The sequence below is a fragment of the Mobula birostris genome, chromosome 27, assembly GCF_030028105.1.
Source record: "Mobula birostris isolate sMobBir1 chromosome 27, sMobBir1.hap1, whole genome shotgun sequence".
In the NCBI taxonomy this organism is placed as follows: Eukaryota; Metazoa; Chordata; class Chondrichthyes; order Myliobatiformes; family Myliobatidae; genus Mobula; species Mobula birostris.
Genome location: NC_092396.1, coordinates 29,385,514 through 29,507,409, shown reverse-complemented (window position 1 = coordinate 29,507,409; position 121,896 = coordinate 29,385,514). Strand labels below are relative to the sequence as shown.

General features: G+C 44.7%; 1 protein-coding gene across 2 annotated transcripts; it reads left to right on the top strand.

Annotated features, from left to right (window-relative positions):
- The first annotated feature begins 221 nt into the window (after positions 1 to 221).
- On the top strand, positions 222 to 68,762 carry LOC140188599 (zinc finger protein 362-like). Of its 2 annotated transcripts, none has more exons than XM_072245031.1 (8): positions 222 to 306; positions 37,851 to 37,918; positions 39,876 to 40,116; positions 48,467 to 48,761; positions 51,390 to 51,614; positions 53,308 to 53,386; positions 58,241 to 58,399; positions 59,628 to 68,762. In XM_072245031.1, the coding sequence occupies exons 2-8, from the start codon at positions 37,856 to 37,858 to the stop codon at positions 59,742 to 59,744; spliced, it is 1,179 nt and encodes a 392-aa protein (XP_072101132.1). In that variant the 5' UTR covers positions 222 to 306; positions 37,851 to 37,855; the 3' UTR covers positions 59,745 to 68,762. The 2 variants fall into 2 exon arrangements, with proteins under 2 accessions (XP_072101132.1, XP_072101130.1); XM_072245029.1 differs by having other exon boundaries at positions 39,876 to 40,128.
- The last annotated feature ends 53,134 nt before the right edge of the window (positions 68,763 to 121,896 follow it).

The following is a 121,896-nucleotide window of genomic DNA, read 5'->3' as shown; positions in this document are numbered from 1 at the left end:
TATTGCATGACTGAAAGTTCCAGCCCAGTGCACATATTTAACTTCTGTATATATAAAGAACCTATCCGATGTTCACACACTAAAAAAAATGATAAAGTGGGGAACGCTGCTTTGAGCGTGTCAATGAAATATCGTGGTACTAAAGTACTTTTCATGGACTGATTTCCCAGACCCAGACCCCCTCATTGCCTGTAGTAACCAGAAGTGAATTGCAGGCGACCCGGAAGATGAGATCTGCCTGAAACAAGCCCGAAGATCATCGCAACCCTTTTATTTTTTTTTAAAAAAAGACCCTTTGCAAGCAAGGTCTGTATGCAATGCTGTGATTTCAAAACTTGGTGTTTTTGCATTCAGTGCAAACAATGCTTGTGGTGCAGAGGCGAGATTAGAGGCGAGGCGATGTTTTGCTCCATGCAAAGTGTCACAGTATTTTCAGATCTTTGGCTTTTGCATTCAAATGCAATGCAAGGCATGCGTGTTCTAGGAAGTGTTCAAGCGTCTGAATTTTTTTTTGTGTGTGTGCCGGGCGATTCAAACCCTTGGCAATTCTTAAATCGCACGTAAACAATGAATCATCAGACATGCAAATGTTAGAGCTGATCCGAGCAGATCGCTATTTTTTTGTTTCATTACTTTGGGACCTGCAAAATATGGCGACTCTATGTCCTTTTTTAAACACTGGCTGCCATTTTTGTTTTTTTCTTTTGTCGCTTTTTTTATTAAAAAAAGTCCAGACTGTCTGAGAATGTGGGAGAGGCGGTGCACAGGGGCAGTTGAGGCAATCCGTGCAATATTATAATGTACTGCTTTTTTTTTTGTTTTTGCAAAAGTTTATAAGAAATTCAACATATTTGTATTTAAGATAATACCAATCTTTATTAATTAAGTCATTTCAGAGAAATAAACCATATAACCGCCTTTACACATCTTTTAAAAAAAGCTTTGCTGTTTTAGAACTAATAATAACAAGTTTTACTCAAAGTTTTTTTTAGTTTTAAATTTAAATTCAATCTTGGGGTTTGAAAGATTGAAGTTTTTGAAATCTGTGTTCAGAAGTTTTCTTTTAAAAATTGAACACTGCATATTGTTAAAAAAGAGAAAATGTGGCTTTTAAACACTGCGTTCATCTTATAATGCTTTTAAATGAAAACAAGAATTGATTTGCATTAAATAAATGGCTGGGAGTAACATGGAATTATGCAAAATACACTTGCAAATAAGGACTGCCAACATATTGTGGGATATAGTCTATGTTAGAACTTTATTTTTTAAAAGTGGACTTGTTTACGTGAGCATTGTATTTGTTGTGTTGCTGTTGAGGTTAAATTGGCGCGGTTGGCAGGACTTTCTGGAATAGGCTTTCTCAGGTGATGCTGCTGAATCTAGGGAATAGGACCCTGAAAGGGGGCCAAGAGGGTCTCTGAGTCTGCCTGAGTGAGCAAGTTGCTTATAAGGAAAATTGATGGTTTGGCGCTCAAAGTGGCTCTAGATACTTGACTGGATAGGTAGGTGATTACCCTGGGAAATCTTCAGGTAGGACGTGTGACTGGGCAGACTGAGTTTCTTGTCTGAAATGGTCATTGCGGACATTTGGTAGTGGTTGTGTTTGGTCTGGATCAGTGAAGAGATTCTGGATGGACACTGTTGTTCTCTGTCCATTGTGCTCGTTTGGGGCAATTTTGGAATATATAATGGAACTTCTGAAAGCAAATAATGTGCACATACAGTATTTTTGGTTGCCAAAGGGAAAGTACACATTGATTTTCCAATTTTCACGATTTGGTGCGGAACTATCAAAATTTACGACTGATGTGTTGAGGCTAAACAGTTTTTAAGTAGTAATTTAATATTTGCCACCACTATATAGCATTAAAATGAATAATTTACTACAGTACTACATTTTGTTTCTATTCTGTCCTTAGTTCAAAGGCTGCTTGTTAATTGATGGTTAATACAGTCATTTGTGCTTTGCATGCCAAACACAAGACCGTTGAACATTGGGGAAATCAATTCATTTTAATAGTTAATGACGTAACATTACGTACATTGAGTTTTATGATAAAGTTTGAGGAAAGAAGCATTGAAGTTGTTCTACTGTAGGGGCATTACTGTGGTTTCCAGTCTTCACCCACCCAGCAACGACAACACGCATGGTTCTTGCAGGCCTTATAGGGTGACAAGAGTTCCTAATCCAAAAACTGTACAGGCTTTATTTTTGGAGAACTGATGTTTATGTGGATGGCAGTGGGGAGGAGGAAGGTTTTTTTCTTGGGTATCTACAATCTAACTTTTCTCTGTGCTCAACCATTCTATTTGCTGAAGTTTATGATTATGTTAATATTTCATGTTTTAGTGAAAAGTCAATGAGCTGAAACATGGATTGCCCCTCGTTATCTGCTGAGTACTTTCGCATTTTCTGTTTATGCTTTATATTTCTAGCATTCACAGTGTTGTACCCTTGAATTATAAACTTATCACATGCTCAGTTTAGCATCCAGTCGAGACCATTTCTCAGCCTTCACATGTCACATTTAATATTATTCAAATTTAGAAATTCAAGAACAAGATATTGCAGCTGTGGGAAGTGTGAAAATAACAAAAATCAGCACAGCATAAGAGGGACCTGTGGAGGCCATGTTCCCGCCTCTCTTCAGGGGAATCCAGGTTAACTTATTATTTTTTTTTAGCTCCTTCAGAGCAGAGAGTGCCGGAAACACTCAGCTGGTTGGACAGCATCTGCGGTGGAAGACACAGTTAGTGTTTAGGGTCGATAGCCCCTGTTGTGATTGTTCTAGTGCTGCTTCTCTCTGTACTGGTGCTGGTGTTTCACAACATTTTCCATTTTGTTTCCTGTAACTTTATTAAACATTGGAAAAATAGAGCAGAACAGTATAGGAACAAGCTCTTCAGCCCCGAATGTTGTGCCGAACTAATTAGATTTCTAACGAAACTAATCCCTTGTTCCTAAATTCATTGCAGATGTTCCTGTTTAAGACTTCTTAAATGCCTCTCTCATATTTGCCTCCAGTGCCATTGTTGGCTGTGTATTCCAAGCACCCATCTCTCTAAACAAAACAAAATATTGCCCTGCTCATCACTTTTAAATTTATTCCCCTCACCTTAAGTGTAAGCCCTCTAGTATTAGAGATTTCCACCCTGGCGAGAAGCTACTAGCTGTCTTCTCCATCCACGCCTCTCTCAATCTTGTGATAGAGTGAAGATGCCTCTCCACTGAAGGAGGTGTAAAGCGCTCTTTCTCTCTGCTAGCCTGCAGGTCACCCTTGGGCAAGGTGTTGTACCTGCTTAGCCCCCGATCAGGGTCATGTGAAACCATGGGAGCAGATGGTGGACGGTCGTGTGAGCAGCTTGTGCACGTCACAAGTCCTGGTTATGCGACCACTGACGCCAGGCAGACCACCTCTGAACACTATTGAAAATGGCTGGGGTCGTCCATCTTCAGAATCAGGTTTAATGTCACTGGCATATGTCGTGAAATTTGTTAACAGCAGCAGAACAGTGAAATCCATGATAAATAAATATAGAGAAAACAAACTGAGTTACAGTAAGTATATGAGCAACACACGCAAAATGCTGGTGGAACGCAGCAGGCCAGGCAGCATCTATAGGAAGAGGTACAGTCGATGAGACCCTTCAGCCCAAAATGCCAACTAAGTTAAACTAAGTAGTGCAAAAATAACAGAAATAAGAAAATAGTGAGATAGTGTTCATGGGTTCAATGTCCATTCAGAAATCAGAGGGCAGAGGGGAACAAGCTGTTCCTGAATCGCTGAGTGTGTGCCTTCAGGCTTCTATACCTCCTTCCTGAAGGTAACAGTGGCATATCCTGGGTGGTGAGGATCCTTAATGACAAACGGCACCTTCCTAAGGCACCACTGCGTGAAAATGGATTGGATGCTACAGAGGATGGTACCTATGATCGAGCTGACTAATTTGAGACTACTAGACAGGTATATGGAGGAATTTAAGGTCGGGGGGGGTTATATAGGAGGCAGGATTTAAGGGTCAGCACAACATTGTGGGCCGAAGTGCCTGTACTGTGCTGTACTACTCTATGTTCTATATGTAATTTTACAAGTTTATGCAACTTATTTTGATCTTGTGCAGTAGCTCCCCCCACCCCATACCAGATGGTGATGCAGCCAGTCAGAAAGCTCTCCACAGTACATTTGTAGATGTTTTCAATTGTTTCAGTTGACAAACCAATGTCCTCAAACTCCTAATGAAATATAGCCACTGTCTCGCCTTCTTTATAGCTGCATCAGTATGTTGCATCCAGGTTAGGTCCTCAGAGATATTGACACACAGGAACTTGAAATTGTTCACTCTCTCCACTTCTGATCCCTCTGTGAGGATTGGTTTATGTTCCCTTGTCGTAACCTTCCTGAAGTCCACAATCGGCTCTTTGGTCTTGCTGACATTGAGCTCAAGGTCGTTGCTGCGGCACCACTCAACTAGCTGGTATACCTCGCTCCTGTACGCCCTTTGGTCACCATTTGAAATTCTGCCAACTATGGTTGTATCAGCAGCAAACTTGTAGATGGCATTTGAGCTGTGCCTAGCCACACAGTAATGGCTGTTTAGAGAGTAGAGCAGTGGGCTAAGCTCACATCCCTGTGGTGCGCCAGTATTAATTGTCAGCAAAGTGGAGATGTTATTTCCAATCCACACAGATTGTGGTCTTCCGGTTAGGAAGTTGAGGATCCAGTTGCAGAGGGAGGTACAGAGGCCCAGGTTCTGTAGCTTTTCGATCAGGAATGATGGTGTTAAATGCTGAGCTATAGTCAACAGACAGCATCCTGACGCAGGTATTTGCATTTGTCTTGTAAAGGCACTGCTCAGAAGGAGACAATGGCAAACCACTTCTGTAGAAAAATTTGCCAAGAACAGTCATGGTCCTGGAAAGACCATGATCGCCCACATCATATGAACGAACAAATCTTATGAACTTAGGTGAAGTTACTAGTTAGTCTCGACCGCTCCAGGGAAACCATACCAAGTTTGTCTGACCTCATCTTATAGCAAGTACCCTCTAATCCGGGCAGCATCCTGGTAAATCTCTTCTGCACCCTCTCCAAAACTTCCATATCCTTCCTATAATGGGGCGATCTGAACTGAATGCGGCTTAACCAGAGTTTCATAAAGCAGCTCTAAATAGTGTGGTGAATCCTCTCAACCTATTGTTGTGTCTCATTCTGGAATATTTCTTTCATGTGTTGTCTGCAGGAGCAGCAGAGGGTTTGACTAAAACACTCAACAGGTGAATTCAGAAATGTTAAATTAGTTCTCCTCCATTCATGGCCTGGTCAGCACAGACATTGACATTGGGTTAGGTAATGGCATCAAAGATCCTGAAGTCCTTCAACAGTCAGCAGCTGTGATATGAACTCAATCATTTCTCTCTGAGTGGGAGGACCAAATCATCTTGCTCACTTAAATGGATTGAAAGTTATAAAAAGTTCCTGAAAAGTTGATTAGTCAACATAATTTCCAACATCAATTTCTGAGGTAAATTTTCATTTTTGATTCTTCCCTTCCAATTTATTCCTTGGACATAAATAAATCCATTCAGAATTTAGAGCAGAGCATTTTGCTTGCTTTAGCTACCATTCACCATCCCACTTATTTGCCGCTGGTGTACCAAAGCTGCACGTACCATTTACAAATCTGCCCACCCCAACGGTGCCTTCCAATTTCCCAGGCTCTGTAGATAAAAGGGAAAAGAAGTTCAGGAACGCCATCCCGATGTGGAAATGTGTGGCTGTTTTGTCACAATCAATAGGTCAAAATCCTGGAAAAGCGGGGTTGCTTTCACTGGAAGGACTGCATCATTCAAATGTGGCTTTCCAACACCTTCTCAAGGGAATAGGCAAGAAATGCCACTGAAGTTTGGACCATTGTGGTTTTGCCAGTGGTCAAATCATCTGTATAGGTGTAACATGGATCTGTTCTTTACCTATAACCCAGTAAAGTCTTTTATTTATTTAGAGATACAGGCTCCTCTGGCCTACTGATCTGCACTGTGCATCAACTTACCTATTTAACATTAGCCTAATTAAAGGACAATTTACAATGACTATTTAACCTACTAACTGGCATGCCTTTGGACTGAGGGTGGAAACCAGGGCACCTGGAAGAAACACATGGTCATGGGGAGACGACCCCAGAGTTGAACTCCAGAACGCCCCAAGTTGTATTAGCATTACACTCACCGCTACGCTACTGTGACGCCTAATACACTACCGTGACGCCCCACATTTTTGAATATATTCTCTTTGGGACATTAAGTTCCTAGCTACAACATAAGCATTGTGGTTAACTGATTGAACTTGTAACCGGAGGTTTGAACCATTAGTGCAGACACGTGAGTTTGAACCCAACAGGGAAGTTGAGTTAAATCTCATCTCATTAATGAATTTTTGCTGATGTTCCTCATAGAAGGAAGTCTAGGCCTGCCAATGTTGCTGTCTCCTAACCATCTCATTTCAGGGAGCAGTCAGGTGCAGAAAATAAATACTGACACTGGCAGCAATGTTCATGCTCTGTGAGCAAATGCATTTTTAAAAAGGCACAATAGCTCACCTTGTTTTTAAAAACAAAATTCTTCACCTATCTTGAATTTGCATTCCTTGTAGTTTTGACCTTACTGCACTGGAAGTAATTTACCCTACATATATACACATGTATCTGATTTCTTCTCCTGTGCTCTAGCATATGGGTAGATTGGGAGAGTTGATAAGAAATGGCAGATGCTTATTGATGTGCAGTTGAAAATGCAAATACCCATCCGAGATGGCATGACTGCTCAATTATCTCTTTTGCTACTTAATGTGCACGTTCTTGCACATCAATATATCAAGTTCATGAACTTAGTATTCAGGGAATTTGGAGATCTTGGTGTGTTGGTTCATAGAAGTCTGAATGTAATTGTACAAAGGGAGCAAATGGTTAAGAAGACAAATGGTATGACTCTGAGAGTCGTATAGAGAAGGGAAATCCTTTTGCATTAGGATGTTGTTCAGACACCTGGAGTACTCGGTTGAAAAGTTGTCTAAGAAAGTATATGGTGCTAGAAAGTTTGTGAACCCTGTAGAATATTCTCTATTTTTGCATGAATATGACCTAAAATCTGATCAGATCTTCACGCTAGTCCTAAAACTAGATAAAGAGAACCCAATTAAATAAATAGCACAAAAACATTCTATTTGTTCAATTATTTATTGTTGGAAAAAGTATGTGAAACTTTGCTTTCAGTAACTGGTATGGACACCTTTACAGCAATAACTTCCACCAAACATTTCCAGTGACTGTTGATCAGTCCTGCACATCGGCTTGGAGGAATTTTAGGCCATTCCTCCTTTTTTAAAAAAAAAACTGCTTCAGCTCTGGGATGTTGGTGGGCTTCCTTTCAAGAACTGCTTGTTTCAGGTCCTTCCATAACATTTTTATAAGATTAAGGTTAGGCCTTTGACTCGGTCATTTCAAATCACAGTTTAAAAAAAAAAATTTAAACCATTCTGTTGTTGATTTGTCTTGTTGCATTACCAAATTCTATTAAGCTTCAGATGATGGACCACTACCCTGACATTCTCCTGTAAAATGTCTTGATACAATTTTGAATTCATTCTTCCCTCAATGATTGTATGCTGTTCAAGCTCCTGAGGCAGCAAAGCAGTCCCAAACCATGATGCTCCTTCCACCTTGCTTCACAGTTGGGATGAGGTTTTGCTGTTGGTGTGCAGTGCCCTTTTCCTCAAAACATAGTGATCTGCATTTCTACCAAGACATTCAACTTTTGTCTCATCTGTCCACAGAACATTGTCCCAGATGTGTTGTAGAACATCCAGGTGGTTTTCTGCAAACTTGAGATGTGCAGCAATTTTGTTTTAGGGAGTGGCGGTGTCCTCCGTGGTGTCTTTTCATGAACGTCATTCTTATTCAGTGTTTTTCTTATATAGTAGTGAATACATGAACAGAGACTTTAGCAAGTTCTGCAGATTTCTGCAGGATTTTTGCTGTACCCTAGGGTTCTTTTTCCACCTCGTTCAGCTTTGCATGTTAGGCTCTTGATATGATCTTTGCAGGATGCCCACTCCTAGGGAGAGTAGCAACAGTACTGAGTTTCCTCTGTTTGTAGACAATTTCTCTTACTGTGGACTGATGAACAAACACTCAGATTTTTAGAAATGCTTTTGTTGCCTTTTCCATCTTCATGCATCACTACAATTCTTCTCTAAGGTCCTCTGAAAGTTGTTTTGGTCGAGGCATGGTGCACATAAACAGATCTTTCTTAAGAAGAGCAGGCTCTGGCTCTGTCAGTAATCTGACTTTGTGTGTCTTCTTTATAGGGCTTTTTTACAACCCACACCTATAACCCCATTGATTGAAACACCTGACTCCAAATAGCTTTTGTAGAAGGCATTACCCCAGTTTCACATACTTTTTCCAACAAATACATGTCATATTAGATCATTTTTCTCAATAAATAAATGAACAAGTATAATTTTTTTGTGTTATTTCTCTTAATCTAGTTTTAGGACTTACGTGTAGATCTGATCACGTTTTAGGTCATATTTATGCAGAAATAGAGAAAATTCTACAGGATTCACAAACTTTCTAGCGCCACTGTATGTATGCTTAGCAGTGGCCCCCAACATTCCCATTATTGAGATGTGGAAGACTCTGTCACGTAGAACTTGTTGCTTATATACCTGACATCAGGTAAAGCTCTGCTGTGGGAAGGGATTACTACACAGTCAAGGGAAAAGATTTAGCAATCTCCTCAAAGTCTCTGGAAGAAATTCAGCATTCCTCCCCTGACGGCTGAGAACCTTTGATTCAAGCCCACTCAATGAGCATGCTGGATGTTGTTGAGAAGCTCAGGGCCCATGAACCGGGAGCACACGGGTCCTGCTGGATGATTGCTGGTCACCCCAGAGGTGATTCACCCACTCACTACAATGGACGCTTCATGCCCTTCCGCAGAAGAGTTGGCAGTGGACGTAAGTCAGAGTGGAAGGAAGTCGCTCTTGATCCTGAGCTACTGTTTAAAGAGAAGGTTTGGGCTCGAGGCATTTTAGCATAGATGAGCTTAACTACTACCCAGATGAAGGCCTTGTTACGGGAGGAAAAGATTGCGTAATATTGGCCTAAACTTGTAACAGTTTAGGAAAACGAGAATTGATCTCACTGTGCCATACAACATTATGAGAAGGATTGATGTGGTAAATGTTGACAAACTGTTTACTAAGTTGAAAGCACCTGGAACTGGGAGCTTAGTCTGAGGATGACGTATGGGGCATTTGGGAACAACATAAATCTTAGGAATTTTCTCTACCATTTGCTGCGGATTCAGAGTTGTTGATTGCATTCAAAATTTAGTTTAGTTAAAAGAATGGAGCTATTGTGATCAGGTAGGAAGGTAAAGTGCAGGATCTGCTGTAGTGTCATTGAATAGCAGTCGAGGCACGAAGGGCCATCGTGGCAGGATGTTACATCGCTGTCGTGTTCTGAGAACAATCTTCTGCTGCTGCTACTGCCTCTACTTGCTGGAGTGCCTCCTCCCCGTACCAATTCAGCAAATATCTTTCAATCCTTGACTCCTACTTAACCTGGGGTGTCCAGAATAGAATACTGCTCAGAGAGAATCTGAACCAGTGTCTTATACAATGAAAATGGAGAATACCAGAAAGACCAGGCTGTGTCTGCAGAGAATCAATCACTGTTTCAGTGGGGTGATCTTTCATCATCATTTTTAAAGGCTTTTTTAAAAAAACCTTATGATTAATTTGGTGTTCTGTCTTTGTAAAGCTGAGTATGCCTTTTTGTATCAACCTTCACAACTTATCTTCCAAAGATATTTTTAGTTGACGTTGGACCCTGTTCTTTCTCTGTCATGGAGACTGTTAATGAAAAATGAAGATGTCTAAAGCGAATGGTAAGGCTGCTTAATTATCTCGCCAGCTTCTCAAGCTTTGCACTAGTTGAGATGGTAACTGTTCATGGGATTCATCCCATATTGATCCATTTCTGAGATGCCTGTTCACAGGATTATGGCCAATGCAAGCAGAAGTGGGTCCTACCGTGCAAACTGACCACCAAGCACCTATTTATCGCCCCTCTTCACCATGACTTTTCAGGTTCTGCTACTTATTGATTACACTGAGGGCAATTTATAACAGGCAAGACCAGGATCTTTACAATTGGACTGCTGACCACAATCAGAATGGATCAAGAACCTTGTCTCCTATTGACTGTCACACGGGTACACTCTACTCCCTCTACTGTATACCAATCACTGTGTGGCTAAGCCTAGCTCCGACGGCATCTACATATTGGCCGATGACAGCACTCATGGCAGAATCGTTTTTGGTGATGATGAGGAGCACAAGAGTGAGAGAGGTCAACTGGTTGAGTGGTCTGGTAATGTCAACCTCGTCCTCGCTGTCGGCAAAACCAAGGAATCAATTATGGACTTTGAGGAGGAGTCCGAAGAACAAACACTGAAGGGTCTGTGATGGAAGGGGTAAGCAGTTTCAAGTTCCTGGGTGTCAGCATTTTGTAGGATTTATCCTCAGCAACCATGAAGAAGGCACAGCAGAACCTTTACTTTCTTAGAAGTTTAAGGAGATTCGGCACGTCATCGAAGACTCTGGCAAATGTACAGATGTACGGTGGAAAGCATTTCTGTTTGGTTGCATCACAGCATGCTATGGGACCTCCAACGCATGGAAACACCAAAGACAACAGAGGGTGGTGGACACGGCCAGAGTCATCACATTTCCAGCTGCCCCACCATGAGGTCATATCCATGAAGCGATATCTCAGGAAGATGACATATATCATTAAGGATCCTCACTGACCAGGTCATGTCCTCTATATTGCCACCTTCAGGCAGGAGGAATAGGAGCCAGAAGACCCTCACATAATGGTACAACAATAGCTTCATCCCTACTGCCATCAGGTCTTGAATTGACATGAAAACCCCTAATACTGCCTTGGACTATATTGTTTTTTTTCTCTCTCCTACAACTTGCACCAATATCCTCATGTTTACTTTTGTCATGTAAGTTATGCATAAATTATGTTCATTTAATCTGTGTTTTTGATATGCTGTGCTGCTGCTGCAAGGAGCTAATTTTCATGCCATTTGTACCCTGGGTACGTATGCTCAGGACAATAAAATTGGACAATGTTGGGATGTGTGAGGAAACTAGACACTCGGAGGAATCTCACGTGGTCATAGGGACAGCATGCAGACTCCACACAGACAGAGCTAGAGATCAGAATTGAACTTGGGTCTCTGGTGTTTTGAGTGAGGAGCTGGGCTACCTGTGCCACTGTTGTATGAAGGTTTCGTTTGTAATATGGTTAATGTGCACTGGACAGGAGACACCTTTCTCATTCAGCGTTCTGGCCCAGAATTCCTATTTGGCCACAGAAGCCCCAGCGGTCTTGTCTGGTCCTGAAGAAGGCCTTGGCCCGAAACGTTGACAGTTTGTTCATTGCCATAGACGCTGCCTGACCTGCTGAATTCCTCCAGCATTTTGTGTCTGTGCTGCCTTGGGTTTCCAGCATTTGTGTTTGTCACTGTAAATCTGTTTAAGATTTTTTTTTCAAACTTAAAAAGATATTCATCTGTCACCAGTGAATCTCTCTTTTCTCAGTGCCCTTCACTTTGTGAGTTCATGGATTATGGTTCTTGGGCTAGCCTGGCCCATTGGCTATTCAGCCGTCAAGCAGTGAGGTCCCGTGTAAGGAGTGTGTTGCTCAGAGACTCCCCATCTGCCTGCCCTGTCAACCGTTTCCTGCTCCGTTTGCGGGAGAGTTTGCAGTAACCTTCATTAGTCATCTCAGAACCCACAAAGCCAACCTACAAGCAGATCCAAGGCACTGTTGAAGAGGAAGTGAAAGGTCACATCACAGCTCAGTGATGGAGGCAGGTGGTAGCCCCAAATTCTCATACCCCAGATCATTCTGTTCTTGACAACATCTGCAATCTCTTGCGTCTCCATTTCATTTCATTTTTTTCTCTATATTCATTTATGGGATGTGGGCATTGCCAGCTAAGCCAGCATTTACTGCCCATCCCCAGTTGCTCTTGAGAAGGTGGAGATGAGCTGCCTTCTTGAACCGCTGCAGTCCCTGAGGTGTAGGTACACCCACAGTGCTGTTAGGGAGGGAATTCCATGATTTTGACCCAGCGACAATGAAGGAATGGCGATTTGTTTCCAAGCCAGGATGGTGAATGAATTGGAGGGGGATTTCCAAGTGGTGGTGTTCCCAGATATCTGCCGTTCTCGTCCTTCTAGATGGTAGTGGTCGTGGGTCTGGAAGGTGCTGCCTTAGGAACTTTGGCGTGTTGTTGCACTGCTGCAGCTGCTCGTCGGTGGAGGGATTGGAGGCTTGTGGAAGGGGTACCAATCAAGTGGGCTGCCTTGTACTGGATGGTGTCAAGCTTCTTGAGTGTTAATGGAGCTGCACTCACCCGGGCGAGTGACGAATATTCCATTACACTCCTGACCTGAGTCTTGTAGATGGTGGACAGGCTTTGAAAATTCAGGAGGTGAGTTATGCACTGCAGGATTCCTAGCTTTTGACCTGCTCTGGTAGCCACTGTGTTTATATGGCTACACCAGTTCAGTTTCCTGTCAATGGTAATCCCCCAGGATATTCCTTCATTTCTATCTATTTCTGGCCATTAAAATCTTAACAGGCCACAGTTTCCCAGCAGTTGGTAATGCTCCCCCCGACTCTTGACTCCATCCTAAACCCTGGGGCTACCTTCAAGGAAATTGCATGTTTTCCATGTGGATTCTCTGATTTTTTTTTCCCCACTCTCTGACGATTCGCTGATTGGCAAGCTGATGGCGGCATAAATCACCCCCAGGGTAGGTTGTTGGGAGGAGAACTGAGTGTGTGGTGATGGTGGGGAGTGGATGAGGACAGAGGCTGAGGACAGGGCAGGAGTTGATCGTTGTGAGACTGAATAGCTTACAGGGAAATTAGGGGTGGTATGGTAGTGAAATGTTTTTAATGTACCAGCGACCCGAGTTCAGTTCTGCCTCTGTCTGTAAGGAGTTCGTACATTCTCCCCGTGACCACGTGCTCTGGTCTCCCCCAACATTTCAAAGGTGAACTGGTTAGTGGGTTAACTGGCCACATGGGTGTAATTGGGTGGTGCGAGCTTGTGGGGTCAGGAGGGCTTGTTACCTCTAAATTAGAAAGTTAGAAGTCTCTAAAATTAAAAAAAAGAGGGGGAATAAATTGATGGGGCAAGAAATCAAATGCTGAAGGAGCTCAGTAACTCAGTTAGCATCTGTTGAAGGAGGTAAGCGTTTCAGGTTGTGGCCCTTTCAGATGCAGGGTCTCAGTCTGAAATGTTGACTGTTCCTTTTCCTCCAAAGATGCTGCCTGACCTGCTGAGTTCCTCCAGCATCCTGTTGGCAAACATTGAAATCTGGAGCCACAGTCCAATAGGATTGATGTGATTGCTCCAAGAGCTGGCACCCTTTCAATGGGCCAAATGGCCTCCCATCTTTATTTATTTATTGAGATACAGAGGGAACAGGCCCATCCGGCTCTTTGAGCCATGCTGCTCAGCAATGCACTGATTTAACCCTTGCCTAATCACGGGACAATTTACAGTGAGCAATTAACCGACCGACCAGTACGTCTTTGGACTGTGGAAGGAAACTGGAGCACCCGGAGGAAAGCCGCCTGGTCAAGGGGAGAACGTATGTACTCCTTACAGGAGTTTAAACCGGTTCACTGGTACTGATGCACTGTGCTAATCACTATGCTACCATGATGTCCTATTTATATTTTTTTAAATCAGTCTTTGAAAAAAAAGTTGAGAATTCCTTTTCTCTAATTTCATTCAACATGCCTCAACTACTGCACATCAGAAAGACTCCGAAGTATGCAAACTGCGTAACTGATTCAAATACTCAATCAGCACACACCCATCGCCCAGAACCACCGTTACCTGCCATCCTGCTGTGTTTCAGTTTTTTAAAAAGGGTTAAGACACTCATTGACCAAGAAAATTACTGCAATCAATTAACTTTCAACTGATGTTATCAGCTTACAACCTCCAAGTATCTGAACAGTGAGGTTGATAGGGACAAGACAACCGGGTAGAAAGTACCACAATCTTGCCAAGGATTCCAGACGACACCTAAGCTATTGTGCTCTTTAGACTAACTAATGTGGTTAATTGCTGGCAGTATATTGACTTGGAGCTTGACATCTTCAAAGTTCTTTAACAGACATATTAGGGAAAATGTGCCAAATCTTTTTCCATTATAACTCATAACTTCTGAACAAAAACTTGAGTTTGAACTGATTTAATGCAATGGAAGCACCAAGTTCTACACTATGGACTGTTAGGAGCATCTGGAAAAGTTGGACTGGATTGATGGCAAAAGGTGGACTGCAGTGTTGGGTTGACTACTTCTGCAGCAGTTTTGCAGGCCTGAGTCTTGACGTGTTGCTGCGTATTTAATGAAATTACAAAACCTAATGTACAGGGCTCAAAGCTCGTCATCGCTAGTCCAGCTGGTCAGAAACAAAGACTGAGTCGTAGGAAATTTTCAACAACAATTTGTCGATTGCACAGTGTCAAAAGTAGTTTGGTTTTCCAGTATGCATGGTGCTCCACTACTGAAATACCAAGAGGTTCGTGCATTGTTTGCTAAGCTGCTGTTCCAAAATGAAACACTTTGGAAAGGTTATTGTGGAAGACGTTCCAGAGTGCATGCTATTGATGTCACATTGTGTTAGATCAGTAAAATTAATTTACAAGATGGGGCACCATTGGCAAGATTAGTACTAGTTATCTATCAGTAATTGTCTTTGGAAAAAGCGTTCCACCAATTTGAACCTCTGCAGTGTTATGAGAGGAGTTCTGGGATTGAGACTCATTGACAGAGAAGAACAAGCAATTCCAAAACAGCACACTCTTTTCATCCGTGCTGGGTTGAGCGTTGAGCTAACAACTCGGTCTTGTAAAACCTAAAAAAAAATGCCATCATGACGGCCTCCCGATGACTCCACTTGGCGTTGAGGGCTTTCTTCTTCTTCTACACACAAAGTGCTGGAGGAACGCAGCAAGTCAGACAGCATCTGTGGAAATGAATAAATAGTCAGTGGTTCAGGCCAAGACCCTTCTTCAGGGCTGAAAAGGAAAGGGGAAGATGCCAGAATAACAAGTGGGGGGGGGGACTCAGGTTGGAGGAGCAACACCTTATATTCCGTCTGGGTAGCCAACAACCTGATGGCATGAACATTGACTTCTCAAACTTCTGCTAATGCCCCACCTCCCCCTTGTACCCCATCCGTTATTTATTTTTATACACACATTCTTTCTCTTTCTCTCCTTTTTCTCCCCTTGCCCATTCTCTGGGTTTTTCCCCCTCTCCCCCTTTTCCTTCTCCCTGGGTCTCATAATCTTCTCATATCCCTTTTGCCAATCAACTGTGTCCAGCTCTTGGCTCCATCCCTCCCCCTCCTGTCTTCTTCCATCATTTTGGATCTCCCCCTCCCCCTCCCGCTTTCAAATCTCTTACTAGCTCTTCCTTCAGTTAGTCCTGACGAAGGGTCTCGGCCCGAAATGTCGACTGTACCTCTTCCTAGAGATGCTGCCTGGCCTGCTGCGTTCACCAGCAACTTTGATGTGTGTTGCTTGAATTTCCAGCATCTGCAGAATTCCTCGTGTTTGCCTCCATAATTCCAAATCAGGTTTGTGTAGTGTCTTGGTGGCAAATCTAAAGGTGGAGGTGTTACCGTGAGCCTGATGTATCTTTCCTTTATGGTGGAGATCACAGGTTTAGGAGGAACTATCATAGTTGCCAGGGTGAATACTTTGTTAAGAATACACGCGATAGAGAATGTTTAGGATGATGGATGGAGTGCTGATCAAGTGTGCTGCTTGGTTTTGGGTGATTTTGTGCTTCTTGACTGTTGATAAAGCTTCACTAATCCAGGTGGATGGTGAGATCTCCGTCACGCCTCCAGCTTCTGCCTTGTGGATGGCAAAAGGGGTGAGTTACAACCCCCCAGGAGAGCAAACCTGACTTGGTCATGTAACCACTGTGGGTCCCGTTGGACCTTTGGTTAGTGATAACCCCTAGCAAGGGAACTTGGCAATGGTAATGCGAATCAATGTCAGGAGTAAGCAAAGACGCAACTAGAGGAGCAACACTCACAAGATGCTGGAGGGGCTCCACAGGTCAGGAAGCATCTATAGAAATGAATGTACAGTCAACATTTTGGCCTGAGACTTTTCATCAGGATTGGAAAGGAAGGGGGCAGAAGCCAGAATGAGAAGGTGCTGAGGTGGGTAGGGGAAAGAGTACATGGTGGCAGCTGTTAGGTGAGATCTGTTGAGAGAGAGGGTGGGATGGAAATGAATGATATGAGAAGCTAGGAAGGGCGAGGTGAAAGCATTAAAGGGCTGAAGAAGAAAGGGAGGGAGGAGCTGGTGCAGAGGGAGGTGATGGGCAGGTGAGAAGAAGAGAGGGTAACTGGAATGAGGTGCACACAAAATGCTGGAGGAACTCGGCAATATACACAAAATACCTCCCTCTGGTTCTGTGCCTCCTTCTCTACCTTCTGTGGTCCATGGCCCTCTCCTCCTTCAGCCGTTTACCTCTTCTATCTATCCCCTGTTAGCTTCTCACATCATCCTGCCTACCCCCCACCCCCCCGACTTGCTGAGATCCCCTGGCAGATTTATTTTGCATGAGTCAGGCTTTCCGTTTGGTCACGATATGGTGAACTTAATCTGCTTGTTTTGTCTCAATGTAATTCATGAGATTATATCTTGAGTTATGAATCCGCAATCTGCTCAGATGAGTGTGGTTTCAACTTTCGAAGGAGAGCAGGGTTTCCTCTGGTGTCTTGGGCAACTGTCTCCCTGGGGCAGTAGAACTAAAAACAGGTCAAGTCATCTAGCCATCTGATCTGCTGATTCTGACTTCTAGTTGTGCACAATTTAATTGGCATTACTGCACTGACCTGAATGAAGTGATTTGGGAAACTGTGACCTGGTGCTGTACCGAAGTGCAAGTTCTTATCAGCCTTCTGGTTTACTAACGTTGCTGTGTACTTCTGGGGGCACATAAAAGTCAAGTGTTTGAGTGAGCAGAAAAAATACAATAACATTGTTACTCATGCATCTGAGTGTTTGGAGATCTTGATGGACCGGTCTGTGAGATTGCAAGCAGGTAGTGCAGCTGCAGTTTGGCTGGGGACGGGGTCCAGCTGCAGGCTCACTGTGTGGCTGGAGCTGGGGCTGTGCTCCTGGACAGTATTTACGATCAGGAACAGCCGCGGGTTTGCTTCCAGAACTGGGATCTGGACTGCGTTTCCCACTCCCTGGAAAATTTATGACAGCACTGTTATCATGGTGAAAAATGTGAAGTCAAGATGTGTTTGAGTATTAATAGAAGTGATGGTCATTTGTCTGGGAAGTCTGCTGGTTTGCAGTAGTCGTATATCCCAAGGAGAGAGAAAATGGTGGAAGTACTTAGCAGGTCAGTTCGCATCTGTATTGAAAGTTGACATTTCATGTTAATGGTCTTTTGGCAGAATACAATTATGGAACTGAGGCCTGAATTGTTGAATTTCTCTCTGTTTTGAAGCTGAGGGAACCTAGAGATGGGGAACTGGATTCAACACAGTGTCCCTGCGACACACACAAAATGCTGGAGGAACTCGCCAGGCCAGGCGGCATCTATGGAAAAGAGTAAACAGCCGATGTTTTGGGCCGAGGGGAGATCAGGTGACCTGCCCATCACCACCGTCTGGTGCTCCTCCCCATTACCCTTCTCCCATGGCCTTCTGCCCTCCCTTATCAGATTCCCCTTCTCCAGCTCTTTATCTCTTTCACCAGTTAGTTTCCCAGCTCTTTACATCACCCCACTCCCCCTCCCGGTTTCACCTATCACCTGCCACCTTGTACCTCTTCCTCGTCTCCCCTGCCCACCTTAGTCTGACTGCTTCCCCCTTCCTTTCCACTCCCGATGAAGGGTCTGGGCCTCCAGCATTTCCCTTGTGTAGCTTTGGATTTCGAAAATCTGTAGATTTTCTCATGTTTTGTGACACTACCCTTGCAGTCCTGGATATAAGATGTGGTTTTGGTCCAATCCTGTGATAACCTCTTGGCTCTCCTTCATGCTGGGGGAAGATTAATGTTAACCCTCCCCCGAGCTCTCCCCTGGGTGTGTGATCACACAGTTCCTTTTGTCACCCATCTCAGGCGTAATGTCACATGAAATCAATGGTTTGACGTGGCACTTCCCACATGAACCACTCACCTGCTCTCAGTAACATTGTTCAGTGGTGTTGAAATCATTATAAGCTGAGTTACGCTTACGGTTGCTCGGACAGATTTAACATTGGCCGTTTACAGTTGGCCATGATGTAATTACGGCTAGTATTTGGGAGACCTGTAAGTCATCAATCAGGGCCGTGTTGGTTTTCTCCCACATCGCAAAGCTGTGCTGGCAGCTTAACTGGCTGCCATAACTTCCCCCTGAGCGGTAAAAAGAATTCAAGCGGAGGCGATAGGCATGAGAGGGAATGAATTTCAGGGATATAAAGGAAATTTGTAGGGGTGGGTGGGGAAAATGAGATTTCTTTCCAGGATGCTGAATAGACCTAATGGCCTGTTTTGTACTGTGTTAAATACAGTGGATTCCAGTGCCTCAGGACCAGTACATTTTGGCCCAATTAGCCAAAGTTTCATGGAAATAGTGAAAAAAGTATTAAAAAAAGACAAACTGAGTGACAGATTATGTATTTAAATGAAACACAGAACAAATTAGAACACTACCGATACTACTACAGTAATATAAAAATGTGTTTTAGTTCCTAATACTTATCGACAGAAGAATTCTTCCAGTATACAAAATGAACAAAACTAGTGCAGGACTGCGTTCATACAATGCTATCGACGATTACATACTCAAAATCTTCATTTTCATTGTAGCATGCAAGATAATTGTTGATACTTTCAAATTCCTCATTGTTTCTAACTTGTTGAAGTAGTGAAATAGGTTCATTTTCACTCTCGGCTCTTTCTGGCATCTCCAGGCTTTAATGGTTAAAATTGCAGTGAGCAAAACAGTTCTGAATTGTCTTCCTGCTTATTTCTTGTCAACTATCGCTCCTTTTTGAACACAATTGAATTGAATTGACTTTATTACTTATATCTTTCATATACACGAGGAGTAAAAATCTTTACGTTACGTTTCTGTCTAAATGTGCTATTTATAGTAATTTATAATAAATAGTATGTATGATAGGACAGTCAATATAACATAGAAATACAGTTGTGTCAGCGTGAGTTAATCAGTCTGATGACCTGGTGGAAGAAGCTGTCCTGGAGCCTGTTGGTCCTGGCTTTTATGCTGTGGTACTGTTTCCCGGATGATAGCAGCTGGAACAGTTTATGGTTGGGGTGACTCGGGTCCCCAATGATCCTTCGGGCCCTTTTTACACACCTGTCTTTATAAATGTCGGAAATAGTGGGAAGTTCACATCTACAGATGTACTGGGCTGTCCGCACCACTCTCTGCAGAGTCCTGCGATTAAGGGAGGTACAGTTCCCATACCAGGCAGTGATGCAGCCAGTCAGGATGCTCTCAATTGTGCCCCTGTAGAAAATCTCAGGTTTTCAGGGCCCATACCAAACTTCTTCAACTGTTTGAGGTGAAAGTGGTGCTGTTGTGCCTTTTTCACCACACAGCCGGTGTGTACAGCCCACGTGAGATCCTCGGTGTTGTGTATGCTGAGGAATTTGAAGCAGTTCACCCTCCCAACCCCAGTTCCATTGATGTCAATAGGGGTTAGCCTGTCTCCATTCCTCCTGTAGTCCACAACCAGCTCCTTTGTTTTTATGACGTTGAGGGGGAGGTTGTTTTCTTGACGACAAATGCTATTTAAAAACTGATTGCTCTAAACACAGTTTTGTGCCTAAGGGCCACACAAATGTGTGTGAATGATACTGGTTAGAACCTATTTGGCAACAATCTTCTACCCCAATTAAATAGCATAGTGTCCCAACTAAACAAAGGGAATCCGACAATTTTCTCGAATAGTTTCTGTTCTTTAAGAGTTGTTCCAGTAAGTGGCTGCCCCCATTAAGCAATGGCCCAATTAACCAGAATCCACTGTATATAAGATGTGTGTTTGGTCGGAGTTGCTTCTCGTAATTATGTTACTGCAATAATTATAGCTCCTCCCTAGACAGGGTTCTGTTCCAGACAACTATTAGTAACTTTGCCTGCCTGGTAGCGCACTTAAATACAAAAAACAAAGGCCAAACGAGGGCAACGTGTAGTTAAACCAGGGCATTTAACTCAACCATTTAGATATTACCACAAACTGTTTCCATAGACAAGAAAGTGCCTGTAGCCCCCCTGGACCCCCAACACTTTGTCACATATATCGGTTGTACATAAGTTAGGCACCCATAACTTGGGGAGGACCTTGTAATTCTGTAATTTTATATATAATGTAGAGTTTTCCATGCATCTAATAACTGCATAATTGTATTTGTTATAGTTATTAATTAATGTACTTAGCTTATTATTAGTAATGGTGTCTTGCACTCTCCATGTTCCTGCCTTTATTCCCTTGCTATCTTGTATCATCCCAATTGTTCTTCCCAGTTTGGCAAAAGAATAAACCAGGGAAGGTAGTGCACCCGTGGCTGACAAGGGAAATTAGGGATAGTATCAATTCCAAAGAAGAAACAAAGAAATCAGCCAGAAAAAGTGGCACACCTGAGGACTGGGAGAAATTCAGAGTCCAGCAGAGGAGGACAAAGGGCTTAATTAGAAAAGGGAAAAAAGATTATGAGAGAAAGCTGTCAGGGAACATAAAAACTGACTGTAAAAGCTTTTATAGATATGTGAAAAGAAAAAGAATGGTTAAGACAAATGTAGGTCCCTTACAGTCAGAAACAGGTGAATTGATCATGGGGAACAAGGACATGGCAGACCAATTGAATAACTACTTTGGTTCTGTCTTCACTAAGGAGGACATAAATAATCTTCCAGAAATAGTAGGGGACCGAGGGTCTAGTGAGATGGAGGAACTGAGGGAAATACATGTTAGTAAGGAAGTGGTGTTAGGTAAATTGAAGGGATTAAAGGCAGATAAATCTCCAGGGCCAGATGGTCTGCATCCCAGAGTGCTTAAGGAAGTAGCCCAAGAAATAGTGGATGTATTAGTGATAATTTTTCAAAACTCTTTAGATTCTGGACGAGTTCCTGAGGATTGGAGGGTGGCTAATGTAACTTTGCTTTTTAAAAAAGGAGGGAGAGAGAAACCGAGGAATTATAGACTGGTTAGCCTGAAATCGGTGGTGGGGAAAATGCTAGAGTCAGTTATCAAAGATGTGATAACAGCACATTTGGAAAGCGGTGAAATCATCAGACAAAGTCAGCATGGATTTGTGAAAGGAAAATCATGTCTGACGAATCTCATAGAATTTTTTGAGGATGTAGCTAGTGGAGTGGATAGGGCAAAACCAGTGGATGTGGTATATTTGGATTTTCAAAAGGCTTTTGACAAGGTCCCACACAGGAGATTAGTGTGCAAACTTAAAGCACATGGTATTGGGGGTATAGTATTGATGTGGATAGAGAATTGGTTGGCAGACAGGAAGCAAAAAGTGGGAATAAACAGGAGCCTTTCAGAATGGCAGGCAGTGACTAGTGGGGTACCGCAAGGCTCAGTGCTAGGACCCCAGTTGTTTACAATATATATTAATGACTTAGATGAGGGAATTAAATGCAGCATCTCCAAGTTTGTGGATGACACAAAGCTGGGCGGCAGTGTTAGCTGTGAGGAGGATGCTAAGAGGATGCAGGGTGACTTGGATAGGTTAGGTGAGTGGGCAAATTCATGGCAGATGCAATCTAATGTGGATTAATGTGAGGTTATCCACTTTGGTGGCAAGAACAGGAAAACAGATTATTATCTGAATGGTGGCTGATTAGGAAAAGGGGAGGTGCAACGAGACCTGGGTGTCATTGTACACCAGTCATTGAAAGTGGGCATGCAGGTACAGCAGGCGGTGAAAAAGGCGAATGGTATGCTGGCATTCATAGCAAGAGGATTCGAGTACAGGAGCAGGGAGGTTCTACTGCAGTTGTACAAGGCCTTGGTGAGACCATACCTGGAGTATTGTGTGCAGTTTTGGTCCCCTAATCTGAGGAAAGACATTCTTGCCATAGGGGGAGTACAAAGAAGGTTCACCAGATTGATTCCTGGGATGGCAAGACTTTCATATGAAGAAAGACTGGATCGACTAGGCTTATACTTGCTGGAATTTAGAAGATTAAGGGGGGATCTTATTGAAACATATAAAATTCTAAAGGGATTGGACAGGCTAGATGCAGAAAGATTGTTCCTGATGTTAAGGAAGTCCAGAACGAGGGGTCACAGTTAAGGGGAAGCCTTTTAGGACCGAGATGATGAAAAACTTCTTCACACACAGAGTGGTGAATCTGTGGAATTCTTTGCCGCAGGAAACAGTTGAGGCCAGTTCATTGGCTATATTTAAGAGGGAGTTAGATATGGCCCTGTGGCTAAAGGGATCAGAGGGTATGGAGAGAAGGCAGGTACAGGGTTCTGAGTTGGATGATCAGCCATGATCATACTGAATAGCGGTGCAGGCTCGAAGGGCTGAATGGCCTACTCCTGCACCTATTTTCTATGTTTCTGTGTTTCTATGTATCCTGTCTTTCCCCACCTCTTAACTTCGAAACTGTGCTTCTCCCCTTAACTGCATAAGCCATTGCAATGAATTCATCCACTGCTTGCCCTTTCAAAGCATGTATCTTGGGCTCTTCCTCCGCCAGACCTCCCTGCTCAGTCCTGCTGTGCTGGGTTACAGGACACGGACATGGGCCCAGTGGTTGCATTGGGAGTGGTTTGGACAGAGCAAAAGATTTGACGGCAGTCCCATCCCTTGGGTGAGAAATGGAGGCAGTGTTGACCCAGGACATGGGAGAAGTCAACCCCTAATTGTTGCTGAAGGGGGTAGCTAAAAGTAGATTGGGAGGCACACCGGGCTGAAAGAAGGAGACAGACTTTCCTTTTGAAGATGTCCGCCATCGAGGATATCTTCAAAGCGCGATGCCTCAAAAAGGTGGCATCCATCATTAAGGATACTCCTTCACCAGGACGTACACTTGGCTGATTGCTACCATCAGGGAGGAGGTACAGGAGCCTGAAGACACACACTCAGTGTTTTAGGACCAGCTTCTTCCCCTCCGCCATCAGATTTCTGAATGGACAATGAGCTCATGAACACTATCTCCCGATTTCTTTCCTCTCTTTTTAGACTATATTAAAAAATATGTATATTTATGTATCGCACTGTGCGGCAGTTGCAAAATTACAAATTTCACTATGTACGGTATGTCACTGATGATAAACACGATTCTGAGTCTGGTTCCTTGAAGGACATTTATGAATCAAGAGGGTGTTTAGGGTGGCACGGTAGTGTAGTGGTTAGCACAACGGTTTGCAGTATGGGTGACCCAGGTTCAATTCCCGCTGCTGCCAGTAAGGAGTTTGTACGTTCTCACTAATTGAGTGAGTGCTCCGGTTTCCTTGCACTGTCCAATGACCTACCGAGTAGTAGGCTCATTGTAAATTGTCCCGTGGTTAGGCTAGGGTTAAACCGGGGACTTGCTGGGTGATGTGGCTCGAAGGGCCAGAAAGGCCTATTTCGAGCTGAATCTCAATAAAATAAAACATATTTACAGCCACTGAAGCAATTTTTATTTTGAAATTCCTGATTTAATGTAAAGAGTTGGAAGGAGTACTTTAGTTGCGGGTGTTGTTGAGGGGTGGGGTGGTTGGATGTAGGGAAGAAAACTGTATAGAGTTCCTATTTGTGATTGCTGTGAGGTGACTCTTCGCAGAGTGTTCTTGTATATGTACACACACACGCACTTCTTTAAAACTATGAGTTCAGACAGACTTTAACTCAACATCATCAGGGGAATAACTATAATTAGAAAGAAAACAATCTAAATCTCTATTCTCAGTGGTTTTTAAAGAGGTTGCCTGGTATTCCTGTCTGTTTCTAACCAGATGCTCTGCACTGTTATTTCCGGTGATGGGGTGAGGTAAGCAGTCCACTGTTTGGTATCTTCTAAGCTGAGCAACAGGGTAAGAGAGTGGGCAGAATTTCTCCTGGCGAAGCCATCTCTCTGTTGCGCGGTCTCCTTTCACTGCCTGTGAGAGAGAGGAGGTAAAGACATGATAAAATGTCTATAGTCTGTCAGAGATGTCAGGTTCCAGTAATAATGTGCTTAGTGGCACTGATTTCCCTCCTGCTGAAGATAATTCATTTGAACATTATTGAAGACATCAGGCAAGTAACTAAGTGCTTGAGATGACTGATGCTGCCCCTCTCATCTTTTTTCAACATCATTATCTCGTTTTCTCTGCGTTTTCTTGACCATGGCTTCTCTGGGATTTTATCTGTACCAACCAAATTGCAGATAGAACATAGAAACATAGAAAATAGGTGCAGGAGTAGGCCATTCGGCCCTTCAAGCCTGCACCGCCATTCAGTATGATCATGGCTGATCATCCAACTCAGAACCCTGTACCTGCTTTCTCTCCATATCCGCTGATCCCTTTAGTCACAAGGGCCATAGATAAAGTATACATTTGAGCACTTGCTAGGCCGGGACCTCAAGGATTGTGGAGGAGACACCGGAAGCAAGCAAAAGGGGAACTTGACGGACGTGATGAGATGGAGAGGCAAATCCACTGCTCTCACCTGGACAGGCAGTGGTAGAAAAGTCACCGGGACTTAGCTCTGTGTCATAGAGTTATAAAGCTGAAAACCAGCCCTGGGCTCAACTTCCCCACACCAACCAAATTGCCAGCTGGGTTAGTCCCATTTGCAGACATCCCACCCTGCAAAAAACTCATTTCAGGAAGGTAGCGCCATCAGTTTCCGGGAGAAGTGGGATGTCTGCAAGAGAGTAGCTCCTTAGCAGCTAGCCAGCTAGCTTAAATAATGTTAGCTATGCTAAGGAACGAATTTGACACCTGTTAAACTCACCTCAACATGTCTTTTACAGTCTTGACCTGCCATGGGCAATAGAAAAGTCACTGTTGCAAACAGTGCAGCGAGCAACACTGTCATTATTTTTGTCCCCTATTAGGCAGAGGTACACTTTACGTTTTATATTTTCTTTTTTTGGAACACTCTGCAATGGCGTGCGCACGTTCTCTCTCTCTCTCTCACTCTCGCTCAAAAAAAATCGATTGCCGGGATATTGTATATAATTTGCAGGCATCAGGGAGCCGCTACCAATGTGCGGGAGACTCCTGGAACTTCCGGGAGAGGTGGGATGTCCGCATTTGCCTGTGTTTTACCCATATCCCGCTTAACCTTTTCTATCCCTGTACTTTTCCAAATGTCTTTAAAATTCCTTCCTCTTCCTAGAACATAGAATATAGAACAGTACAGCATCAAATGGGGCCTTCAGCCTACGATGTTGTGCCAGCCTACAGTACTGTGCAAAAGTCTTAGGCACACATATCTAGCTAGTACTGTAGTGATTTTATGTATTGCACAGTACTGCTGCCACAAAAAACAAAGGAAGTTCATGACTTATGTGAGTGATGATAGACCTGATTCTGATATGGGTCTCTGTCGTGGACTGAGAGTGGGACGAGGGCAGGGAGAGGCGAATCTTGGTTGGGAAAAGGGAAGGGCGAGGGGAGGGAGTGGGAGAGAGACATTCTGTAATGATCAGTAAACTAATTGTTTGGAAGCAAATAACCTTGCCTCAGGGCTGGGTGTGCCATCCCCCCCCCAACCCTGGCACTCCTTCTCTGCCACCTGCCCTACACCCCTCCTGCGATGCACCACTCTCGTCATTCCGAATACCCTTTGCTCCCGCCAGGTTTATAAACTTCCTGTCCGCTCCATGCTGACCAATACAGTACTGTGCAAAAGTCTTAGGCACCCATCACTGTGCAAAAACAGAAACCTGCCTCTGACAGCTCCCCTAAACTTTCCTCCACTCACCGTAAGTGTGTGTCCTCTGGTATTAACCACCGCCAGCCTGGGAAAAAGCTGTTGGATATCTTTATCTGTGCTTCTGTCAAGTTGCCTCTCATCCTTCATTGCTCCAAAGTGAAAAGTCCCGACTTACTCAAACATTCCTCATATGACCACCTTTCATCTGGCATCTCACTCCATATACACCCATGGCATGTCCCAAGTTAAAAAGAGAAGGATTTGGACTGTCTGATGATCCAGTGTTCATTTCAATGCCAAGACTGGCTCATGAGAAAAGGCATCTTGGCCAATATATCAGAGCCCAGTTATTCAGCCGATTATAAGCTGCTGTCAGTACTGCTGCTATTGTTTGTGGATGACACCGAGATTGGGGGGCGGGGGCGGTGTAGTGGACAGTGAGGAAGGCTATCATTGCTTGCAGAGGAATCTGGATCAGCTAGAAAAATAGGCTGAAAAATGGCAGATGGAATTTAATGCCGACAAGTGTGAGGCGTTGCACTTTGGTAGGACCGATCGGGGTAGTTCTTACACAGTGAATGGTAGGGCATTGAGGTGTGTGGGAGAACAAAAGGATCTGGAAATACAGGTCCAGAATTCATTGGAAGTGATGTCACAATTAGATAGGATGGTAAGGAAAGCTTTTGGCACATTGGCCTCCATAAATCAAAGTATTGAGTACAGGAGAAAGGATGTTTTGTTGAAATTGTATATGATGTTGGTGGGGCCTAATTTGGAGTATTGTGTGAGGTTTTGGTCACCCATCTACAGGAAAGATGTAAATAAGGTTTGAAAGAGTACGAAGAAAATTTACAGGGATGTTGCCAGATCTGGAGGACCTGATTGAGAAGGACGGATTGAATAGGTTAGGACTGTATTCTTTGGAATGTGTTTGCTGAAGCTTTGAATGCATCAACTGAGTACAAAGATAACTTGTAACCCAGTGACTATCCTGTCAGCCTGAAACTTGCCAAGCATTGTAAAACACTGCTAAAAGCCACAACTGATGTCTTCAAGGTCATGGATATTAATAAAGACTGTCAGGTGTTGTCTGTTGGCTAGTGTTAGACTTGTAAGTGGGAATATTTATGTGGCACCTTCTAAAGCCCCAGGATGACTCAAAGGCTTTTAGAGTTATTTAGGCGGCCCTTATCCGGTCATTGGCAAGTTGCAGTTAGCGGCTGCTTGGTGTTCTCAGGCCACCATATTCCCGTCACTACCATCAGGGAGGCAATACAGGAGCCTGAAGATACACTCAATATTTTAGAAACAGCTTCTTCCCCTCCAGCATCCAATTTCTCAATGGTCCATGAACCATGGACGCTACCTCACCGTGTTTCTCTTGTTATTGTATATTGATTGATGTAACTTATAGGAATTTTATGTATTACATTGTCCTGCTGGCGCAAAACAATAGATTCGTGACATACACTCAGCGGTACACCTGTACACGTGCTCATTAATGCAAGTATCTAATCAGCTAATCACATGGCAGCAACTCAATGCATAAGAGCATACAAATATGGTCGCGAGGTTTAATTGTTACCCAGGCGAAACATCAGAATGTTGAAGAACTACCATCTAAGTGACTGACCATGGAATGATTGTTGGTGCCAGACGGGGTGGTTTGAGTATCTCAGAAACTGCAGATTTCCTGGGATTTTCACGCACAGCAGTCCCTAGCGTTTACTGAGGAGTAATGGGAGGGGTCAGAGCAAAATGGCCAGAGTGGTAGGAAGGCGACAGTAGCTCAGTCAGCCGTGCCTGACAATAGTGGCGTGCAGAAGAACATTTCTGAATGCACAACACCGTACCTTGAAGTGGATGGGCTACAGCAGCAGAAGACATCAGGCATACGCTCACTGGCCATTTTATTAGGTGTGGGAGGTACCTAACAAAGTGGCCACTGTGTGCATGTCAGTGATGATAAACCTGATTCTGCTAGGATGTTCTAACAGTGACCATACTTAGAAGCTGATTGTGACATTCTGTGGCTGTGTGTCAGTTTTCCAAACAAGGCCGTTGGGCTTGTCTGCCCCCTACTGTTCAGTGTGTTAGAGGCATGTGTTATACTGCAGGTCCATTTAAACAACACGATAAAAGATGGAGAAAAACTTTCTTCTAATACCTTACAAGGCCAGAAGCAAATATTAAAATCAAAATCAAGGAAAGTAGCCAGGGTGGAAACTGATGTTTATACAGTGCAGTAAGACAGAGCTTTTCTTGGCGCGTGCGACATAACAGCTGCACAAACACTGAACGTGTAATTACCACTGATATGTCACACTCACACTGCCTTTATAATAAAGCATAGAACTGTCGACCTTGTTATGGGGATGGACCCTTCCACTTGGGCAGAGGCCGACTCTTCCTAGACATTTCAGGACCCCCCCCCCCCCCGCCCCCCCCCCTCCCGCCGGGCTTTCATTCCGTGGAAGAAGTTTTGGCCTTCTTCAGTGAACAAGGACAGGCCAAGGTTTGAGTAGCATCTTCTCTGAGATGCAACATGGAAGAAGCCCTTCTGGCCCAACTTATCAATGCTGATCAAGATGGCCATCTAAGCTAGTCCCATTTGCTTGTGTTTGGCTCTTGTCTCTTCAAACCTCTCCTATCCATATACTTACCCAAATCTCTTTTAAATGCTGTTATTGTGCCTACTTTGACTTTCTCTGGCAGTTCATTCCATTTACACGCTGTCCTCTATGTGAAGATGGCCATCAGGTCCATTTTAAAATAAAAAATTCTCCTCTCACTTAAAACCTATGCCCTCTAGTTGTTTGGTACCCTTTTCTTGGAAGAAGACTATCTGTCCCCCTTGTGACTCGATACCCCTGTAAATTTACTCCACAGTCTCCTACACTACAAGGTGAAGTGGTCAGTTCTAGCAAACCAATCGTCACTGTTGGTGACCTCCACATCTCGTTATCCTGGTGTGCCACACCATCCAGTCACTCCAGTAATGATTTTTTTTCCTCCGGTCCTGCCGAAGGGTTTTGGCCCGAAACGTCGACTGTGCATTTTTTCCATAGATGCTGCCTGGCCTGCTGAGTTCCTCCAGCATTTTGTTTTTGTTACTCCAGTAATGATGCTCCACAAATGTAAAGGAATGTATTCGATCCTTTATTAGCAACTTGTAAAACAGTTATGCAATTATGCATAATTAGACAAAACTAAGTGTAACTAAGTGGTCAACAAAAGATATGACATCCATCGGTCCCCTGTTCCAAACTAAACTGCCCAGAACAAAGCACAAACACATAATTTATCCCCTTTGCTTTTACCACAGTCCGCTCACATGACTAGTTACCATAAAACACGCAACACAGAATACCATGCAGATAGAAAACAGATTCATGGCTCCGACACAAGGAATAAAGTCTTAACTTCCCTGACCTCTTCCTGTTATTTACATCCTCAAGTCCAGATGCTCCAGATGCAGCCTGACCAGCATCTCCAACAACTCCAACGTGATGTCCATCACACCTTCCTGCTTGGTTGGACGCCCACTGCATTAACCAATGAACACTGGGCCTTCAAAGCAAGCCGTAACAGGGGTCAAGTCATAACAGTTAGAGATTTTGTGCCTAGTTGATTTGTTCATGTGAGGGAAGCCATAAATTTGCTCCTGGACTTTCTCACTAGAAGGTCGGTGAGGTAGAAGCATGCAGAGAATGCCAGGAGGCACATTCCAGCCCTCAGTGTAGTGTCTCACAGCGGAGTAACAACTCGGGATTGTGTGTCAGTCATTGCTGGGTAAAGTGAAAGAGCTGATTCAGCCATTTCCAAGTGGCAAGGTGTGACATTGAGAAACAACAGAAGCCCAAACAATCAAATTGTCACACGTACTGCTTCTACCTCAGCTATGTGGCTTCACATTCTAACCTGCATGACTTGCCACTGGGCATTAGAACTTAGAAACATCCCCTGTGAATGTCACATTTCAAATCACAGAGCCATTCTGATTTCTCAACAATGAATTTCCTGGATCAGAAGCCTGCCTTGTTTTGAGATGTATTTGACATCAAGGGACTGGAAAAAATTACAGGTGTTTTTTCTGCAAATATCACTTCCCCTCAGTGAATACTTGCAAGAGTGACTTTATTGTGACTGGCTAACAGCAACTAAATTTTACACCTGCGCTTTGTGGGAGACACCACGGGCGATCGCTGTGCTCGGCAGCTTTTGGCTCCTGAAACACTTTTTTCCCTCAACAGTTGTACAACTTTAGAACGTTGGGTGTGTTCTGTCAGTGGCAGCTGGTGTGGTGGAATGTTGCCTGGATGTGACAAGCAAGATATATTTTACATCCTCTTTTTGTGATGTGTACATCAGCATCCTCCTGCATTAATCGAGGCTCATCAGTGAAGGCAGCAGAGAGCTGATCTTACCGCCGAGACTCTCAGTGTTCGGCTCTTGATCCCGCTGCAGCGGTGGCAGGGAGTCTGGTGGAAGGGGAGTGAGAAGTGACTGTGTGGGAAGAAGAAAGGAAAGAGAAACGTAGAGAATGTAGTTCTGAGACAAGAGCACGGGGGAGAAATGTTGCCAGTGGGATGGATGAAAATCTCTGTCTGCTTTGCACCATCTATTGTCTCTCTTTACCTCTCTGTCTACCACCCTTTCTACCTCTCTACCCCTACACCTACCCCTCCCCTCCCCCAAACCCTCACTCTACCATCACCTCCTACCACCTCCCCCCTCGCTCTACCACCTCCCCCCTCCCTCTACCCCCTACCCCCTCGCTCTACCACCTCCCCCTCGCTCTACCCCTACCCCCTCGCTCTACCCCTACCCCCTCACTCTACCGCCTCCCCCCTCCCTCTACCACCTTCCCCCCTCCGTCTACACCCTCCCCCCTCGCTCTACCACCTCGCTCTACCCCCTTCCCCCTCGCTCTACCCCCCTCCTCCTCGCTCTACCCCCCACCCCCTCCCTTTACCCCCCACCCCCTCCCTTTACCCCCTCCCCCCTCGCTCTACCCCCTCCCCCCTCGCTCTACCCCCTCCCTCCTCGCTCTACCACCTCCCCCCTCCCTCTACCCCGTACCCCCTCCCTCTACCCCTACCCCCTCCCTCTACCATCTCCCCCTCGCTCTGCTGCCTCCCCCTCGCTCTACCGCCTCCCCCCTCGCTCTACCGCCTCCCCCTCTCCATCTACCCCCCTCCCCCTCGCTCTACCCCCCTCCCCCTCGCTCTACCCCCTGCCCCCTCCCTTTACCCCCTACCCCCTCCCTCTACCACCTCCCCCCTCACTCTACCACCTCCCCCTCACTCTCCACCCTACCCCCTCCCTCTACCACCTCCCCCCTCGCTCTACCGCCTCCCCCCTCGCTCTACCGCCTCCCCCCCTCCATCTATCCCCCTCCCCCTCGCTCTACCCCCTGCCTCCTCCCTTTACCCCCTACCCCCTCCCTCTACCACCTCCCCCCTCACACTACCACCTCCCCCTCACTCTACACCCTACCCCCTCCCTCTACCACCTCCCCCTCCCTCTACCACCTTGCTCTACCCCCTCCCCCCTCCCTCTACCACCTCCCCCCTCCCTCTACCACCTCCCCCTCACTCTACCCCCTCCCCCCTCCCACCTCCCCCTCGCTCTACCCTCCCTCTCGCTCTACCACCTCCCCCTCCCTCTACCCCCTCCCCCTCCCTCTACCACCTCCCCCTCCCTCTACCACCTACCACCTCCCTCTACCACCTCCCCCCTCCCTCTACCAACTCCCTCCTCCCTCTACCACCTCCCCCTCCCCCTCCCCCTTGCTCTACCCCCTCCCTTTACCCCCTACCCCCTCCCTCTACCGCCTCCCTCCTCCCTCTACTGCCTCCCCCTCGCTCTACCACCTCCCCCTCGCTCTACCGCCTCCCTCCTCCCTCTACCCCCTCCCCCTCGCTCTACCCCCTCCCCCTCGCTCTACCCCCTCCCCCTCGCTCTACCCCCTACCCCTTCCCTCTACCGCCTCCCTCCTCCCTCTACCACCTCCCCCCTCGCTCTACCACCTCCCCCCTCACTCTACCCCCTTCCCCCTCACTCTACCCCCTCCCCCTCGCTCTACCACCTAACCCCTCCACCACCTACCCCCTCACTCTAACAACTCAGCCCCCCCCAACATATCCCCCATCTAAAACCTCCACCTCTCTGACCCCACCCCCTCTGGCCCCTCCCCCTCTCTCTACCCACACCCCACCCCCTCTCTATGTACACCCACCCCTCTTCTTACCCCCTCCCCCTCTCTTCTTCCCCCCTCCCCCTCCCCTCTGCATGCTGCCTGAGCAGAGCACCTCCATCTGTTCTGGTGCGTTGTTGCATGGGTCCAGTTGGACTTTGCGTCTGTAATGAACCATCAGCCCTGGCAGTTGTTCCTGAGCACAGCACTGACGAGCCCTGCTGGCACTGCGGGGTGCCCATACCGACTCTGCGGTAGTCTCTTGCTGTTCAGTCAAACCCAGTTTGCAGCATTGTGTGGAGCCAGACTGAAACACAGTCCTGCAAATTCTCCTTGTAGCTGACAGACAATCGTGAAATGAGCTTTGTACAGGCCATGACCTAGACCACGTACACGTGTTCCAGTACAGTAGTTCATTACATTGCCCTGGAAAGCATCAAGATGGTGAAACTGTTCTGGCTGCTGTGGAGTTTGCATGTTCACCCTGTGATGGCGTGGGTTTCCCAGCAGACCCCAAAGAGACGCTGGTAGTATAACTGGAGTGATAAGCAAGATGCTAAGGGAACTCAGCGGGTCAGGCAGCGTCTGTGGGGGAACGGACAGTCGACGTTTTACAGACAATAGACAATAGGTGCAGGAGTAGGCCATTTGGCCCTTCGAGCCAGCACTGCCATTCACTGTGATCATGGCTGATCATCCACTATCAGAATCCAGTTCCTGCCTTATCCCCATAACCTTTGATTCCACTATCTTTAAGAGCTCTATCCATCTCTTTTTTGAAAGCATTCAGAAACTTGGCCTCCACAGCCTTCTGGGGCAGAGCATTCCATATATCCACCACTCTCTGGGTGAAAATGTTTTTCCTCAACTCCGTTCTAAATGGCCTACCCCTTATTCTTAAACTGTGGCCACTGGTTCTGGACTCACCCATCAGCGGGAACATGCTTCCTGCCTGCAGCGTGTCCAATCCCTTAATAATCTTACATGTTTCAATAAGATCCCCTCTCAGCCTTCTAAATTCCAGAGTATACAAGCCCAGTCGCTCCAATCTTTCGACATATGACAGTCCCGCCATTCCAGGAATTAACCTTGTGAACCTACGCTGCAGTCCCTCAATAGCAAGAATGTCCTTCCCCAAATTTGGAGACCAAAACTGCACACAGTACTCCAGGTGTGGTCTCACCAGGGCCCTGTACAGCTGCAGAAGGGCCTCTTTGCTCTTATACTCAATTCCCCTTGTTATGAAGGCCAGCATGCCATTAGCTTTCTTCACTGCCTGCTGTACTTGCATGCTTGCTTTCAGTGACTGATGTACAAGAACACCTAGATCTCGTTGTACTTCCCCTTTTCCTAACTTGACTCCATTTAGATAATAATCTGCCTTCCTGTTCTTACCACCAAAGTGGATAACCTCACATTTATCCACATTAAACTGCATCTGCCATGCATCTGCCCACTCACCCAACCTGTCCAAGTCAACCTGCATTCTCATAACATTCTCCTCACATTTCACACTGCCTCCCTTTCGGGTTGGATGTCTTGTGTTTTTTATTGAGATGGATTAGGCCCTCCAGCCCTTCGAGCCGTGCCACCCAGCAACATGCGATTTAACCCTAACCCAATTTACAATGCCCAATTAACCTACCAACTGGTACGTCTTTGGACTGTGGGAGGAAACCGGAGCACCCGGAAGGAGGCCCACGCGTAGGGCGGAAGCAAACTCTTTACGGGCAGTGGCGGGAATTGAACCTGTCGCTGGTGCTAACCACTACACTACCGTGCCACGTTTTGCTCCAGATTCCAGCATCTGCATCTGCAGGAGGTGGATAATTACCTACAATCCACGATACCTTCGTGTCGTACGTGGTAGAAGGGCTAAAAGGGAATTGATGTAAGGTGAAAGGCTTTAGGGAAGTGCAGAGAGAGAATGGGACAGATGGGATTGCTCTGTTAGGAGCTGATAGGGACTCGATGGGCTGAACAGTCTCCTGCGTCGTCAATGGGTAGGTAAGTAATTGCGGCTATGTTGGAGGACTGTCGCTGAACAATAGCAGTTCCTGGCCGTTGTTCAGTACTTAGAGTAAGGAGGGATCATGTGACAGTAGAATTGTCACTTGCTTTCACTCAACTGCAAGAAATAGAGAGTGGTGTTTAATGTCTCTAAAATTGTATTCTGTCTGGGAAAAGTTGCATTGATATTCCTGTGGAGAACTTGTCTTTTTCCATGTGTGTATTCTTTCAGTGCTGACAGCCCACTATTGCGGCAAGATTACATGTTATTAAACACAACTATCTTGACAGGAACGAGGAGACGCAGTAAAGCTGTAATGGTACTTTTCGAATATAGATTTGTCCAGAACAGAAACAGGCCCTTTGACCCACTGTTTCCACGATGACCGTCAGTTACTCATCAACACCAATCCCGTTTACCAGCACTTCATCCGTTGACTGCTGTGCCTTGGCAATTCAAGTGCTCGTCTCGATACCTATTGTATATTGTGAGAGAGCCTGCTTCTACCACCCACTCAGTGTCTTCTAGATTGTAACTATGCTCTGAGTGCAAAAAATTCTTCCTCAAATTCCCTATAAACCTATTCCTCCCTCCCCTAAATATATGTCCTTCAGGATTAAATTCTGCTTGTCATTTTGTAGCCCTGTTTCACCAGCTGAACTGTAACCTGTGGCTATCCTGTTCTCTGTCGACAACACCGTTGTTTATGAATAGCCGTTAGAAGCATCCAGTCGGTTAGCCCGTCAGACGTATGAGCAGAATTAGGCCATCTGGCCCATCGAGTCTCCTCTGCCGTTCAATCATGGCTGGTCCTTTTTTCTATGTCCTCCTCAACCCCAGTTCCTAGCTTTCTCCTCGTAACCTTTGATGCCGTGTCCAATCAAGAACCTAGCAATCTCTATCTTAAATACACCCAGCAACCTGGCCTCCACAGCTGCATGTGGCAACAAATTCCACAAATTCACCACCCTTTGGCTAAAGAAATTTCTCCGCATCTCTGTTTTGAAAGGGCGCCCCTCTATCCTGAGGCTATGCCCTTTTGTCCTAGACTCTCCCACCATGGGAAATATCCTTTCCACATCTACTCTGTCTAGGCCTTTCAACATCTGAAAGGTTTCAATGAGATCCCCTCCTCCCCCATCCGTCTGAATTCCAGCGAGTACAGACCCAGAGCCATCAAACGTTCCTCGTACGATAACCCTTTCATTCCTGGAATCATAAGATTGCACAAGATCAACTCATTCAGTCCATCTGCTGGCTGGCCTCGATCTCTATTTGCATATTCTTGATTAATAATTACCTCGCTTCTGTTGACTTCTGTTTTCGGAATACCAAATAACCCAGGAGAAAGAGTTCAGATTTGTGTAAAGCAAAAGGCTGGTTGAAGTCAGAGCTAAATGACTTGGCTTGACCGCGATTTTCCTTCATGTAATTCTGAAGTGCGTGCTGCTGGTTTATTGCGTTTCTATAGAGTTTGCATTGTTTGTTGTCACTGCATGAGTTCCTGTCATTTCCTTTCAAATCCCAAAAAATGTGCTGATAGGCAAATGGGCTGCTGTGGTTTGCCCCTTTGTGAGGTAAGTGTCAACAGAGTTCAAGGGGAGTTGATGGGTGTGTGAGAGAGAATGTCCTCCAGGAAAATAAGGAGGCAGGGAATAGGTCTCCTGAGCTGAATGGCCTCACCCTGGTTTTGAATAAATAAGTAAGCAAGCTTGCAGGAGTTCTCGCAAGACTGTCCAGATTTCCAGGTGTTTTAGCAACCATCAGAAAACCTGACCCCAACTTTTAGTAGAATTTTTGTTTCCACTGGCATCTTTTCTCTTATAGCGTAATATTCCTCCAAATGATGCCAACAATAAGCAAATGCCCAATATCTGTCAGCTTTGCTGGTCTGAAACATGGCAGATCTTCTACTCCAATAAAGCCACCAGCTTCTACTAACCCCTTCCTCTCCAAGCCGACAGTTAGTCAACAAGGGTCTCGGCCCGAAACATCAACTGTTTATTAATTTCCATAGATGCTGCCTAACCTGCTGAGTTCCTCCAGCATTTTGTGTGTGTTGAGTTGGTCAACATTGCTTACCCCTTATAGGATCCATAAATACACCCTCATTCTCCTGACAGGAAATAGGTCATCTTTTTGTATTTAATTACCATTCAAATTTGTGGAATAAAACTCAAATTGCAGCCTGCAAATCATTGACGTTCTGACCAAGCAGAACCAATAATTTTGAAGTGCTCTTCCAAGTGAAGACTTGAGGGATAAGGTCAAGGCCCCTGGTCCAAGACAACACTCTTTCATTTATTGGCTCAATGTTGACAAATGGGTCAAACCATAGAAATAGAGGACGGAGAGAGATAGCTATCAAGTAGGACATGAAGATGCCATCAAAACTCTAGGCTGTTAGAAGAAAGTAAAGTGAGAAAATTGCACAGGATGTGGCACAGGATGGACACACCCAGAGTAGAAGGTCAACCAAAGAAATCAGTTTGACGTGGCAATATAGTGACTTTTGTGAAAGTTTTCTCTTACTTCAGATGTAGGGGAAGGGCAATGTTGGGACACCGCATCACTGGCTCAGAGTGAGATGGATGGGGTGAAGTAATAATTTTAATATTTTTTTTAACAGAACCGAAAGGGGCGAATGATTACGAAATGGGGGTTGTTAAGAGTTCAGAGGAGAGTACGGTGGAAGTAGAAGTAAAATAAAGAGAGGAGGTTAGCACAGCTGATAGAGCCAGTGCCAGTGATCCAGGTTCAGTCCCGTCCACTGGTGCTGCCTGCGTGGAGTTTGCATGTCCTCCCTGTGACTGCATGCTCCGTTTTCCAGTCACATATAAGAGACGCGAGTTGGTAGAGTAACTGGCCGCTGCAAATCGTCCCCATTGCGTAGGCGAGTGGCAGAATCTGGGGAGGGTGCAGGGGAATGTGGGGAGAAAAAATGCTTGTAGGATTAATGTAAATGGGTGCTTGATGGTCAGCACCAACATGTTGGGCCAAAGGCCCTGCATCCCTGATGGATGACTATAACTGCTGCCAGTGACGACAATGAGGCACGTTTGGACAGCAGAGAGCACCAGTTCTAAACAGCTGACCAGCTTCCTCCTGTTACAGGGACAGGCTCAATAGTCTTCGCTCTGTTCCTGGTAAGATTTGGAAGTGTCTTCCCAGAGGCAGCGTACAGCACAGCAGTCATCCCTTTGGCCTATCTTGTCCATGCTGACCAAGTGACACAGCTAAGCCTGGCCCACATTCCTCTAAACCTTCCTCCCAATTGATGCACTTAACAAAATTTAAAAGACACTTGGATATTTTATTTGCCTGAGCCACTTTCCTGGCAGCTTGTCCCATATATGGACCGCCCTCTTGCATGAAGAAGTTGCCTCTCAGGTTGTTTTTAAATTCCCCCCCCCCCCCCGCCCCCACCTTAAAGCTATGCTCGCAGTTTTTGGGCTGCCCTTCCTTGGGAAAGGGACATGGGAGCAGGGATTCTATTTATGGACAGAGTTGGCTTTTTAGGAGCTTGGGGGCAGTGGGGTTTGCTTGCCACAGAATGACTGCAACTTGAAGTGTTTGTTTCTCTTGCACAGTTGCCATGGCAGAGCCGCGATTCAACAACCCGTACTTTTGGCCACCGCCACCCACCATGACGAGCCAGGTAGGGCAGGAGGAACTTTCATCACGCCACTCACTCGAGTGTACTTCAGGTTCAAGGTGTTTGCCTCTGGGGGGGGGGGGGGCGGGGGGAATGAGACCCCACTGTTATAGGACTCCTTGAACTGACCTCTTCCTTCCAGTTTTCCCTTCTGCTGATTCTGTCTGCTCTACCCCTTCACTGATTCTGTCCACTCTTCCCCCCCCCCCACCTTAGGAAAGCAGCGAACGTAACCAAGGACCTCTCCTACCCGGACTCATTGTCTCTTCTCCTTCCATCGGGCAGAAGACGAAACCTCACAACACGCACCACCAGGCTCAAGGACTGCTTCTGTCCTGCTGTTATGAGACTCTTTTAACAGACCTCAGGAATCTTTATTGCCCTCTTGTACAATAAAGATGATCTCTCGCTCTCTCAGTCTATCTCACCGTCGTCCTTTGTGCTTTATTCTGACTGACTACACTGCACTTTTCCTGTGACTGAAACACTTTATTTTTACTACCTCAGTGTACTTGTGTGTGAAGTGGTCTGTCTGGATGACAGGAAAACGAAAGTTTTTCATTGTATCTTGGTACAGGTGGTGTAAATAAATCAATTAGTCGAGTGCCCTGTACACCCCCCCCCCCAAGTATGTTGTTCCCTTGGTTCTTTATGTTGTTCCCACCACCAGGCCCCGGATAAAGATGGGGTGGGAGGATTGTATGCCTGTGTGGACTGGGCATTGCCCCTTCACCCTGGCTGCTTCTTGGGGGCCATGTACGTGCTATGCTTCACCATTAGGGGCTCGGTCCAGGTCCCGGGAAGCTCGGTTGACAGCCGCACCATGTCACCTCGGATTAGGTGGCCATTTCTCCTTCGAGGCTCAAGAGATTGCAGAGAGTAGGCTGCCGTGGTCACTCTGCCCGGGCTGGGACTAGCGTGCCCGTGATTGGTAGCCATCGACGGAAATTTAGTCTGCATCCATCTAGCTTTAGAGTTGCAGGTATTGCGAGATTGCCCACTTGAAATGGGGAATGCGATCCACAGGGTAGCAATTACAGGTTTAGAATTCACACAAACAGACCAGTTAATCCTGGCCCTGCTTATTCTGGGCTCATGCTCAGGGAAGCGTATTGCTATTGTCCCTAAAGGGGCTCCGCGTCAGCCCATGCCTTCTCTGACCCTGTGTGGGCTGGTGTGTGCCCTCGTCAAGTGCTGCTTCCTCTTGCCGAGGCAAGAGGAGTCCTTGCAACACTTGGCCCCTGCTGCGGTCAGGCCTGCAGTCGTTCTGAAGTCACCAAAACACAGGTTCTGGGGTCACCAAAACACGGGATGCAAACACACAGCCCAGAAGCAAAGGCTTTGCATCTCTGCAACGGCTCTTGTGTAGGAGGCCAGCCGGGAGAAAGGCAGCGGAAGCTCCCCCGTGTGGTTGGTTGGGGAATAAGTCGAGGTAGTCAGTCACAGAGGCTCCCAATCTGCCTGTGCTGATGTGACTGTTTCTCGTTGGGGCTCAGTTGTGTGTAGCTTCTAGGGTCTGACTGGGCTGTACTTGCTCCTAATCCTGGCCTGCACTTCTCCAACACTGTAGGCCGAGGATTGGAGTTAGCTGGACCCGGAATTGTGCAGCAGGGACAGGATTGTGTTCGGCTGTGGTTAACTCCCAACGTTAAATATCTTGGGGGAGGGGTCATAACCCATCTGAAATCATGTGCCCCCCTGAGTGGAGGCCTGAAGGGAGGTGAACATTCTAGAAAGGAGAAGCAAAAGATGTGGATATTGAAGGGAGTGGTTACTTGTAGTAGGACAGTGGGTATGGTAGCTATCCCATTTTCACACAGGCCAGTTAGCTGGGGAACTCTGTGCTGGGACACCCCAATGTCTCTGCTCTCATGTGCCCCACTTCCCTCAGTAAACCTGTCTTGCATTCTTGGTGTTGCAATGTCTCAATTTCTCTGATGTCTTTGCCCCCTCCCTCCAGCTCGATAACCTGATGCTGATAAACAAGATCAAGGAGCAGCTCATGGCGGAGAAGATCCGCCCGCCACACGTGCCCCCTTCGTCCGTGCAGTCCCAGCAGCCCTTGCTGCTGCCGTCGACCTCGCAGAGCGGCCAGTCGCCTCTGTCCATCCTCAAGCCGCAGCAGCTGTCTGAGGTCCACGCCCAGACCCCGCAGCCAGACGTGGCTCTCCACGCTCGGCCCGCCACTAGCTCTGTAACAGGTACTCCAAACTGTAAGGACGCACTTTTTTCTCACACACTTGTTTGAATGTTGGCTTTTACCTGACCTGTTTTTCCCTTGGAGCGTGATGTACTGCGCTGATTCATGTGCTAAGAGTGGGGTCTACCTGCCTTTGGTTACGGTCTCCGGCCAGTGGAGGCTGGCGTTTAATTACAGGAGCAGGAGTTGGAAAGGGAGGTTGAAACAAAAGGGGACTGTTGTAACACTTTACAATAAGGAACAACCTTCTTAGATTGTAAATTGTCTCTCACATTTGCAAGTTGTTAGAAAGGTTAAATCCAATTATGATGAAATTATTGCAGACTATGAGGTTTAAAACATGGCCCTTAAGGTATCAAAGTTCAAAATTAAAAGTAAATTTTATTATCGAAGTATGTATATGTCACCATATACAACCCTGAGATTCATTTTCTTGTGGGCATACTCAACAAATCTGTAGAATAGTAACTATAATAGACTCGGTGAAAGACTGCACTCAACGTGCAAAAGACACCAAATTGGAAATACAAAAGAAAAATTATAATAATAAATAAACAATAAATATAGAGAACTTGAGATGAAGAGCCCTTGAAAGTGAGTCCATAGGCTGTGGGAGCAGTTCAGTGATGGGGGCGAGTGAGTCTGATGGTTGAGGGGTAATAACTGTTCCTGAGCCTGGTGGCGTGGGCCCTGAGGCTCTTGTACCTTCTTCCTGATGGCAGCAGCGAGAAGAGAGCATGTCCTGGGTGGTGGGGGTCCCTGATGATGGATGTTGCTTTCCTGCAACGGCATTTCGTGTGTTCAGTGGATGGAAGGGATTTACTGGTGCCGGACTGGGTCACTCCCACTACTTTTTGTCGGACCTTTCGTTCAAGGGCATCGGTACTTCAGACCAGGCTGTGAGGCAGCCGGTGTTATGTGTTGAAAAATAATCGGCAGCAGAATTTCTGTTTGTTGGTGCACGGGCTGGAATAAACAGCCCCGTGGAACAGATTCTGCTCCTGTGTCTTATGGCTTGACAGAGAGGGGCTGACATGAGAAAGAAAATGTGCTGGGTCTACATCTGTGTCCCACAGCCGGATAGATTCCTGGAAAGTCATGAGGTAATGAAACTGCCAATTGAAGGTGTGTGGTCAACACCCAGGGTTCAAAAGCAGGAACACAGGGATGGGTAACAAAAAGAGACGTGACTGGACATACTTAGATTAGATTATGAGAACACTCAGTCCTCGTTTATTGTCATTTAGAAATGCATGCATTAAGAAATGATACAATGTTCCTCCAGAGTGATATCACAGAAAAACAGGACAAACCAAAGACTAACACTGACAGAACTACATAATTATAATATATAGTTACAACAATGCAAAGCAATACCATAATTTGATAAAGAGCAGACCATGGGCATGGTAAAAAGAGTTTCAAAGTCTTGATCGACTCTCAATAGTCCCCGATAGCAGGCGGCAGAAGGGAGAAACTCCCTGTCATAAACCTCCAGACACCGACAACTGCCGATGCATTGGAAGCACCTGACATCAGCCCACACTGAGTCTGTCCATCCAAAAACTTCGAGCCTCTGACCAGCTCCTCCGATACAGCCTCCCGAGCACCATCCTCTGCCGAGCACCTTCGACCTCACCCCGGCTGCCGAAACAAGCAAAGCCGAGGATTCGGGGCCTTCAGCTCCGGAGATTCCGGACCACACAGTAGCAATGGCAGCGAAGCGGGCATTTCAGAAGTTTCTCCAGATGTTCCTCCGTACTCTCACGTCTGTCCCTATCAAATCAGAATTGTGCACGGTACCCTACTTGACACATAACAGATATCTTTCACCGGAGTGTTGTCTTTGAGGAGAGAAACCTGAAGTTTAATGGTTCAGGTTTATGCTTGAAACATGGTCATTCCTCTTTGACTTATTGACAGACATTCTGCAGTAACTTAATAATTTGTATCACATTTGTAAGCTTTGCTGGTCCAGCAGCTGCTCCATTCCTCCCACCCGAATCCTGACAGGGAGTGTCAGCATTCTGTTTGTTCCCAGATCCTGACGACCATCGGAGTATTAGCAGGGAAAGCGATTGGAAATGGGAACACTGGCTATAGTAGCTCAGGGTGTAGAGAGGCAACTCGGCGGAGAAAGTCAGTCAGCTTTGGGCCCGTTTTTAATGTGTGTCATCCATTTGTCCTGATATCGGTCCCTCGTCTTGTTTCTCTGCCTGTGATTGTGTTACTAAGCCTTTGATTCTTGAAGAACAGAAATAGTATCAAAAGGTGGGAAACTTGCAACCTTCGTCGTTAACTCGGATTCAATGAGGAGTACATAACAATGGAATTAATGGAGCCTACAAGATTTAAAACTCAACCCCCCGGTTGTCATTTTATGTGCTTGAAAGATAATCGCCCGCTGTTTTTGTTTGTGGGAGAGCTGATTGCTGACTCTTCTGGTCAGGCTCCTGGTAACTGTACCTCGGTAACCCCTCGATCACCCCTCAATCTCCCAGCTGACACACGCGCTGATTTTTGGGGTTCATGACTTCAGTTGTGTCCCAAGGAGGGGGAGGTGGAGTGCAGGAGCAAGAAGCCCATTGTGCTCATGAATCCCACCCTCTGGGGGTACTGGGCTCTCTGTGACTTGCCAGTTCTCCCACATTTGTAGCGCCTGGGTGTGGGGGGTTAAGTGGACAAAGGATAGAAGCATAACCTGTTCTCCTCTCTGAGGCCCACGAGTTCATTAATCAAGGTGTTGAGAGCAGAGGGTGGTGTGGAGTGAAAGGTTTCTCGGGTAGGTAAGAACTTGGATATGGTTGCAGACAAATCAGCTGCCATTTTATTAAATGGTAGAATAAATAGAGAGTTCAAGTGGCCCACTTTCATTCCTAGTCCTTTTGTTTTTAAATGTTGATTTTCTGTGGAACTGGGCCTGTTCCAGTATATAGGAAGGGAAGCCCTTATTAAAACCCTTGTCTTTATCGAGGACTTTCTTTCTCCCTGTGGATGCTGGGATAGCTCTGCCTCCACAGCTGCCTGACTTTCCAATTGAAGAAATGAGGTTAGAGCCCTTTGGGGTCACCAGGGTATATGAGGAAAGCAAGTTTGTGGCTCTGGTTGGGATTTAAGTAGCCTGCTCCTGAGATTTGGATGTTTTGATTTTTTTCTAATATTGCCAGAGCTGTTCTTGTTTGGCAGAGATCATTGGGGTGAGTAGTGTAGCTGTGCCACAGCTTCAGCACCAGGTGGCGCTGTTGATGAAAATACGATTCAAAGCACATTTATTGTCAAAGAATCTGGGAAGTATAGGCTTTGAGCGGGTCAGTCAAGAATGAGAATGTTTCAGATGTGGCCCCTTCGTTCTTGAGCATACCTGAAATTCTGTGTTGCATGACATCAGCCACCATGTAATGGTCCAGAGCACCTTGCTCAGTTCATTAGATTCTTCCAGATGCACACTGTCCCCGGCCATCCTGCAGCCACCAGCCCTGACACAGCAGGAGATGTAACCTGGCCGACCCAAGTGTGGTGGATCAACGTTTAGTCCCAGTTTGAGAGCACAAAGGCCGTCAGCTATCCAGTGAGCCAGTTATAAAGGGCTGCGTGCAAACAGTGAGTTGGTACGAGAGGTTTTGAGAACAGGTGCAGGTATCCGTTTCTGTGATCGCACCAGCTCAAGGTATTGGTGAGATCATGCATAGTGTGCAGTTTTTCTCCCCCCATCTAAGAAAATATCCACTTGCCTCAGAAGGAGTGTGGCAAATTGTCACCGGACAGATTCCTGGACTGGTGGGACTGTTGCAGGAGGAGAGATTTGACGGATGAAGCTTAAATTTACTGAAGTTTAGAAGGACGAAAGGAACCTCATTGAAGTAAGCAAAATCCAGACTGGAGTTTAGAAAGAATGAGAGAAATCTCATTGAAATGAACAAAATCCTGACTGGCCCAACAGGGAGACAGTTTCCCGTGGCTGGGCTTAGAGAAACACAGATCACTGTCTTGCAACTCAGTAAGGGTTTTGGGGCTTCTGTAACACAGGGAGCTGTGGAGCCCACATTGCTGAATCTATTTGAACAATATATATGGAAACAAAAAGCAACAAGGGGTTTAGCGGAGAGCAGGAATATACACTGAAGTAGAGCCATAATTGAGTTGAATAGTAGAACAGAAGCAAGGGCTGAATGGCCACTCCTGCTATTTTTGGATGTTTCTATTATTTCTGGTAGCTGTGAACTTTTGCTAGATCTATGTGGGAATAATACTGTGACTTCTGAGAGGGTGCTTCAGTATGGCGCTCAGGAAGAGATGATGAGGAGGTGCACTCAAACCGATAATACATTATACCCATTCCCAGATGCCAGGTGATGTCGGCAGAGCTCCACCTGTTCCCAGGTGACAGCTCCCGATGTCTAACCGGGTATCCACCCCACCAGGACTGTGAAGATAACCTGCTTAGTCTGCTACACAAACGTAACCTGGTCATAGAGTAAAACAACTTGTAAGCAGGCCAAGCTAGCCCCATTTGCCTGCGTATGGACCATTATCCTTCTAAACCTTTTCTGTCCACATACGTGGCCAAGTATATTTAAATTTGTTGTTCTTGCACTTGCTCCAACCAATTCCTTCTGCAGCTCATTCCAGATATGTACCAACCTCTGCAGGAAGTTACCACTGGGTCCCTTTCATATCTTACCTCTCTCACCTCAAAACAATGGCCTCTTATTTTTAATCCCTTTCCCAAGGAAAATAAAAGACCGCCTTCCAGCGATTTTGTGAATTTATACACCTCTGTAAGATCTTGCCTAGTAGTAGTAGTGTGAGGTCCTCCCACAGTTTTCTGTGCTTTAGGAAATAAAGTGCACTTCGGCATAACCTTTTGTTAAACCTCAGACCTTTGAGTCTTGATGCTGTCTGTGATAAACCTCCATCATTATCCTGCACTTCCTCTGAAGTATCAAATACCAGTTCTCAGTGATTTCAGCAGAGCACTTATCGCGTGCTGTTGATCTGAAATTTCACCGCACTCTTGTTATTGCAGAGGTCTGGTTTGAATCAGGGTAAAGAAGGGACATGCCATAATGCCTGCAGTTTGACCCCAGAGGTCCTCCTGTTGGGCAGTAACAGGCAATGCTGTGTTTAATACTCGCCACAAGGTGGCAGTCAAGTGCACCTCTGCTCGGTCGGAGCTGTGTAATCGCAAACACCACACACGGTGGTTAAGCATCAAGATTCAGAGAGATCTGCTCAGTGCAACAGTCTCTACCAGCCCCACTCACTACACAATCATCGGTTAGTGTTAAATTTTGCTGGGGTATTGACCACTCTCCAACACCTCATCCCATTAGCAAACACAGGCCACTGTACCTGTTACAGATCTCTCAAAGTCAGGAGGTCTTCCCTCCTTGGTGCCTCGACCCCATATTGCTCACTTCTATCCCTTACCCACGAACCATAAACAGAGCTGCCTTGTTAGGCTCATTGTTTCTGCCTGCTGTTATACCCCCAGACTTCATTCTGTCTTCCCTTCCCATTGACACCTGAGGCATCTCTCCCACCTTCCGCTTCCCTGCCAACCAGCTCATTGTGATCATGTATGTTTGGTCTCTACGCTACTCACCTCCATCCTCAGTGAACTCTCCAATACGTTGACCATTCCCGCCGTTGCCTGTAAGGAACTTGTACGTTCTCCCGTGACCGCGTGGGATTCCTCCCGCAGTTCAAAGACGCGGTTGGTAGGTTAATTGATCATTGTAAGTTGTCCCGTGGCTAGGCTAGGGTTAAATCGGGGGATTGTTGGGCGGTGAGGCTCGAAGTGCCTACTCCACGATGTACTTCAATAAATAAATAAAATGTAATGAAATACATCGGGAAAAGTTACGATAATGAAGTGTATTCAGTTTATTTTTGAAGCGTCACCGATGATGATCCCTCCTCACTAATCCAGATTTCGTATCGATGCTAACCCAGTTCTAGTTCTGGGATCCCAACGCTTGTGTGCTTGGTAACGGTGGCAAGAACAACTTGCATTTAAATAGTGCCTTTTTGGTGCTTCACTGGAGCTTAGAGAAACAAAGGGGCCCCTCGTGCTTGGCAAAAGAGACAACTTCTGAGGAATGTTGTGAAGTTGGAGAGGTGGAGGCTTCTAGAGGGAATTCCAGAGCACAGTCACAAGATGACAGATACGTGGGAAGAAGGAATTCAGGATTGTTGGAGGAAAGACGAAACCCAATTCCTTCAGAAGTCAAGCATAATTTGCATTGGTTTAGAATCCTTCCTTGGTGTGGGAGACAAGGTTGTCAGGTCAATGCTAGAATGCCACCTGCAGATTGACATTGAATATTGATTTCAAGGTTTAGGAGAAGTTTGGATAATTACATGAATGGTAGGTGTATGGAGGGCTATGGTCCCAGTGCAGGTTAATGGAAGTAGGTGATTTAAATGGTTTGGCATGGACTAGATGGGCTGAACAGCCTGTTTCTGTGCTGTACTTCTCTCTGAATTCTATTGAAGTGCAAAGGTGGCTGATGGAATGATCACGTGAGGGTAAACAAGAGCTCGCTGATCTGGTGATTAAAATCTTCATTGTGCACCATTGTTTGGTGCAGGTTACCAGTGTTTGCTGTACCCACAGCCACCGCCAAACATCTGTTTCAAACAGTAAACCTCACTGGCTGAATTTCAGAACTGATTTGACGTTTTGTGACCTGACTGAGCCGCACATTGCTGCAGTAGTTACCTACCAGCTGCAGAGGCTCCGGTTCAATTCTGTCTTCAGGTGCTGCCTGTGTGGGGTTTGCATGGTCTTTCAGAGAACACATTGCTTTTTAAAAATTATTATTATTCATTTGGGATGTGGGCTTTGCAGGCTGAGCCAGCATTTAAAAGCCCGTCCGTAAATGCCCTTGAAGGTGCTGGTCATCTGATGCCTTGAACCACTGCCGTCCTTGAGGCGTGGACCCCTCCTTCACTCTGTCTGCTATGTTGGGATTTCAGAGTATGTTTATCTGTGAGCAGAATTCCAGCGCTTTTCTGCTGAAGCTTCCTCCCAGGGTTCTAGGTCCGTGTAAACTATAACTTGCGTATGAAGGAGTTGGTTTGTGTTCCCCTAACGCTGCTGGCATCCCCGGCACCAGTAACTTCTGTCTCCTGGTGCTAGTTGGTGGGTTAATCAGTGCTAGACATTGGCTGCAGTGTGGGTGGAGGGTGGTAGAGTCTGGGAACAGGTTGATGAGCACCAGATTACCAGGGAACAAGTGGGGAACTGGGATTGCTCCGAGAGCCAGTGTGGTGGGTCAGGTGACCGCCTTCGCCGTTGCGAGAGAAATGCCAGTCTGATTGACTTTGGCCTTGAATAAGTGGCTGACCGGGTTAAGGTGAACAACAGCAGCGAATCATGGACTGTGAGTCTGCGACGCGCATGTGCAGTCAAGAAAATGGGAGAAGTTGGTCACTGGACTTCAGAATGTACCACTGGGCTCTGCCTTCCATCTTTCCCACTGTAGAAAGTGCTTTGTGAACATTAAAGGCATATGTGACAGAGCTGTGACAAGCTGTTGCGCACGGTGTAACCAATTACCTCTCCACATGCATACTTCGAATGTCGGAGTAGCACTGGGTCAACCTGTCCTTCAGTTGCCCGCCTGCCTTTCGGTAGGAACGTGGCTGATCGATGCTGGCCTCAACACCTCCTCCATAACACGGCTCCCCACAACCCTCAACCCCTTTGCTTTCAAAATATTTATCCATCCCGACGTTAGATATCTCCAATGATCTGGCCTCCGCCATCCTCGGGACCTGGAATGCTGCATAAGCAGAAGTTGCCGGAATATTCAGCAGATGAAGCAGCGTCCGTGGATGGGGAACCAGGTTTAGAATCCGAAAAGGGAGAAATCAGATAGGTTTTAAGTTGCAAGCAGAGGGAGGACAGAGGGAGCGGCGACCAACAATGTCCAGAGAACAATTGTCTTGGGAATGATCTACTTAACAGATGAACGAGGGTAGAGGCAGGATTTTGTGGGAAGGAGTTGAAGTTTTCTCACTGGGTGGAGGTGGAGTTTGCAGACTCGGTGTCTCATCACAGGAGCAGACTTTAGATTAGAGAATACTGGAGACCCTTCAGATTTCTAACATCTGCAGATGGATTCATCAGGAATGGAGGGAAGAGGGCAGAAGGTAAAGTGAGACCAGGTGAGGGGGGAAGGTGGGTGAGAGAGGGGAGATGATGTAAGAAGCTATTCATTGACAGGCGGAAGAGGCAGAGGGCTGAAGAAGAACAGGAACTCTGATAGGAGAGAAAATGTTCGTGTGTGGGAAGCTCAGAGTTGGATTTCCTAAATTTCCGTGGCGTTTTGTTTCCTCCCCAGGGCTCAGCTTGTCTTCACCCACCGTTACCTGCGACTCCATCAGCGTGACAACTCCCACCCTGGCGAGCCAGGGGCGCACCGAGGTCTCCTCCCCAAGTCTGATCTCGGGCCTGATCACCCACCACGGGATGGACCCCGCACACTCCAGCAAGAACGGCCTGGCCAACACCCTGAAGACTGAGCGAGGGAGGAAGAAGATAAAGGGGGAAAACTGCATTGGGCCACCCGTCCTCGTGGTGCCGTATCCCATTCTGGCTTCGGGCAACGAGCCTTCTAAGGATGGGAAAACGTACAGGTTGGAAAATAAGCGGTAGAGTACCACTTGGAAAATAGCGCCACTCAAACGGGATCTCAGGAGCAGTGAGGGTGGGCTGCAGGTTACGCCACCACGTCAACATGCATAACATGCTGGACGGACTCAGAAGGTCTGAAAGCATCTATGGAGGGTCTCCCTTCCTTCCCAGTCCTGATGAAGGGTCTTGGTATGAAATGTTTACCTTCTCTAGATGCTGACATCCTCCAGTGTTTTGTGTGCGTGTTGCACAAGAGTTCGAGCATCTGCAGAACTCCTTGTGCCACACCAGCAGATAGCTGTCCAGGGTGCGACTTCTGGGAAGAAAAGGGAGGACAGAAGTACAAGGTTTCGGCCTCCATGGGAGACGAGTTTGGAATTGGGACCTCAAGCTTTTAAATCCTTCCAAAATGTCTCATGTTAAACAAGGGCTAGCTTCTTTTCCATGTCACAGTGTGATCACGGAGCCGAATGTAGAGCGAGGCCTGTCACACTTTGCTTCCTGGCATGTTTATGTCACAGGCTTCGCCAACTCAAAACGGGTGAAGGAGCCACTTGCCCGTGCTGCTCAAGAAAAGAATTCTCAGTTGCTCCATTCCTTACAGTTCCTATTTTCCAAGTAGTTACTGAATTCCTTTTTAGTGTTGCAGATCACATTTGTTACATAAATAATTTCCTCCACTCGTCCCCATGTCCCATTAAACTTTTGCATAGTTCTGGGGTCTGAAACTATTGCCAGTTGGAGCAGCTTCCCCTTATTTAATAAGGCGAGGGTTATGGGGGCTGTGGCAGGGTAACTGAAGTGACAGGCAGACAGTTGGTCAGGGCGCAGTCAGAATTTAGCAGCCTTAAATCGGCACCCTCTTCCAGAGTAGTTAATCTCCTAAAATTAAAACGTTAAGCTCCTGTTCTGGAGGTGTGGTCTAGAAGGCAGCCTCTCTATCCCGACGTGGTGTTCATTATTCTGGGCCAGTTGTTTCCGTTCAAGGCAGGGTTGCAGTTTAGGGGGCGTTTCAGGATATCTTCCCAGCTTTATTCCAGTGTGAAGCACACCCTACTGGAGCAGCTCACCGTTGTTCTGGGGATGCCTCCCATCCCTGGAAGGAGGATTCCGCAGAGGATATTTCCATTCCACTCCAGAATTCATCCTCCGATAGTGATTCCTGCCAGAGGGGCTTCTACATGCCTAGAACAAAGCTTCGGACTGTGATTGACCTGTGGCCTTCAGCTTCCGGGCATTTGGCTCCTCTCTCTGCACAGTGCCCCATTCTAACGAACTGCTCTACTGCAGAAAGCGATGGAGCTCAGTCTTGGAGGAAGTCACAGGGTAACATTTAGGTGCTGGAACCTTGACTATTCTTATTCCCTGCAGAGTAAGACTAAACGAATTACTGGCTCCCAGGCTAGGGTCAGGCAGACAAACCAAAGGACGAATGTGGTCCCTTTTATCACATTCAGATTCATTTATCATACGTGCATCAAAGCATACAGTGAAATGTGTCGCTTGCGCTAACAACCCGCACACCCAAGAGTGCTGGGGGGCAGCCCACAATTGTCGCCACACATCCCAACACCAACACGGCCTATTCATATTGTTCCACAGGACAACTCTAGGCAGCAAAAACAACAAAAAAATAGACAAGACGACAACAGCAAAACAAACTCCCATTCCCACCCTTTCCACCCAATAAGACAGGGTCAGGACAGGCCGCCTCTGGGCCTCTGGTCCTTGTCCCAGGATTCTCGGACTCACAGATGATGGGCCTCCAACTTTGGACTTCATCCCAGCATGCCAACCTTGTGTTTGATCTTTGGGCATTGGCTTCCAGACTTGCCTGGACCTCCAACTCTGGTGACCCATCTCTCATGACCTTTTTGGCCCTCTACCTTAGTCTTCGTGCATTAACCCTAGACATACGTCCCCAGAGCGCCCTTCATAAAGACTGCTGGGTTTGTGAAGGTAGTATCTAGTTTGGAGGCAGATTTGAGCTTGTCTCCTTTCTCTCCCTCAAAAACAACAGTATCGTTGACGTGTTGAGTCCTGCACCCTGGGCTAGGATTTTCTAATCAGCAACTTTTATGTGTGTTGCTTGAAATTCCAGTATCTGCAGATTTCCTCGTGTTCGTGATTTTATAATCAGCTCGTGTTTGGACTCCGGAATGCTCTGCAACGATCTCCACTGCCAGGAGATGGCAGCGTTGAGCTTCGCGCCTACTTGTTTGAGCAGGCCCAGAACGCAGGTGATGTAGAAAACACAGCAGCCAACTTAAGTTTAGCTCTTGCAGACAGCAATATATAACGACCATTCACTCTGGGTCTGTTCAGAGAGGATGGATAGAGGAATAAACAATGTTCGGCTCCCAAAAATAATCCTTCTATTCTTCTTTATATAAGTACCATGAGTTCTTTAACACTCCCCCCAAGAGAGTGGATGTAGGGTCATTAGGGGTTCTCATCAGAGCTGTAGCAGGACTCAAACCCACATACAGGCACCAGACTCGGGGAAAGTAGTTGGTGTTTTGTTGGGTCTGTTAAGTATTTAGAAGCTGGGAAACGGGCTGGAACCCCTTGGCTTGCACAAGCTGTTTGTTAATAAACGCTGTTTCTTTCTTTGTCTCTCTCCCGTCTAGGTGTAAAATCTGCCCCTTGACCTTCTTCTCTAAGTCCGAAATGCAGATCCATTCAAAGTCCCACACGGAAGCGAAACCTCACAAGTGTCCACACTGCTCCAAGTCATTTGCCAATGCTTCCTACCTGGCTCAGCACCTACGCATCCACTTAGGAGTGAAACCTTATCACTGCTCCTACTGTGAGAAATCCTTCCGCCAGCTCTCTCACTTGCAGCAGCACACGAGGTGGGTCCGGGGACCTTTGACGGGTGGCTTCACAGGCCAGATTTTTAAAAAAATCATTTCTCCGCTGCTTTTTGCTTATCCAATCCGATCTGCTCACAGTCAATTCTTCCCACTCCCCTCTTCATGGTGGTGATACGGAAAGGGAGGGTGGCTGGTGGAGATGGTGAGGGAGGGGGCTGTCGGAGAGAAGGGGTGTACTTCTTAGCTCTATTAATGAAAAGTCTATAGATTTTTGGTGTCATCATGTGTAGGGATGCCTGTGATTACCATAGGCATAGAGTCATAGAGCAAAAAAGGGCAGATACTGATTATCTGGCCTAGTGACTCCATGGCAACCAAGGTACCCACCCAGCCTCTCCTAATTCTCTGCGTTCGGCCCATACCTTTCCGAGCCCAGCTCCTGCAGGTCATCTCCATGTGGAGAGAAGAATTGAGGATACTGCTAGGACTTGAAGGTCTGGGAATTGGGAGAGGGTAGACACATCTGGAGTATTGCCTACAGTTCTGGTCGCCCCACTACAGGAAGGATGTTGAGTTTTTGGAGAGGGTGCAGAAGAAGTTTACCAGGATGCTGCCTGGTTTAGAGGGCATGTGCTATGACGAGAGGCTGGATAAACTTGGGTTGTTTCTCTGGAACGCCGGAGGCTGAGGGGAGATCTCATGGAGGTTTAAAAGATCACGAGAGGCACAGGTAGAGTAGTCAGGGAGTATCTGTTTCCCAGAGTAGATGTGTCTAATACCAGAGGGCATGCCTTGAAGGTGAGACGGGGTGGGCTCGAGGTGGGTGTGAGGGGTAAGTTTTTTTACCTAGAGAGTGGTGGGCACCTGGAACGCGCTTCCTGGTATGGTGGTAGAGGCAAATATATTAGAGGCTTTTAAGAGATGTTTGGATAGGCACAGAGATGTAAGAAAGATGGAAAGCTATGGACATGGTGAATGTAGGAGGGATTGGTGTTTGGGTGTTCTTGATTTGCTTTTTAGCTGGGCTGGCACAACATTGTGGGCCGAATGTCCTGCTCCTGTGCTGTATTGTTCTCGGTTCTATGACCTAAGGCCGCTCTTTACTACTTGGAGTTTAGGAGGTTAGGGGCAACGTCTGACAGAGGTGCACAAAATGAGGATGGACATGAATGGGTGAATGCTCATGGAAGGAAAGGGGAATATAAAACTCAAGGACATTGGGCTAAGGTGAGAGAGGAAAGGATTTAAAAGAGACTTGAGGGGCAGCGTCTTCCCTCAGAGGGTGGGTGTGCATGGAGTGAGCTGTCAGAGGAAGTACTTGAGACAGGTGCTTTGGAAGACCCAGAAGACATTTGGATGAGTGCACGGTTAGACAGGGTTTATCAGGATATGGGCCAAATGCAGGGATGGGTTTGGTGGGCACTGTGGTCAACATAGACGAGTGGGGCCGAACGGCCTGTTTCCGTGCTGTGTTACTCTATGCTTCTAAGTCCCATAGAACGTGGATTGGGGTGCCTGAAGTCAAATTGCGAGTGTAGAATTGCAGTCTGTTTCTGGCAACAATCTTTCAGCAAGGTGCGGCTTATCCTCGGGGCTCCCCCACCACCCCACAGATGGGAGGAGGATAGCCTTTCGCCAGGTGTAGTGAGTGCCCCCTGGCCACCCGCCACCAGCGCAATAGGCAGCGTTTCCTGCGTGACGCGATGTCAAATTTGTACCTTCTTCAATGCAGGATCCACACTGGTGACAGACCGTACAAGTGTGCCCACCCTGGCTGTGAGAAGGCTTTCACCCAGTTATCAAACCTGCAGGTGAGTGAATAATGGTGTATGTGTTTAAGCTGCTATTTATTGGCTGTTCACGTTTTAATTAATACTCCGGACCGTGCCTCAGAAATCTCAGTGGTTCTATTTAATATCAGAGAGAATACATTCAATATACAACCTGAAATTCTTACTCTCTGCAGACAGCCACGAAATAGAAGAAAAACCCCAAACAAAGAATGACAGGAAAACTTTAGCACAAGCAGCAGTAAAGTATCAACCCCCTCCCTCTCCTGCCGGACTCCACCAACTGCCTTGCAAATAATAGAAAACGCCCAAAGAGACGGTGATCTAGAGTCCTTCCAAAGCCACTGTTTCCCCCAGCAGTTTGACATTAGGGTTTTCTCTGTCAATAACAAGGGAGGAAGAGGTATCACTCCTGCCACAGTGAGAAGGGAGGCCAGCTGCTTGCTGTTTCGATGTTGCAGTCAGCACATCGCTTTCCTTTTGAGTTCCCCGGCTCGCTAAATGGATCGAAACAGAACAATTCCAGGCTTGAAGTGGGCAGAAGCTAGGTGCCAATTGTCTTGTCTCTTATGGGCTGGTGAAAATGATCCAGGGTAGAGGGTGTGACGAATTGACAGAGAGAAAGCAGCTGCCAGATTTTGTGTTTCGGGGTGATTCAGAAGAACAGTAATTAAGATGATATCTGTGGCCTGCAGGAGAGAGGAAATACCGACACATCAACTTAGAATTTAACAGAACCTGAAGATGATCAATTTTTTCCAGAAAGGCTCATGGGCCTCAAACAGGTTTGGAAAAATACAGTATTTCTACAGTGACAGTGCATGCTTCAAACCAAACTGATGTGTGTAGAGTCATTTCTTTTGAAAAGAAGCCAGGTAATTATTTGTGTAGGGATGGAGATGTGGTGGGTTATGGACAGATTGGAGACGTAATGTTTTTGATGAAGTTTACAGGCTAATTGTGAGGGGCTGGCAAATTTCTTTTGTTGGGACGAAGGTGTATTTGTATTCTGAGTGAGAAACAAAGTAGCTTGTTTTGGGTCAGCTATTTGAAGTTTAGTATATCGTAACACCATGACACAGGAGTAGAATTAGGCCATTCAGCCGGTTGACTCCCTCACCCTAACCCTGTCATGGCTGATTTATTATCCCTCTCAACCCCATTCTCCTGCCTTCTCTCCATTGCCTTTGATAGCCTGACTAATCAAGGACCTATCAAACTCCACTTTAAATATACCCGGTGACTCGGCCTCCACAGCCGTCTGTGGCCATGAATTCCACAGATTCACCACCCTCTAGCTGAAGAAATTCCTCTTCGTTGCTGTTCCAAAGGGATGTCGATTAAGGGAAGCTCCACCTCATCTTCGCCTTGACCAACGAGCCAACCTGCGTATGGGGAGGACTGACAATCGGCTTGTATCACATTCATCTTTCGGTGCAACAGAGGAGGAGGCCACTCAACCCATTAAGTCAATGCTATCTCAGAACATTCCCATTAACCCCCATCCCCCACTAATTTCCCTTCAAGTAGCTCTTTTCCATATGACCTTCAATTCAGAATAAGAATCCAGTTTAATATCACTGGCATACAATGATATCAGCAGTACAATGCATTAGGTAGTAATAAAACTCTATAAATTACAAGAAGAAATATCTTAAAAATTAATTTAAGTAAGATTTAGAAATCTGATGGCAGAGGGGAAGAAGCTGTTCCTGAATCGTTGAGTGTGTGTCTCCAGGATCTTGTACTTCCTCCCTGATGGTAACAATGAGAAGAAGGCATGCCTTGGGTCCTTAATGATGGATGGCTCCTTTTTGAGGCTTCGCCGTTTGGAGATATCCTTGGTGCTGGGGAGGCTGGTGCCCGTGATGGAGCTGGCTGAGTTTGCAACTTTCTGCAGCTGTGCAGTGGCCCCCTCCATTCCAGACAGATGTGCAGCCAGTCAGAAATCTCCCTACGGTGCCTCTTAGCCCTACTTCCACCCGCACTGGTGAGCGACCAATTAACCTCCCAAACCTGCACATCTTCCAGACGTGGCAGACACTGGAGCATCCTGGCAAATCCCGTGCAGTCACAGGGAGAACACGCCATCTCTGTGCGGGCAGCACCCAAAGTCCTGATCGAAGCTGCAGCTTTGGAGCGCTGAGACAGCAGCACCACCCACTGTACCACTCTCACCAGCCAAATGTAAGGTCGGCTTAGTTGGTATGGTTACAGTTCGGAAGTGGTTTTACACCTCACTTAGATAAAGGACAGGTAGCGATTAACCAGATGGTTTTTATGTGAGAGGCTTGAGTTGAAAGAGTAGAGACCGTACGACACAAGAAGATAGCAGTAGAGGAGGGCCACTAGGCCCTAAGAGTCTGCCCTACCTTTCAATAGGAATCAGTGGTCTACTTTGTGGAGATCACAGTGAGCTCTAAATATATTTTGCAAATGGAAAGGAGCCTTAGAACACCTACCTGCAAGAAAGATGTAAATAAGATTGGAAGAGTGCAGTGAAAATTTACCAGAATGTTCCTGGGTCCAGAGGACCTGAGTTATAAGGAAAGATTGAATAGGTTTGGAATTTGTTCCCTGGAATGTAGAAGATTGAGGTGAGTTTTGATAGAGGTATACAAAGTTATGAGTGGTATAGATCAGGTAAACGCAAGCAGGCTTTTTCCAGTGAGGTTGGGTAGGGACTAGAACTAGAGGTCATGGGTTATGGGTGAAAGGTGAAAAGTTTAAGGGGAACATGAGGGGGTAACTTCTTCACTCAGAGTCCCGTGAGAGTGTGAAAATGAGCTGCCAGCACAAGTGGTGCATGCGAGCTCAATTTCAACATTGAGAGAAGTTCTGATGGGTACATAGATGGGAGGGGTATGGAGGGCTTTGGTCTTGGTGCAGGTCAATGGGAGTAGGCAGATTAAATGGTTGAGCACAGACTAGATGGGCTGAATGGCCTGTTTCTGTGCTGGACTTTTCTGTGACTCTAACAAAGTCTGTTAAACATCATCACTTAGCATAGCATCATTACTAACAGGAAGCAATTAGCTACTGCATTCTAGGAGGAATAAAATGTTGTTCAATTTGGAGTAATGTAGAAAACAATTCTCCAGTGGGATTGCTGCTGAGATCACTGTTATTCATAAATGGCATCATTGACTTGATCTTGGGAATGACTGCAAATTTGGCGATGATACCAGACTAGAGCCATCAAATCCTGTGTTAGACACTTGCAGATATGGCAGTTAAATTTCAAAATTAATTTTTAATAGAGACAAATGTGAATTCATGTATCTTGCTTGAAAAATAAATTACCTACCTACATTTTAAAAATGAATTAAATTGGATGGAAGAGTATCAAAATGTAAGGAGAACTTTGGATTTGGATCCTAAGGGTTCACAGTCGCAAAGTGGTTAGCACAATACTTTAACAGTACAGGTGACCTGGGTTCAATTCCCCAGGCTGCTATCTGTAGAAATTTCTATGTTCTACCCGTGACCATGCGGGATTCCTCCGGGTTCTCTGGTTTCCTCCCATAGCCCAAAGACATACCGACTGCCCCGCAATCCCCGGTTTAATCCCAGCCTAATCATGGGACAATTTACAGTGGCCAATGAACCTACCTACCAGCTGGTTGTCAGAGGAAACCCCACCCTGTCACAGGGACAACATACAGGCAGCGGCGGGAATTGAACCCAGGTCACTGGCATTGGAAACCGTTGTGCTAACCACTATGCTACCGTAGTCTGCCCACTTCAACTTGCAATATTTCAACATATCAGGTCAATCCCATTCTGATGCAGATACTTCCACTAGAAACATTAATTCTGTGTCTCCCTCCACAGACGCTGAATGTTTACAGCGTTTTCTGCTTTTACTTCTGATTTGCTGCATTAATAGTTCTGTGGTTTTGTTTTCAAAATAGCCCTTTGTTCCGTTTTGGTGTCATGCACTACACTACTGTGCTGCCCCATCTTGAGATTCATTTGCTTGCAGGTATTTACAGGAAAATAAAGAAATAAAATGAAATTTATGATAAAACTATATAAAAATAAAGACTGACAAACAAAAAATTTTCAAAAGAAGGCAAATTGTAAAAATGAAGAATACGAGAGCATGAGACCATAAGACGGGAGCAGAATTAGGCCATTCAGCCCATCGAGTCTGCTCTGCCATTCCATTGTGGCTGATCCTGGATCCCACTCAACCCCATACACCTGCCTTCTCACCACATTCTTTGATGCCCTGACTAATCAGGAAACAATCAACTTCCGCCTTAAACATACGCACTGACGTGGCCTCCACCACAGTCTGTGGCAGAGCATTCCACAGATTCACCACTCTCTGGCTAAAATAAATTCCTCCTTCCCTCTGTTCTAAAAAGTAACCTTTCAGTTTTGAGGCTGTGCCCTCTAGTTCTGGATACCCCCACCATAGGAAACACCCTCTCCACATCCACCCTGTCTAGTCCTTCCAACATTCAGTAGGTTTCAATGGGATCCCCCGACATTCTTCAAAATTCTGGTGAGTACAGGCCCAAAGCTGCCAAACATGAGTTGCAGAGTCTTTGAAAGTGAGTGTATAGGTTGTGGTTGTTGTCACATGCTCCAAGATACAATGTCTTGCATTCTGTTTATACAGATGAGTTCATGCTTGACATAGAACAAGGTAAAACGATAACAGATTGGAGAATAAAGTGCAAAAGCTATCGAGAAAGTGTAGTGCAGGGAGGCAATAATATGCAAGATGATAACAAGATAGGTTGTGAGGTCAAGAGTCCACCTTTGACAGACCATCAATAGTCTTGTAACAGTGAGGTAGAAGCTAACATTGAGGCGATGCTTTGAGATGTTTGACCCTTTCAATGACTCTTCTGTCTTTTTCAGTCTCACCAGCGACAGCACAACAAAGATAAGCCGTACAAGTGTCCAAACTGCTACAGAGCGTATTCAGACTCTGCCTCCCTGCAGATCCACCTCTCCACGCACACCGTTAAACACACTAAAGCTTACTGCTGCAGCATGTGTGGACGGGCCTACACCTCAGTACGTACAAGAACTCTTCTTCCAGTCGTGTAGTGATGGCATTCCCAGCTCAAGGTCTGCTCCAGGGTGCAAACATATGAACCTCTCAATGCGTATCTGAGGGGATGCTGCTCTGTGGGAGTTGCCATTGCTAAAGTGGCGTGTTAGCCTGCGACCTTTGAAGAGGGAAAAGATCTATATTTTTGCCCCGTTCCACATGACTTTTTAAAGTCGTTATGATGCTAATTATGGGCATTCCCTGTGCCAGGGTTCTTGGACTATGTGATGAGAATTTCTGTGAGATTTGGGCTGGCGAATGGGACTAGCTTGGATAGTCAGTTCAGTCGAAGGGCCAGTTTTCCTGCTCTGATTCTGACTCTTTGGGACTTTGATTTATGGTGCAATTGGTGACATTAGTCAGTACCGGGGCGGAGGTTCTGGATCATCATGGCTCTGATGGGGTCCCAGATCAGCCTGGGTCTGTGTGGGGCGGTGATGACGTTGGGGCTGGACTCTGCCTGCGCTGTGCGGAGGGTGATGAACTATTTCTCAGCTTGTGCCATGAAACAGCACTAGGCTTGGGATGCCAGGTCGCATTTGGATCTTTAACTAGTGCTGTTTTGGGACACTATCAAAGCAGTGGTAAAATGAGCTGACAACACCCTGCAGTGTCTTTGCCAAAGTGACACCTTTCCCCCGGGAGCCCAGACACTGATACCGGCCCAAGCTCTTTTGGAGGGTGTTCAAGCCACAGGATCCAAACTCACACGATGGAGTCTTTCATTAAAGATAGAGAGGGTTCTACCTTCCTCATCCTCTCACTCTCTAGCCCCGAACTTTTGCAAACCATTGCCCCTTTACTCCACCATGATTACTTCCTATCCCGAGAAGCTTCTGATGGGATCTCTTTACTTGCCAGCTGCTTGTGATTTCTGGTATGGGTGTAACATCTCAGTGCTTTCTTTGGTTTCAGTTTGATGCTGAAGGTAACATTTGAACTGAAGAGCCTACCCACAAACTTCCCCTCCTGAGAGATTCCTCAGCCCCTATTTATGGCAGCTGAGGCGACAAAAGAAGTGCAACTGGCAGCCCAGGATGTGGGTGGCAAATAGTTACTGTTTGAACTTGATACGGAGCATTGAGTCTGGGATATTGGGAAAGCAGTTTATATTTGGTTGTATTGGACATTATAATTGTGTATGATGATGTAACACTGTGGTGACGTTATTGACGTTTGTACCTCTTACAGGAAACTTACCTCATCAAGCATATGGCAAAGCATACGGCAGTGGAGCACGCAATCGACACTCACTCCCCCCAGAGAACGGAATCCCCGAGTTGTCCTGTTCGGATCTCTCTAATTTAATCAGTCCCTGCGTCGGAACTGTAGGAAGTGGACGCTGCGGGGCCAAAGTCATGTGCATAATTACAAAAGGATGAGGAGCTTTTCATTCTAGTTTGTGCTCTTGTTGGTATTTATTCAGTCTCAGAGACCCAGTCACACCAGTAACGTTAGCACCAAGTGCATACAGGTGCGGAGGCTGCCAAAGACTACAACAATGCACTTTGAGCCCAAATGTACACTGTAGCCGAGGAGGTGAGTGCCATTATCCCTCGGATAGATGGCTTCCATTGCTGGGAAGTGGCACTGGAAGCAATGATGTGCCCTACAGACTGGCTACTGCTTCAATGTGGGTGTGGATTCCTGCTATTTGTGATTTAATAAGCTGTGTCTGACAACACACTTTTATTAGCATTTAAGTTGTCTTGCTGTCACACAGGAAGACAAAGGAGAAGAAAAAAAAATTAAGAGAATCGAATAGATATAGAATTACTAAACAGTATCTCATTTTGTTGTTCTGTGATAGTGTGACAAATCTAGTTTTCAGTTATCAGTTATTAGCTAATATGAATTATTATACTAAATGTATGGTCAATTTTCATGTGTTTAATTAATGTCTTAGCCCTACCTTTTAACTGGCTCTATATACCAGACTTGTCACAATCCCTGTTTAATATACACCCTAACTAGTACAATTCAAAGAACCCATGTTCACCGACACTGAATGGTACATAACATGGATTGCTTAAACGACAGCTGAACCATCCCTGCTCACTTGAAACAGGTTGCCATGAACAGCAGGTAGAAAACTTCAGTATGACTTTGGTTGTAGCTTTAAAGTGCCCCACATCAAACAAAGTCTGCAAAGATACCAGGCTTACTCCAATCAGTGATGTTACCCTACCCTAAGGATGTAAGACCAAAATGCTGGAACTAAGATTGAGGCAGGATGAAGTTAAACTGGCTTTGATTTGAGCCAGCAGTGTTCGGTAGATGTTATTATTCGGGGATCAAATCTGGCTTTACTTGACTGCCTGCCATGTTGGCCATGATTTATGTGTTATGCCGTGACTTTGCCTTTGGTGTGTTCAATTCTCAAGTTTTCTCTGCTGGAGTTAAGTCAGTTCCACACCTGTGTCTGGCGTTTCTCAAAGGGGCGACTTATGTGGGACAAAGAAGTGTCACGGCTTGGACAGGGTTGCAACAGAACGCACCTTGTTGGGCAGATTGAAAGGGACACTTCACTGGCACTTGATTCAGCTCTCCTGGTAGTGATAAGGGAGAACAGGGAAGATGGAATGAAGCACAGATGGCAATGGACTGCAGCAGAGAGAACCTCAGCAACTCGGTAATGAACGGCATGGCATAGTGAAGGACTTTGTCTGCTGGATACATTTAAGTCACTCATTTTCCATTTCTGCTGCTCCTGGTATGTTATGTCTTGTTCTTTATTTTTTAATCACAATTCATGTGTCACATACACTTTTCATACTGTTGTTTCAAAGAGATTTATACGATAGAGTCAATGATAGTAATCTTTTCTTTAATTTTTTATATATTATATATATTATATATATAAATATGTATAATTCAGTTTTACCTGAGGGAGAGGCCCTCTCAACCCGAAGAGTTAGCATAGAGTTGGCCTGCACTGTCGCTAATCTGATGTTCTTGTGGAACAGTATATATGTTAAAACATTTACAAAGAGATGTCTGTGGAGGAGTGTTTGTAAAAGGAATTGTTAAGGTCGTGGGTCACTTAAGGATCCCCAAATGGATGGATCTGAGGGATCTGGGTTTGAAAGTTGTCTCTGCTGGGTAGATGTGGAGGTTCCTGCCCGTGATAGCAACTTCGAGCAGTTGCAAATGGATTCCATTAATCCACAGTTCCATCTGGCTGTACAGTCAATTTCAACAGGGTGCAGAAAGCTATCACGGTGACCTCTGATCTGCAGCCAAATTACATATCCTCACATTGTGTTACCAATATAGTCACTTCACCAGGAAGATTTCTATCACTTGGAATTTCCGGGAGGGGGGAGAAGGTCACAAGGATGTTTGAAAAAGAGAGGTTGAATATTCTAGAAATAATGATAAATGAGAACCTCTTCAAGTGTATACATTGTGGTGATAAAGGGATTCCTGGTGCTGCCTCAGGTTTTTGTCAAAACACGGCACAGCACTGAGCACAGCCTTGTGTCAGTGAAGGAATGCTCTTATGATGTTGCAGGCACAAGAATTTCGAGAGGACAGTGTTAGCTATCGCAGGACAGAAAGCAGAAGGGATTTTTGCTTTACACTTGGCTTTGCTCTTCTTGGTTTAAAAGCACTTGATGCTGATCTTTTTTAATGTTAAAAAAGTTCCATATAAAATTACTAACTAGGTAAATGCTTTGTATAATTTTTCACCGTACAGCGACAGGGAGGCATATTGGTCAGTCTGGTGAGTGAGATTTTTGTAACTTGCACAGAGGAAGAGAGTAGCACTTCCTCTCGAAGTTGCAAGGACTGAGAGAGCGAGGGTAAAAGCTTTAACATCACTGATTTTCATTGCCGCTCGGTAAACCAATGGAATAAAAATTGAACTGAATCAAGTGGGTCCAGTTTGGTAACCGCACATTGACGTTGTGTGGCACACATGCAGTCATTGAATCCTTTACTGCAGAGGAGATGGGAGAATAAATATTTCATCTACATGGGACCAAGAAATATTCCACCTGAATATTTTACACTTTTTTTGTAACTTACTCCCTTCCATCCACCCATCCCAATTCCCATTTACTTTCAGCACTGCAGTGTTTCTCTTCTCATGGTGGGGGAGTCTAAGGCCAGAGGACACAGCCTCAGAATATAGGGCGTCCATTTAGAACGGAGATGAGGAGGAATTTCTTTAGCCAGAGACTGGTGAATCTGTGGAATTCATTGCCACGGGCAGCTGTGGAAGCCAAGTCATTGGGTATGTTTAAGGCAGTGGTTGATAGATTCTTGATTAGTCTGGGCATGAAGGGATACAGGGAGAAGGCAGGAGACTGGGGCTGAAAAAGAAAATGAATCAGCCATGATGAAATGATGGAGCAGACTTGATAGGCCAAATGGCTTAATCCTGTTTCTATATCTTATGGTCTTTCCTGATGTATTTGATAGTTACCAGCTTGCATCTCCAACACCCCATCCAATTGCTGTCGCACCCAGGTTCGTGTGTTCAGTTTGCAACTTAAGCGGAGTTGGGGGTGAGGTAAGGTGGTGGTGGTGTAGGATTGGAACCCATTTCTAATTTATTTTCAGCTGACTTCCACACACATACATCCTGCAAGTCTTCAATGCAATGATGCCATTAAAATGGTTTTCTAACCCATTCCCTTGTGCTGGAGCACTGAAACCAATTGTAGCAAACATTTCTGCCATGAAATCTGCTTGTATAAAATTAAATCTGGGAACTATTTTCTCATAATAAAAACTGCATTCACAGATACTCTGCAGGTCAGGCAGCATCTGTGGAGGGAGAAACAAAAGGCAGTTTTTCCTACTTGACGCAAGGTCTTCGACCTGGAGCACTCACTCCCTCTCTGCAGAGAAGAGGCTGATGAGCTGGGTGTCCTAAAACTTTTCTGTCTTCATTTACTATTTCCAGCATTTGTAGTTTTTTTTTGTTTTTCAAGTATTGTCTGTTCTTCACTGTATAAGAGGCAATGTGTTGAATTAACTCCAGACTGCCAGCTGTGTAAATTAACCTGCGTCTTTTATGCGGATTAATTTCCGTTCAAAAACGAGATGTTGTTATGAAATCAAACAGTCAATGTCAGATTGTGCAGAAGATAAATATTCAAGTCCCTGTGTGAATGTTTTGTTAGGAGATGGTATTAAGCATTGGGATCCAGCACCAGTAGACAGAATCAGCCTTATTCATGGATAGAAAAAGCTCTGAACACAAAAGATAGGATAAAAATTCAGGTAAAGAAGGTGAGATCATATTGTCTGGCCCATGACCCTGATCCATACATGCATAGAACAAGCGCATTTTTGTCCTTGATTTGTTGATGCAAATGCAACAGGAAAAAATGCTGTTGTAAACACTTGAAATTGGTACGATGTAAAGCTTGTCTTGAATACTTTATATCTAGATCAATTCATTCTACAGTGTCTTGAGATAGTTCAAGATAAAAAAACGGCAGAATACAGAATAAAGTGTAACAGCTACAGAGAAAGTGCGGTGCAGGGAGACAATAAGGTCATAACGAGGTAGATTGTTAGGTCAAGAGTTCACCTTACTGTACTAGAGAACCATTCAATATTCTTACAGCAGTTGCATAGAAGCTCCCCTTGAGTGTGGTGGTACGTGCTTTCTGGCTTTTGTATCTTCCCCCTGATGAAAGAGGGGAGAAGAAAGAATATCCGGGGGTGGATCAGGTGTCTGATTATGCTGGCTGATTTATAGAGATAGCAAGAAGTATAGACAGTTCATGGAGGGGAGCAGATTCCTGTGATGCACTGAGCTGTGACCTACATCTCTCTGCAGTATCTTGTGACTACAGGCATAATCAATGACTAATTGAAAGATTAAAGGCACCATATGCAGGAGTAATATGGATTTTTAAAATCATAAAATTACTCCCCTTCCCTTCCCTGCAGCACCAGGCTTTCCACAAAAAGATGTTAAAATTTGATTAGATTTGCAAGACAGATTGGGTCATTATCAAACATTTTCCAGCCCAGCCACAGACACGAGCTTGATTGGAGCTTTTGTCATCCGTAACAAATTTCATCTCGGGGGAATTGGAGGTATGAATCCGAAATCCAATGAGACCAGCTAATGGTGCGGTCAGTTTATCCAGAGAATACTTTTAGAAGTGATCTTGAATATGTTTTGCAAAATTCAAGTTAATGGCTAGGAAGTGGAATGAACGTTGTGGCTTCAACCCAAGTAATACTACGTCAGTCAGAAGTGCCATTGAGGATAGAACAAACTTGTTAGGTGCCCTGTGCCTAAAGTTTGGGACATGGGCTCGAATATTGAAATCAAAATAGAATTGCTACTGATGTGGTTATCATGTTTGCACATTAGGTATATTTAGCAAGCTTTGTAATATGATAAGATTTATTTGTAATATTAGCTAGTGATGAGGTAGCAAATTATGCCTCTGGTTATAGTCGTTGCTAGGCTTTTAAATGTCTACATCTTCCACCTGTTCCATGTTGTCTTTTAGGGGGTTGCAAGCCAGATGTTTGAGATGTGGCCTGATTAAATACTATGTGCATATATCTGTATTTCTCTGGACTAACACTGTAAAACTATGTGCAGCTGCTCCATTCCTCATTGACAGGAAAGTCACAGAGCATGCCAAGCAAAATTGACTGGGATTGTCTCATGTGATTGCAGTCTTTGGAATGTGCTCTTGCAGGAATGTCAGCCTGACTTAAAATGCCAGGCACCATTTCATATTACTTAGATATATGCCCTTAAATAGAATGGTCTGATCACAAAATGTAATCTCTCCTGCACTGTAACCAATATATTTTTTGTAAAATAATAGCTGATTCCATCTTCTGACGTTTTGAATCAAAACCACATCATTAGCTCAGGAAGCTGAATTTTGTGTATTATTTCATTTGAGAGGTCTCTTAAGAGGAGTTTATTTACTTACTTTCACTTTTTTTAGCCTCCTTGAAGGTTCTCCTCATGGTAGGTATAATGAGTCTGGTCTGGTACCTCGCGTAATACACTCCTTCTGCCAGAACATTGACTTTTAAATTGTGGAGGTCAGTACAATCCTTGCTCATCTGCCAATCACGATTGTTCTAGCGGGTGTTAACGATATAGAGTGTGGCTGCAGGATTCTGTTTTGTTACACCGGACGGGTTAGCAGCTCATGAAAATATCAACAGAGTTGATACAGAGTAAATACAGTAAATACAGAGTTGCAATTGTAATTGCAACACATTAGTGACCTTATTGGCACAGTCTGGAAGCGAGCCTGTGCCTTGCCCCTCTGTAGCATAGCTTGCAAAAGTATCGTGGCACCAGAGCAACACAAGCAAAATGCTGGAGGGACTCAGCAGGTCGGGCAACATCGATGGAACGGTATGAACAGTCGATAGTGTTTGAGCCGAGAACCTTCATCTATTGAAGTGCCAATGAAGGGTCCCAGCCTGAGGCGTCGACTGTTTATTTCCCTCCATAGATGCTGCCTGACCTGCTGAGTTCTTTCAGCATTTTGTGTGTGCTGCTCAAGATCTCTGGCGTCTGCAAAATCACTTGTATCTTTGGCAGCAGAGTACTGGCCTCCTCCGGCTGCTGCTAGTGAAGTTTGCTAGTTTTATTATTGAGAGCTATTCTGAGAATCAGATACAAGGAAAGGTTATTAATAATGTAGAACTGGAGTCATCAGTCAGAAGGAAGTGCTAGAGTGACATAGAGACTCTATGCATCACTTTCTCTAACCTACAGTGTTAAAAAGCAATTATAGTTTTTATTTAGAGATGCCTCACGGTAACAGGACCTTCTGGCCTAAGAAGCTCTTGCTGCCCAATTACATCCATGTGACTAATTAAACTGCTAACCCAAACGCCTTTGTACTGTGGGAGGAAAGCAGAGCACGCGGAGGAAACCCACATGGTAACAGGGAGAACGTACAAACTCCTTACAGACAGCAGTGGCAAATGTACTATTCCACATTATCTTGAGTCTGGGGAGGGAGAGAGAAACCAGCTGGAATTTCTACTACTTTCTGTACTCACTATGCCCCAGCTGGACGATACATGTCTGCCATTGGGCCAGCATGCTTACAGTATATTTGTATTGACCAGCATATTAAGTAAACTCTTATTGGCTTGCATCTGGGTAGCAGTCTTATTTATCAATTGACAGTATTTCCTGGAAGATATCTCAGATTCAAACTGCATCTTATTTGTGTGTCTAAGCAGTATTATAGTAAAGGGCTCATTTGAATTGGAAATCACGGCCCACAGACAATGCACGGAGAAATGTGGTGTAACAATGGATCTGAGCCAGTATGGATGCTTAACATAAGACAATGTGATACACCAGTCTGATAGCTATTACTGAGTTCTTATTTCAATTACATAGATTAGTGCTGTAATTTTATTCTGTAGGAACGGTTTGGATTGCTTTCTCCTGGCCTATCCAAATGGGAGAATGTTTATTTGAAAGGCATTCAACCAATCCACAATGTACAACCAACAGTAAGGAAATCATAGAAAGCCCAAATATGCATGCAGTCGGTGAGCAGGCCCACAAGGTAAGTCAGAGGAAGGTACAATATTCAGTGGGGGTGGCAGGTGACTGATCTATTCTATTCCAGAGATATAATATAACTATCGTTTGACAAGCAACAGAGGCCACAGGATAGGACCACACTGTATCTAATGACCATAGTCGATTACAGCATAAATTCGTAACCAAAGTATAGATGCAATGTGCTGTTTAACCAAAGAATTCCTTGAAATTGCAAGCAGTTCGGCATTTGTTGTTCTGAATGGACTGACAAAACCATCAGTCATTAAAATGGTGAAACGGGACAGTCACTGACGGGCACTGTCCGACACATTGCAGTTAGCCTCACAATAAAAGATCGATGGATGTATGTTAACGTGTTGGCTCCACAACGCTTGCAGGTCAGGGAATATGGGTCTGCTGTCTGGATTCATCCAATGTTGAGCTAAAATCTTAATTTTTGCTAATACCCAATTAGTTTACACACTTTCATCAGCATTTTAAAAAAAAAGGTGGAAAGTGAAGTTTAAAATCACTCCTGGCTGATCCAAGTCCAGTTGATCTGATGTTGACTTTAGGGATCATTTATCCTACAGAATGTAAAAATTACTTTTGATCATTTTAAACTTTGTAAGTATAACGCATAATGTAGATTGTTCATCAGTAAGAGGGCTGTTTTGATTCGCCTCAAAAACTGAATTGACTCGAAGCCTGATGAGAGAAGTGATCTCCCCCCTCGCCATGCTCTTCACAAACGCCTCTGATTGTGTGGCTCTCTTGCAAGGACTGAGTTGGATTTGTGGGGCTGTGAGGTGTGGGGTCATCGCCCAAGTACTGATGTTGATCGCACACCTTAAAAGGGAGAAATCCAAACAAAGTTTATTTCTAGGTTATTTTAAAAGAAGGCTGTTGTCTGGTTTATATGCTAGAGATTTAGAAAAAAAACACATACACACAAAAAGACTGGACATTGTATTTCCAACTGACGTACATTGTGTCTGTAGGCACTTCTCTCATATCACCTGTAAGCCAGCAAACTGAACCTCCTCCTTTCAGACTAAAAGGTAAATGTTCTGACTGCACACTTGGCCAGGAGTGCATTCTGTGTGATCATAGAATATTTTGACACGTGCTCTGATAGACTGAGAATTAAGGGATGGTTGAAACAAGATCTCCCCTAAGCTCTTTGATTGGCAATGTCTCTTGATACGCAATTGGGAAAAAAAAATACACCTCCAAATATGACCATACTGAACATAGTTCAGTAGCTATGGAAACTAGTGTCACTTCTTACCCTGTGTACATATGAATAAATGTTTTAAAATTTTCTATGTCAATTAGTACATCGACCACATACTAATTTCATTTGAAACTTTTGAAATAAAATGTCAGTTATTTTTATACACATTTAAAAGCCTTAAATATATAAAATTCTTTTCTTTCTCTTAAAATATGTATTGTATTCATTACTTTTTATGGATTTTGAAATGACTTTTTTTTTAAGGTGAGTGTTGTATTTAATACTCTTTCCCTCTGTTCGCATGAGGTTAACGTGGCTGAAGTAACAGGAAATGAAAAAAAATGTTTTGTCTGGTGCAACATTGAATACAAACCAATTACTCAGTATATTGTGGTTTAAAACAATTTGAAAATGCAGCTTTTTTTAAATGATTTTCCTTTTGCATCCGTCTTGGAGTGTGGTATCTAAACATTGCCTGGAAAGACTGTGTACTTCATGGGCCAATACCGTTTGAAAGAAAAGTTTCCTTTGTATTATAATAAATTTGTATCTTTCTGTTACTGAATAAAATATGAACATATGCAGCAGTAATATAAGTTTCTCCCTGATGCCATCACAGATAGTTGGATAACAACTAGGAGTAACAGTGAATTTAGAGCCTGCTCCAATATCCAGTGCTGCAGATGCCAGAAATCGGAGATAAAAACAGAAGATGCTAGCCCCAATCGGATGCGGCACCATTTGCAGAAAGAGGAGCAGTTGACACTAAAGATAAAAAAAAAAATGTTAGAGCAGGGAAAGGGAGAGCCCAAAATAGCTTTAAATTGGGGTGAGGGTGGGGATATGAGGAAATGACAGTAGGGGAATGGTCCTAAGGGGAAACCTTGCCTGACAAATCTGCTGGAATTCATTGAGGAAATAACAAACAGGATAGACAAAGGAGTCAGTGGATGTTATTTTCTTGGTTTTTCAGAAGGCCTTTGCTAAGGTACTGCATATAAGGCTGCTTAACAAGATGAGACCTCATGATATTATGAGAAAGATACTGGCATGGATGGAAGATTGGTTGACTGGCAGGAGACAAAGAGTGGGAATAAGAGGGGCCTATTCTGGTTGGGTGCAAGAGATGAATGGAGTTGTGCACAGGTCGGCGTTTGGACCGTTTCAATGATTTGGATGATGGATTTGTGGCCAAGTTTCACATGATATGATTGAACATAGGTGGAAGGGCAGGTTGCATTGAAGAAGCAAGGAGTCTCCAGAAGGACTTCGGCAGATGGGGAGAATGAGAAAAAAAATGGCAGGTGGAATATAGTGCAGGGAGGTGTTTGGTCATGCACTTTGGTAGGAGGAATAAAGATATAGGCAATTTTCTAAGTGGGCAGAAAATTAAAATCAGCGGAGCGAAGGGACTTGGGAGTCCTTGTACAGAATTCCCTGAAGTTTAGCTTGCAGGTTGAGTCAGTGGTGAGGAAGGCAAATGCAATGTTACCCTTTGTTTTGAGATGATTAGAACACAAGAGTAAGGATGTAATGCTGAGGCTTTATAAAGCGGTGGTCAGATCACACCAGGAGTGTTGTGCGCGGATTTGGCCGCTTATTAAAGAAAAGATGTGCTTGCATTGGAAAGATTCCAGAGCAGGTTCACGAGAATGATTATGAGAATGAAATGGTTAATGTACAAGGAGTGTTTAGTAGTGTTGGCCTGTACTTGGTGGTATTTAGAAGAATTGTGGGGGGGGGGGGAGGATCTCATTGAAACCTATTGAATATTGAAAGGCCCAGATAGAGTGGATGTGGAGAGGATGCTTCTTATTGTGAGGGGGTCTAGAACCAGAGGGCCATTTTGAACAGAGATAGGAGGAATTTCTTTGGCCACAAAGAAGTGACTGTGGAACTCATTGCCACGGAGGGCTGTGAAGGCCAAGTCATTGAGTATATTTAAAATGGAGGTTGATAGGTTCTTGATTTTTGCCAGAGTGAAAAGATTCCAGGGAGAAGGCAGAAGAATGGGGTTGGGAAGGATCATAAATCAGCCATGATAAAATGGTGGAGCAGACATGATGAGCTGAATGGCTTACTTTTAATTCTGCTCCTATATCTTGTGGCCTTAGGGACTCTAATAGGATGAGGCCAGGGTTGCCATGGTAATGAGCTGCTGATGAAACCATCCACGTTTGGCCTCCACTGCATTTCAGTGTTTTATTTTCTGTAACCTGTGATTCCCCTTTCTAGGTCCTGAAGGTTTTCAGTCACTCAGTCAGCACAACTCTCAGAGACAGAGGGTTCCGAGGCGATTTTTTAAAACCGAAAGGAGGTGGTCAGATATGGTGAGGGGAAAATAGTAATCAAAATCCCTGCTTGTAGGTACAATGTTATATAAGCAAGGTTTGCAACTCTTGAGGATTTAATATTGCAGATATTCCAAAGATGATGTTCATTTCATCCCCTGTATCTCCTGTTTCCATCAAGAGGCCTCACAAAGCACAAAGAGTTCAACAGAAAGGGAATCCACTTTATTCAAGCGACCCTCAAAGGCTGCCTGTCCGAAATCATCTTTGCACTTTACAGCAGACCAGAAAGCAGCTTTAAAACTTAATTCTAATTTTCATTTTCAAAATAGGTTATGTTTAATGAAATTAGACACACAGGCATTTGGTTTCTGAGGTCAGAGAATGGCAGGAAGACTGATTGTCATCTGTTTGAGACTTCCTGAACTGATTAATTCCATATGGAACTCCTCCAGCAAAACCACCGATACCACTGACGCAGTCTGGTTTGCATATGTTTGTGTTGATTGCAATTGTTTATTTCATAAGGAAGCAAGGTGTCTCCAGTGACATAGCATCTGTTGTTAAAAGATTTGAAAGAGATACTTGCAAAGCAGTGTGTTATCCATGTATCTAAGTCTGATCTAAGAGCAAATCTCTTGTACAGCATTTTATCATCAGATTTAAGATAGCGAGCTAATCTCAAATATCCATATCCTTGATGAAAATAAATAGATTGCATAATGGAGTACGGATGGTGCATAGGATAAGCGAATTATTCATTACATCTTTTCACCAGAAAAACACACTACAGCAACCTTTAAGTCAAAGTGGGAGTACAGCCACTACTCTCATCAGAGTAGTCTCAACAATTTTGATCATTAAAATGCTGCAGATGTTGGAAATTTAAAATGAAATCACAAGCTGTAGAACGACTCAGGAGGTGGGAGACCATCTGTGGACACAGAAATAGTTAATGTTTCAGTTCAAAACCTCTCTGATGGAGTAGGAGAGAAGGAAAACAAAGAGTAATGTCGATAGGGTGAGGCCATTAGCATATTGTACATGTTACTTCAAAGATTTATGATCCTCTGAGAGAAATTCTCTCTTATTCCTACCTTAAATTCATGATTCATTACTCTGAAGCTATGACCCCACCTTCAAAACTCTTCCCTCAGGGACAAACATCTTCTTGACACCAACTTTATCAAGTCTGCTCAGAGCTTTATGTTCCAATGAGATCTCTTCCAGCATCCAGTGACTACAGATGTAACAAAGGGAGTGGGACAGAAGCCTCCTCAGAACCTCATGTTTCATTAAGACCTCCTCACTCTAAACTTAATTGCAGAAGGAGAAAAACAGTCAACTTTTCAGCTCTTTGCCCTTTCAAGTTTCAAGTTCCAGTTCATTGTCATTCAAATGTATACATGTATAAAGCCAAACTAAACAAAGTTCCACCGATCCAAAGTGCAGTTCGTCACAGACCCGCGACTGTTTTTCTTTCCACGCACAGTATGTTACTGATTATGCTTCAGCCCTTTTGATGGCCTGGTTCTATATTCATAAGTAAGTCCAAAACACTCTGCTAAAAAACTCGACTTTCCCTTCTGCTACAGTCTACCTTCTGATGCATTAGAACATTTTACAATTCCAACCAGGCCAGTTAATGTTACCAGCACCATTTAACTGTGAGTTGCAATCACTTTTGACTTCAGTCTTATATTTTCCTCCAATGCATTTACAATCAGTAGCAGGAATCCTGGCAACTTTTCCTCTCCATATTCCTAGCTTCAGTTGAGTCCAAGTTTAGCAGCTTAATTGCTGTTGCCTTTTATTAGCTGGCTTGACAGATATTAGATTTAAAACTGATTCCCTTGATTCACGGGATTTAGTTCTTGTGCCTTTAGTTAACTTAATTCGTTAAGTGCAAAACCTGAACCTGGTTTGATAGAGCTTCATCTGATCCTGCACATGCAGTTCAGCTCTTTCAATGGTTATGCAGAAAGTTTGAAGTTAATACCTCATCTCCTTCTACCTTAGGCCACAAGCTTATCAATCACCCATGCTGTGGACACTTTCTGGAGGTCCAAGATATGTATGCTCCATGACCACTGGACTAAGTGTGTAAATGTAGGAGGGGACTATGTTGAAAAATAAATGTGCTAGGTTTTCTAAAACTGACTCATTCTACCGTAGGCCATGAACTTATCAATCACCCCTGGTATGTGCCTGCATTCTTTTGATGACTTTGTGGGTTGGTGTTTTATATTATGTGTTTTTCGCTCATATTTTCTGCCATCTGCGCAATTTATTTTTTTTTTGCATGCTGGGGGTTTGATGTTTTCTTTTGGATGGGTTCCATGGTTTTCTTTGTTTTGTGGCTGTCTGTTGGAAGTTAAATCTCAGATACGGCACATATATAGAACATAGAACAATACAGCACAGGAACAGGCCCACAATGTTGTGTCAAACAAAATAAATTAGTCATCAAATGACCAACTTTTTTTAAAGCCCAAAGCACTTTCATACTTGCCAACCCCCCCCCCCCCAAAGCACTTTCACATCTGCCAACCCCCTCTTCAGGCACAGTATACTTTCTGGCATTCCCATTGTGTAAAAAATGTCTACCATATGCTAACATGAGAAAAATTATTCTGCTTTAGATTTTTATTTGTCTTTAAACCTAGCTTACACAGCACCTGTGTGCTGTAGAGCAGCTTTGATATCAATATGACCCTTGAGCTTGATGGTCTTTAGCAAGAGTTGAAATAACTGGTTCAAGTTGTGATAGTAAAAGCCTTAAGTCTCCATGCATAACAATGTCAAAGTGGTTTCTGTTTTCTGTGAGTATGTGGTTCACTGCACCGAAGCTTCTTTCAACAAGAGTAGGAGGATGGAAATGCAATGAAGAGTAGTTTGGCTCTTCTCCAAAGACCAGGAAACTTCGTATGACTGTGTAGCCACATGCCACAAAAACTGACATTTTTAAAAAGTATTTTTGCTGCTTCATCATTCTGAATTTGGATAATTTTAAAAATATACTTTAATAATAAATATACTTCGAAACTTGAATCATTCCAAGCCTGGACTTCAGGTCCATCTCTGGATGCTTTATATCATAAGAGTGGTGAATGGATATAAGCAATGTGGAATGGTCACATCAGTCCCTATCCCATCTATGTCATGTGATAGTTGTAGGCATCTGAAGATTGCCGGTCAAATAAACCTGCTGGATTTTTTTGAGTTTTGTGCTTTTCTCCACCTTAATTTGAAATCATTCTGCATTGACTGCATTAACTATGTTAGCTTTAAGGTGCAAGAGAGGACGGAGAAGATATAGCAGCAGAAGTAGGCCATTCGTCCCGTTGAGTCTGCTCCACCATTCAATCATGGGTTGAAGGACAAACTGAATAGCTCTGAAAGGGTGAGGCCAAGGTTGAATGGGTATAAGCGGAAGGTGGAATAATCCTGTTGATGGGTGACACTAGCAATTAATCTAATTAACCATGTGTTTAATTCTCAAAGTAACTTACTTGGTTGATTTCATTTATGGAAATTTATGTGTAATTATCCTGTCACTGCATGAACTCAATTAATTGACTACAAACAGTTACAAGTTCTCCAGCACAGCCCCTTGAACTCAATATGCTTTGCCTAAGGATGGAGTTGGACTTCCATTATTCTCGAATGGATATGGAAGGACCAGAGAACTTTACATCAACTCCTTTGTGGTGTATTCCTTGCTTCCTTGCTAATTCTTTCTAAAGCCTGCAGCTCTGAAAGTTTGGCATGTAAATCAACCAATGCAGCAGTAGTTTTAATACTCTGAAGTCAATCTAACCTGTCCTTACTCATTCATGAAAGGTTGTGTCCTGTGGGGGTGTGCCTTATTCTGATTGTTGAATGTCTGATTGTTGTGATTGGTTAGTTTAGAAACTGCAGCTGCTTTTTCCATTGGACAGCTGCCTGGTGTCCAGTTCAGATATCCTGGGTGTATAAAATAGCACATGGAAGAGGCTTGCTCTCTTCTCCCTTTGATTACGACATGACTATTGGGAAGGTATGCTCTGTGCACACTTTTAACTAAGTATGTTTGTTGAATGTGCGTACGCCTGTTGAGTATTTGACTTTATAGTGTCCGTAACTTGGGGAACATGAATGTTTGGTCAAATTGTTACTGTTCGTAAATAAATGATTAATATACCTATTCACAGAAAGTGCTTTCTGTTTCACTTTGCCAGACCTACGAACCTGATTGGATGTTACAGATTGCAAAAATATTTTCACATGATACATTACCCATCAGTACAATGGATTTATTACATTATTACAATGAGATACAATCACATGCCATAAATAGAACTGAATTGGTCAAATCTCTATTTGGTGTCTATTCTTGCTGGTGCTGTTTGAGAGAAAAATACTTGCAAGTCTGCTGGGACTTTTAGTGACAAGCTGTGCTAATAGGGGGTTTCCTTTCCGTGTTTATCATCTCACCTGGAAGGAAAGGCTGAGAGACTCCACCAGATGGGTTGTACTTTTAGTAAGAGTGGATTAGATGATCAATATCTCATACATATTTTCCATTTCAAACCACAAGTTTAGAAAGCTTTCTGTATATAGAAGGAAGAGCAAAAGTTAGGCAACTCAGTCCCAGGTGTCAGAAATATTGTTAATTGTTTATAGTCAACGAAGGAAGAATAGAGCAGAAAGATGTAGATAAAACTATGCACAGTTTTATTAAATCAAAATCAAATCAAGCTTAATTATTCAACCGCACATGTATACACCCGAACGAACAAAGTGCAAAACATTCACAGCACATTCAGCGAGGAAAAGGAAAAAATAGTCATGCAAAAACACGTGGCCAAGACCCTGAGCAACATGTCCCTCAGACTGATGGTACAGTTCCTGGCAGTGCACAGACGCATGCAATCCAGCTTGTTATTCCACCGAATGAACACTGGAGAGCAGCACTAACAGGAGAGGCCAGCCTCCAACCCAGCATGGACACCACGCTGCACCGCCTCTGGCACCTCCACTCCTGGACTGCAATAGCAGGCAAGGCCACAGCTCGAAGCCTAGTCCTCACTACAGCCAAGGCTATGCAGCTTCTCTGCTGCCTGTCCATCCACCAAACAATGGAAACAGGCCTGATCCATCTTACATTATCAATGTCCAACCGAATCTTGCAATTGCAGGAGAAACGTCCAAGAAAATCACCCATAGTTACACTGCATGCTGCTTCACACACCAACTCCAATGCCTTTGAGTAGCAGGCAGCTCCTCTGAAACTAATCTGGCTCCTCTGACATGCCAGCTGGTCTCAAAGACCATGGGAATATCTTTTATGAATTCAATATTTCATTTCATGGATATTTCAAACTTACACTTCTTGGAATGACAGGCATTTTTTTTCTACCTATTACAACCCTAAAGAAGGGTCTCAGCCGGAAACGCGGACTATCTATTCATTTCCATAGATGCTGCCTGACCTGTAGAGTTCCTCCAGCATCTTGTGTGTGTTGCTGTGGATCTCGAGCATCTGCCGGCCAGCTGGTGGTGCAATGGCATCAGCACCAGACTCCGAAGCGAAGGCTCCCAAGTTCGAATCTAAGTCGGGCCAGCCCCCAAGCACGCTTTCCATCCGTGCTGGGTTGAGCATCGAGCTAGCCACTCGGCCTCATTAAAAAAAAGGGTCGAGTCAGGAATGTTCATATCGTGACCCAGTTAAACCGAAAGGAGACCAATCCTGACACCAAGGTTGTTTTGGGCGACATATTTCCTTTTGGTCAGAGAGAGGGATTTGTCTGCAGAATCCAAATAGAGGAAGTCAAGGTGCAGAACATAGAAGTTGTTGGTTTTGTGACTGTGATCAAAATGTTCCGAGGATTTTGCTTTGGGCAGGCTGCAAGTGTCACCACGTCTCTGGTGCTAACACAGCATGCCCATAATTTATTAACCCTAACCACACACATAGAGGAAACCCACATGGTCACGAGGAGAACAGGTGCAGAATGGTGCTGAGGCGAGCTTCATGCTGCTTCTCATTCTGCACTACCTCAGCGGTTTTCCTCCATTCACAGTGTACAGCTCTCATCAGCATCGGATGGAAAAATCATCAGCAAGTTCCTCCCAAAGCTCCAGAGTAAAGTTTGTTGTTTTCAAGTATAACTTGAAGGAATATGCTGAGCTTCCTGATAGTGTCCTCTCCCTCTGACCTCCATTGACAGACATCCCAATGATGATATTCCTGCCTGTACCTTCTGTGATCCATTTGGATACTTGGAGTCTTTGTGCATTTGAAGTTCTAGTGTCCACCATGATGAATGAATAGCCTAAACTTGATTGACACAGGAAATGAAATGCAAGCAATGCTAAAGTTTATATTGATTAACCACATTTCAGAGACCTTGTTCCCCAACTCTTCCCATGCTACATCGACGACTGCATTGGTGCTGCTTCATGCACCCATGCTGAGCTCGTCAATTTCATCAACTTTGCCTCCAACTTCCATCCTGCCACTTGGTCCATTTCTGACATGTCTCTCCTCTTTCTTGATCTCTCCGTGTCCATCTCTGGAAATAAATTGTCAACTGACATCTTTTATACTCCTACTGAACTCCACAGTTATTTTGACTATGCCTCTTCCCTCCTGCAAAAATGCTATTCATTTTTCTCAGTCCCTTCATCTCCACCGCATCTGTTTCCAGGATGTGGCTTTCCTTTCCTAGGCATCACAGGTGTCCTGCTTCTTCAAACTTCAGGGTTTCCTTTCCTCCACTATTGATGCTGCCCTCACCTGCATCTCCTCCATTTCCCAGACATTTGCACTCACCCCATCTTTCCGCCACTTTGAAAGTGATAGAGTTCCTCTTGTCCTTATGTACCACCCCACGAGCATTCACATCCAACACATCATCCTCTGCACCTGCTGCCATCTCTAAAGGGATCCTACCATGAAACATATCTTTAACCCCCCCCCGCCACCACTCTGTTTTCTGCAGAAATTGATGCCTCCGTGATTCCCTTGTCCATTTGTCCCTCCCCACTAATCTCCCACCCAGCATTTATCCCTGCAAATGGCTAAAGAACTGCATCTTGCCTTTTTATCTTAACCAGTTTCCTGAGACAGCCAAAGCAGCTCGCTTCTACAGCATGCCCTTTGTGTATTGTGGCAACACAAAGCACTTGCATGTTGGCTGACACACTTGGGCTCCCGCACACTTGCTCATAGTCTGCCAAAGGTCATATTCGCTTTTTTTTAATTGAAGTGCTGATTTCTCCCTTGATATGAATAGTACAGCAGAGTGCACAGATGAGACGGATAAGGCTGGTCACTGCCTAGAGGGTTCAGTCATTGGTTATATTTAATACTTTCCTGCTGCTGACCGCTTTGCTACTCCAGCCTTGCGTTGATTATGACAATATCAAAATGTCAGACTCAGAAATGGGTCTTAATGAAGTCATCAATAAACACACAGATCGTGAACAGTCATTTCCCTTGTTCTAGTCTTTGCTGTCCTCAATAAAATCTTGGAAATGTTTAGCAGATCACGTAGAATCCACAGAAAGAGAGAAAAATAGGTTATTGTCGTGGATAGATTACGATGAATCAGAGAAAGGTCATCTGTGAAGCAAAGTGGATAAACTGATTATCTGAAATTGCTGAGTTCAATATTGATCTGGCGGATACTACTTGAATATTCTCTAGATTTTGTCTTTCAGAATTATGACAGTGTTTCACTCCTTAAAGTTCATTGGGACATTTTCCTATAAGAAGGACAGTATCAAAATGTAGGTTATGGTTGAGAAATTCATGTGATGCGCTTTTAATGCATCCATATAAGTTAACTGTCTTTTATTTAGCAACTAATTGAATTAATGTTACAGACTAATTGGTTTAACACAATAGCTGGTTCTGCTTAATGCAGGTTTCCTAGAACTGGCATAAGGAAGAGGAACCCAAGTAGATCATATGGCTCCTCAAGCCCCTTATACCATTTTATATACCATTCATTAGGATTATGGCTAATACATCTACTTCAATGTCATTTTCCAGCATTATATCATTCTAGTCCTTTAATGCCCAGAAAAATATCAATCTTTGTTTTGAATAAACTCCATGACTGAAGATCCATTGCTATCCAGGATAAAGGATTCTCTAACTAAAGAAACATCTTCATGTCTCATTGCTAAACAGCCTGTTCCTTATTGTCAAACTGTTTCCTTTGATCCTATGCTCCTCAGTATCTTTGTCTTTCCTGCTTCTGGCCTGTCAAGGCCTTTGAGAAATTTGAAATATTTGTAATTTCAATATCATACCCTCTCAGTCTTCTAAACTCGAATGAATACAGTCTCGGTCTATTTAATTTCTTCTCATTCAGCAAACCCATCTTCCCTGAAACCAATGTAACAAATAGTTGCTGCACTTCCTCGGTGGTAAGTATCTCCGATCATAGGCAGGAGGACTAAATCAATTCACAATATTCCAGGAACAGTTTCATTGTGTCTCTATATACTTGTTAAACACCTCCTTATTTCTGCAACAAAAATTCTCTCATTAAAAAAAAGGCATAATACTGTTTCCCTTCTGCACCTGCACGTTGGCCTTCAGTGACTTGTGTACAAGAATGACCTAGGTTCTTTTGGACATCAGCGCTTCCCAGTCTTCCATTAGTTAACAAACACACTGCTTTTCCTTTAAGTTCACCAAAGTAGATTTATATTTAACTCTTTCAGTTCCTTATTCTCAACTGTTTTGCATCATGCAGGTTTTCTGATCATAATAATTGTTCATCCCTCTTACTTTCCTAATTCACCTTTATAAATTCTCCTGACTCTGTCTTTAAGGAGCTCACTTTGCCGATAATAGTCTTTTTGTTTTCACATACTTAAAGAGAAGCTATTGTCGATTATTGGTTCTGTGTCTCTTTTGTCTGTTCTTGTTGTCTATCTTGCTTTTCTTTAACAATACCTTGTTCTTCCTTGCTAAGTTCTGAAAACCTCCTACATCCAGGCTACCATCTATTTTGAACAGCATTATAAGCATCTTCAATTTGATCTAACGCTGTCTTTTATTTGAACAGCTGTTGTTCATCTGTTGTGTTCATTATTGAGGGATAGTGCAGAACACACCAGGACACCAGCGTGGAGGACACTCACCTGAACTTTATTGTCAACCATCCCTGTACATTATGTAAACTCCTCCATGTGGGAGTGACTAACTGAGTATCATAGGAATAACACTACTACCACTACATCCCCCCTTCTTGGAAAAAAAAAGAGAAAAACTAGGTACTGTATGTAATTTTTGTCCACAAAACTGCATTGAAATTTTGTCACTGAAATTGAGCAATTCAGTTCACTTTACCAATAGCACATAACTTATGCTCCTTAAATAAACATAAAAAATAATGGCAAACATTATAATTGACCTTCTCTGTTTTAAATGGTCTCTCTCTCTGTCTCCTCTTTTTTTCCACCAATTCCCTTTTTTTAAGGAAGTCTAATTTTGTAAGTATTTACAACATTAGAGCTCCTTAAAAAAAAACATTAAATCTGATGAAAGTCAGGGTAGACTACCTGAACACTGCGGCAAAGTGTAAAGGTTAATCTTCCTTTTTAGTCTCTTGTTCTAAGCTATTAGGCAATGGAGTATATCTCTGCTGTGGGACAGATAAATGACATGATCTGGTTTGGGTTCTTGGAAGTGTTGGAGCGGATGGGGATTCTTGAACAGGTGCATCCACCTCAGGTAAGTGGTCCTCGTCATAAGGATCAGGCCACTTTATTTCTTTCTCTACCTTTTGTGGACTTTGAAGATGCACAAACGCATGCCTGTTCTGCCTGATTTCACCTTGTGCTATTCTGCTCACAAACGATCGTGGTCCATGCTGCCGGATTATTGTTCCTCAGCTCTGTTGATGTGAAACCCAAACAGCTTCACCACTCCTGAGCCGTAACAAAGATTTGGTCTGCGTTTGAGATCTTACGTGCGCGTCATCTTCTCACACTATGTCGGCTCAAAATTTCTCACTTTGTCCAAGTCCGTTAAGTGAAGTTGGCGAAGGGAAGGAAGAATGGGTAGGCTTGTTCTCAGTCTCTGGGCCACTGACAGCTCTGTCGGACAGTAACCATTCACAAGGAGTGTGGAGCAGCAAGTTAATAGTGCTTTGTAGGGCACTTTTGCCTTCAGTAGGAGACTCCTAACAATTTGCACTGGTCTTTCTGCTTCTGCATTTACCTGTGGGTCCTATGGACTGCTTGTCTGCTGTTTGAACTCATAGTCCCTCGCAAAGAATTTGATTTCTGAACAGCTGAGCTGTGGACCATTGTCTGACGCAAATGTCTCTGGTATCCCTGGTGAGTGAACACAGCTTTCAGGTGCTGTTGAGGATGCAGAGGACAATTTAGACCCCTCAACATTCATTGAGTTGTAATTCACTGTGAGAAGATACTTGTCTCTATTCAGCTCAAAAGTGTCTGTGTCTGCAATTTACCCTGGAAAGTCTGGGAATTCTGTGGGACGGAGAGATTCAGCATGAATTTTGTGCAGTTTTCTGCATGCTTCATATAATCTCCCAGCTGTGTGCTCAGACCAGGCCACCACAGAGACTCCCTTGCTCTTCGGTGACATTTCTCGATGCCTTGATGTTGCTGGATTTGTCTGATGATTTTGAGCATAGAAGCAGGAGCAATGAGTCTGGAACCCTCTAGCAGCAGACCATCAAGAATGGTGAGTGTGTCTCTTTCAAGCTAGCAAGGTCTGAGTTTGAGAGCTCCTTTTCGAACAGCTGGCCATCCATACTCACAGTATTGCATGACCTTGCTGCAGATTAGGTCCTTTTTCAGCTCTGCGTGAGTTTCATCCAGTTTACTCTGTGATGCAAGAAAGCTTTCATGTACCTGAGCTAAGAAGATGTTGGTATCTTCCATGAGGGCAGAGTCAGCTTCCATCCATTCACTGCTGGCAGAGTATCTGGTATTTAGGTTGATCAATTTCTGGAAATTTTTCATAGATATATGCGAACAAGAGTAGTATTACTGTAAATTCTTTCTTGTTGGGGATCTCTCTTGGTCTGTAGCACAAATTCATTGACTATCAACTGCTCTGACGCCATGTTGGATTTGCTATTGAGGGAGAGTGCAGATCACACCAAGATACCAGCATGCAGGACATTTAACTGAACTTTATTAACAATCCTCCTTGTACAGTACGTGGAGAGAGGCTATTAAGTACCACTAAATCATTCATTTTTCCTTTTGGGAGCTGTTCCTTTAAAGAAAATAGTTTTTTGCGTCTTCCACTTCATTGCTGCAAATTTGATTTGCCTACTCTAGAGGTACCTTAAACTCTCCCATAATTATCCTCTTACACGCATCTCTAATATCATGAATTAGATTGTACAACTATTATTAGGGAGCCTATAAATAATTCCATTTGTGTGTTCTGCCCTTCATTATTTCTTAGCTCAATGCAGCCTGATTTCAATTTATGATTGCCATAACAAGAATTTTTCTCGCCACTTAGCTAATTATCTCCCTTATTAATTATACCCTACCTTTTCCTTTTCGCCTGACTGTTGAGTATCCTGGAATACTTAATTCCCTAATTTGGGCAGCTGTGCTTCCTCATTGGCAATGAAATCATAAACAACACACACAAAATGCTGGAGGAACCCAGCAGGTCAGGCAGCACCTATGGAAGTGAATTAAGTCAGATTTTCAGGCCAAGACACTGCTTGAGGTTGTTCGGTGAAAGTAGACCTGTTTCCTTCTTTTTGTGTCATTATGCATTTGGTTTTTTTTCATGTTCTCACCCGTTCTTTCTTATTGTGGATTGGCGGGCTGGGGCTTTGGGTGACCTGTTACTATTTGAGCGAGGGATGGGTCGGAGGTGTTTGGAGTTGGCAAATTTTTGTTTCTTTTTATCTTTCTGCGGTGGGGGGGATTACTGTCTTTCTTTCAACCACTTATATTGTTTTCTGCATTCTATAGCTATAGAAAACAAATTTAGTCAAATTGCAGAGTTGTATTTTGCACACATATTTTGATAATAAAATGAGCTTTTGAGCCTAGGAACCTCTTACCCCCACTATAGGAAACCTCCTTTCCATATCCACTCTTTCTAGGCCTTACAATATTTGATAGGTTTCAATGAGATTCCCCCTCATTCTTGTAAATTCCGGTGAGTACAGGCCCAGAGCCATCAAATGTTTCTCATATGATAATCCTTTCATTCCTGGAATCATTCTCACTAACACCTCCTGATCCCTCTCCAATGTCAGCACATTCTTTCTCAGATAAGGGGCCCAAAACTGTTCACAATGCATCAAGTGAGGCCTCAGTGGTACCTCATAAAACCTCGACATTACATCCTTACTTTTATATTCTAGTCCTCTTGAAATGAATGATAACATTGTATTTGCCTTCCTCACTACCAACTCAACCTGCAAGTTAATCTTTAGGGAAGCCTACATGAGGACTCACAAGCAACACACACAAAAATTGCTGGTGAATGCAGCAGGCCAGGCAGCATCTCTAGGAAGAGGTACAGTCGACGTTTCGGGCCAAGACCCTTCGTCAGGACTAACTGAAAGAAGAGATTGTAAGACTACTGGGACAACAGAGCAGCGTTGGAGCTGAATTCTGAAGGCAGGCAGTTTTTTAAAAAACTTCTTTGAGTGCAAGAAGGACGAGACTGCGCAGGCGCATGACGTAACAGGACAGCATGGAAAGTTTAAAAAGGAGACCATCCCATACAGTGGGCAGCTGTCGGAACAGGCAGCAGAGTGAGTGGTAGCAGAATGTAGGGCTTTGGCTTCAACGGGCTTCAGTGGCAAACGGGAAGAGGTGAGAGCGAAGCACCAACTCTTTTTTTTTCTCCCCCACCCCCCCCCCCCGCTTCGCGAATCGGCCCGGACAGACAGGAACAACAGGGCTCACACAGCTAACGGTTTAAAAAGTTTGTCTGTTTGGCGAGGTAAGTGGGTGAGTAGATTTATTTTCCCTGTTTCATTCCTGTAGAATTAGATAGCATGCCTGCAGGGTTAGTGCCTTGTTCAGGGTGTCGGATGTGGGCATCCTGGGAGACCTCCAGCCTCCCTGATGGCCACATCTGCGCCAGGTGCACCGAGTTGCAGCTCCTCAGAGACCGTGTTAGGGATCTGGAGCTGCAGCTTGATGACCTACTGCTTATCAGGGAAAGTGATGAGGTGATAGACAGGAGCTACAGGGAGGTAGTCATCCCTAGGCTACAGGGGTCAGAAAGCTGGGTCACTGTCAAGAGAGGGAAGGGAAATGCCCGGATAGTGGAGAGCACACCTGTAGCTGTCCCCCTCAGCAACAAATATCTTGTTCTGGATGCTGTTGAGGGGGATGACCTGACAGGGGACACCCACGGTGACCGGGTCCCTGGCACTGAGCCTGGCGCTGTTGTGCAGGAGGGAAGGAGGGAGAAGAGGAATGCGGTTTTCATAGGGGATTCCATAGTCAGGGGAACGGACAGGAGATTCTGTGAGCCTTATAGAGATACCCGCATGGTGTGTTGCCTCCCAGGTGCCAGGGTACGGGATGTCTCAGATCGGGTCCAGAATATTCTGAAGGGGGAGGGCGAGCAGCCAGTTGTCTTGGTACATTTTGGTACCAATGACATAGATAGGACAAGGGAGGAGGCCCTGAAGAGAGATTTCTGGGAGTTAGGAAGGAAGCTGAGAAGCAGGACCTCCAGGTTAGTAATCTTGGGATTGCTACCTGTGCCACGTGCTAGCGAGGGCAAAAATAGTAGGATCAGGCAAATGAATACGTGGCTGAGAGACTGGTGTAGGGGGTGGGGCTTCAGATTCTTGGATAATTGGGATCTCTTCTGGGGGAAGTATGACCTGTTCAAAATGGACAGGTTACACCTGAAACCGAAGGGGACCAATATCCTGGCGGGAAAGTTTAATAGAGCTATTAGGGAGGGTTAGGGAGGGGATGGGAACCGGAATGATATAGCGGAGGAAGGGGAAAACAGAAATAAATCTAAGATAGCGAACAGTAAAGATGTCAGGAAAGACAGGCAGGTGAGGGGGCAAATTTGTAGCCATTGGGATGAGTTGCAGTGCAATAAAGTTGCAGTGAAATCAAAGCGAAAAGTACCAAATACTGGTCTTAAGGTGTTGTACTTAAATGCATGCAGCATAAGGAATAAGGTGGATGATCTTATCGTACAGCTACAGATTGGCAGGTATGATATTGTGGCCATCACTGAGACCTGGCTAAAGGATGCATGTCTCTGGGAGCTGAACGTCCAAGGATACACGGTGTATCGGAAGGATAGGAAGGTAGGCAGAGGGGGAGATGTGGCTTAATTGGTAAGAAATGATATTAAATCATTAGAAAGAGATGATATAGGATCGGAAGGTGCAGAATCTTTATGGGTTGAGCTAGGAAATAGCAGGGGTAAAAGGACCCTGATGGCAGTTATTTATAGGCCTCCAAACAGCTGCAGTGTGTGGACTACAAATTACAACTGGAAACAGAAAAGGCTTGTCAGATGGACAGTGTTATGATAATTGTGGGGGATCTTAACATGCGAGTGGATTGGGAAAATCAGGTCGGCACTGAATCTCAAGAGAGAGAATTTGTAGAATGTCTGCGAGATGGCTTTTTAGAACAGCTTGTTGTTGAGCCCACTAGGGGATCGGCTGTATTGGATTGGTTATTGTGTAATGAACTGGAGGTAATTAGAGAGATTGAGGTGAAGGAACCCTTAGGAGGCAGTGATCATAACATGATTGAGTTCACTGTGAAATTAGAAAAAGAGAAGCCGAAATCTGATGAGTCAGTATTTCAGTGGAGTAAAGGAAATTACAGTGGCATGAGAGAGGAACTGGCCAAAGTTGACTGGAAAGGGACACTGGGGAGAAAGACAGCAGAGCAGCAGTGGCTGGAGTTTATGCGAGAAGTGAGGAAGGTGCAAGACAGGTATATTCCAAAAAAGAAGAAATTTTCGAATGGAAAAGGGATGCAACCGTGGTTGACAACAGAAGTCAAAGCCAAAGTTAAAGCAAAGGAGAGGTCATACAAGGAAGCAAAAATTAGTGGGAAGACAGAGGATTGGGAAGTTTTTAAAAGCTTACAAAAGGAAACTAAGAAGGCCATTAAGAGGGAAAAGATTAACTATGAAAGGAAGCTAGCAAATAATATCAAAGAGGATACTAAAAGCTTTTTCAAGTATATAAAGAGTAAAAGACAGGTGAGAGTAGATATAGGACCGATAGAAAATGATACTGGAGAAATTGTAATGGGAGATGAGGAGATGGCAGAGGAACTGAACAAGTATTTTGCATCAGTCTTCACTGAGGAAGACAGCAGGATACCGGACACCCAAGGGTGGCAGGGAAGAGAAGTGTGCGCAGTCACAATTACGACAGAGAAAGTACTCAGGAAGCTGAATAGTCTAAAGGTAGATAAACCTCCTGGACCAGATGGAATGCACCCTCGTGTTCTGAAGGAAGTAGCTGTGGAGATTGCGGAGACATAAGCGATGATCTTTCAAAAGTCAATAGATTCTGGCATGGTTCTGGAGGACTGGAAGATTGCAAATGTCACTCCGCTATTTAAGAAGGGGGCAAGGAAGCAAAAAGGAAATTATAGACCTGTTAGCTTGACATCGGTGGTTGGGAAGTTGTTGGAGTCGATTGTCAAGGATGAGGTTACAGAGTACCTGGAGGCATATGACAAGATAGGCAGAACTCAGCATGGATTCCTTAAAGGAAAATCCTGCCTGACAAACCTATTACAATTTTTTGAGGAAATTACAAGTAGGCTAGACAGGGGACATGCAGTGGATGCTGTATATTTGGATTTTCAGAAGGCCTTTGACAAGGTGCCACACATGAGGCTGCTTAACAAGATAAGAGCCCATGGAACTACAGGAAAGTTACATACGTGGATAGAGCGTTGGCTGATTGGCAGGAAACAGAGAGTGGGAATAAAGGGATCCTATTCTGGTTGGCTGCCGGTTACCAGTGGTGTTCCACAGGGATCAGTGTTGGGGCCGCTTCTTTTTACATTGTACATCAACGATTTGGATTATGGAATAGATGGCCTTGTGGCTAAGTTTGCTGACGATACGAAGATAGGTGGAGGGGCTGGTAGTGCTGAGGAAACGGAGAGTCTGCAGAGAGACTTGGATAGATTGGAGGAATGGGCAGAGAAGTGGCAAATGAAGTACAATGTTGGAAAGTGTATGGTTATGCACTTTGGCAGAAGAAATAAACGGGCAGACTATTATTTAGATGGGGAAAGAATTCAAAGTTCTGAGATGCAACTTGGGAGTCCTCGTACAGGATAGCCTTAAGGTTAACCTCTAGGTTGAGTCGGTGGTGAAGAAGGCGAATGCAATGTTGGCATTCATTTCTAGAGGAATAGAGTATAGGAACAGGGATGTGAAGTTGAGGCTCTAAAAGGCGCTGGTGAGACCTCAATTGGAGTACTGTGGGCAGTTTTGGTCTCCTTATTTAAGAAAGGATGTGCTGACGTTGGAGAGGGTACAGAGAAGATTCACTAGAATGATTCCGGGAATGAGAGGGTTAACATATGAGGACCATTTGTCTGCTCTTGGACTGTATTCCTTGGAGTTTAGAAAAATGAGGGGAGACCTGATAGAAACATTTTGAATATTGAAAGGCATGGACAGAGTGGATGTGGAAAAGTTGTTTCCCACGATGGGGGAGTCTAGTACGAGAGGGCATGAATTAAGGATTGAAGGGTGCCCATTCAGAACAGAAATGCGAAGAAATTTTTTTAGCCAGAGGGTGGTGAATCTATGGAATTTGTTGCCACAGGCAGCAGTGGAGGCTAAGTCATTGGGTGTATTTAAGGCAGAGATTGATAGGTATCTGAGTAGCCAGGGCATCAAAGGTTATGGTGAGAAGGCGGGGGAGTAGGACTAAATGGGAGAATGGATCAGCTCATGACAAAATGGCGCAGACTCGATGGGCCGAATGGCCGACTTCTGCTCCTTTGTCTTATGGTCTAATCAACTCCAACGTAATTCCCAGCCTCTGAGGTCAGGCTAACAGGCCTATAATTTCCTTCCTTCTGTGTTCCTCCCTTCTTAAGAAGTGGAGTGGCACTTTCAGTCTTCCAGTCCTGTGGAATCATTCCAGAATCGAGAGACTCTTGAAAGATCATTACTAATGCCTCCACAATCTCTTCAGCCAGCTCTTTCAAAACCCTGGGTGTAGTCCAGCTGCTCTCAGTGACTCATCCACCTTGCGACGTTTCAGCTTTTCAAGCAGGCCCGCCCTAGTAATAGCAATTGCACTCACTTCTTCCCCTGACACTCTTGGACTTCCAGCGTACTGCTAGTGTCTTCCACAGTGAAGAAAGATGCAAGATGCATATTTAGTTCATCTGCTATTTCCTTGTTCCCATTACTACCTCTCCAGCATCAAATAGAGCCAGCCCTATGGTATCATGGAAGCCTGATTTCTATACAGATTGCTTCCACTGTGTTTGAATCAGAGTGGAGGTCTGTCTGTCCAATTAAAGGCTTACCTGAAAATGATGCAGCAAAATCCAGTCCCCAATAGCAGAGTTCAGCAGCGCCTAAACCTGAAAGTGTGAGTAGAAATTCAGCTGCTTGGGCCCAGCAGTAATAGCACAATCATGCTCTTTTGAAATATACTTCTGAGTGCCTGACTCACCACATAGGCTGTTCCTGGGCCAGGGTATGACGGTGGAGCATGAATTCTTTGACTTCTTTAAGAAACAGCACAATAAATCTCTAGGAGGCACGGGCTGAACCTGAGCAAATTGCTTTCCTATTTTGACTTACTTGGTGACCTTGCAGTACCTGCTGGAATCTACTCAGGTACAGGGATGAAAAACATACAGTAGATTTGGCTTTGCTCTGAGTTAGCAGCAAGTACATATAAATCAAGGTATCATAGCTAAGCACCACTTTGCAAAAGCACTCTGATGAAGTGTCCATTGTAATGGGCTCTTCATTAACAACACTTGAGCAACTTTTCAAATTCTATGCTATATTTACACTTGGACCTGCCTCCTTCCATTGATAGGTTGCTGGAGGAGTGAATATAACACAATAACCTCTATTAGATGCTAGCCATGTCTCTACACCTATGTTTATTGTTTTGGGTCATATAATTGCACCTGAAGTGTGACAACACAGGTCCAGGCTGGCACACTGATATAGTACTGATGAATACAATACGATCAGAGTTGTGATCTAGCTCAGATATTAAACCAAAGAACCATTTGCCCTCACATGTTGGCTGGTGTACTTTCTTACACTACAACAGAGATCATACTTCATAAGTTTCCCATTATCTGCGATGGACCTTGGAAGCTCCTGAGGCCATGAAGCTTTCAGTATAACTAATTATGCTTCTTTTGCTGTGCAAAACAATGAAAGTTAGCAGTTTTACGCCATTCAACTATAACCAGATGCTTAATCATTCTTGCTGGAAGCCTGTCTGCTTTACTATGTGCAGAGATAAACCCTTTGTTTCTTGGAGTAGAATAACAAAGAAATCACAAGCTCAGTATAGCTGCTCATTACTCAACAGAGGAGGATCAGAATAAAACCTGAAGTTGATCTGGAAACAGCAGTTTTTAGAATTACACCGGTTTTACTTTGCTGGATGGAAGAGAAGGAGATGAACAGTGAGCACCTTAAATACAGCCTTTGCATTAGAATGGTTTACACTGAAAGATCTCCCCTAGGCTACTACGGATCGTTTACTGCTTTGAAGATACTAGATAAATTCAGGTTATTGAGCCATGAATGATCACAACCGGTTTAATGCTTGATGTGACTAAGCAATCTAAAGCACTTGGCTGAAGGTTCAGTCATCAGAGGTTGCGTCACACCACTGCTGCTGGAAAAAGGGATGGGAGGAAGATACCGAAAAGATTGCCCTGCAAAGTCTTCAATGTCATGCTCTCCTTCCACAAATCAATGACATGCTGGATGGGAGGTTAATTGCCTATCGTAATTTAATCCCAGACTGGGTGGAGATGGTGGGCATGTCAGAGAATGGATTGTAGACAAATAAATGGGGGAGTGAGATTGCTCGAGAGGGTGCATGGTCTTGATGCACTGAGTCACCTCCTTAGTAGTCAGACAATCTAAGAATATGAAATATTTTGACTCAGTGGACAGTGTAACTTCTTTCAGTGCTGTGATGATTCACTGACTCCAGGAGCAATGTGCAAAAAATACAAAGAAAATATTTTTATACCATTTTAACCACAGAAGCCAAGAGGGTTGACTACCCTCTCCTTAGCGCAACATTAACAGTGCCAATGGAACCACATCTACTCTGAAAGCTGAATTAATCTGTTCAGCAGACAGTGGGAACTACACATTGATGGTCTCAGACCTTAATTCTTTGATCTCCACCCTCAGACCACCTCTAGAACATAGAACAGTAGAGCACTATATGGGTCCTTCAGTCCATGATGTTGTGCCAACCTTTTAATTATACTCAAAGCTCAATCTAACTCTACCTTCTTACATAGCCCATAACTCTCCACTTTCTTGTCATCCATGTGCCTATCTAAGAGTTTCAAAAATGTCCTTGTAGTAGCTGCCTCTACCGTCACCTTTGGAAGTGCATTCCAGTCACTTAACACGCTCTGTGTAAAATATCTCTGACATCTCCTCATCTACCACCCCACCAGCCTCTGCGTTCAGCACATAATTCTTCATAACTTCTGGCATCTCCAACGGGATCCCTACAACAATCAGATCTTTCCCCTTTCTCCCCACTTTCTGCTTTCCGCAGGGATCGCTCCCTATGCAACTCTCTTGGCCACTAGTCCCTTCCCACCGATCTCCCTCCTGGCACTTATCCTTGCACGTGGAACAAGTGTCACACCTGCCCCTGCACCTCCTCCCTCATTACCATTTCAGGGCCCCAAACAGTCCTTCCAGGTGAGGTGATGCTTCATCTGCGAGTCTGTTGGGTCATTTACTGTTTCCATTGCTCCCAGCGTGGCCTCCTGTATATGGTGAGTACTGACATAGATTGGCACCTGCCAGAAGAATCAGGATCTTCCTGTAGCCACTCATTTCAATTTCACGTCCCATTCCCATTCTGACATGTCAGTCCATTGCCTCTTCTTCTTCTACAATGTGGCCACACTCAGATTGGCGGAGCAACACTTTATACTCCGTCTGGGTAGCCTCCAACCTGATGGCATGAAAATCGATATCTCAAACTCCTGGTAGTTGCCCACCCTCCCTTCACCAATCCCCACTCCTGTTTCCCTCTCTCACCTTATCTCTTTACCTGCCCATCACCTCTCTCTGGTGTTCCTCCTCTTCCCTTTCTTCCATGGTCTCCTATCCACTTCTGCTAGATTCCCCCATCCTCCAGCCCTTTACCTCTTTCACCAATCAACTTCTCAGCTCTTTACTTCATCCCTTCCTCCTCTCCCATTTTCACCTGTCAGCTGCCACCTTGTACGTCTTCCTCCCTACCCCCTCCAACTTCTTACTCAGACCTCTCCCCTTCTTGTTCAGTCCTGAAGAAGGGTCTCAGCCCGAAACGTCATCTGTTTACTCATTTCCACAGATGCTGCCTGACCTGCTGAGTTCCTCCGGCATTTTGTCCGTGTTGCTTTGGATTTCCAGCATCTGCAGGTTTCCTTGCATTTGTGACTCCCCTAAACTTTCCTCCACTTTGCTTTAAAGGATGTCCTCTGGTGTTATCCATTGCTGCCCCGGGAAAAAGGGACTGGCTCTGTCATCTACCTGTACCTCTTATAATCTTATACACCTCCATCAAGTCACCTCTCATCCTCCTTCGCTCCAACGAGAAAAGCCCTCGCTTGCTCAAACTTTGCTACAAATGTCCCAAACACTCCAATCCCTGCTTTCCCACTTTCCCTCTCCTTGACTCTCGTTGCTTTTACCCGTGGCTTTCCTCTGGGTGCCTTGTCTTCTTTCCACATTCCAAAGATGTACAGGTTAGGGTTAGTGAGTTGTGAGTCTGCTATGTTGGCACTGAAAGTATGGCTACACTTCTGGGATGCCCGATATAACACTCACTGATTTGATTTGATGCAAATAGTATGTTTTGATGTACAATACATGTAACAAATAAAGCGAATCTTCTGAATTTTTGTAAGCTTCTCAGGGGTGCTTTTTTGCTGAAAGGGCACCATATTGACATATTGATTTGATGGAGATGGACGCGAGAACATGGAGGAACGTCAGGTGAAACTTCTGAAATGTCTGCTTCACTGCTGCTGCTGCTGCTGTGTGGTCCAGAATCTCCGAAGGCCCCGAGTCCTCGGTTTTGCTTGTTGCTCGGTGGCCGGGGCAGGGTCGAAGCGCTCGGCAGAGGATGGTGCTCGGAGAGGCTGCGTCGGAGGGGCTGGTCGGAGGCTCGAAGTTTTCGGATGGACTCAGAGTCCGCTGCGGTCGGGTGCTTCCAATGGTGCTGCATCGGCAAGTTGGCAGCATTTGGAGGTTCATGGCAGGGAGAGTTCCTCCCTTCTGCTGCCTGCGTGAGATGATGAGTCTATCGGGACTTTGAGATTTTTTTTTTTACCATACCCATGGTCTGCTGTTTATCAAATTATGGTATTGCTTTGCACTGTTGTAACTATATGTTATAATTATGTGGTTTTGTCAGTTTTAGTCTTGGTTTGTCCTGTGTTTTCTTGTGATATCATTCTGGAGGAACGTTGTATCATTTTTTAATGCATGCATTTCTAAATGACAATAAACGAGGACTGAGTGTCCTCATAATCTAATCTAATCTAATTGTTTAAAGGAGAAATTGCAGGCAGCAGTCCAATTAACTCTACAATTATTGAAGAGTGAACTTCCCCCGTTGTGTTGTCTGTTTGGTGTGTGGAAGCAGCTTGAAACCACTGCAGCCGGAGATTCACAGCTACAGGAGACTGAGGTCAGTCCTGTCCTGGGTGGGTAAAATCTGAGTATTCACTATGTGACCTTATGGGTTATCCCTGGGCTCTCTGGTTTCCTCCTGCATCCAAAAGATGTGTTGCCATGTTAATTGGTTTATATAAGTAACACAATTAAGGTTGATGAGCACATGAGGGAGAGTCAGTTGCTAGGTTACAAGAACATAAGGAATAGGGTTGCTCTTTGGGATCTAGAATAGACCCGATGGATTCAAAAGAAGTACAGCATGAGAACAGAAAGGTACCCTTAATCCAATAAAAAAAAAGTCTGAAATGGCTGATTCCCTCCGGCCATTTTTCAAGCAGCCCAATTATGTTCCTTTGGATTGGAATAACCAGGAGACTGTGGGAAGGGACAGAGTAAGACTTAGCCTGTGGAGTGTGTAATATGGATCCCAGGATGCAGTTGCCCCAGTTGATCAGGGCTTGCCAAATATTGATGATAGAGTCACAAAAAGGAAACAGGCCCTTCAAGGCAGTACACACAAAATGCTGGAGGAACTCAGCAGGTCAAGCAGCATCTATGGAGGGGAATACACCGTCAACGATTCGAGGCAAGACCCTTCATCAGGGCTGGAAATGAAGGGGGAGGAAGCTGTAATAAGACGATGGAGGGAGGGAAAGGAGTACGGGCTGGAAGGCAGTAGCTGAAGCCAGGTGAGGGGGAAGGTAGATGGGGGGATGGGGGGATGGGGGGGGTGGATGAATTGAGAAACTGGGAGGTGATAGGAGGAAAAGGTAAAGGCTTGAAGAAGAAGGTGCCAGAATGTTCAGATATGGCCCAAATACGGTCAGTGAGAGACTCTGAAGCAGGTCAACAATTCACTGACTTTAATGAGAACTGTTGCAGAATTTAAAAGAAAAACAATGAACGCAAGGCCAACGGGGCTGTTAGCTAAAACTCGCAAATTGGAAGTTAACACCAACACTGTGGCTGGAAACAATAACTAATACCAAGTGAATACTGCTCCTTTACAGCGTCTGTCGAAGCAGTAGACATCTTTCCCAGACAAGGATGAGGGTAAGCAGGGAGCATAAATGTTGCTCTGCTTTTGATCAAGTCTTGACAAGACTAGAATGAAAAGGAGGGAGTTTAATGGGTTCCACAGTTAAACTATTTGCACTGTTAAACTATTTGCACCGCCTGCCTGTGTGGGCATGTAGTCTCTGCCACAGATTCCATGGTTTTGACAGAATGAGTCTGATAGGAGAGGACAGTGGATTATGAGAGAAAGGGAAGCAGGAGGGGCACCAGAGGGAGATGATAGGCAGGTGAAGAGGAAGAGGTAAATGGAGGGATAGAATGGGGAATGGAAAAACAGCGAGGTGGAAGGTGGGAGATCCTAAACCATTCGATTTACACTCACCCTTCACTAATCCTTTCTTTTCCCCACATTCCCATCAACTCCCCCCTAAACTCATTACTCAATAAGCAGCATTTACAGTGGCCCATTAATCTACCAACCCACGCACCTTTTGGGACGTGAAGGAGACCTGAGCATCTACAGGAAACCACATAGTCACAGAGACAAAGGAACTCCACACAGACATCAGTCGAGGTCGCAATTGAATTTAAGAAATGGAATTTAATTAGAACAGGGCAGAGCATAAAATCGTCCTGTCAGAATATGTCCAGCCTATGAATATTCATCTGCAGAGCCACACTCATTTTCTGCTTATATTTAAAATTTCCAACTTTTGCACTATCGCCCTTTCATGTTCAACTACCTTGGAAGGAGTTTCATGTAACTAAAGCACACACCCAGAGCTGAAGCATGGAAATCAGTGCATGTCATGCAACTGTCCCTGAAATAAACTGCGGGCCCCTGTTGACAAAGCACAGGCTCCCAGAGCCTCTGCTCAATAAAATACAGACCTTTGTTCCAGTGGATTAAATCAGATGGCTTAATTTGGTGTGTTTCAGTTTTATTTTTCTACAGAATAATTACTCTGGGGCCAAAAATGCATTGCATTTTTAACAAGGTAGTTAAGATCGTTCTCATGGGTTATTCCACACTGCTTAGGCCTCTCGATGACTGCACTGTCACAGCAATCACTATCAAGCCAAGTTTCAAACCATGCAGAGCCAGATTTCTAATGTTTTAAAAATGTAACAGCTATGAGAATACTAGTGAGTCAGGGTCTGTGAGCTCTAACTCTGCACTCTGCTCTCTTCGTTAGAGGAAGCAGCAAAATTCAGTTCCAGTATCCACGAACAAAGTTCGAAGTGCATTTATCATCAAAGTATGTGTACATGAAACAATCTTGAGATTCGTCTCCTTGCAGGCAACCACAAAACAAAGAAACCCAAAAGAACCCATTTAAAAAAAAGACAGTCTAACACAGTGTTACAGAGCCTATTTACAGCTTCAAAGATTAAGAGCTAGCCAAATGATGCATTTGGGATGGGAAAAGAGATCAGATAACATGTAAAAACGGAAAAATCTAACACAGACCCAGATAGTCAGAAAGGATTTGAGAAACAACAAAATATTAGCAAAAGGCATATCAGAAATCAGTGTAAATGAAAGCACAAACTTGGTTATATTCCAATTAACACACATCAAAGTTGATGGTGAACGCAGCAGGCCAAGCAGCATCTGTAGGAAGAGGTGCAGTCGACGTTTCAGGCCGAGACCCTTCGTCAGGACTAACTGAAGGAAGAGTGAGTAAGGGATTTGAAAGTTGGAGGGGGAGGGGGAGATCCAAAATGATAGGAGAAGACAGGAGGGGGAGGGATGGAGCCAAGAGCTGGACAGGTGATAGGCAAAAGGGGATACGAGAGGATCATGGGACAGGAGGTCCAGGAAGAAAGACAAGGGGGGGGGGACCCAGAGGATGGGCAAGAGGTATATTCAGAGGGACAGAGGGAGAAAAAAGAGAGTGAGAGAAAGAACGTGTGCATAAAAATAAGTAACAGATGGGGTACGAGGGGGAGGTGGGGCCTAGCGGAAGTTAGAGAAGTCGATGTTCATGCCATCAGGTTGGAGGCTACCCAGACGGAATATAAGGTGTTGTTCCTCCAACCTGAGTGTGGCTTCATCTTTACAGTAGAGGAGGCCGTGGATAGACATGTCAGAATGGGAATGGGATGTGGAATTAAAATGTGTGGCCACTGGGAGATCCTGCTTTCTCTGGCAGACAGAGCGTAGATGTTCAGCAAAGCGGTCTCCCAGTCTGCGTCGGGTCTCGCCAATATATAAAAGGCCACATCGGGAGCACCGGACGCAGTATATCACCCCAGTCAACTCACAGGTGAAGTGTTGCCTCACCTGGAAGGACTGTTTGGGGCCCTGAATGGTGGTAAGGGAGGAAGGCAGGGTGAAAGTTGGAGGCAAAGTTAATAAAGTCAATGAGTTCAAGGATGTCCAGTCCTTATATACTTCCATCCCCCATCAGGAAGGTCTCAAAGCTCTACGCTTCTTTTTGGATTCCAGACCTAATCAGTTCCCCTCTACCACCACTCTGCTCCGTCTAGCGGAATTAGTCCTTTCTCTTAATAATTTCTCCTTTGGCTCCTCCCACTTCCTCCAAACTAAAGGTGTAGCTATGGGCACCCGTATGGGTCCTAGCTATGCCTGCCTTTTTGTTGGGTTTGTGGAACAATCTATGTTCCGTGCCTATTCTGGTATCTGTCCCCCACTTTTCCTTCGCTACATCGACGACTGCATTGGCACTGCTTCCTGCACGCATGCAGAACTCGTTGACTTTATTAACTTTGCCTCCAACTTTCACCCTGCCCTCAAGCTTACCTGGTCCATTTCCGACACCTCCCTCCCCTTTCTAGATCTTTCTGTCTCTGTTTCTGGAGACAGCTTATCCACTGATGTCTACTATAAGCCTACTGAATCTCACAGCTATCTGGACTATTCCTCTTCTCACCCTGTCTCTTGCAAAAACGCCATCCCCTTCTCGCAATTCCTCCGTCTCCGCCGCATCTGCTCTCAGGATGAGGCTTTTCATTCTAGGACGAGGGAGATGTCTTCCTTTTTTAAAGAAAGGGGCTTCCCTTCCTCCACTATCAACTCTGCTCTTAAACGCATCTCCCCCATTTCACGTACATCTGCTCTCACTCCATCCTCCCGCCACCCCACTAGGAATAGGGTTCCCCTGGTCCTCACCTACCACCCCACCAGCCTCCGGGTCCAACATATTATTCTCCGTAACTTCCACCACCTCCAACGGGATCCCACCACTAAGCACATCTTTCCCTCCCCCACTCTCTCTGCATTCCGCAGGGATCGCTCCCTACACAACTCCCTTGTCCATTCGTCCCCCCCATCCCTCCCCACTGATCTCCCTCCTGGCACTTATCCGTGTAAGCGGAATAAGTGCTACACAGGCCCTTACACTTCCTCCCTTACCACCATTCAGGGCCCCAAACAGCCCTTCCAGGTGAGGCAACACTTCACCTGTGAGTCGACTGGGGTGATATACTGCGTCCGGTGCTCCCGATGTGGCCTTTTATATATTGGCAAGACCTGATGCAGACTGGGAGACCGCTTTGCTGAACATCTACGCTCTGTCCGCCAGAGAAAGCAGGATCTGCCAGTGGCCACACATTTTAATTCCACATCCCATTCCCATTCTGACATGTCTATCCACGGCCTCCTCTACTGTAAAGATGAAGCCACACTCAGGTTGGAGGAACAACACCTTATATTCCGTCTGGGTAGCCTCCAACCTGATGGCATGAACATTGACTTCTCTAACTTCCGCTAGGCCCCACCTCCCCCTCGTACCCCATCTGTTACTTATTTTTATGCACACATTCTTTCTCTCACTCTCCTTTTTCTCCCTCTGTCCCTCTGAATATACCTCTTGCCCATCCTCTGGGTGCCCCCCCCTTGTCTTTCTTCCTGGACCTCCTGTCCCATGATCCTCTCGTATCCCCTTTTACCTATCACCTGTCCAGCTCTTGGCTCTATCCCTCCCCCTCCTGTCTTCTCCTATCATTTTGGACCTCCCCCTCCCCCTCCAACTTTCAAATCCCTTACTCACTCTTCCTTCAGTTAGTCCTGACGAAGGGTCTCGACCTGAAACGTCGACTGCACCTCTTCCTACAGATGCTGCTTGGCCTGCTGTGTTCACCAGCAACTTTGATGTGTGTTGCTTGAATTTCCAGCATCTGCAGAATTCCTGTTTTTTGTTTATATTCCAATTATATTTGTTTCCTCGTAATTTATTGTAGAAGTACGTATGACATCATAGATTTCTCAAGATGACTAACATTGAATCCGGGAAGGGTAATTCATCAACTTGAACAAAATAGCAGGGATTACAAAAGTAATAACATTAAAAATTAATAAATATCCAGGATCAGATAATTTCTGTGCCAGGATTCTAAAGGAAGTTTATAAGGCATCCATTAGTCTTGCGAGGCCATGGATCTGCGCCTGGAAAGTCTTCACTCTCCAGGGCACAGGCCTGGGCAGGGTTATATGGAAGACCAGCAGTTGCCCATGCTGCAAGATTCCCCTCTCCACAACACCAATGTTGTTCAAGGGAAGGGCATTTGGACCCATACAGCTTGGCACCAGTGTCATCGCAGAGCAATGTGTGATTAAGTGCCTTGCTCAAGGACACAACATGTTGCCTTGGCTGGGGCTCGAACTCACGACCTTCAGGTCGCTAGTCCAATGCCTTAACCACCTGGCCACCTGCCCACGTAAAGGAAGTATTCTATACTATATCTAAGTTCTTTTGGTTTCGATGTATTTCCTTTTGATTGGAAAATTTCAAAGGTTACCCTACTATTTCAGTGAGGTTAGAATGGATAACTGAGAAACTATAGACCAGTCAGGAATCAAAAGTTTGAGTATGGTGAGACTAGTGTCCTGAGCTGCGTATGCAAGAAGAATCATAGGAAAGGCGGAGGAGTGCAGGGAATTATGGAATTATAATATTGTAACCATTAGTGAGACTTGGTTGCAGGAGGGGCAGGACTGGAAGCTCAATATTCCAGGATTCCGTTGTTTTAGACGCGACACGGTGGGAGAAATTAAAGGAAGAGGGTCGCGTTATTAATCAGGGAAAATGTCACAGCAGTCAGGGTAGAGTGGAGGACTTGTCTAGTGAGGCATTATGGGTGGAACTGAGAAATAAGAAGGGTGCTGTACTCCTCTATGGCTTGACTCTACGTCAGTGGTAGGGTAGTTACTGGTAGGATGTCTTAGGGTTAAGATGTATAAGCATTTGGAAAACCATGGCCTAGCGAGGGAGAGCCAGCATGGCTTTGTGTGGGGCTACGAGGTAACGAGGGTGACTGATGAAGGTGTTGCTATGGTTGTTACTTACATGGATTTTAGTAAGATGTCTGACAAAATCCCTCATTGGAGGCTCACCAAGAAAATTAAGATGCACGGGATCCATGGTGAATTGACCATTTGGATTCAAAACTGGCTTTCCCATATGAGACAAAGGGTAGTGGTTGAAGGTACCTATTCTGGCTGGAGGTCTGTTATTAGTGGTGATCAATACTGGGACCTCTGCTGTTTGTGATATATATAGATGACCTGACTCCCTGTCAGGTCACTCGTCTGAGTGCTACTGGTACCATGTAACCCGGTACTACCTGTCGCATGGTCGGGTGGTTGGCGACTAAACTGGCTCCCCCACCAGGCTTGCCTGGTGAGGAGGGTGGCCAGATCCCCTGCAGGACAAAAAAAAAGACTTGTCAAGGGGCGAATGAACCCTCTCGTAGGGTCAACGGCCATCTAGCAAACACGTGCCGTGAAGCGCGGAAAGGGCATCCCTTGCATTGAAGCTTGGTCTGGCCATTCACTGCGACAGAATTTCCCCCAGCCGTCTTGGACCCCACCATGCCGCTGGATCCAGGAGGGGATGTCGAGAGGGTGGGTCTGGACTTGTGCAACCCCCTACTCACCTAAAATCCACTCACGCACACACTGTTCCTTTATACTGAAAGGAACCATCATCATCCTATGGGATGGTTAGCCAGAGAGAGATATGGATGACCTGGATGAAAATGTAGATGGGTGGGTTAGTAAGTTTTAGATGATGCAGAGATTGTTGGTGTTATAGATAACGTAGAAGACTGGCAAAGAATACAGTGTGATATAGATCAGGTGCAGAATTGGGTGGTGAAATGACAGATGGAGTTCAGCCCGGTCAAATGTGAAGTGTTGCACCTTGGTAGGTCAAATACAAAGACAAGGCACACTGTAAAGGGCAAGACACTTAACAGTGATGATGAGCAGAGGGATCTTGGGGTCCAAGTTCATAGCTCTCTGTAAGTGGTAACATAGGCTGATAGAGTGCTTAAGAAGGCAATGAGTTCAAAAGTCAAGAAGTTATGTTGCAGCTTTATAAAATTCTAGTTAGGCTGCATCTGAAGTATTGTATACAATTCTGGTCACCCCGTTATGGGAAGGATGTCAAGGCTTGGGAGAGGGCGCAGAAGGGAGTTAGAAACATAGAAACATAGAAAAGCTACAGCACAATACAGGCCCTTTGGCCCACAAAGCTGTGCTGAACATGTCCTTACCTTAGCTGCAACATTACCTCTCGGCTCCTAAACTCATTCCCATGATTGATGAAGGCCAATGCACTGTATGCTTTCTTAACCACAGAGTCAACCTGCGCAGCAGCCTTGAGTGTCCTATGGACTTGGACCCAAAGATCCATCTGATCCTCCACACTGCCAAGAGTCTTACCATTAATACTATATCCTGCCATCATATTTGACCCACCAAAATGAACCGCCTCACACTTATCTGGGTTGAACGCCAATGGTCACTTCTCACCCCAGTTTTGCATCCTATCAATGTCCCGCTGTAACCTCTGACAGTCCTCCACAGTATCCACAACACTCCTAACCTTTGTGTCATCAGCAAATTTACTAACCCATCCCTTCATTTCCTCATCCAGGTCATTTATAAAAATCACGAAAAAAAGGGATCCCAGAACAGATCCCTGAGGCACACCACTGGTGACCGACCGCCATGCAGAATGTGAACTATCTACAACCCCTCTTTGCCTCCTGTGGGCAAGCCAGTCCTGGATCTACAAGCAATGTCCCCTTGGATCCCATGCCTCCTTACTTTCTCAATAAGCCTTGCATGGGGTACCTTATCAAATGCTTTGCTGAAATCCATATACACTACATCTACTGCTCTACCTTCATCAATGTGCTTAGTCACATCCTCAAAAAATTCAATTAGGCTCGTAAGGCATGACTTGCCTTTGACAAAGCCATGCTGACTATTCCTAATCATATTATGCCTCTCCAAATGTTCATAAATCCTGCCTCTCAGGATCTTCTCCATCAACTTACCAACCACTGAAGTAATACTCAATGGTCTATAATTTCCTGGGCTAAGTCTACTCCCTTTCTTGAATAAATGAACAATATTCGCAACCCTCCAATCTTCCGGAACCTCTCCTGTCCCCATTGATGATGCAAAGATCATTGCCAGAGGCTCAGCAATCTCCTCCCTCGCCTCCTACAGTAGCCTGGGATACATCTTGTCCGGTCCTGGTGACTTATCCAACTTGATGCTTTCCAAAAGCTCCAGCACATCCTCTTCCTTAATATCTACATGGTCAAGCTTTTCAGTCCACTGTAAGTTATCCCTACAATTGCCAAGATCCTTTTCCATAGTGAATACTGAAGCAAAGTACTCATTAAGTACCTCAGCTGTCGCCTCTGGTTCCATACACACTTCTCCACTGTCACACTTGATTGGTCCTATTCTCTCATGTCTTATCCTCTTGCTCTTCTCATACTTGTAGAATGCCTTGGGGTTTTCCTTAATCCTGTCTGCCAAGGCCTTCTCATGGCCCCTTCTGGCTCTCCTAGTTTCTTTCTTAGGCTCCTTCCTGCTAGCCTTATAATCTTGCCTGGATTAGAGGGCAGGTGCTACAACAAGAGGCTGACAATCTTGGTTGTTTTCCCTGGAGCGGTGGAGGCTGAGGGGAGATCTCACTGAGCTTTATAAGATTATGAGAGGAGTAGGTACAGTAGAAGATGGTATCTTTTTCCCGGGGTTGTTATGTCTGATACCAGAGAACATGCATTTAAGGTGGGAGGGGGTTATTTCAAAGGAGCCATGAGGGGCAATTTTTTTTTCACAGTGAGTGGTGGGTGCCAGTAATGCCCTGCCTGGGATGGTGGGCGAAGCAGATACATTAGAGACTTTTAGGAGACATTGAAATAGGCACATCAATGTGAAGAAAATGGAACAATATGAATACCATGCAGATGGAGGGGATTCGCTTCATTGGCCATTTGATTACTAATTTAATTAGTTCAGCACAACATTGTGGGCTGAAGGGCCTGTTCTTGAACACTACTGTTCTATGTTCTAAGGTCTTTGTTCTATATTCCACAAAGGATAGAACACCCTGCCTGAGTCTGAGGCCTCTGCCGGTCAGAGTTGACCATGGATATTGTGTCAGAGCTGTCTAGATATGCCAGCCTGGGCAGTACGATACAGAGAGCAAGCTGTTGCTCATGTAGCAAGCTCCCCCTCTCCACGCATCTGATGTCCTAGAGCACCAGTAAACCGAATACAATGGATGCATACAGAACAGAATATGTGAAGAATATCATTTGTATCTCACATTACATTTCTCCACCCTCGGGTCTGATTTCCTGTGACATATTTCAGATTAGGGTGATAAGAACTTATTTATCACAAGCCATTGAATACCCTGTTGGTGCCTGTGTCTTGTGTATGATTAAATGCAGTTGCACTTTGCCACATTACAAATTCACAGAAATGTCAACAGTTGGCCATGTTACTGGTACTAATGACGTTGCTATGTAAGATTAAATCCCTTATGGATGTTAAGAAATTTAAATTCAATTAAATAAAACACTGGAAATGCTGAACTTAAAAATACTGGACATACATAATTCATCAATGCACATTTATTCCAGGTTCTGTGAATGAATTTATTTAAAAAAAACTGTCTACGATCTGAAGGTATAGGTTTTTAATTGTTTACTCTAGCTGGGGGGAATCAAGGGAAACCAGTGAACAGTGTTCCATTTCAATAACATAGCAATCAGATGGAGCATTGGTCCAGGATGTCTAATCACCATATTAGTTCAAGGTTCAAAGTAAATTTGTTATCAAAATCAATATATATCACCATGTATAATGCTGAGATTCATTTTCTTGCAGGCATAGGCAGTAAATCTAAGAAACACAATAGAACCAATGGAAGATCACACAAAACAGGACTAACAACCAATGTGCAAAAGATAGCAAACTAGAAATACAAAAGAAAAAAAATATAATAATATATGAATAGTAAGTTCAATAGTAATAATAACTGCTCCTGAACCTGGTGGTATGAGTCCTGAGGCTCCTCTACCACCTTCTTCTTGATGGCAGCAGCGAGAAGAGAGCGTGGGCTGCATGGTGAGGGTCCTTGATGATTGATGTTGCTTTCCTGCGACAGCGCTCCATGTAGCTGTGCTCAATGGTACAGAAGGCTTTACCCATGATGACATTGGCTGTATCCATCAGTTTTTGTAGGATTTTCCATTCAAGGGCAATGGTGTTTCCATACCAGACTGTGATGCAGCCAGACAATACACTCTCCACTACAGATCCATGGAAGTTTGTCAAAGTTTTAGAAGTTATGCTGAATCTTCGCAATCTTCCAAGGAAGTAGAGGCACTGCCATGTTAGACAGTCAAAAGTATTTGTAATAACACAAAGCTGGTGTTAGTGACCCATAGCAACAAAGACATTCTCTGAGATATATAACCATATAACAATTACAGCACGGAAATAGGCCATCTCGGCCCTTCTAGTCCGTGCTGAACTCTTACTCTCACTTAGTCCTGCCGACCTGCACTCAGCCCATAACCCTCCATTCCTTTCCTGTCCATATAGCTGTCTAATTTAACTTTAAACCAACATCGAACCTGCCTTAACCACTTCTGCTGGAAGCTCGTTCCACACAGCTACCACTCTCTGAATAAAGAAGTTCCCCCTCATGTTACCCCTAAACTTTTGCCCTTTAACTCTCAACTCATGTCCTCTTGTTTGAATCTCCCCCACTCTCAATGGAAAAAGCCTATCCACATCAACTCTATCTATCCCCCTCATAATTTTAAATACCTCTATCAAGTCCCCCCTCAACCTTCTATGCTCCAAAGCATAAAGACCCAACTTGTTCCACCTTTCTCTGTAACTTAGGTGATGAAACCCAGGTAACATTCTAGTAAACCGTCTCTGTACTCTCTCTATTTTGTGACATCTTTCCTATAATGCGGTGACCAAAACTGTACACAATACTCCAAATTTGGCCTCACCAATGCCTTGTACAATTTCAACGTTACATCCCAACTCCTACACTCGATGCTCTGATTTATAACGGCCAGCATACCAAAAGCTTTCTTCACCACCCTATCCACATGAGATTCCACTTTCAGGGAACTATGCACCATTATTCCTAAATCCCTCTGTTCTACTGCATTCTTCAATGCCCTACCATTTACCATGTATGTCCTATTTTGATTAGTCCTACCAAAATGTAGCACCTCACATATATCAGCATTAAACTCCATCTGCCTTCTTTCAGCCCACTCTTCTAACCAGCCTAAATCTCTCTGCAAGCTTTGAAAACCCACTTCATTATCCACAACTCCACTATCTTAGTATCATCTGCATACTTACTAATCCAATTTACCACCCCATCATCCAGATCATTAATGTATATGACAAATAACATTGGACCCAGCACCGATCCCTGAGGCACACCACTAGTCACCAGCCTCCAATCTGACAAACAGTTATCCACCACTACTCCCTGGCATCTCCCATCTAGACACTGCTGAATCCATTTTACTACTTCAGTATTAATACCTAATGATTGAACCTTCCTAACTAACCTTCCGTGTGGAACCTTGATCCATATAGACAACATCCACCGCTTTACCCTCATCTACTTTTCTAGTAACCTCTTCAAAAAATTCCATAAGATTTGTCAAACACGACCTTCCACGCACAAATCCATGTTGACTGTTCCTAATCAGACCCTGTCTATCCAGATAATTATATATACCATCTCTAAGAATACTTTCCATCAATTTACCCACCACTGATGTCAAACTCACAGGCTGATAATTGCTAGGTTTACTCTTAGAACCCTTTTTAAACAATGGAACCACATGAGCAATACGCCAATCCTCCGGCACCATCCCCGTTTCTAATGGCATTTGAAATATTTCTGTCAGAGCCCCTGCTATTTCCACACTAACTTCCCTTGAGATCCTAGGGAATATCCTTTCAGGACCCGGAAACTTATCTACTTTTATATTCCTTAAAAAGCGCCAGTACTTCCTCTTCTTTATATGACATAATTTCCATTACTTCCCTACTTGTTTCCCTGACCTTAAACCATTCAATATCCCTCTCTTTAGTGAATACCGAAGAAAATAAATTGTTCAAAATCTCCCCCATCTGTTTTGGCTCCACACATAGCCGTCCACTCTGATTCTCTAAGGGACCAATTTCATCCCTCACTATCCTTTTGCTATTAATATAACTGTAGAAACCCTTTGGATTTATTTTCACCTTACTTGTCAAAGCAACCTTATATCTTCTTTTAGCTTTTCTAATTTCTTTCTTAAGATTCTTTTTACATTCTTTATATTCCTCGAGCACCTCATTACTCCAAGCTGCTTATATTTATTGTAGAGCTCTCTCTTTTTCCAAACCAAGTTTCCAATATCCCTTGAGAACCATGGCTCTCTCAAACTTTTAACCTTTCCTTTCAACATAACAGGAACCTAAAGATTCTATACTCTCAAAATTTCACCTTTAAATGACCTCCATTTCTCTATTACATCCTTCCCATAAAACAAATTGTCCCAATCCACTCCTTCTAAATCCTTTCGCATCTCCTCAAAGTTAGCCTTTCTCCAATCCAAAATCTCAACCCAGGCTCCAATCCTATCCTTCTCTATAATTATATTGAAACTAATGGCATTGTGATCACTTGACCCAAAGTGCTCCCCAACACATACCTCTGTCACCTGACCTATTTCATTCCCTAACAAGAGATCCAACACTGCCCCTTCTCTAGTTGGTACCTCTATGTATTGCTGCAAAAAACTATCTTGCACACATTTTACAAACTCCAAACCATCCAGCCTTTTACAGAATGGGTTTCCCAGTCTATGTGTCGAAAATTAAAATCTCCCACAATCACAACCTCGTGCTTACTACAAATATCTGCTACCTCCTTACAAATTTGCTCCTCCAATTCTTGCTCCCCATTAGGTGGTCTATAATACACCCCTATAAGTGTTACTACACCTTTCCCATTCCTCAATTCCACCCAAATAGCCCCCCTAAATGAGTCCGCTAATCTATTCTGCCAGAGCACCGCTATAATATTTTCTCTGACAAGCAATGCAACACCTCCCCCTCTTGCCCCTCCGATTCTATCACACCTGAAGCAACAAAATCCAGGAATATTTAGTTGCCAATCACACCCCTCCTGCAACCATATTTTACTAATAGCTACAACATCATATTTCCAGGTATCAATCCTTGCTCTAAGCTTATCCACCTTTCTTACAATGCTCCTAGCATTAAAATAGATGCACTTAAGAAACTCCCCACCTCTTACTCTCTGTTTATCCCTGATGGTGCAAACAACTTTGTCATCTTTTTCTTCCTTCTCCCCTACATCTTCAGTCTGAGTGCTCCCGTTCTCTGTCCCCTGCCTATCCTCCCTCACGCACTGTCTACTAGCTTTCTCTATTTGTGAACTAACTTTCTCTCTCCTAGTCTCTTCAATTTGATTCCCACCCCCCAACAATTCCAGTTTAAAGTCTCCCCAGTAGCCTTCGTAAATCTCCCTGCCAGGATATTGATCCCCTAGGATTCAAGTGCAACCCGTCCTTTTTGTACAGGTCATTCCTGCGCCAAAAGAGATCCCAATGATCCAGAAACTTGAATCCCTGCCCCCTGCTCCAATCCCTGAGCCACGCATTTATCCTCCACCTCATTCCATTCCTACTCTCACTGTCGTGTGGCACAGGCAGTAATCCCGAGATTACTACCTTTGCAGTCCTTCTTCTCAACTCCCTTCCTAATTCCCTATATTCTCCTTTCAGGACCTCTTCCCTTTTCCTACCTATGTCATTGGCACCTATATGTACCACGACCTCTGACTCCTCACCCTCCCACTTCAGGATATCTTGGATGTGATCAGAAACATCCCGGACCCTGGCATCAGGGAGGCAAACTACCATCCAGGTCTCCTGACTGCGTCCACAGAATTGCCTATCTGACCCCCTAACTATCGAGTCCCCTATTACTACTGCCCTCCTCTTTCTTTCCCTACCCTTCTGAGCCACAGGGTCGGACTCTGTGCCAGAAGCACGGCCACTGTTGCTTCCCCCAGGTAAGCTGTCCCCCCCCCAACAGTACTCAAACAGGAGTACTTATTGTCAAGGAGCCAGTACTTCCTCTTCATTAATCATTAGAGTTTCCATAACTTCCCTACCTGTTTCCCTTATCTTACGCAATTCAATATCCTTCTTCTTAGTGAATAATGAAGGAAAGAGATTGTTCAGAATCTCCCCCATCTCTTTTGGCTCCACACATAGCCATCCACTCTGATTCCCTAAGGGACCAATTTTATCCCTCATTATCTTTTTGCTATTAATATAATGGTAGAAACCCTTTGGATTTATTTTCACTTTACTTGCCAAAGCAACCTCATATCTTCTTTTAGCTTTTCTAATTTCTTTCTTAAGATTCTTTTTACATTCTTTATATTCCTTGAGCACCTCATTTACTCCATGCTGCCTATATTTATTGTAGATATCTCTCTTTTTCCGAACCAAGTTTCCAATATCCCTTGAGAACCATGGCTCTCTCAAACTTTTAACCTTTCCTTTCAACCTAACAGGAACATAAATATTCGGTACTCTCAAAATTTCATCTTTAAATGACCTCTATTTCTCTATTACATTCTTCCCATAAAACAAATTGTCCCAATCCACTCCTTCTAAATCCTTTCGCATCTTCTCAAAGTTAGCCTTTCTCCAATCCAAAATCTCAACCCTGGGTCCAGACCTATCCTTCTCCACAATTATATTGAAACTAATAGCATTGTGATCACTGCACCTAAAGTGCTCCCCAACACAAACTTCCGTCACCTGACCTATCTCATTCCCTAACAGGAGATCCAACACTGCCCCTTCTCTAGTTGGTACCTCTATGTATTGCTGCAAAAAACTATCTTGCACACATTTTACAAACTGCAAACCATCCAGCCCTTTTACAGTATGAGCTTCCCAGTCTATGTGTGGAAAATTAAAATCTCCCACAATCTCAGCCTTGTGCTTACTACAAATATTTGCTATCTCCTTACAAATTTTCTCCTCCAATACTTGCTCCCCATTTGGTGGTCTATAATACACCCCCATAAGTGTTACTACACCTTTCCCATTCCTGAATTCCACCCAAATAGCCTCCCAAGATGAGCCCTCTAATCTATCCTGTCAGAGCACTGCTATAATATTTTCTCTGACAAGCAATGCAACATCTCCCCCTCTTGTTCTTCGAATTCTATCACACATGAAGCAATTAAATCCAGGAATATTTAGTTGCCAATCACACTCCTCCTGGAACCATGTTTCACTAATAGCTACCACATCATACTTCCAGGTATCAATCCATGCTTTAAGCTCATCCACCTTTCTTATAATGCTCCTAGCATTAAAATAAATGCATTTAAGAAACTTTCCACCTCTTACTCTCTGTTTATCACTAACAGTGCAAACAACTTTAGTATTTTCTTTTTCTTCCCTCTTCCCTACATCTGTTCCTACACTCTAGTTCCCCTCCCCCCTCGTATCTAGTTTAAATCCACTGAAGCCTCTGTAGCAAACCTACCCTTAAGAATATTTGTCCCCCTCCAGTTCAGATGTAGACTGTCCCACTGGAACAGGTCTCACATTCCCTGGAAAACTGCCCAATTATCCATAAATCTGAAGCCCTCCCTCCTGCACCATGTCTTCAGCCTCTCATTGATTTGCACTATCTTACTATCTCTAAACCCACCTGCACGTGGCACTGGTAGCAATCCTGAGATTGCTATCCTGGAGGTCCTGTCTGTTAACTTGGCGCCTAACTCCCTAAACTCACCTTTCAGGACCTCTTCACTCTTCCTACCCACGTCATTGATCCCTACATGGACCATGACCTCCGGCTGCTCACCCTCCCTCTTGAGGATACCGAGAACTCGATCCGGGATTGAGTAAGGAACCAAGCGGATGACAATGTTCTACTTTGTGTACACTTGAGATAGATTCTGGTGGACACTTTCCTGTCTTAAGTTTCAGTAACATAGGAATGGAATATGTAGAAATGTTAATTATGGATTTAATTCAACCAAAAAAATCTACAATTGATTCAAAGGTATGAATTTGTCAATAGCATTTCCTGAGAACCTGGTGGAATGTTGTAAAATTCAGTCTAGTTTCCAAAGTCCTGGTTCTTCAATGAATTACAAAAGTGGTTTAATGTTTGAATCCATGGCTTAATATCTGCAAGGTATTTGGCAACACCAGTTTATAACACACAAGTTTTTGCCAGTTAAGTCCTTTTATGGAGCCTAAAAGAGACTGGTAAACAGAGTGTTCTGTTTTAATAGCATGGCAACAAGACAGACTATTGGCCCAATTTGTCTAAAAATATCACAGGTTACAGTTATTTGCAGTTGCATGAAGATAGTGTCAGCTCAGCCAAAACAACAGTCATCCCCTGAGATTCTGTAAGGAACCGTTGAAGTGAAAATATGTTATTATGTACCTTTCTCTGCTGGACTTAGAGTAACTTAGAGATGTAAAAATTGCATACGGATATTAGTCACTGAGAAATGTTAAATCATACATCCTGGGCATGGGCTTTCCTGAGCAAAGAATTAAAACCCAGCCCATACCCTTTGACCTTAGGCTGTGCAGCCAGGTTCTGGAGGAAGAACTATTGCTACAGGATAGGGCTCCATCAGCTCAGCAGTTTTCAATAGCCTTCGCCCACCCCCACCACACTGTCCATCACCAATGACGCATAGCAATAAAGACCTGTCCTACTCCAATCAAGTTTATCTCGCTGCACAGAGAGCCCATCAGCATCTCTACATTTGGCCTGACTCAGTCGACCCTTAGGAATTTCTACTGATGCACCACAGAAAGCATCCTATCTAGGTCTGTAATGACTCGGTGTGTGGCAACTGCTCTGTATGAAACTGCACAGAGTTGGTAACACAGCTCATCAAATCACAGGAACCAGCTCCAATTCTATGGGCTGTCGATACTTCTCACTGCCTTGGTAAAGCAACCAGCAAAATCAAAAACGCCACACACCGCAGACATTATCTCTACTCCCCTCTTCAATTGGACAGAAAATACAAAGGCCTGAGAGTATGTACCACCAAGGTCAAGAAAAGCTTCTATCCCACTATTATTCGACTCTTCAACAGATCTCTTGTCCTGACGGGCCCAGGATAAATCCTTTGAGATGTTGACACCCAGGAATTTGAAACAGCCTACCCTTCAATGAGGATTGTGGTGTGTTCTCTTGATCTCCCCTTCCTGAAGTCAATAATCAGTTCCGTTGTCTTGCCAGCATTGTGTGCAAGGTTGTCGTTGTAACAGTGCTAAACCGGCCGACCTACCCTTGCTCTTGCGCACCTCCCCGTCGCCATCTGAGATTCTGCTCACAACAGCTGTGTCATTGGCACATTTATCGATGGCGTTTGGGCTGTGCCTGGCCACACATTCAAGAGTGTAGAGAAAGTTGAGCAGCAGGCTAAACATGTATCCTTGAGGTGTCCTTCAACACTCCAAACAGTTGGTTGGTGCAGGTTTTCGGTGCCTTGCCAGGTACACTATTGGGGCCTGATGCCCTGCAATGGTTCACGTTCTTGAAAGATGTTCTGATATTGGCCTCTGAGATATCATAGGGTCACCAGATGCCACATAACTTGGCATCAAGTTCAGCGCAAAATCACAGGTGGAGCAGATTATCCAATGCTGTACCCTTCAATGCTCTGTATTACTCACTCAGTTAATTTAAATTGAAGAGTACAAAACAGCTTGTAAGTATGTCATTGTAATGAGATTGTAGGTTGGTGCAATGGGTTGGATCATCCTCTCTCCAGTGAGAAGCTTATCACTGGGAGTCTTCCTTCCAACTGGTCCTAGTCGAAGTCTCCCAACAACTTTGCAGCTCCATGACTGGGAAATAGTGTCTAGTTCCACTACTGCTTGGCTTTGAAAGCCAATGACAGATTGACCTCAGTATCACTTCTGTCAATGCTGACAAATGGCTAGCAGCTTTGCAGAGTTCTGCATACGAACTTCGATAAAACAGATTTATATCCTGTGTCATAGGTTGTATTCTCAGTGTCTCATTGTTTCTTGCCTTTCTCCTTGATTGTAATGATTGTAATGTTTTTCAGTGAAATATAAAAATATTCAATGATCGACACAAAAAATGTCGTTTAAGTTTCAATGACAGTTTAATCAGCTTCTAATCTGATGTCATCACAAAAATAGTGATGTCATTAATAACAGCCTTTCAAGACTTTGAGCTTTTGGCCACATGCCCTAATTTGTGAATTATGTTAAAGATAATTTTGATAGATTTCTAAATATTAAGGAGGTCAAGGAAGATAAACAACATTGGACAACAAAGATTTTGCTTCACAAATATCTTTAGGTGTATCTTATGAATTTTGGGCTACTGGTCATGAAAGTCACCATGAAATTTCCCTATCACACACCATTTTTTAAATAAACTTAAGTTTATTATTTCAATTCACAATTCAAGTCAATTAAAATGTTGCCTACAATGTAAGCTGGAAAGTTTCCTACCTTGTCCAGGCATGCTTGGGCACATTTAGGCAGCACAGCTGCTGCATGGCAGGACAGGCTTTAGTAATAATTATTAGGTTCAGGACTATAAGGATGGAATTTGCTATCACCAGGCACAAACATTTCTATGAAGGATTTCGATATTTGAAACAGATGCTTCCCAGAATAACTGATGCCAAGATTAAGGAAAACAATAAGGAAGATCAAGGAAGTTGTTGAAATTTTTCTCGGCATCTACAGAGCACCAAACTACATGCAGCTGGTTGAAAGCATGCTTCCAGCATATAACCATGAAATGCAACATGTCACTAAAGATTCATTTTCTGCATTCCCACTTAGACTTCTTCCCTGCAAATCCTGGTGCTGTTAGTGACGAGCATGGGGAAAGGTTTAACCAGGACATTGCGGTCATGGAGAAAAGATACCAGGGCAACTGGAATCCATCAATGCTGGCGAATTATTGTTGGACACCTAAGCAAGCAGCCTCAGACACTGAGTACAAATGAAAATCATTAACAAAATATTTTTAACCTAGTTGAACTATTGCAAAGCATCAGCACCATTATGCAATTAAACACATTATATTCAATAAAAGTTAATTTTTTGTTTCTTCAAATTCCTACATGATGCAAGTAGTCTGAAATTATATTTGTGTTCATCTTCAAGCAGTCTACCATAAACAGAAAAAAAATTCTGAGGAAGCAACACTTTTGAAAAAATTTGTTGTCCGGTGCAATCAGCCAATGAGATTACTATGTGGCGACTGATACCAGGGGTTGCAGGACCTTCTGTTGCTTCTAGTTCTTAAATTAATGGCACTTGTTGTGCTGAACTGTGCACTGGTTGTCTGGGAACATGGTAAAACATTGAGTAACACTGAACAAAATGCACTATGTTGTAAATTACCTGCAGGTGTAAAGAATGAAAGGCCCAATCGAAGCTCTTCTTTTATTTCGTAATTTATTTTTTTATTGAAGTACATCATCAAACAAACATTTCCATAGGATGTATTTCAGATATTATATATATAATATAATCATATTTGCCACAAATCTCCACATAATATTTATCTGAGGTATACACCTACAGAAAAGAGGGGAAAGAAAGAACAAGCAAAAGGAGAAAACTATGTACAAGTAGGAAGTGATCTTTTTTTTTACAACATATTCATTGATTTGTGAGAATAAAATCAGGAAGCTCTTCTATTTATTTTTAACTCGAAGCATTAAAATCTTCCCTGCTGAACTATTTATCACTGCTGTTACACACGGAAACACCCAGCCAACAGAACACTAACGATTTATTGAGCTGTGGGCAACATATCATGTGCTTTTCAGCTCGTTCACAGATAAACATCACTTTGATTTGGAGAACAAGCACTCCCTGGACCAGAAACAGCTAACTGAAAATTAACAAATGAATCCAATTAAAAATTTAATTCATCCTAAAAATTAAATTAGCTGTACTTACGATTATACTTCAAGCTGGATGATTGTTTGCTTGAGGGCATGGCAGTACAGCTAAATATAATGCCTTAAAACTAATTTTACTTGTTATTTTAAACTACCTAACCAAGTCAAAGTCAAAGTCAAATCACTTTTATTGTCATTTCAACCATAATTGCTGGTATAGTACACAGTAAAAACGAAACAATTCTCCCGGACCGTGGTGCTACCTGAAACAACACAAAACTACTTTAGACTTCAGGCCTACACAGGACTACATAAAGTGCACAGAACAGTGCAAGGCAGTACAATAATTAATAAACAAGACAATAAGCACAGTAAAGGACAAATTACAATATAATAATAAATGATGTAAATGTAAACAATGTAAATAATATTTTAGCAGGAATTGAGCAAAAATTGCAAAGGGAGTGGACTGGTGTTCAGTTGAGTGTGTGTGTGTGTGTGTGTGTAGGCTCTGGATATTGAGGAGTCTAATAGCTTGGGGGGAAGAAACTGCTACACAGTCTGGTCATGAGAGCCCGAATGCTTCGGTATCTTTTGCCAGATGGCAGGAGGTTGAAGAGTTTGTATGAGGGGTGCGTGGAGTCCTTCACAATGCTGTTAGCTTTGCAGATGCAGCGTGTGGTGTAACTGTCTGTAATGGCGGGAAGAGAGACCCCGATGATCTCTTCAGCTGACCTCACTATCTGCTGCAGGATCTTGCGATCTGAGTCGATGCAATTTCTGAACCAGGCAGTGATGCAGCTGCTCAGAATGCTCTCGATACATCCTCTGTAGAAAGTGGTGAGGATGGGGGGTGGGAGATGGACTTTTTTTCAGCCTTTGCAGAAAGTAGAGACGCTGCTGGGCTTTCTTTGCTATGGAGCTGGTGTTGAGGGATCAGGTGAGATTCTCCGCCAGGCGAACCCCAAGAAATTTGGTGCTCTTAACGATCTCTACAGAGGAGTCATCGATGTTCAGCGGAGAGTGGTCACTCCGTGTCCTCCTGAAGTCAACAACCATCTCTTTTGCTTTGTTCACATTCAGAGACAGGTTGTTGGCTCTACACTAGTCCGTTAGCCGCTGCACCTCCTCTCTGTATGCTGACTCATTGTTCTTGCTGATGAGACCCACCACGACTGTGCCATCGGCAAACTTGATGTAATTCGAGCTGTGTATTGCTGCACAGTCATGGGTCAGCAGAGTGAACAGCAGTGGACTGAGCACACAGCCCTAGGGGGTCCCCCTGCTCAGTGTAATGGTGTTGGAGATGCTGCTCCCGATGTTTGCTTAAAGACAAGATTGGACTGAGGAAGAATAGTCATGTGATTTATTTTGTCAGCCATTTTATTCATGTTTCTACAGAAGTGATGACAGGAGATCTTTCAGAAAAACAAAGAGCATTTTCACTGTTTCATTGGTTGGCAAAGGTGCAAGTTTGACATATCCCACATAGAGCTTTAATTCATCTCATTGTATCTGCAGGCACACTTAATCTTTTTCCACATGAATTGCATCTCAGATTTCCCTCAAGCTCATCTATGTCTTTTGCCTCAACCATTCGCTGTGGTACTTGTTCCACATTCTCACCATTCTTGTCAGTACACATAGAAACCTTACATAATAGGAACTGAAGTAGGCCTTTCAGCATGTTCTGCTATTAAAGGCGGATCCCTTGTTTCAATATCATGTTTTGCCATGTCTTTTATGTTTGTAATCTTTTTTCTTCATAAGTAATAAGATGGCGTGCACAGCTTTCTGTGTAGAGAATTCCACAGGTTTGCTCCTCTCCAAATGAAGGGACTTCGCATATTAGTTCCATCATTTGGCCTCTGGTGTCAGGCCTGCCACACAATAACAGTATGATCGTTTACCACAGGCCAGGGGAGGCATACTCCCCACATCAATCCCGTTTAGCTCAGTCAGAATTTAGTATGATTCAATAAGAACTTTTTCTCATTCTTTCCAGCTTGCCCAGTCTCTCCTTGTACAATAATTCTCACTATTCTAGGAATCAGTCCGGTTTACATTCATTGCGTTCACTCAGATACATCTTCCTCAGGGCAAGGAAACCCAAACACATAATACTCCAGATGTGAACTCACCAATGCTCTGTGTAATTATGCTAAGGCTTCTTTGCTCCTGTACTCAAAGCCTCTTGCATTGAAGGCCAACACCCATTTGCCTTCTTAATTGCTTGCTACACTTTAACGGTTCAATTTAATATCAGAGAATGTATGCAGTATACAACCTGAAATTCTTACTCTCTGTAGACATCCACGAAACAGAAGAAAAACCACAAGAATAAATGACAGGAAAACGTTAGAACCTCAAAGTCCCACTCCCCCCTCCCGCGCATAAGCAACAGCAAAGCACCACCCCTCTTCACCCTCCGCCACCACCTGCCTCAGCAAAAGCATCAGACCCCCCACCCGACATGCAAGCATAGCAAAGCCCCCCCAAAGAGACTGTGATCTAAAGTCCATCAAACCCACTGTTCATGAGACCAACAGGTCATTGTTTCAGTGTTACAGTCGGCAGCATTGTTTTAGTTTGATTTTCTCCAACTGGAGACTTGATAGCAATATCTCTCCCCCTCTCTCCCTATCTCTCTCTAATTACATCTATCTCCCTCTACCTCTCCCCCCACCTCCCCCTCTACCTCTCCAACCATCTCCCCCTCTACATCTCTCTCCCCCTCTCCCTCCACCTCTCCCTCTACATCTCTCTCTCCCTCTCCCTCCACCTCCCCTCTACCTCCACCTCTCCCTCTACATCTCTCTCTCCCCCTCCCTCTCTACCTCTCCAACCATCTCCTCCTCTACATCTCTCTCCCCCCTCCCTCCACCTCTTCCTCTACCTCCACCTCTCCCTCTGCATCTCTCTCTCTACCTCTCCCTCCACCTCTCCCTCTCCCTCCCCTCTCTCTCCACCTCTCCCTCTCTCTCCACCTCTCCCTCTACCTCCTCCTCTACCTCCCCCTCTACCTCTCTCTCTATCTCCCTATCTTGCTCCATTTATCTCTCTCACTATCTATCTCTCTGTCTCCATCTCTCTCTCTCTATCTCTCTTCTACCTCCATCTATATATCAACTTCCCCCTCGGACCCTCTCTCTCCCTCCCCACCTCCTCTCACCCTCACTCACCTCTCCCTCTCCCTCTCCAGGCCCCCCCTTCCTCCCCCCTCCCTCCCTGTCTCCCTCCCCCCTCTGCCACCCCCTCTCTCTCCCTCTCACCTCGCTCTCTATCCTTCCCTTCTCTCCCCTCCCCCTCTCTCACCCTCCCACCCTTCTCTCTAACTCCCACCCCTCTCTCTCTCTCACCCCCTTTCCCTCTCTCCCTGCCCCCCACCGCCCCCTCATCCTCCTCATCCTCCCTCTCACCACCCCCTCTCCTCCCTCTCTCCACCCCTTCCCCTCTCCCTCACCCTCTCTCTCTCCATCCCTGCCTCTCACTCCCTCCCGCCCCTCTTTCTCCCTCCCTCCCTCCTCCCTTTCTCTCCTCCCTCTCTGCCTCCCCCTCTCCCTGCCTCCCCTCTCTTCCTCCCCCCTCTCCTTGCATCTCTTTCCCACCCCTCTCTCTCCCTCCCACCCTCTCTCCCTACACGCCCATCTCTCTCCCTACACGCCCCCTCTCTGTCCCTACACACTCCCCTTTCTCTCTCCCTTCACACTCCCCCCTCTCTCCCTACAACCCCCTCACTCTCTCCCTACATCCCCTTCTCTCTTCCTACACCCTCCCTCTCTCTTCCTACATACCCCACCTTTGCTCTCTATCTCCCTACTTTACAGTAAAGAAACCTGTGTTTAGTTTCCGCTGCGGCCTGTAAGGAGCTTGTATGTTATCCCTATGATCTCATGGCTTTCCTCTTGGTGCTCTGGTTTCCTCATACAGTCCGAAGACACACTGGTTGGTAGGTTAATTAATCATTGTAAACTGCCCTATAATTAGGCTAGGGTTAAATCGGGGGACTGCTGGGCAGTGCAGATCGAAGGGCCAGAAGAGTTTATTCATCACTGCATCTTAATACATAACATTTTAGAAGGGTGCTGAGTGGGATAAATAATCAGCTGTAATGGAATGGTGGGGAAGAATCAAGGGCTAAATGGCCTAATTCTTTCCTAGGTGTTATGGTCTTAAAGTTCAGCTTCATTGCACTTCATGTTATTTCAGTCTGGTAATGGTTTGCTTTGCTTTAGTTGTAGTAGCTAAAGGAAAATCAGACAGGGAGGATCCTGTAGTTTACCAACCTCTTGCTCAGTTTAAGTGCTGATGATATTGAAAGGGTTGATTCATGGCAGCTGCTGAAATAATTATGCAATCTCCACAGAACCTGGTAGCTGGGTCATTTACAAAGGTAGAAATATATTATTTTTCACGGGGAAGAGAGAGCAGGTAGAAATAAAGAATGGTAGCAAGTGCTGTGGAGGACTGGAGAGTTCTGAGAGGGGATTAGAAGAATTAATAGGGCACATAATCAGTTAAGGGTGTTGGGGCTGACCAGATTGCTGGTCGAGTAGATGATGTCATGTTGTGTTTGGCAGAGTGAGACCTCAGGAATGATGGGATCTTTGGATCAAAATGAGTCTATGGGGGATGGAATGATTGGGTGGTTGGTGAAAATGGTGCTTAAAATGTGCAATTGTCTGCTACTTATTCAAGAAGCAGAAGGATTTATTTACCAGAGCACCTTGGTTCCCCACTACCTCAGCCTGGGGATCTCTGAACTTCTTGTTGTCTCCTATTTCACTTTCCCATTTTACTTGCATGCTGAGCTGTCAGTGTCTGTCCTCCTGTGCTGTTATGGTGAGGCCCGGCGAGCAACAATACCACATCTTCTGCCAAGACGACCTGCAACATACTCAATACTGAATTATCCAATTTCAAGGTAACTATCTGCAACAGAGCTGGCCATTTTCTCTCTCTCTTTTTGTGCAACCTAACCTATCAGAAGTTTCCTTTGGCATTTCTTTGTGTTTATTCACTGTATTAACTCATTTGACCGAGGGAACTCTACACCTTATCTCCACAGCATCCCTGGTCTCTGGCTACCACAGATATTTCCTTTGCCTTATCCCTTCCTCCCTCCCATCATCCTCTCTTAAAACTCGTGTCTTCCTTTCTTTTTCAGTTCTGATGGAGGTGTTTGACCAGAAGCATTAATTCGCGGCATCAGCGCCGGACTTGGGGATGAAAGGTCCCAAGTTCGAATCCAGCCGGCTCTCTTGCACGCTTTCCCGTTTTCCATCCGTGCTGGGTTACGAGCTGGTGATCTCTTTGGAAACTCACCCAGCAGAAGGCAATGGCAAACCACTGCTGTAAACTGCCCCGTACGCGGTTCCCCACTATGTCAGAGAGGCACGGAAGGAAATTGTCCGCCAACCGGAGAAACCCCGGATGCGACGGACTTTTCCTATTTAACTATAAAGTGCAGAATAGGCCCTTCCGGCCCTTCTAGCCGTGTGACCCAGCAACCTCCAATTTAATCCTTGCCTAATGATGGCACGAGTTACAATGACCAACTAATCATCCAACAGATACACCTTTGGACTGTGGAGGACATTGGAGCACCCGGAAGAAACCCATGCGATCAAGGGAACAATGTACAAACTGCTTGCAGACAATGATGGGAAGGAGTTCCTCTTCCCACGAATGCAGCCTGAAGTCTTGAAAGTTTCCAGCTTCTCTGGTTTCTTTTTTTCTTTAATTTACTGGTATTATTGTCAGGATCAGGGTCAGATTTACTGTCTCTGACTTAGACGGCATGAAATTAGAATACAAGAGCAAGGATGTGATGCTGAGGCTTTATAAGTCACTGGTGAGGCCTCACCGTCAGTATTGTGAACAGTTTTGGGCCCTTCATCTTAGAAAAGATGTGCTGGCATTGGAGAGGGTCCAGAGGAGGTTCACAAGGATGATTCTAGGAATGAAAGCGTTCTCATACGAGGAACGTTTGATGGCTCTGGGTCTGTACCCTCTGGAATGTGGAAGGATGAGGGGGGATCTCCTTGAAACCTTTTGAATATTGAAAGGCCAAGACAAGGTAGATGTGGAAAGGATGTTTCCTATGGTGGGAGGGTCTAGGACATGAGGGCACAGCCTCGGGATAGAGGGGCGCTTTTTCAAAACAGAGATGCGGAGAAATTTCTTTAGCCAAAAGATGGTGAATTTGTGGAAGTTGTTGCCACATGCAGCTGTGGAGGCCAGGTCATTGGGTGTATTTAAGGCAGAGATTGATAGGTTCTTGATTTAACATGGCATCAAAGGTTACGGGGAGAAGACAGGGAACTGGGGTTGAGGTGCAGATAGGAAAAAGGATCAGCCATGAGTGAGTGGAGGAGCAGACTCGGTGGACCAGATGGCCCCTATGTCTTATGGTCTTATGGAAATTTGTTGCTTTGTCTCGTCAGTACAGTGCAGAGACTATAAATTACAAAAACAACTAGTGCATGAAAAATAGGAATAACATGGTGGTGTTCATATCCCAACTCAGTGATGACTGCAGGTCCTCTTTTGGAGATCCTCTGAGCCCCCGCAGGATCCACGGGAGACAATCATGCCAAAACTCATCTTTCAGGGGAGCCGTCAGAGCAGCCTTCAGAGCAGTGAAATCGCTTGCAGTGGCCATTGGACTGCGGGTGATACGCCGCGGTGTGATGTAGCCTAATGCCAACGTTCTGGGCTATCACAGCCCCGAGGTGTGACAGGAATTGGGGACTGCGGTCGGAGGAGATATCAGATGGCGTGCCAAACTGAGTGACCCAGAGGCCGATGGGCGCTCGAGCCACGTCTACGGCTGTCATTGATGTTAGAGGGATGACCTCTGGCCACCTGGTGGTGTGGTCCATCCTGGTAGGAAGGTGCATGAAACTGCAGGAGAGGGGACAAGGACCAACAAGGTCCACACTGGCTTGGTCACACCATCGTTCAGGGACCTCAGAAGATGCCTGAACGTAACAAATAATTTTTACCTGCTGGGCACTCCACGCAGGCTACAACCCACGTCCTTTCCAAAGCTGTGCCACACAAATTTTAGTGCGTCCAGTTTCTGTGAGGCCTTCTGGTCCAGATGTGAGAGGCCATCGATGGAGATAAAAACAATCTGCCTCCAGTTTGCAGGCACGATGGGGCAAGGGCGACCAGTTGAAACATCGCACAGGACTTAATGTCAGTCAGCTGTGGGCCCATGACTGCACTTCAGTAAGCCTGGCCCTCTGGGCCAGTAGCTTGGTTGGTCGCCATGCCCACATAGTCATACGCCATGAGTATGGCCTCAATGGTTGGCCATGAGAGGCAATCACCTATGGTATTACTTTTCATAGAACATAGAATAGTACAGCACAGTACAGACCCTTCAGCCCACAATGCTGTGCCGACCCTCAAACCCTGCCTCCCATATAACCCCCCACCTTAAATTCCTCCATATACATGTCTAGCAGTCTCTTAAATTTCACTAGGGTATCTGCCTCCACCACTGACTCAGGCAGTGCGTTCCATGCACCAACCACTCTCTGAGTGAAAAACCTTCCTCTAATATCCCCCTTGAACTTCCCACCCCTTACCTTAAAGCCACGTCCTCTTGTACTGAGCAGTGGCGCCCTGGGGAAGAGGCGCTGGCTGTCCACTCTATCTATTCCTCTTAATATCTTGTGTACCTCTATCATGTCTCCTCTCATCCTCCTTCTCTCCAAAGAGTAAAGCCCTAGCTCCCTTAATCTCTGATCATAATGCATACTCTCTAAATCAGGCAGCATCCTGGTAAATCTCCTCTGTACCCTTTCCAATGCTTCCACATCCTTCCTATAGTGAGGTGACCAGACTTGTTTTCCCCCTGACCGGTTGTATATCAGTTGTAAACTCTGATATGTAGGCCAGGTGGTGTTGCTACTGTGTAGACGAAGGGTCTAATATTTTGGCCATTGCATGCACGAGGGGTTTGTGGTCAACAAACCCTGTGAAATGGCGACCCTCTAGAAGAAAGCGAAAATGGTGGACAGCCAGATAGAGACCGAGAAGCTCACGGTCGGTCATCTTGCACTTCTTTTTTCAGGAGGACAGAGCTGCTGTCTGAGGAAGGTGAGCAGCTGTTCATACACGGCACCCACAGAATTGTCTGAAGTGTCAGTAGTAATGGCTACAGGTGCTTTGGGGAGGAGGTGCGCCAACAGGGTTATGTTAGAAAGAGCTCATTTGGTGTCATCAATGCCCTGGTCATGCCCACTGACCAGTCAAGCACGTGTTAGGAGCACTGCCTTTAAGCACACTATACAGGGGGAGTATACTTTCAGCAGCTTGCAGAATGAAGTGGTGACAGACCTAAAAGCTCCTGTAGTTTCTTAGTAGTGCGGAGTGGTGGGAAATCCATAATAGTGGCTACTTTTGAAGGAAGGGGTTTTGCCCCTTCTGTGGAGATGCAATGGGTAAGAAAGTCAATGGTTGGCAACCCAAACGGGCATCTGGCAGGGTTAATAATCAACCCGTATTGGCTTAAGGGCTTGAAAAGATGAGATATATGTTTGGATTTGGATGCATTGGTGACAAGTATGTCACCCAGGTAAAACAAGAAGAAACGCTAAGCTTTTTAATACACCCTTTGGAAAGACTGTGCTGCATTTTCCAGTGCAAACAGCATGCACAGAAACTCAAAGAGGCCGCTAATCATGTTCAGGCGGGTGTTCAAGTAGACTCACCACTCATGCGGCTGTGGAGTTGCTAATTGACGTTACCACATAGTAATGTTGTTGGTGGAGATTTCTTGAGTCGCAGCATGTACAAACCAAGCAACGGCACTTTGCTCCCAAAACTCCGGCAGTTTCAAAGTGACTGCATTGGCCGACGTGTTCAATAGCTCTGGATCATCCTAGAGCATTGGGGTCACCAATGTAGGTTTTTGCAAATAAAACGATGTGAAGCCAAATTTGGAGTATTGTGTATAGTTCCGGTCACCAAATTTTAGGAAAGATGTCTATAAAATTGAGAGAGTACAGAGGAGATTTACTAGAATGTTGCCTGGGTTTCATCTCCTCAGTTACAGAGAAAGGTTGAACAAGTTGGGTCTTTATTCTTTGGAGCGTAGAAGATTGAGGGGGGACTTGATAGAGGTATTTAAAATTATGAGGGGGGTTGATAGAGTTGACGTGGATAGGCTTT

Coding starts and splice junctions, on each gene's coding strand:
- LOC140188599 (XM_072245029.1), top strand. CDS start 37,856: ATGGCAGAGCCGCGATTCAACAACCCGTACTTTTGGCCACCGCCACCC. Junction 48,762..51,389: donor AAGGATGGGAAAACGTACAG/GTTGGAAAATAA, acceptor TCTCCCGTCTAG/GTGTAAAATCTGCCCCTTGA. Junction 53,387..58,240: donor CCCAGTTATCAAACCTGCAG/GTGAGTGAATAA, acceptor TGTCTTTTTCAG/TCTCACCAGCGACAGCACAA.